At 44.4% G+C, this 144179-nt stretch overlaps 2 protein-coding genes across 3 annotated transcripts; one reads left to right on the top strand and one right to left on the bottom strand.

Moving 5' to 3' along the window:
• Window positions 1-37575: 37575 nt before the first annotated feature.
• MRPL11 (mitochondrial ribosomal protein L11) lies at window positions 37576-133663 on the bottom strand. 2 transcript variants are annotated; one of them, XM_029613809.1, is made up of 6 exons: window positions 133561-133663; window positions 101646-101776; window positions 47977-48072; window positions 45698-45791; window positions 39372-39531; window positions 37576-38349 (listed from the first exon to the last, which is right to left on the bottom strand). In XM_029613809.1, the coding sequence occupies exons 2-6, from the start codon at window positions 101766-101768 to the stop codon at window positions 38238-38240; spliced, it is 585 nt and encodes a 194-aa protein (XP_029469669.1). In that variant the 5' UTR covers window positions 101769-101776; window positions 133561-133663; the 3' UTR covers window positions 37576-38237. The 2 variants fall into 2 exon arrangements, with proteins under 2 accessions (XP_029469669.1, XP_029469668.1); XM_029613808.1 differs by lacking the exon at window positions 133561-133663 and adding an exon at window positions 133146-133284.
• Window positions 84506-85501, top strand: LOC115096705 (transmembrane protein 121-like). Its single transcript, XM_029611717.1, has one exon. The coding sequence runs from the start codon at window positions 84506-84508 to the stop codon at window positions 85499-85501; it is 996 nt and encodes a 331-aa protein (XP_029467577.1).
• Window positions 133664-144179: the final 10516 nt, after the last annotated feature.

Genomic DNA, 144179 nt, shown 5'->3' with positions numbered 1-144179 from the left:
TACCAGCAAATTTCAGACCCATCTCTAACCTCCCTTTCGTCGCTAAACTAACGGAGAAACTGGTAAACACACAGCTTTCTGACTACCTGGAAGACCACAAGATCTTACACCCTTCGCAATATGGTTTCCGTAAATCACGCAACACTGAAACCCTCCTCATCTCACTAACAGACCATATTATTATGGGGTTAGATAAAGGACACTCCTTCCTACTAGTCTTGTTAGATATTTCGGCGGCTTTCGACACCGTCAATCACACCATCCTGTTGGATCGCCTAGCAGATATCGGCATTTCTGGATCTGCGTACAACTGGTTCAAGTCCTTCCTCAGCAATAGGACTTACAAAGTCAAAATCAATAATAAAGAGTCACCCCTAACAAAATCTAATCTTGGCGTACCACAAGGATCTTCTTTATCCCCAACCCTCTTCAACATATACCTCCTCCCCCTCTGCCAAATGTTAACAGATCTCAACCTAATTCATTATCTGTACGCAGACGACGTACAGATTCTAATCCCCATAACAGAATCAATCTCAAAAGCGCTCACCCATTGGAATAACTGCCTACTTTCCATCACCAATCTACTCAACAGCTTAAACTTGGTCCTTAACGCTTCTAAGACAGAGCTTCTCCTCATCTCTTCAAATGACAACAATATCCACCAACCAACACCTCTCAACTCTCACATTTATTTTTATTTATTTATTTAATAACTTTTATATACCGACGAACGTTGGGAACATCTCGCTGGTTTACATATAACAGAACTTAGCAACAGGCTTTACAATTATTGCATAATTAAATAAGGAACATTAAGAACATACAAATAACAGATTATATTATACAAGTAGAAATTAGCAAAGTGGGATACGAGCAAGAGGTTATCTAAAAAGGGGGGGGGGCGGGGGAGATTCTGGTATATAGGAGGGTATCCACACTTAGAGGAGGTATATATACACATGGTTGGGAACAAATTTTTTATATACAATATGTTGTCCTGATAAGATTCACTTTAAGGGAGGTTTAAGTAGAGGGAGGAGGTAGAAAGGGAGGGGGTAGAAAGGGAGGGGGTAGAAAGGGAGGGGGTAGATAGGAAGTGGAAAGTAGGAGGGGGGAGAGGGAAGGGGAGAGGAAGGGAGTTGGGGGGGGGGGGGTGAGGGTAAATGTGTGAGTATTAGGTGTAGGCGTGTTTGAAGAACCAGGTCTTCAGGTTTTGCCTGAATATTTTTGGGCAAGTTTCTTGGCGGAGGGAGGTGGGTAGCTTGTTCCAAAGAAGCGGGCCTGCTAGGGATAGGGCCCTTTCGTTTGTGGTGCGGAGTTTAGTGAGCTTAGGTGAGGGGGTGTGAAGTGTAGCTAGATATTGTTTTCTAGTGGGTCTATTGCTGTTGTGAAATGAGAAGTGTTCTTTGTACCAGTGCATGTTCTGGTTGTGAAGAGATTTGTGTATTAGGGTGAGGGCTTTGAAGGCAACTCTGGATGCTACAGGTAACCAATGTAGATGTTTGAGAACTGGGGTTATGTGATCATTTTTGTGGGTGTTGGTGAGTATCCGGGCGGCTGCATTCTGGAGGAGTTGTAAAGGCTGTATGGTGTTTTTAGGCAAGCCTAATAACAAGGAGTTGCAGTAGTCTATTTTTGTTAGTATGAGGGCTTGTAATATGGTACGGAAGTCATTGAGATGTAGGAGGGGTTTGAGTCTTTTTAGGGTGTGCAGTTTGTAGAAGCAGTCTTTGAGGGTATTATTGATGAATTTCTTGCAGTTAAGGTGACAGTCAATGGATACGCCGAGGCTCCGAACATGGGTGGGAAAGGTGAGGTCAGTAGTAGGGACATTGTTGTGTGTGAGAGGGGGGGTCATAAGGAGGGTGGGGGTGATGTTGGGGGGTGATATGAGGATGAGTTCCGTTTTAGTGGCGTTGAGGGCGAGAAAGTTGTTGGATAGGAGGCTGCTAATTTCAGAGAGGGCGGATTTCCAGATATCCATAGCTTTGTGTATTGAGTCTTGGATAGGAATAAGTATCTGCACATCATCGGCATATATGAAGTGCGGAAGGTCAAGTTTAGCAAGAAGATGGCAGAGGGGGAGGAGATATATATTGAAAAGTGTAGAGGATAGAGATGAGCCTTGTGGTACTCCTTGAGCGAGGTTGTGTGGCTTGGAGGTGGAGTTACCCATTTGTACGCTAAATTGTCTATCAGCTAGGTATGAGTGAAACCATTGTAGAGCCAGGCCAGAGATGCCAATGCTACTAAGACGTTCTAATAGGATTTGATGTTTAATGGTGTCGAATGCAGCGGAGATGTCTAGGAGAATAAGGATGTGTGAGACCCCTTTGTCAAGACCTTTCAAGATTTGGTCGGAGAGTGAGATGAGTAAGGTCTCTGTGCTATGGTGTTTGCGAAAGCCAAACTGTGAGGGGGAAAGGATGTTGTTTTCATCCAAGTAGTCTGATAGCTGTTTGTTTATAGCTTTCTCAAGGACTTTTGTGATTAGTGGCAGGTTGGAGATAGGTCGGAAATTAGTGAGATCAGAGGGGTTGAGGGAGGGCTTTTTCAGTATGGGTTTAACAATGGCATGCTTCAGGTTTTTTGGGATACTGCCAAGTTCAATGGACTTGTTTATGATGTTTGATATGGGTTGGGCGATGATTCCGGGGATGGAGAGGAGGTGTTTTGTAGGAATGGTGTCTGTAGGGTGTGTAGAGGGTCTGATTTTTTTGAGGATGGATTCGATTTCTAGGGATGAGGTGGTGTCAAATGATGAGAGATTAGAAGTGGATTGAGGTTGTGTGGTGTTGTATGTTTGCTTGAGGGGGAAACGCGACATGATGTTGCTGATTTTATTATGGAAGAATAAGGCAAGTTCTTCACATTTTGTCTGGTTGTCTATGTCTGGTATGGATGGTGTGCATGGTTTAGTTAAATTGTTTACTAGTTGGAATAGGGCTCTGGGGTTGAATTGTAGGTGGTGTATGCGTTGTGAGTGGAAGTCTCTTTTGGTTTTATCGATAGCAATTCAGTAGGAGTGCATGTAGGATTTGAACACATCACATGTAAGCAGGTTAGAGATCTTGGGGTGATTCTAGACAACCGACTAAACCTAAGGAAAATGGTCAATACAACAACGAAAGACTGCTTTTACAGATTACAGGTCCTAAAACGACTTAAACCTCTCTTATTCTTCCACGACTTCAGGACAGTCCTCCAAGCGCTACTGTTCGCCAAAATAGACTACTGCAGCGCCCTTCTACTAGGACTTCCCAAATCCTCTACTAATCCTCTGCAGATGATTCAAAATGCGGCAGCAAGATTGTTAACCAGTACCAGCCGCTACGATCACATATCACCAATTCTCAGGAACCTACACTGGTTACCAGTAAATTACAGAATTCTATACAAATCAATCACCTTAATCCATAAAACCATCCATCATCAACTTCAACTTGACCTGGAAATACCTTTCAAACTCTACTCTTCTATCAGACCAACTAGAGACATTTACAAAGGCACTCTTAATGTTCCCCCCACTAAAGCCACACGCCTCGCTATGACCAAAGACAGAGCCTTTTCGATAGCAGGCCCATCGATCTGGAACAGTATCCCATCAAACCTCAGACTGGAGCCATGCCTTTTATCTTTCAGAAAAAGACTTAAAACCTGGCTCTTTCAACAAGCCTTCCCTGAACCACCAGACAATCACTAGTTGGCCTTCATTCCTATCCGGTCTGGCACTCCGCTTCTCAAAGAAAAAATAAATGGACTCTGAGACATTCAGGTTAAAGCACCGTCCTTAAGTTTTTAACTTGTACACTCTATGGTAAAATTCCTTTTACCGGCCTTTCTTCTTTCCAGCTGATTGCAAGCTTCCAAGTTCTCTCCCCCTGTTGATTGTAACTTTGACTTATTCCTACTTACTGTTATCTTTCGTTTACGTGAATTTGTTACTCTAGTTTTTCCCTTTGTTAAATTGTAAACCGATCCGATATGGTAATTTACTATGAAGGTCGGTATAAAAAACTGTTAAATAAATAAATAAATAAATATGGTACTTTTGTAGCTCTCTGCACACCCTTTGCGAACATTTATTTTAAAATTTAAAAAATGATTTAGACCACTTAAAGCAAATTAATTATACTAAGCACTGTACAGAATATAAATATAATTTAAATAACAAACATCCATAAGTATTAACATAAAGTAAATGTATAAAACACTAATGTCAAACATCGTATGTTGCCTATCGAGTACCTCAATTCCTCTAAGCAGCAAGGTCTCCTGTTTCACTCTCTCTCTTGAGAAAGCTAGCAAAGCTAATTATTTTACCCACAAAACTGCTTTGAGCGTTTCCCATAGTGACGTCAGCTACTTTTTTTTTTACTTTATTTTTATTGAAGTTTAACATTATTCCAAATACAGATCATATTTGAAAGGAAATACAGAGGAGGTATTGCTGATAGTAAATACTAATGAAATCATAATAAGAAAAACATCACAGCCTTCTCCTCTTAGTAAGCCAAACTAAAATGAGAGGGGGTGGGGGAAGAAAAAGGTCTAAGGGCAAATAGACCATTCGAATCAATCAAAGGAAAAGAAGAAACTAGACAGCGCACCTAAAGTACAATACCCACTAACTTAATTCTTATCTTTAAGTAGGTTGAGGGGGAACAACACGCCTAGCCTCAATGAAGTCTCTCAATTGACCAGGGTGGAAAAAAACAAATCTGGCAGCATCCATTACCACAAAACACTTACATGGATATCTAACAACACAAGAAGCCTCCAAAGCTAACATATCTAATTGCATAGCAAGAAACTTTCTTCTTCGGTCTTGAGTAGACCTAGCAAGGTCAAGAAACACCAAAAGTTTCTCCCATTTAAAAGGCGTTTCATGTTTACAGAAAAATAAATGGAGAATATTATCTCTATCTTGTACAAATACGAAAGAGACAAGTAAAGTAGCTCGATTATGAGATGGCAAAGAAGAGTTCTCAAGAACATCCGTTAAATTCAAAGAAACTTCTTGTAGTTTCCTATCCAGATTTTTCTTAATGGATGGTAAATAATAAGCCTTATGTATAGGAGGATAGGCAGATTCTTGAATTTGCAAAACTTCTTTCATATAGAGTTTAAACATTTCAGTTGGAGAGAGGAATGGAATTTGAGAAAAATTCAGGAAACGTAGGTTTAAATTCTTAGATGTGTTCTCCAGAGCTTCTAATTTGCGTGACACCACGGAAGATTCTACTACTTGTTTAGCTTGCAAATCCTTAATATCAAAGACAGAAGTCTCCAGGTTGGAAATAGACCCTTCACAAGCAGCCATATGTTGATCTTGATTTAAACACTTAGAATGGATATCAAGTGTTATAGAAACCAAAGATGAGACAAACTTCTCAACCGATTTAAGGACACCCCATAAACTGTCCAGAGTCACTTGAGCTGGTTTAATCAATGCAGGTCTGACCTGAAGGATATTAAACGCATCCCAAATCTCCTGTTGAATGAAGAGACTTCACCTGCTGCCAGGGCGCCAAGGGCTGCTCCCTCAAATGAACAATCTGTCTCCTGACAAAGCTGGAACTGCTCTGCTGCTTCAAATTGCGATCCCTCAGCGGCAGCAGAAACAAAAATGCCGCCTGTTAAAGTCCCGAGGGCGGCTGTCTCGGTGACTTCCAAGCCCCTTACCTGCCTCACCTCCAGGGCAGGGACTTTTCTAGTTGTTACCTTTCTTACCTCACAAGAGGTTCCCTCTTTACTGCCTGAGGCTCGTGGCACTCAGGGGTTTCGCTGCGCTGGCTGGCTTGTTATAGAAAACACTCACAGCCTTTATATTTCTCAAAAATACTCTTTATTATAGAAAGCAAAGAAAAGCCAGAAGAAGAATACAGGAAAGGTACAAGTTTCCAGGGAGTGGCTTGGAGCATCTAACCGTGACTTATTGCCAAAGCCTTCTCAGTTTCTAAACTATACATTACATCCTTATATACTAATATTACTACAACGTTTTTCTCTTTTGTTTTGGGATGGCTCCCTTTTTTGGAATGGAGAATTACTCAACCTTTCCCTAAACTAATGATGTCAAAAATACTGTTATCTTGGTACACTCCCCCCATTCCGGGTTAGCTAGGTCTTGAGCTGGAGACAGTTCTCTACACACTGCTTCTGTCCAAGGTCTGTTTTGCCTGCTCACAAAGGCAAAATATATTCTTTTCTCTTGTGCAAAACGGTTCCATTAATTTCATTATTTAATTACTTAATCCAGGTTATTATCACGCCTGAAGAAGCAGGGGAAACGCCGGAAAGCTGCGCCTGTTTCGGCAATTCTACTCCCGCACCGGCAGCGAGTCCAGGAGGCAGTGGTGATGACCGAGCAATGGGGCTAAGCGATGTTTCAGCAATCGACGGGCTGGCTGCCCGGTCAGCCAGGTCGACGGTCAGCGTAGGCGAGGATGTTGTAAGTGCAAGCTCAGGCAAGGTGTTCTGCCGCAGAGCTCCGGTAGAGGGGTAAGTGCAAACAACCCCTTTCCTCTTCCCCATAATCACAGGATGAAAGAGCACAAAAGAAAGCAGTACGAGAAGAGAAAACGCATGTCTCGTCAGGGCACCATTTTAACCACACCCCCTACATCAGCTATTTTCATCAGACAAGTGGATAGACAAAAAATCCCGGTACGTGGATAAAGAAGGTTTGGTGACAAAGGGGTGGGCCCGGGCGGGGTTGGGTAGGGCATGGGCGGGGAATAGGCAGGGCATGAGCAGGACAGAACAGCAACATCAAGTCAGTGTCACGCACAAGCGTGCGCCGGGAGCCGATGACCGCATAACTTGCTGCTGCTATGGACTGTGGGTAAGTATTAAAACATGGAATAGACTTAGTTTTTGGGTACTTGCCAGGTTCTTATGGTCTGGACTGGTCTCTGTTGGAAACAGGATGCTGGGCTTGATGGACCCTTGGTCTGACCCAGCATGGCATGTTCTTATGTTTTTATGTTCTAAAAAAAATCTAGGGTAGTCAGGGGTCACGTCTAGTAGGGTAAAAGGGAAACGGTAGATAGGGGGTTTAGGAAGTACGCTACTTTACAGGGGCGAACTGGGAGGGACCTGGAAAATAAGCCTATTGCGTCGTCGTGCATACCTACTAAAATTCGCCCCTTTCGCACTCAAAACGGGATTCGCGCACACATGCGCTCATTGATATAAAATCATGCATGGGTAGCCAATTTTATAACATGCGCACATAAACGTGCACATGTTATAAAATTGATGCCTCTATGTATGTGCACTGGTAAATGTTCGTGCACATTCGCCCGCGCAGCAGTTTGAAAGTTACAGTCTTAATTTGTAAGTCTTCTGTGCAGAACCGTGTCAAAGGCCTTGCTGAAATCCAAGTACACTACGTCTAGCACTCTCTCTTGATCCAACTCTGCCCACCCAATCAAAAATATTGATCAAATTCATCTGACAATTCTACCTCTGGTAAAACCATGCTGCGTTGGATCTTGCAATCCATTGGTTTCCAAAATTGCACTACCCTCTGTTTTAGCAGTGATTCCATTAGTTTGCTCACCCAAAAGGTCAGATTAACCAGTCGCTAGTGTCTGAAATGCTATGACATACTCCACCAGGTTTCTAGAGCCTTGACATAGGTAGAGCACGTCGGATGCTATTGTTGCTGCCCGGCTTGGCTCCTCAAAGGCAACCCTGAATTTTTCTATAAATGGTTACAGGTTGAGCAGAAGGAGGTCTCCCTTCTCCCAGAGCTGGGATGCCTAAGCCAGGGCAGAGCCATCCAGCAGAGACAATGTAAAGGTGGATTTCGCCTGGTCATACAGAAATAGTGATGCCTGCAGTTAGAAGTGCATATGACACTAATTTAAAAATCACCGACAAAGCTTGGGATCTCTGGCATACCGGGATGGCACTGGTAATTGTGGAATAAGCCGGTGAATAGTTTTGAGAGGTAACGGTGCTGGTGCAGGCAGGGATGGCCCACAGCACCGATCAGACAGGTAGCTAACCAGTCCATGGGAAGTAGCCAGGAGCTCCAGTGTTTGCTGCTATTCATGTAGCCTATGGGCAAGGCCCAGAATGGCTTGGAGGGAGGCCACTGAGTCCGTGGCCTCAGCAACCTGTTGCATTCGTGGACAGGATTGGCACAACCTGCGGGGAGGAGCCCTGCAGGTTCCTGCTGTCAACAGATGGAACCAGACACAATAGAGACCCAGCTGGAGCTTCGCCTATGTTAGCCCTCTTTCCCTTCAGGTTAAGCCTTTGGGTGCCCTTAGGTGGGGTCTCTGCTGTAAGCAGGAGAGGAGGTCTTGGGATGGCAGGGTTGAAGGCGGGTGCCAATCAGGCGTGTCGAGAAGCAAGCAGAGGTTGGTGGCAGGCAGCATGACGAAAAGCAGGCAGAGGTCGGTGACAGGCAGTGGTCAAGCATGACGAGAAGCAGGCAGAGGTCGGTGACAGGCAGTGGTCAAGCATGACGAGAAGCAGGCAGAGGTCGGTGACAGGCAGTGGTCAAGCATGACAAAAAGCAAGCAGAGGTTGGTGGCAGGCAGCGATCAAGTGTGATCCGAGGTCAGGCCGAGGTCAAACCAGATAGCTGCCTGGAGGGAAGAAGGGATGGATAGGCAGGGAAGTCAGGTGAGGAGAAGCACAGAAGGCAAGGAACACTGAAGATAAAACTAAACTGAAGGCAAGCTGGGCTGAAGACTGACGCTGAAGACAAAATGGGCTGAAGACAGATGCTGTAGCAACTTGCTCTGCCCTGGGTAGTGGGATCTGTTGCTGAGGCGCTGGAGTGGTGTCAGCAAAAGCCTTATATAGGCCAGAGCGGATGATGTCATCAGGGAGCGCTTCTAGCCTTTTCCTGCCGTGGGCCCTTTAAGTAATATGGCATCGGGTGCGCGCATGCCCTAGGAGGAGCGGGGCCAGGTGCAAATGGTGACATCCTGCTGCATGGCCTCTCAGCGGCATCCTGTCTATTTGGAGCAAAGCGGCCCACCACGCGGGTGCAAGGAGAATATGCGCCGCATCAGAAGCCTGGAAGGCAGGCCTTGCTGGGGACTGAGTGCGGGGGTCCGCAGGGTTAGCCTGCAGACCACTGAATGCAACATAAATTTAATGTGGACAAAGTGCAAAGTGATGCACTTAGGGAACAGTAACCCACTCCAGAGTTATATGATGTTAGGTTCCATATTAGGAGCTACCATCCAGGAAAGGATCTGGGCTTCATTTGGGGCAATACTTTGAAATCTTCAGCTCACTGTGTAGCCGCGATTAAAAAAAAACAATGTTAGGAATTCTTAGAAAAGGAATAGAGACTATAATGGAGAATGTCATACTACCTCTATATCGTTCCAGGTTGAGACCGCTTCTAAAGTACTGTGTGCAATTCTGGTTGATGCAGCTCACAAAAGATACAGTATAGTTAAAGTGGAAAATTTACACAGAAGGGCAACCGAAATGATGAAGGGGATGGAACAGCTAAAAAGAGTTTAGAGCTGTTCAGCTTGGAGAAGAGACAGCTGAGGGGGGATGTGATAGAGGTCTATTAAATAATGAGTGGAATAGAAATGTGAAGTAGAATGTGAAGCGGTTATTTACTCTTTCAAATGTACAAAGACTGGGAGATAGTCTCTTAAGTTAATAAGTAGCACATTTAAAACAAATCAGAGAAAATTGTTTTTCATTCAACACATAATTAAGCTCTGAAATTCATTGCCAGAGGATGTGGTAAAGGCAGTTAACATAGCTGGGGTTAAAAAAAGTTTGGACAAGTTCCTGCAAGAAAAGTTCATAAACTGTTATTAACCAAGTAGACTTGGGGAAAGCCACAATTCTCCCTGGGTGTTAGCGCCATGGGATCTATCTACACTTTGGGATCTTGACAAGTACTTGTGATCTGGATCAGCCACTGTTGGAAATACTCGATGGACCTTCAGTCTGACCCAGTATGACAATTTTTATGTGCTTATGTAACACAATCATCCTTCTTAGGCAGGAAAGACATAGGCTTTCTCCATGATATCATACAAAGCCCTCTTGTCCACTACATGGATGTGCCTTGCAGCTGTAACAGCATTCATGGACATACGAGCTTCATGGCAATCTGCATTTCCTGTTTTGAGGTACATCTATGTGACATCGCCTGCCCTATGTTGACACCATTTCAGTATGTATCATCTCTGCCTAGACACATGATAGAATCGCAGAAGGCTATTATTTTTCCCAACTGATTTGCATGTCTGCCATACTGTCTTTTCACACTCAAGTGAGAGTGTTCCAACTAGCATTTGAAATGCCCCCTTTAACCCACACCCACCCAAATCCCAAACCCCAACAAGTGACATCCCCCCCAAATCCCACCCTCCCACCCCCCATAAGTCATGACTTGCATTAGTTGATAACCCAGACTCCCATCTCCTTAGTGGTGCTGTATTCTCCAGCAAATCTCTCAAATCACATTGCCAGCTTTCAAGGCAAAACTCCTCTGTTGGCTGTTTTCAGGCTTTGAGTAAACTTCTCTGCATCTTTAGCTGTCTCAGACAGTGACAATGGCCCTTCGTAAATAACTCGTATCTTTGCCAGATACAGCAACGCATACTGCATCCCACTCAGATCGAGCTGGCATTTTGCCTCAGCGCAGCTTTGCTGTTTCTACTGCAAGTCAACTGAAAAATCCTGAAAAAGTTCTCCTTAAACTTCAGATCAGGTATTTTCCTTAAGGCCTCCATCACTTTGACTTTGTCCATGTAACAGCCCTGGAATGTGGATTCTCTGACGGCTTCAGTGCCATGGCCCAATATGTTCTCAGCACCTTCAGTCTGTCTTTAGGGGTTTGTATATTCAAAACTTGCGGTAGCCATGCAGCAAAAAAAGCTACCAGATCAGGGTCCTCAACACCTTTAAGTACTCCAGCGATCCTGATCTTGTTGTGCCTCTTTCTGCTCTCCAGGTTATCTTGCTTCTCTCCATTTATAACTTGTTGGCTCCCTCAAGTTTATTGATTCAAGTCAAGATCTCAATTTCCTTGACTCATTCCTGCAGATTATCGAGTCTCACACTGTCTCCCCCACTGTCACTAGCAGCTGGGTGACCTTGTCCACTACCATCTCAAGTTTAGCATCCAAACTGCTGTGTATCTGAGTTCCAGTTTTATTCATAATCTCACACACAGCTTCAATCATATCTGCAGGAAGGCCTGGTTCTCCTGATTTGTCTTTGGAGGAGGTCTCCTCCATTTAATAAGCTCTTTAGCCATTTTTGGTTTGCAGGAGATTGTAGAGGAAAGATGGGAACTGAATCAGGCAACTGCTGCTCACTATGTCACTGTCATATGACACCCCCCCACCCACCCTCTTCAACATTTACCTCCATCCTCTACTGGATATAGTCAGATCATTTGGCTTTAAATCATAGTGCTACACTCATGATTTGCAAATCTATTGCCCTTTAGATAGTAACATGGCTAACTCTGTTAGGTTTATCAATAAGTACCTAATTGCTGCATTCAATTGGTTGGCACTTAATGAATCTACAACAGAGATCCTTTGGATCAGCAAAACAGAGTCAGATGACTCAGACTTAAGGATTAGCCTGGATGTGGTTATTCTCCCATTTAAGTCCTAGACTCCTTTTCTAACCCCACCCCAGTGCGCTTATCATGTACAGTGTGGCCATAAAAGAATTTGTATTTCTTCGGGGCTGGACCCTCTCACCAGTTAACTCTCACGATCTCTCTTACTCCCAGGGCCGGATCCTTTGTAGGTGTGGGGGGGGGGGGGGGGGAAGATTTACTTTCAGGGTCCAATGTGACAGGGGTGTCCTTTATATACATTTCCTTTTCCTTTGTGTTCCCTTGGAAGAGTGAACTTGTCTCATGGTGGGTGCAGTGAGGGTGAAAGAAATACTGATTTAGTGTCCAAAGTCTTTACTGTTCAAACATTCATAGTGAATGGCACAACAACTCAAACTGCAGGACCACAGAATTCTCTTATTTTCTTCTTTTACAATCTCTTTCCCTCTATCTGTGCAGGACTCACATATCGGGGCCAGGGAAACTTCCACCCTCTAGAGCTTGGTCAAGTGGAGCTCCCAAGTGGGCAGGGTCTCTTTAGCTTGGTCAAAAAAACACTTCCAATCTGGTAAACATGGTAAAGAGTACATGGCACAGAGAGTAACTCCTCTCTCTCTCTCTCTCCAGAGAGGTGAAAACACCAGATGCGTGTCCCCAGTGATTTGTGATTTCCCCTACTCACGGTTAGCAGATCTTCTGGATCTCTTCAGTTCTTTCACAGCCTCTTTATTTCTTCTCTCTGGATCTCTGATGGGAGGAATCCCCTTGAAGCAAGCAGCTCTCTTTACTTCAAACAGGGAGGAAGGGCAGCCAAAACTTCCTCCTGGATCTTGAAATCAAAGTCTTTTCCCCTCAACTGAATTTAACACCGGAGTTCCTCTTTGGGCAGGTCACTGACACCTCCTTCCTCATGGAGGGTATGGAGGGCAGTCTTTCCTAACCTGCACAGCCTCAGACACAGGGTTCCCCCTGCCCTGGGCCCAGGTAATGTACAGGATCTCACAAGGCTACTACCACTTAAAAGCTTAAACCTGAAAAATATACCCAGAGGGGAAAATCCTAACCAGCCAGAGAGTGAACTGGATAAGGAAATCCCTCCCAACCCTGGTCAGTCTCCCTGGGCAGGGTTTGCCTGGCTTCTCTGACTGGGCCTGAAAAACAACTTAAGCAAAACTCCTCACTACCTCCTAACTCTCAGCAAACCATAAGGGACTGCCTCTTGAGCTCTCTGTAGGGAGCTGCTATATAGACTCACAAGGAGGACGGCCATTCCAGACCCCTCAAAGGGAGGGGCTGTATTTGAATGGTCACCTCCCCTTTACACTGACCTGCACTCTAACTAACTGAACTAAAGATTCACCCAGGCCTTACTGGTAATAGACAAAGGGGTCTATTACACTTTCTTGACTTACACAGCCATATCTCTTGGCCTAGTGCAAGATGCAACTGGTTCATTCTTTGAAGCCTTGTTTGATGAGATCTCAGCTTAAGACAGTGACACATTCCTTGGTGTTATCGCCAATATATTTATTGATTGATAGATATGATTTGTAGACTGCCCTTCCAGCAGAGGGCTCTGGGTGGGTAACGGAACATACAACACAAAATACAGTTTGATAAGACATAAAAGTAATAAGAAAAATAATAATGGTACTACAGAGTCTTGTACAGTTGCTGGAAATGGAGGTCACATCGGACACAGGAATGCTCTTTGCCTCCCAGGCCTCCACCCTATCAGCTCATGTGGATGCAGGTTCACCGACCAGCCCCCAGTACCTCTTCATCAGGGGCAGTTCTATAATGAGGCAGGGTGAGGCAACCACTTCAGGTGGCAGAATTCTGAGGTGGAAAAAAAATACTTCCCCCTCCCCCACCCCGAGCGGAACACCCCTTTAGCGCCTGCCTCAGTGCCTCACATGAACCAATTAGAATGCATACACCATACATTGAAAAGCAATAAAGAGGAAAGGTGTGCAGTGCGTGTAGCATCCCATGTCTCCACCACTTGCAGGCTCACCAGTTTTTCTGCCTCATGCTGTAGACCTACGCTGAGCAAAGGGCCGAGCTGAAGCAAAGTGCTGACTGATCCCCTTTGCTGGTTCCACCTTGCTTGCTCAAGTTGCTGCGATGCTTGATGCCGGTGCTGTGCCCTGTCTGTCGGTTCACATGCCTGTCCCCGCAGGATATCACAGATAAAAAAAAGTATAAAAAGGAAAGCACTATTCTTTTTAAAAAGTTGCAGCGCCAGTGGCATGTCATTGCTTAGCTTCAGTTGAGCCCTGTCCATCCCCTCTGTTGTTCAGCGGGGGCCTCAGGAAATTGAGCTGATTGCCAATGGAGTGTTAGGGAAAGAAGTGGATCCGAGGGAGGTGCAACTACAAGAGAGTAGAGGCAGCGGCACCTTTGCAAGGCAGCAAACAGGGACTGGAAGAGGCAGCTGGAGAGGGGAGCGGAGCAGGAGACCTGGTGCAAGTAGCCAGGCATTGAATAGGTGGCTGCAAGCCCAATTGTTTAGTACAGTGGTTCCCAACCCTGTCCTGGGGACCCTCCAGCCAGTCGGGTTTTCAGGATATCCACAATGAATGTGCATGAGAGAAAATTTGCATGCACTGCTGCCACCACATGCAAATTTTCTCTCATGCATATTCATTAGCATGCAAATTTTCTCTCATGCAAATTCATTGTGGATATCCTGAAAACCCGACTGGCTGGGGGGGGTCCCAAGGACAGGGTTGGGAACCACTGGTTTAGTAGCAGTGCTGAGGTGAGCCGGTGTCAAAGTCCTGCTGGAGCCTCTGAATTTGGCCAAATATAATCCAACTCCTCTCCTCTTCTGGAGAGAGAGTGTGACAGTGATTGAAGTACGAGATGAGAGAGAGACTGGTCAGGGGGCAGGGGTGACCATGACTGACAAGAGAGAGAGGTAGACTGGTCTTGGGATGCGAGTGACAGTCACTGGAGAGAGAGAGTCTGGTCTGGGGGGAGGCAATGACAATGACAGAGCATGAGAGAGACTGGTCTAGGGAGGGGTTGACGTGACTGGAAAGGTAGAGAAAGAGACTGATCTGGGGTCATAGTGACTTGAGAGCTAGAGACTCCTACAGAGTGAGGGGATGACAGTGACTGGTGAGAGAGAGCCTGGTCTGGGGGGTGAGAAAAAGACACTGGTCTTGGGGGGGGGGTGGACAATGACAGAAGTAAGAGAGAGTAAAGAGAGAGAGATTGGTCTGGGGCAAGAGGTGACATTGACTGAAGAGAGAGAGAGAGAGACTAGTTTGGGGAGGGGGTGACAGTGACTGGAGAGAGAAAGAGGTTCACTGGTCAGGGGGAGGGGTGACAGTGACTGGAAAGAGCGAGAAAGGGAGAGAATGGTCTGGAGAGAGGTGACAGTAACTAATGAGAGAGACTAGTCTAGGGGGAGGGATTTACAGTGACTAAGAGCAAGAGAGAGATTGGTCTGGGGGAGGAGGTGACAGTGAGTGGTTAGAGAGACTGGTCTCGGGTAGGGATGACAGTGACTGAGAGTGAGAGAGAGTCTGGCCTGGGGAGGAGGAGATGACAGTGAAAGAGAAAGAGAGAAGAAGAGACTAATGTGTGAGCAATGTTGATCTTTGGGTAGGACCCATTGGGCAGTTGCCCATCTCCTATCCCACTGCAGCCCAAAGAGAGGCCCCGGGAGCCATGGCAGACCCCATCCATATGTGGCTTGAAGATATGGGGAGGCACTGAAAGTGAGTGTATGTTTGTGTGAGTGTAGTGAGCAAGAGCGTATGTGTTTGAGTGTGCAAGGGAGAAGATTCTGTGTGCAAGGGCCCGAAAGAGTGAGAGCTTGTGTGTGTATGTATGTGTATGAAAGAATGAATATGTATAAGTGTATGTATGTGAGCCTGTATATCATATATGTGTGTGTGAATATGTGTGTGAGGGAGTGAGTGCTTGTGTATGTGAGAGAGGGAATGTGTGTGAGTATGGGAATGTGTATGAAAAGAGGGTGTGTGAGAGAATGAACATGTGTAAGTGTGCCTGAGACAGAGGATAAAGTTTATGCATTCCCCTCCCCCAATCCATATTTCAGGACATGAAAAAATCCCAGGTATGGAGAGATTTTTATTTTTTTTTAATCCTTATTAGTTTTAATTATTGGGTGTTATCTGATGTTTCTGCTATTTTGAAATATTTTATTGGTGCTTTGGAAAATTGATAAATTTTTGAATTATTGGATGTTCTATTCATTAGATGTTTTGAAATATGCATTCTTTTTATTAGTATGGTTTTATTATGATTCATGATATATATTTATTGATTATACTGTTTGATGTTTTATGAAGAATGGTAATGTTGCGCTGCATACATCATCTGGCTTGTTGCGGTTTCCAGTTCAGTTTTTGTCTGCACATTTCTATTTTTGCTTTATGATCTCTTTATTCTGTATTTGTCTCCATAATTGTGGTATATTTTGTGTAATTACTGAGGTGTTAAATATCATCTGAATTATGATCTTGCATCCATTTTCTAAATCTGTTGATGCAGTGCAGTCAAACAATTTAAAAAATAGGTTTCCTGGGTGTCTAGAACTGGCCAGGGCTTTATTGCATATAGGGCCCCTAGAAGTTTTCCTTGTAATGTCTTATAGCCAAGTTGCCAGATACAGTTAATGTCAGGCCAAGGTATGCATGGTCTAGTCATGTGTACTACTTCTTGATTATTTAGACAAAATATGAAATTTGTGTTGGAGATTTTCTGGCTCAGTTCTGCTGGTGATGTGGGATCCAGGGATACATGATTGCTAGAAAATGAAAAAAAAAGTCTTTATTCTGTAGATGCAGAATTTCTTTATCTAAAGAAAGCATATTTCAGTATTTCTAAGGCCAGCACTGGAGTGGTGTGGGAGGGGACTGGAAAGAGGGCTGAAGTCAGGGAGAGAAGTGTGGCCACTGCTACTAGTCCATGTCAATCTGGTGGGAGGGGGTTCACCTATTTTCCTCTCCCCATCTGACTTTGCCCCCCTGTTTGAGGGAGGAGGTGCCCTCTTGGTCCTTGCCTCAGGCAGCAGGTTGCCTTGAGCTGCCCCTGCTCTTCATACAACCACTGTATTTTTTTGTGCCATGGCCTCACTTTTCTTATCGGGTACCTCCCACCTCAGCAAGCAGTAAAACACTCGTGATTTACCTCTACCATGCCAGCTAGCAATGCGAGGGACCACAGTGATAGACTCACTTCCTTGACCCACCAGGTCTCTCTGATTCACCCCTGACTCCTTTAAGTTGGTTCAGGCCCCTCCAGGATGGTGGTTACTAGAGGTAGCACACTGGCCAGGGTCTGCAGGGCTAGGGTGCCCGTGCTGCTCCGATGAGTTTCCTGGCTGCTGTGGCTCCCTTGTTCTGCTGCTGTGAGGGTTCGGGGGACCCCCACTCAGACTCGGTACTCTGACCTTTCAGATTCTCTTCTTCAGGCACTGCACCAGGTGATCCTGGCAAATGAGCTGTAAGGCCAGAGAGAATCTCAAAGGCAACAGTTTAGCATGCTGTTCTTGGTGGAAAAGATGATCCAAGCAGAGTGCACTTTGCAACACTACCGGTTTGGGCTCTTGAATGTGGTGACACCGGGAACACTCCACCCGGGTCACTGAAGCTCCATCCTCAATGCTCAGCAGCAACTGGTTGTTCAAGTGATAGTAGGCTCCCATTGCTGTTGATTTCATGCCAGGTTTTTTTGTTCAAATTAGCCCTGTGCAACACAGACTAACTCTGCTCCAAGTTCTCAATGCAAATCCAAGATAGCACCAGCTCTCAGGCACTCCCTGCACGCTCTTTTATGGCACATAAGAAAGTTGGTTGGGCCATTTCCTGCACATATACTAAGGTCCTCCTCCTAATTCCAGTGGTTGACAGTTACGAGCATGCTGCATTCACGTGTGAAGTTACAGACAGGCTGTCTGCAGAAACGGTGGCCATCTTGAAAAATTTGCAGGAAGCATCCAAAAGCAGAAAAATAGTGAAAAACAGGCAAAATCTAGCAATCCTTTAAATCAACCTTTGGAACCAGGTATGGACTCAGTTTTTTCACTTCCCTTTGGGTCCCTGTTTGGGCACCACTTATCTAACCCCCTTTTCCTCGGGGTCATCTTCGGAGGCTGAAGAGGTGGTGAGTTACATTGCTGCAGTCCCAGGAACATCAAAAGTCCACCAGGGATTGCCAAGTGGGGAGCAGACTGCCTCTGGAAAGCCCAAGGGAAGACTTACAATGCAACAAAGTCCAAGGTCCACACCGTTAGTTGGTTCCAAAAAAAAAATTGAACTTTATTTATAAATCCAAATGACAAGACAGCAGGAAACAACAGTAGAATCTTTAATGGATTAACTGGATACAGTCCACAAAAATGAAATAAATTAAATAATATTTCACTCTTCTCTGAGTAGCAGGAATCTTACTCACCCTCTCTCTAACCCCACGGCCTTCGGGTAGCATCATTCTCAGAAAGTTCTTTTACTGGAACTGTCCCAGGCAATGCTGTTGCTTACCTGTAACAGGTGTTCTCCTAGGACAGCAGGATGTTAGTCCTCAAATGTGGGTGGCATCATCCGATGGAGCCCGGCACAGAAAACTTTTGTCAAAGTTTCTAGAAGCTTTGACCAGCACACTGAGCATGCCCCACATGCCACTATCCGCACGTCCATGCAAGGTCCCCCTTCAGTCTTGTAACATTCATAAAAATATGAGCGAAAAAATAAAACAAACCGAAAGGAGAACCCAACTCCATGGGGAGGCAGGTGGGATTCCTGAGGACTAACATCCTGCTGTCTTAGGAGAACATCTGTTACAGATAAGCTTTATCCTAGGGCAAGCAGGATGGTAGTCCTCACATGAGGGTGAATACCAAGCTCCAGGCTGTCTCCGTTAACAGGTGAGACCAACAGGTGCCAAACAAGATGCCAACAGACACAACAATAACTGCGGCTCTGTTAGTCGGCAGGAGACTGCCTGGCTCCAACCAGGGGTACTAGGCAGGAAGAGTTGAGTTCAGGTCTGGGAAAGATTGCGCAGGACAGACTGACCAAAGGCACTGTCCTGTCGCTCATCTTTGTCTAAGCAATAGTGAGTCACAAAGGTGTGCTGAGAACTCTACTTTGTGGCATGGCAAATTTTGATGACAGAGACTGCTCGCAGATGAGCCACCGACGTTTCCATGGCCCAAACAGAGTGAGCTTTGATGCAGCCTGCCAACTGAAGGCCTGCTTGCGCATAACAGAAGGAGATGCAATCCGCCAGCCAGTTGGATAAAGTCTGTTTACTCACCGCCTATTTGTGTCAAAGGACCCAAAGAGCTGAGTGGACTGGCTGTGCAATCTAAATAGAATGTCAAGGCCCTCTTGCAGTCCAAAGTATGAAAAGCCCGTTCCCCTGGTTGGAATGAGGCCTGGTAAAGAAGGTGGGTAAAACAATGGACTGATTGATGTGGAAATCAGTCACTACCTTAGGCAAGAACTTAGGGTGTGTACGCAAGACCACCCAATCATGAAAAAACTTTGTGTACGGCAGGTACATAACCAAGGCCTGAAGCCCACTGACCCTATGAGCCGAAGTGATCACCACTAGGAATATAACTTTCCAGGTGAGGAACTTTGGGCCACAGGAAGGCAACAGCTCGAAGGGAGGACACATATGAGTCATGCCAGGACAATGTTGAGGTTCCAGGATGCAACAGGAGGTAGAGAGGGGGCTTCAACTGGAGCAGGCCCCTCATAAAGCGACCTAGTAAAGGCTGCACCGATATGGGTGTGCCAGCGACACCTCGATGGTACACACTAATAGCACTAAGATGAACCGACCAAGCTGATTTGAAGCCCAGACTCGGAAAGGTGCCACAAGTAGTCTATCAGATTGGGAAGGGGACATGTGAATGGATCCAAGTCATGTCCCACATACCAGGTGGAGAATCTTCTCCATTTTAAGCTGTAAGACTTCCTGGTGGAAGGCTTTCTAGAAGCCATCAGCACATGGGAGACATTGTCTGAGAGGGCCAGGGGCTGAAGAACTAAGTGCTCAACATCCATGCCGTCAAGGCCAACGCCTGGAGGTTCAGATGGCGCAGGGTACCCTAGTCTGAGTTATCAGATCGGACGTGGTCCGCAGCTGGATGGGGGCCCAGATTGACAGATCCCAAAGGAGAGGGAACCAGACCTAATCGGGGCCAAAAAGGTGCCACTAGGATCATGGTCCCCCTGTCCTGCTGAAGCTTCAGTAGGGTCTTCAAGAGGAGCGGGAGAGGGTACACATACCGCAGACCTCTCCCCCAGTGAAGGGAGAAGGCATCGCAGGCCAGACATCCAACCCCCCCCCCCCCCCCACCTCCACCCCCAGCAATAGGGAACAGAAACTGCTCACCTTGTAGTTGTACGGGGAGGTGAAGAGGTCCCCATCTGGGGTACCCCATCAAAGAAAAAGTCTGGCTGCGACCTCTGGATTGAGGGACCATTTGTGTGGCTAAAAGGAGCAGCTCAGTTGGTCCACCAGTACGTTCAGAGTCCCAGGCAGGTACGCCGCATGCAACAACATCCATTCGACAGGACCAAGGCCCACACCTGCACTGCCTCATGACAAAGGAGGAACGATTCTGTACCTCCCTGTTTGTTGATATAGTATTTTGCAACTTGGTTGTCAGTCTGGATCAGGACTTCCTTGTGCGACAACTGGTCCCTGAATGCCCAGAGGGCGTAACAGATCTCCTGAAGCTCTAAAACGTTTATTTGACAGCGGGTTTCATGAGCAGTCTGGAGACCCTGGGTGTGGAGGCCAACCACATGGGCACCCCAGCCCTGAGGAGAGGCGTCAGTGGTAAGGAGTGGACCACTTGAGGCAGGACAGCCTGGAAGGGAATTCCCCATTCCAAGTTGGAGTGGTTTTCCCACTAGGTCAGAGACGCACTCAGAGGTTCCATGACTGAGAGATAAGTCTCGAGGTTCTGGGAGCCTGTTGCCACTGCAACTGCAAGGTCCATTGTGCCCTTCGCATGCATAAGTGGGCAAGAGGGGTAACGTGGACAGAAGCCACCATATGGCCCAACAAACGGAGCAGAAGGTGGGAAGTCACATGCTGGCTGTTGCGGTTGAAGGCTGCCAATGAAGCAAGGGCAAGAGCCTATTCGCGGGGCAAAAACGCCTTTGCTTGCACCGTGTCCAGCCTGGCTCCTATAAAGTCCAGCTGGGGAGATGGGCAAAGGTGTGACTTTGGGTAGTTGATCACAAACCCCAAAGATTGTAGAGCTCGCACTATCAGGGCTAAAGCACTCAGCGCTCCTGTGCGGGAATCGCTCTTGAGCAACCAGTCGTCTAGGTACGGGAAGAGAGACTGAAAGGGGACCTCGTGTGGATGCGCAGATAGTGGCATGCTGGTCAAAGCTTCTAGAAACGTTGACAAGTTTTCTGTGCCGGACTCCATGGGATGATGTCACCCACATGTGAAGACTACCATCCTGCTTGTCATAGGAGAAAAAGAGTTACCTTTTTTGTTGACAGTGTGTCCTCCCTCTAGCAGGCCACCAAAAACCTGGTTCTTCAGCTTAGAATCTTTCCTGTTCTTTGCTTCAGAAACCTATGGAGACCTCGTAAGCCCTGTCCCCTCTCAGGCCCCACAAAACACCCCCTAACAGATGCCAGGGAGCATCTTATATAGACTCTCATCCCCCTTTGTTCATTCCTAAATCACCTCACCCTTTCCAGCACCAGTTCTTTTCATCCCCTTTGACCTCTCACTAAACTCTCTCTAACCTTGAAGAGCAGGAACCCTCCAGAAACCTTCTAGAAGCATTTAGTGACCCTAAGATGGGTTACATATACATGTAATCAATGTATGTTATTCTAGTTCCTCATTAGAGATGACAAATTTCATGTGTACTTTGTATCCGCATAACTCATCTTCCAACATAAACTATGCAGGTAGGCTGTGTATAAAGATCAGGTCGGTTTATCCAGGCTGAAAAGTCTGTGCATACATTATCTTTTAGGTACCTTATTGAAAATGTACTAATGCCTTATATGCATCAGTATGGTATTTGCATAGAATTTACTTTAGATGAAGATCTGCTTTTCAGCCGTCCATGCTGTATTCATACTTTATAACTACCAGTGCAATACCTTTAGGAGGGCTGTGATCATGATCCATACAGCAGTACCTTATAATTCACTTTGATTCTCCATTGCAAGAGTGGTTCAACTTACCATATGGATGAACTAAAAGGAATTAAATGATTTCTCATTATGAGGACTCTGAAATTTTCAGTGCTGTTACTGGTTTTTTTTTTTGGCTAGTTAACATTAAAATGCTAGCCAACACTGCCCTCTCCAGGGCACACAGCCTAACTGTTGCACATCCCAGCCAAGGTCTGCCACAGGATCCACAATCTCCTCTGTTGCAGTTCTGGAAAAGGAGAGTGGTGTGCCAACTCTGGAGTTTCTGATTAATTGGAAAGATGCAACATCTGGCCCAATACTACTGACCCCTTAGCACAGCTCACACTGAAACAGCCCAAAGTAGTGCCAACCTCTCTTACACCTTTTCCACATTTCCCACCAACTCTCCTACTTCCTCTGGAGCAAGCCTGTTTTTCTGCCATAACCAGGGCTGGCAGACTCACTTGACACCACTGCAGACTCACAGCTGATGTGGCCTGGAAGTAGCCACCTCCACTGCTCATTGCCACATCCCACTGTTGCCAGTAAGGGCAAGTGGATCTAACCACATCAGAAATGTCATGGTGGGTCAGACCAAGGTCCATCAAGCTCAGTATCCTGTCTCTTTGCAATGGGCAAGCCAGGCACAAGAACTCAGCAGATCCCATAAAGTAGATCTGTTTCTTGTTACCCACTCCCAGGGACAGCAATAGCTTTTCTTAGTCTACCTAGCTAAAAATGTTTTATGAACATTTCTTCCAGGAACTGGTCCAAACCTCTTTTAAACCCCACTAAGCAAGCCACCTCAATCACATCTTCTGGCAACAGATTCCACAGCTTGACTGTGCAGAGTAAAAAAGTACTTCCTGCGAGAGAGATAAGATGGCCGCCGTCAGAGACACACGCTGAGAAGGAGCACTCTGACCTCCGATACCTAATATACGATTTGCCTTGAGTTTTCTAAAAGACTATGCCACATACAAAGAGGAAGGCTAAGGTAGGGGAGATATCTACCTCATCTCCCTTGCCTACAACAGCACAGCCATGGATTTCCTCCTTCTTTCAGTCAACAGTTGGAATGACGCCGGAGAGGGCTGCTGTGGAGCCCGGATCGGAGCGGGAGACAGCACTGCTGGCCAAGGTAATATCATTGAGCCCCAGTGCTCCTAGCACTCCCTACCCGCCACAACAAGTAAGTCCAATGGGACACGGAGGAGCCTCCCGAGATAACTAGGTGTTCTGGAGATTTATTTTGATTACCTTTGGAAAGGAGAGGAGACCAGGCTGTGGGGGGAGAAGGGGAGTCCAGGCCAGAGGTGGAGTTAATTTTGCCACAGAAGCCGGCGGAGATCACTCTCAGCTCACTATGGTCAGCAATTAAATCTTTGGAAGCGGCGATTGTGAACTTGACTCATTCTACATTGAATTTCCAACAGCATTTTTCAGATCTGGAGAATTCAATTTCAACAAATAAAACTAATATGGAAGAATGTGAAAAATGCCTAGAAAAAGTAGAAATATTTCAACAAAGATTTGCAAAGACCTATTAAATGAGAAAAAATTGGAATTCATGGAAAACTTGAAATATCTTAATTTGCGGGTTCTGAATTTTCCTCAGCAAAGGAAATGTTTAAAGAATATTTGCTACAGATCTTGAAAATGCCTTTGGAATCATTACCCGCTTTTGCTAAGGTGTATTATTTACCTTCAAGACCTAGGCTTGATACTCAAGAAGGAAATGAGATGCCAGAAAGTTCATTGAATTTGACTGAGATACTAGAAACAACAATAGATACTGAGATATTGACAAGAGCAACAAGGTTTGTTACATTTGCATTCCCATCAGAACGAGATACAGTTTTACGTCTTTTTCTCAGACATCGTTTGGATAAATATTATGGACAAAAAGTATGGATTTACCCAGACTTGGCAAGAACTATGCAAATTAGGAGGAAGAATTTCCCGAGATTGAGACCAGAAGTTGAGGCTATAGGAGCTAGATTCCTGCTGAAATTTCCTTGTAGATGCGAAATATACTTAGAGTATAAATATATTTTCTTTGAGGGTTCACAGCTCCAGGTATTCTTGGACTCCCACACCCTAGTGACCATAGAAAATGGCTAGGTAAATCGTAATGTAACTAGTTGTAATCTCTGTTTACCAATGATACATGGGATCTATATGATCCCCCTTTTCCTTGCTTATCCGCTCACTGATATTAGCTCTCCCTGAATTTCCTGTAGAAAGAGAGACGGTCGAGAGACCATATGATAAAACATTTGTTATATAGCATTGCAAAATATCTGTATACTATAATAATTTGTTATAAATTTTTGAAAAGCATAAATGAAAAATGAAAAAAAAAAGTACTTCCACTGTTAGTTTCATGGCGTGTCCCTTGATTTAGTGTTACTTCAAAGGGCAAATAATCATCCTTTATTTACCTGTTCCACCTCTCTAAGGATTTTATAAACTTCTATCATGTACCTTCTTAGCCATCTCATTTCCAAACTGAAGAGCTGTGTAACTTCTCATTTTAGGGGAGCTATTCCATCTCCTTTCATATTTTCATTGTCCTCCTCTGCACCTTTTCTAGTTCCACTGTATCATTTTGAAATGGGCTGACCAAAACTGCATGCAATACTCAAGGTACTGTTGCACCAAGCATCGATACAGAGGCAATATATCTTCCATTTTATCCTCTCTTCCTTTTTGTATCTTTCCTATTTGCTTTTTTTTTACAGTTGCCACACACTGAGCTGAGTATTTCAATGTACTGCTCACAAGGACTTCGAGGTCCTTTTTCTGGTTGGTGACTCAATACGGAACCCAGCATTGTATATGTCTAGTTAGGATTATTTTTCCCCATATGCATTCCTTTCACTTTTCCACATTCAATGTCATCTGTCATTCAGATGCCCAGTCTAGTCTCAGAAGGTCCTTCCGTAGTTCCTTGCTATTCATAGCCATTTTTAGTTTAAAACTATTTATTGACAAAGAAAAATGCCAGATATACATTTTACACTGATGCACATCTAGCAACATAGAAAAACAGTCCTGCAAACTAAACTTTTTACACAATCTCCATAGCTATTTTTAATTTTGAATAATTTTGTGTCAAGTGCAAATTTGATTACCTTATTCATTGTTCCCTTTTCCAGATCATTTATGAATGTTAAATAGCACAGACCCCGGTACTGATCCCTGTGGTACTCCACTAATGACCTTTATTCATTTGGAAAACTGACATTTAGTCCTACTTTCTTTTTCCTGTCTTTTATCCGGTTACCAAGCCACAATAGGACACTGCCTCCCATCCCATGACTTTTTAATTTCCTGAGGAATCTGTCATGGGGACTTGGTCAAATGCCTTCTGAAAACCCAAACACGGTATCAGCTGCTCACCTTTATCTACATATTTATTTACACTTAAAAAAATATATAGAATGGATTTTGCAAGGCAGGACTTTCTTTTGCCAAAAGCATGTTGACTCTTCCTCATTTAGCCATGTTTCTCTCTATGGCCAGTAATTTTGTTTTTAAGAATAGCTTCTACCATTTTGCCCAGCATCAACATCAAACTCACCCATCTCTAGTTTCTCAAATCATGTCTAGAGCCTGTTTTTAAAAATCAGCATCACATTGGCCACACTCCAGTCTTCAGATATTGTGGCTGTTTTAAATGGTAGTTTACCAGTGGCGGACTCACGAGGTCGGACCAGCCCGGGTATTCGCCGCCCAGGACACATCACATGGTCTGCCGAGCTCGGCTCTGTCACGGCCGCACACGGCAGACCACGTGACTGGAGCGATCGGCCCACTGGGGGATGCCCGATCCCCCGATAGGCCAATCCGCCCCTGTAGTTTACAGATTATTAGTAACAGGTTTACAATTTCATGTTTGAGTTCTTTTAGGACTCTTGGATGGATACCATCCTGTTCTAGTAATTGTATCTATTATATCATCCATTATCACAGATATTTGTTCTAGTTGCTCAGTATCACCACCATCTGAGAATATTTCCTGTGCAGGTACGTCAGTAAAGGCAGAAGGGGTCAGTTTTTCAACTGTCACCTTGTCTTCCCTAAGCACTCCCTTTAACCTCTCAGTCATCTAGCAGTGCAAACAAGTCCTGCAAAGACTCTTTGCTTTGAATATACTGAAAAAGTTGTATTAAGTTTTGCCTCTTGGCCTGTCTTGGCCCTTCTGCCAACGCTGCACCACCCTGTTCATTTGCCTCTTATGCCAATGCCCCTGCCCCAGCTGGGGAGAAAAGTGAAAAGGGAGTGAGAAGCAGATAAGGGGACTTAGTGCAGGGTGGGGTAGGAGAGTCAGGGTAAGGACAGAGAAGAGTAAGAGGTACCAGGTGGGTTGAGGGAAGAGTGAAGAGTTAGGGAAAATGGGTGGAGTAGAGAGAGGAGTAAGGGGGAGTGGATGGTGGTGCTGGGAGAGGACAGCGAGTGAGAAAATACCCTCACACTCTCTTAAATACGTGCGTACGTACGCACACACACACCTTCCCCCTTTTTTGCTCATATACACCCCTGAAGAATGTTTGTAGTTGTACAGGTCTTATGTAACTCAGAATGAGGACAAGTCTCCCAGGGCTACTGCCCAGGGGGGAAGATTTAGGGCGGCCATCATAGTTAGTGAGTTGATTGTTAGGAATGGTTGGTGGATGTGGTGCAAAGGTGGCGGACTTCACATGTCATTTTAGATAATGCTGGGGAGGAGCCGGCTGTCATAGTATATGTGGGCACTAATGACATAGGTCAATGTGGAAGGTTCTGAAAGCAAAATGTAGGCTTTTAGGTAGAAAGTTTAAATCCAAAACTTTCAGAGTATCATTCGCTAAACTGCTCCTTGTTCCACATGCAGGCAGGGCTCCGGAGTCTCAATTCGTGGATGAGACGATGGTGCAGAGAAGAGAGTTTCAGTTTTGTTAGGAACTGGGAAACCTTCTGGGAATAGGGGAATCTTTTCTGAAAGAACAAGTCCACATGAACCAGGGTAGAACCAGGCTGCTGGCACTAACCTTTAAAAAAGGACATAGAGCAGCTTCTAAACTAGAAGGGGAAAGCCAACAGTCACTCAGCAGCGCATGGTTCAGAGGGAGGTATCATCAAAAGTTACTAATGAAACAGGAGAGTTAAGGCAACCCAACATAGAGATTTCAATACAAGCAAAAGTAGTCCATGTGCCTATAAGTAAAGAACCACTTGAGTTAAAATATTCCAAATTATTCCTATCATCTGATTAGCAGGTTGTTAATACAAAACCAAAAACATACTTTTAAATGTCTGTATGCCAATGCTTGAAGCCTAAGAAGCAAGATGTGAGAGTTAGAGTGTATAACCCTGAATGAAGAGGTAGACATAATTGGCATCACAGAGACCTGGTGGAAGGAGGATAACCAATGGGACACTGTGATACCAAGGGACAAATTATATCACAATGAAAGAGTAGATCAACTTGGTGGGGGCACTTTATGTTCAGGTTGGCATAGATTCCAACAGGATACAGATTCCGCAGGAAAATAAATGCACAGTAGAATCTGTATGGGTAGAAATGCAATATGTATAGTAAAGGGGATATATTACTGTCCATCTAGCCAAAATGATCAGGCAGACAATGAAATGCTAAGAAAAATTAGAGAAGCTGACAAATTTGGTAGCACAAGAATAATGGGAGATTTCAATTACCCCAATATGGACTGGGTAAATGTAACATCAGGACATGTTAGGAAGGTAAAGTTTCTTGATAGAATAAAGAACTGCTTCATGGAACAGGAACTGATAAGAAGGGGAGCCATTTTAAATCTAATTCTTAGTGGAATACAGGATCTGGTTCGAGAGGTAATGATATTGGGGCCATTTGGCAACAGTGATAATAACATGATCAAATCTGACTTAATGACTGAAAGTGGTAAATCTACAGCTCTAGCACTAAACTTTCAAAAGGGAGATTTTGATAAAATGAAAATACTTAGAAAAAAAACTAAAAGGTGCAGCTACAAAGATTAAGAGTGTACAACAGGCATGGACATTGTTAAAAATACCATCTTTGGAGCCCAGTTCAGATATATTCCAAATATTAAAAAAGGTGGAAGGAAGGCAAATGACTGCCGGCATGGTTAAAATGCGAGGTGAAAGAGGCTATTTTAGCCAAAAGAACGTCTTTCAAAAATTGGAAGAAGGATCCATCTGAATCAAATAGAAGCATTAGCAAATTAAATGTAAAACATTGATAAGGCAGGCTAAGAGAGAATTTGAAAAGATGCTGGCCACAGAGGCAAAAACTCATAATAAAACCTTTTAAAAATATATCCAAAGCAGGAAGCTTGTGAGGGAGTTGATTGGACCATTAGATAATCGAGGGGGTTACGGGGCACTTAGGAAAGATAACGCCATTGCAGAAAGACTAAATTAATCCGTTGCTTCTCTGTTTACTAATGAGGATGCTGGGGAGATACCTATTCCGGAAACAGTTTTCAAAGGTGACCAATCAGATGAACTGAACCAAATCACAGTGAACCTGATTGACAAACTGAAGAGTAGCAAATCACCCAGACCACCCCAGGGTACTGAAAAAACTAAAAAATGAAAATGCAGATCTATTACTAGCAATTTGAAAACTTTGGGTAAAATTGTCCATTATACCTGAAGACTGGAGAGTGACCAATGTAACCTTGATATTTAAAAAGGAATCAGGGGTGATCCAGGATCCTATAGACTGGTGAGTCTAACTTCTGTGCCAGTAAACATCTTGAAAACTATACTAAAGAACAAAATCACAGAACATATATACTGACAACGTTTAATGGGACACAGCCAGGATGGATTTTCAGAAGGCACTTGACACATGTCCCCCATGACAGACTCCTAAGAAAATTAAAGTCATGGGATAGGAGGCGATATCCTTTTGTGGATTGAAAACTGGTTAAAAGATAGGAAACAGAGAGTAGGGTTAAATGATCAGTTTTCTCAGTGGAGAAAGGTAAACAGTGGAGTGCCTCAGGGTTCTGTACTGGAGCCAGTGCTTTTTAGTATATTTACAAATGATTTGGAAAAGGGAACAACGAGCAAGGTGATCAAATTTTCAGATCATACAAATTATTCTGAGTTGTTAAATCATAGGCAGATTGTGATAAATTGCAGGAGGACCTTGTGGGTATGGAAAACTGGGCATGCAAATAGCAGATTAAATTTAATGTGGACAAGTGCAAAGTGATGCACATAGGGAAAAAACCAATGCTGTAGTTACACGATGTTAAGTTCCATATTAGGAGTTATCATCCAGGAAAAAGGTCTAGGTGCCATAGTGGACAATACATTGAAGTCCTTGGCTCAGTGTGCAGCAGCAGTCAAAAAACAAATAATGTTAGGAATTATTAGGAAAGGAATGGTGAATAAAAAGGAGAATGTCATAATACCTCTGTATCGGTCCATGGTGAGATTGCACATTGAGTTCTGTGTGCAATTCTGGTCACTGCATCTCAAAAAATATATAGTTATACTGGGAAAGGTACAGAGAAGGGCAACCAAAATGACAAATGGGATGGAATGGCTCCCCTATGACAAAAGGCTACAGAGGTTAGGGCTGTTCAGCTTGAGAAGACATGGCTGAGGAGGGATATGATAGAGGTTTATAAAATCATGAGGACTAGAACGGGTAAATGGGACTCAGTTCTTTACTTGTTCAGATAATACAAGGACTAGGGGGCACTCCATGAAGTTAGCACATAGTACATTTAAAACAAATTGAAGAAAATTATTTTTCACTCAACACACAATTAAGTTTTGTAATTCATTAGCAGAGGATTGTGGGTAAGGCAATTGGTGTAGCTGGGTTTACAAGAAGTTTTGGAGAAGTTCCTGGAGAAGCCCATAAACTGCTATTAACCAAGCTGACTTAAGGAATAGCCACTTCTTATTACCCACATTGGTAACATGGGATTTATTTACTGTTTGGGTAATTAATTGCCAGGTGCTTGAAACCTTGATTGGCCATTGTTGGAAATGAAATGCTGGGCTTGATGGACCCTCCGGGCCAGATTTTAAAAAGGTTATGCGCGCCGTGCCTATTTTAAAAAGGCCCAGCGACGCACGTAAAGCCCCGGGGCTTTACAAAAGGGGTGGTGTGGAGGCGGGGCCATTTGCCGCTATGTCAGAGATTGCGTGCTGGCAATCAGCCGGCACGCACAACTTATTTCAGCCCCAGGGCTGAAGTAAGTTTTGAAATTTAAAAAAAAGTCATCAAAGGTAAGGCGGGGAAGTGCGGGGGAGGTAGGGGAAGGTGGGGTGGAGGGGTAGGGAAGTTCCCTCCGAGGCCGCTCCAAGGTAACAGGGGAAGGCACTCCCTTGCACGCACCGACCCTGGATTTTATAACATGCGTGCACCTGTTATAAAATCGGGCGTACATTGCACGCACCGAGTAGCATGTGTACATGTAGGCCACATGCGCTTATTTTAAAATCTACCCCTCAGTCTGAACTAGTATGGACATTTATTATGTTCTAATATTCCCTACCCCTAAATCAACTCATTAGAACCATTACAGTATTTGAACTATGAAATCCTGTCATTTTTGATGGACAATTCACCTAGCAGATAAAGATCCATAAATAAAATAATATGATAATTTCCCTGGTTTCCTCCTTACTAGTGCAGACATGAGCATAGACTGCCGGTTGGAGCCGAGCCCTGCCCGAAGGTGCATAGGACTGGGAGGCATAGGAAGGTTGACTGGGAAGGAGGAAGAGGAGCCTGCAGCATACTTCACACTAATCAGGCTAGAGCCATGTTACGCCAAGTTCAGAAAAAAACTTAAAACATGGCTCATCCGACAAGCCTACCCTGATTAAGTACACCGACTTCTGCAAGATCTTGCCTACGCCTTGTATATTCCTGTAAATAGTCCGTTGCAGTTTTTATTTATTGCTTTAATTCCTCCACCTCCTGCTCTTTGTATACTCCTCCTTGTTCGCCCTCCCTGTTCATTGTAATTTCTACCTTTAAAGTTACATTGTAAACCGGTATGATGTATGCATACTAATACCGGTATATAAAAGTTTTTAAATAAATAAAATAAATAAATAATCAAGCCTCCTCCCAGATTCTCACTCTTGAGAACTGAAGGTCGGTGGAAAGTGGGGGAGGGGGTCCCCATTTATTTCTCTGGAGGGTTTTTGATTCAGTAAGAACATAAGAAGTGCAATGTTGGGTTAGACCAGTGATACATTGAGTTCAGCAGCTGTCTCAGACAGCTTGGAAGTAACCATCTTAAAATGCAGATCCTTTTTCTATTGCTGTTCCAGGGGTAAGAGACAACTCCAACTTCTGTCTGGCTGATCATTTTTAATGGATCTGTCCTCCAAAACTTGTGCAAACTATTTAGATCCTTTTATATTACTTACATCCTCCGGAAACAAATTCCATAGCTTAATTGTGAGTTGACTGAAAAAAATACGTTTTAAATCTACTTCCAATTAATTTCAATGAGTGTCCTGTTAGGATTTCACCTGCTACTCAGCTTCATCCTGCCCTGCTACCACCTGAACTGACACCTCCCCACCAGCAAAGACCTTTAGCAAGCTTAGCCTCCTGTCTTGTCAAGCTCCTCCTCTTTGCCCGTATCACACCCGACTCAGCCCTCTGTAACCCTGCCTTGCCATTTTATCCTTGCCTTCGTATGGTACCACTCTTGGCTCATTGTCCTGGCCCCTCGTCTTGCCTTGTAGCCTTTGGGTCTTCTTGCTTTTTGTCTTATTTGTGGCCTTCTTGCTCCTTGCCCTGCCTTGAGTTTCTTTGGGCCTATTCTGCCTTGTATCCTGCTTTGAGGCCTTCAAGCTTATTCTGCATTGTATCCTCTCTTGAGGCTTTCAGGCCCACTGTCTAGTACCCTGCCTTGTGGCCTCTCCAGGCCATCCTGTTGCCTAGTGGCTTACAGGTCTGTTGTTGCTGTCGGGCTTCTATGTTCTTGGTGTTATGTCTGCCTTGTCCAGCTCCTGCCCTAGTCTGTCTTATTTGGTCTTGTCCTGGTAAGTCTTATTGTGCCCTGCCAGACCCATCTGTTCCAGTATCCTGTCTGTCCTACCTGTACCAGAGTCCCGTCCTTACCATGCTTTGCCTCAGTGTCTTGTCTAGTTCCAAGTCCTGCCCAGTACGCAGCCCAGCCTTGTCCTGCCTGCTTTGTCCAAGCCTAGCCTTCAGTCTTGCCTCATCCAGCCTGCTTTCAAGTTTTGCCTGCCTAGCTGTGCCTGTCCAGCCATGCCCAGTCTGGTTTGAACCTGCTTGGACTCACTATGTACTGACACCACAGAGACCTTCCGGCTCCCAGAACCCAAGGGCTCAACCTGTGAGGGAGGGGGCTGGCTAGGTGGAAGACCAGCCCTTGTCTTGTCCCGAAGACCTGCCTTGCAGTCTTGTGCCGCTCTCCAAGTGGGTTCCCCAAACCCCTGAAATGTCTGTAGTCCTAGTGGTTATTTGAAAGACTAAATAACCGTTCATTTATCTATTCTTTCTTTTGTCTATTTTATAAACCTCTATCATATTCCCTCTCAGTCATCTGTTCTTAAAGCTGAAGAGCCCTAACCTGTTTAGCTTTTCTTCATAGGGAAGCTAGAACATAAGATCATAAGAATTCCCATACTGGGTCAGACCAAGGGTCCATCAAGCCAGTATCCTGTGTCCAACAGTGGCCAATCCAAGTCACATGTACCTGGCAAGTACCAAAACATTTAATACATCTCAAGCTACTATTACTTAATAATTAATAACAGCTTATGTTTCCTCTAGGAACTTATCCAAACCTTTTTTACATCCAGCTACACTAACTGCTGTAACCACATCCTCTGGCGATGAATTCCAGAGCTTAACTATGCACTGAGAGAATTTTCTTTGATTTGTTTTAAATGAGCTACTTGCTAACTTCATGGTGTCCCCTAGTCCTTCTATTATGTGAGAGAGTAACCAATTTACATTAACTTGTTCAAATCCTTTCATGATTTTGTAGACCTCTCTCATATCCCCCCTTCAGTCATCTCTTTTCCAAACTGAACAGCTCTAACTTCCTTATCCTTACCTCATAACATAGGGCAGCGGTTCCATGCCACTTATCATTTTGGTCATCCTTCTCTGCACTTTCGCCAGTGCAACTATATCTTTTTTGAGATGCGGCGACCAGAACTGCATACAGTATTCAAGATGTGGTCTCACCATGGAGCGATACAGAGGCATTATGACATCCATCGTTTTATTTGCCATTCCCTTCTTAATAACTCCTAACATTGTTTGCTTTTTGATCGCCACAGCATACTGAGCCAACGATTTCAATGTATTATCCACTACGACGCCTAGATCTCTTGCCTGGATGGTAACTCCTAAGATAGAACCTAATGTTGTGTAATTACAGCAAGGGTTATTTTTCCCTATATGCATCACTTTGCACTTGATCACATTACATTTGATCTGCCATTTGGAAGCTCAATCTTCCACTCTCACGAGGTCTTCCTGCAATTTATCACAATCCGTTAACTACTCTGCATAATTTTGTGTCATCCGAAAATTTGATCACCTCACTCATCGTACCCTTTTCCAGTTCATTTATAAATATATTAAAAAGCACAAGCCCAAGTACAGATCCGTTTACTTTTTCCACTGTGAAACAGACCATTTAATCCTACTTTCTGTTTCCTGTCTTTTAACCGGCTTACAATCCACAAAAGGACATCGCCTCCTATCCCATGACTTTTTAGTTTACTTAGAAGCCTCTCATGTGGGACTTGTCAAATGCCTTCTGAAAATCCAAATACACCACATCTACTGGTTCACCTTTGACCACATGTTTATTCACCCCTTCAAAAAAATGTAGGACATTTGTGAGGAAAACTTCCCTTGGGTAAATCCATGCTGGCTGTGTCCCATTAAACCAAGTCTATCTAAATGTTTTGTGATTTTATTCTTTATAACAGTTTCCACAATTTTTCCTGGCACTGAAGTCAGGCTCACCAGTCTATAGGTTCCAGGAACACCCCTGGGGCCCTTTTTAATTACCAGGGTTACATTGGCCATCTTCCAACCTTCAGGTATAACAGATGAGTTTAATGATAGGTTACAAATTAACCAAAATAGGTATGAAATTTCATTTTTTAGTTCTTTCAGAACCCTGGGGTGTATGCCATCCAGTCCAGGTGATTTAGTACTCTTCAGTTTGTCAATCTGGCCTACCACATCTTCCAGGTTCACTGTGTTTTGGTTCAGTCCATTTGAATCATTACCCATGAAAACAGTCTCCGGGAAGGGTATCACCCCAACATCCTCCTCAGTAATCACCGAAGCAAAGAAATCATTTAATCTTTCAGCAATGGCCTTATCTTTCCTAAGTGTCCCTTTAACCCCTTTAAGCCTGTGAGGGAGTTGGTCCAACCAACTCCCTCACAGGCTTTCTGCTTCAGATATATTTTTTAAAGTTTTTATTGTTAGTTTTTGCCTCTACGGCCAGCTTTTCAAACTCTCTCTTAGCCTGTCTTATCTATGTCTTCCATTTAACTTGCCAATGCATATACTTAATCCTATTTTCTTCTCATGGATCCTTCTTCCAATTTTTGAATGAAGATCTTTTGGATAAAATAGCCTCTTTCACCTCACTTTTTAGCCATGCTGGTAATCACTTGACCTTCTTTATGCAAGGAATACCTATGGACTGTACTTCTAGGATGGTTTTTTGTTTTAACAATGTCCACGCCTCTTGCACACTTTTTACCTTTGTAGCTGCACCTTTCCATTTTTTTTTTAAACTATTTTTCTCATTTTATCAAAGTTTCCCTTTTGAAAGTTCAGTGCTACTGCCATGGATTTACTGTCCCCCTTCCAATCATTAATTCAAATTTGATCAAATTATGATCACTATAGCCAAGCGGCCCCATCACAGTTACCTCTCTCACCAAATCCTGTGCTCCACTGAGAATTAGATATAAAATTGCTCCCTCTCTCGTCGGTTCCTGAACCAATTGCTCCATAAAACTGTCATTTATTCCATCCAGGAACTTTATCTCTCTAGTATGTCCTGATGTTTCACTTACCCAGTCAATATTGGGGTAATTGAAATCTCCCATTATTACTGCACTACCAATTTGGTTACCTTCCCTAATTTCTCTTAGCATTTCACTGTCTGTCTCACCATCTTGGCCAAGTGGACGGTAGTATACCCCTATCGCTACACTCTTCCCCAACGTGCAAGGGATTTCTACCCATATTCAATTGTGCATTTAGTCTCATGCAGGATCTTTTATCCTGTTGCTTTCTATGTCATCCCAGACATAAAGCGCCATCCCACCACCAAGATGCTCCTCGCTGTTATTGCGATATAATTTGTACCCTGGCATAGCACTATCCCACTGTTTATCCTCCTTCCACCATGTCTCTGAGATGCCAATTAAGTCTATGTCATCATTCACTGCTATACGCTCTAATTCTCCCATCTTACTTCTCAGACGTCTGGCATTAGCATACAAACATTTCAAAGTGTTTTTTTTGTTTGTTTATATTAACATTCTGCTTTTCAGTTGACAAGGATAATTGGAATCTTTTAGCTCAGGTGAGTTAATTATAGGCACTTGGACTACTTTTCTTATTACTGGAACCTCTCTGTTGGGATGCCCTAACTCTAATGCTTCATTAGTATCCTTCAAAGATACCTTGCTCCAAACCATGTGCTGTTGAGCGACTGTCAGCCTTCCCCTTTGAGTTAGTTTAAAAGCTGTTCTCTCTCCTTTTTAAAAGCTGGCACTAGCAGCCTGGTTTCACCCTGGTTAAGGTACAGTCTATCCCTTTGGAAAAGACTCCCCTCTTCCCCAAAAGGTTCCCAGGTCCTTACAAAACTGCACCATCAACTCATACAGAGGCATTATGATATTCAGTTTTATACTGCATGCCTTTCTGAAAAATTTCAACATTCTGTTTGCTTTTTTGATTACCGCCAAACACTGAGCTGAGAATTTCAATGTAATCTTCTTTATCCTTTGGGTTTCCAGCACTCTCTGAACTAGTCTCTACTGGTGTTACATTGGCATTGAGTTTACCAATTATTAATATATCATCCTTCATAAAATCTAAGTAATTCATTCATAACCACACAATTTCCCTCCCCCCCCCCCCCCATCTCATCTAGTCCAGTCATTACAGTGATCCAATATACACACCGCCTATATCTGCTCAACTTGTGTCACCTATGAATGATGATCAGACTCTTCTCAAAACAAGGGCTGCAATCACTGCCTCTCCAGCATCCTCAGTTGGGAAGAGCCCAGGTTTTCCACACAGCATGAAAGTTCATAGTACTGTAGCCCCAGCTGAGGCTAGTTCTGACTGAATTGGAAACCCTAATGAAAAAATATTTAAAAAGACTGGAAGACTGTAGTCCATGGAATTCACATTTCCAAAGGCATTCTTTACACTCAGCCTGTGTATGGGAGAGAGGATCTGAGCCACAGTGTCTATGAGCAAGAGGATCTGGGCCTGGGTATATGTCTATCTGCTAAATTCCCAGTCCTTTCTTTCACCTACTCAATCCTTTCCTCTTAGTCCACATGGCACGCCTGCCTGTGAGCTTCTGGCTTTTGGCCCAGATGCTGTAGAGAGAAACAGAGGCAGGCGTGCCATGTCGATTATGAGTGTACGAGCTCCTGCAACATTCCCGTGGTGCACACTGTCAGTCCATTCTGCTAAGAGCAGGAGGGAGGGAACTACTGAAGTAGGGCTGACAAAACATAAGCAAAGTTTGGATGGAAGTTTGCTGAGGAAGGCAGAAGCAAACAGGGGAGAGGAAAAAGGACAGAGCAAAGGGAGAGCGAGAAAGGATGGGATTGAATGGGAAAGGGGATGAAAGAAAGGACTGAGAATTAAGCACGCACACTCTGGCACAGATCACCTCTCACCCACACAGACTCAGTAAGAGAAACCTCCATGTCCTCCTCCCCACCCACTGCACCTAACAAATGACACTCCAGCAAGGTAACTACAACAGCTTCTCCTTCTCTGCCTAACAAGTGACATTCCAGCATGGTGCTTGCAGAAGCTTTTCCTGGATGCGCCATACTAGCCTCCATACAGTACTGCACTCAGCACAGTGCCATCTCCTTTCATCTCCTGCCTAACAAATTATGCTCCAGCACAGTATCTGCCACATGAGTTTCTCTTGGATGTGTCAAGCCAGACCCCCTCCCTGTGTGCCATCCTTTCCTCCGACAAGTGACACTATAACAAGGTACTCATAGCAGTAGCTTCTCCTAGATGTTCCATGTTGTTGAGACCATGTATCTTCCTAGTCATAGGAAACTGATACTGCCAAATAAAGACGACATTGTGAACCCACCAATTTCCATCCAATTTTCTCAATTTATGTGCCTAAATTTCCTGTTGTGTGTATAACTTTTATTAACAGGAAAGGTGAAAATCAACATGGGAAGGCATAGCCAAGGGCTTACAGCATTCCAGTGTACACATTGTAAAGAATGCCCAATAAACAAAAACAAAAATATGATACAGGAAAAGCTACCGCGATACCAGCCAAAACATCCACTGCTGCTCAATGCAAATCCTGCTCTTATCCGGGAAATTCACAATGCATCACAGAGGGCATCAAGGACTCCAGTAAACTAACTACAGTATTCTTCCACCAGGGAATCCAGTGTGACATAACTACATCCAGCAAAGCATGGCCTCTAGACTCATTTGCAATCTTGTCCTAGTCATCTAATCTGAGATTATTATCTGAACCCTTTCTGTTTGGAAAGAATAAAAAAAGAAAAGCCCAGGCTTTATCCTGCAAATGAACATGATAATTTTATGTAGATATTTTGTATTGTTTTACATTTTGTTTTAGCTTTTTGTCATTTTCAGTAGATATTGTAAATATTTATTTGTTGATGATTTTATGTATTAATTCCGACTGTTGCTGTGTAATCTGCTTAGAATTGTGGATACGTGGACTATAAGTTTATTAAATAAATAAAATCAGGTCTCTTCAATCAGGTTGGAACTCTGCATCAGCTAAAAGCAGTTGAGCTCATCTGTCCTTGTAGAAATACTCACACTTTCACTTCGGTACAATTTCTCAATTTATACGATGCCACTGGTGCACACGGCCCTAGAACATATTTCATGTGGTTGCAATGCATCTTACCCAGGGAGGTTACTTTTATGTTTGGTCAGGGAGGTGTTACAGGAGGGGACCGCAGCTGATAAGTTACTATAGGAAGGGGTCTACATCAGCTATGATGACCTGTCTTTCAAGGCAAGAAGCTCTGACAGGCGGAAGGTGAGAGGCTTGGCAACAGGGAGGATTCCTGATGAGGCCCGGGTGAGGAAGAGTCAGGAAGGGGGAGGCCTTGTGCTTAGGAGAATCCAAGACTGATCTTTCCTCTCCCCTGCCCCCCGGAATCAGCAAAGGATGGGGGAGATGGCAGTGACTCCTGGGAGTAAAGGATCACGTTTTCTTCCCTGTGGCTGTTATTTCAGCAGCCTCTGCGGCTGCTGCCTCTGCCGCCTTCATCTCCTCTCGCTCCTGCAGAAAGCGCCCATATTCCTCCGCCGACAGGCTGCAACAACAAACAAATGTGGGGGGCAAAAGGGGGGGTGTAGAAAGGCATTAACAGCCATGAGAGTGCAGATAGGCAAAAGCCATCACAAAACGTTTCCAGGTCAACTTTGGAAACAAAAGGTAAACAGGTCTCACCCCTAAGAATCTACTGCCCAGAATGTGCCTATTCTTTCCCTGCTCTTGATTGGCTGAGAATGATCATATCATAGATAAGTTTCACCATCAGAGCTGCTGTGTGCAAACTGTGTTGTTACATCATCATTGTCAGTCTCTGACATCATAGAGTTAGGTGTCTTAAAAGGCCCAGGGGATAAAGTGACTCACCCCCAAAATTATACACAAAGTCCGTGACAGAGCCAGGAATCAGAACTGAGGCAATGGGAGTAAAATGATTCAGCCTCAAGATCATATACAGAGTCCGTGACAGAGCCGATATCAGAATTGAAACACAGGGAGATAGTGACAAGACTCGGGGATTAGAACTGAGACACACTCCTAAAGTCTCTCATACACAAAAAGCACAAGTGGAATGCTGATCTCCTGCTCCCTTCCCTGACTGAACCCCTCGACACCCCTTCACACTGCTCTATCCCCATCTACCCATACTTCTGATGAAGAGGGTAGTGGATGCCTGGAATGCCCTTCCGGAGGAGGTGATGAAAACCAAAACAGTGAAAGATTTCAAAGGGGCATGGGATAAACACTGTGGATCCCTAAAGACCAGAGGATGGAAATGAAGAAAAGAGTGCATGAAAGTATCTTGCAGGTGCAGTGGTTACTGCCCTTAACCAATAAGCCTGCTAACTTTGATGCAACTCCACCATTGCTCTCTGTTTCAACGGCAAGAGATAATGAGGAATTGGACTCAGACAGCAATAAACAAGGGCCCTGAATTTTACAGTCTGAGAAACTGATAACTGGGAGTGACCTGTACAGCACGGCGGGTGCTGCCGTGGGCTTGCTGGGCAGACTGGATGGACCTTTTGGTCCTTTTCTGCCGTCATTTCTATGTTTACTTACTCCTTCACCACCTTTATGCCCAGTGATCTGGCACTGCCGATGATGCTTTTCACCACATTTTCCAGGGGCGTGTCCCGCAGCACAAAGCTCTCATCCTGCGATTTCACCAGGGCGATCTCGTACACCTGTTTCAGGGTCACCATTCCTGCCACTTCATGCCCTGTAGAGAACAAAAAAAAAAAGAGACAGTTTCAAGACAGCTGATCCAGACATGGTATTATCTTCCTTTCCTTCCTCAAGCTCAGTGAGCTGTGATTCCTTCTCTCACCACTGGGAGTCTCTCTCTGACCACTTATCAGAGGCAAAAGGTCAGAGTTACACAAAAACAACCAGAAATGACCTACATGCACATGTTATCTACAAGTCCTGCAGGATCTTCTGTCATCTGTAATCCTCACAGTAACCTGGGCAGGCAATGTCCTTCATTCTCTGTTTCCCATTCCTACACCCACCCACTCGCTGTGGGATCCTGTATTGATCACTCGACCTGCTAGACAGCAATGCTGCTTATTTGTAATGAGTATTTCCTATGGAGAAATGAACAAATCAGTCACACATGTAGATGACACCATCTGATGGTGCCGAGAACAGAATGTTGCTAAAAAGTTCTAGAAGGCACCATATACCCATGCAGTGCAAGACTCCCTCAGTCATATATCAGAATTTATGGGAAAAATGTCTGCACTGTAAGGGGAGATAGGCGGGTATGTGTGACTGATTTATTCTGCTGTCCACAGAGGACACCAGTTACACGTAAGCAAATTTGCTTTCTCCACGGACAAGCAGGATGTAATCAGCCACATATTTCTTATCTTTATTGAGATTTATATACCGCCCTCTGCTTACATATGTGGGGACTCCTAAGCTAAGGGTTGTCTTGGTTCCCCCTAACCACACTCTCCTTAAGACTATCTGCACAAATGGTTGCCTGGTAGCAAGGAGTTGGACAAAATGTTTGAGTCACTTTTAAAAAGATTTCTTAGCTCTGACTGATCAAATTTAGTATCGTGGCGAGAGTCAATATCTAAGGAGTAGTTAGAGGTAAAAATATACACAGAGCTCCATGTAGCAGCACCATATATCTCTTCAATCAAGGGCAAGTCAAGCTGCATTATAGAAGCTACCATTGCTCTTACACTGCGCACTTTTACACGGCCTTTTAACGAGAGGCCGGCTTTGGAACAGCGAGAGGAGAAATAGTCCAGAATCCGAACTGCAATTGTACATTTTGTGTCTGTTAAGGTCTTATGAGATGACGAGCTGGACGGATTTTCTATGATCTTTAGTTCTGTCAATGTAGAAAGACAGCACTCTACTACAATCTAAGGTATGCAAGGCTCTTCAGCTCTATGAGAATGAGGTCTGGGAAAGAAAGCAAAAAGAACAATAGACTGATTTAAGTAGAATTTTAGGATATGTATGCAAAATTACTGTTGTGGTACAATCTGCATGGTGAGTATGTTACTAATGCTTGAAGTTTGCTAACTTTTAGCAGAAATGTAACTTTCCAGGTTAAATAATTGAGATGACAAGTGCTTATGGGTTCAAAAGATGGTATCAGCTGAGTGACAACTACACTGAAAGTCCAAGAAAAAACAGGCAATTTGATAGGAGATTTAAGATGATATAAGCCTTTCATAAACATGTTATGGGATGGGAAACAACTGGGTTTCCTTCCTTACAATTATCATAAATGTCTGCTGAGCTAGGATGTACCTAGACAGATTGTTTTCAAGCCATGTTCTGCTAGGTGGAGATGGAAGTCTAGTAATCTTGGTGGGGGACAGGGGAAAGGATTTGTACTTGTCTGTGCAGCTTCAACGCTGCTTGAATCAGGCTATGGGTCCGAGTGATCCTGCCCACCTGTGAGATTTCTTAAGCTGTTAAGCCATCCAACTGCCTCAGCGAATGTTCATGTGGAGGAGGAGCAATGCGCCACTCTATTAGCCGCTGGACGGACCAACATTTACTGTGGGAGAGCTGAATGCACCCGGAAGAGCCACGAACACTGGTGAAGGATGAGCTATCCATGCCCTTCGAATGCTGGAGCAGACATAGGAAGTTCTGCTCCTAGGGCCCAGCCTTTAAAAGGCATGCAGCGTCACTGGGCTGCAACTGTCTTCCCCATCCAATTACATCACCCGGTACGATTTGCACCCGCAAGTGAAGCCATCGGTGCCCATAAGAACGGGGATGATGGTGGCAGCCCCTGACACAGTATCCTAGAATCGCTGCGTTGGGTGGCGGAAGGAGGGGATCCCCACTGGCACCAGGTTACTCGCGGGCTCCAGTCCATTTGGACCAGGCCTACAGATTGAGATACCTAAATTCTGCTCTGGACACTGAAGAAATCTGCAAATCCAGAGTCATCCTGGAATCTAGTAACAAACCCCTAAACTGTGGGCATTGTAACTAAATGATAATCAGGATAGGGAACCACTTTTTCCACCCACAAAACTTCAGTCTTATCCGTATTAAGTCTATTATTCTTCATCTATCTCACCACTGAATTTAATGCTAGGAAGATCATAAAGCACAGTTGCTTTATCTGTAACAGGTGTTCTCAGAGGACAGCAGGATGTTAGTCCTCACACACATGGGTGACATCATCAGATGGAGCCCCGACACGGAAAACTTATGTCAAAGTTTCTAGAACTTTAACTTGCCACATTGGGCATGCCCAGCATGCCCTATACCATGCATCCACGTGGGGTCCCTCTTCAATCTTCCAACACAGAATTAGATATAAATCAAAATGAGGAGAAACCCAACTCCGCAGGGTGGTGGGTGGCTTTCGTAAGGACTAACATCCTGCTGTCCTAGAAAGCACTTGTTACAGGTAAGCAACTCTGCTTTCTCAGAGGACAAGCAGGATGGTAATCCTCACACATGGTGAATCCCTAGCTAGGCTGGGGACCAACAAACACCCAACCAGGTGCAACAGGCACAACAACAATGGTGTTTTGGTAACAAGAAGGGGAGACAGCCTGAACCCAAACAATGGGCCTTAGGAGGGAGAGGGGAGACAGCCTGAACCCAAACAATGGGCCTTAGGAGGGAGAGAGTTGGGTTCTACATCTCAAATAGATTCTGAAGGACAGATTAGCCAAACCTACTATTGTTTCAGCCATCCCTATCCAAGCAATAGTGAAATGTGAATGTGTGGAGAGAACTCCACGTCGCAGTCTTGCAGATCTCCTCCACAGGAATTGCTTGCAAGTGGGCCACCGATGCTGCCATAGCTCGGCAGAATGAGCCTTGCCATGACCCCCAAGATGCAGTCCCGCCTAGCTATAACTGAAGGAGATGCAATCTGCTAGCCAATTTGAGTGTGTCTGTTTGGCAATAGCAATGCCCAACCTATTCCTATCAAAAGAAACAAAAAGTTGGGAGGAATATATGGGCTTCTGTCTAAGCCAGATAGAAGGCTAAGGCTCGCTTTCAGTCCAAACTGTGCAGGGCTCATTCGCCTTGGTGCGAATGGGGTCAGGGAAAGAATGTTGGCAGGACAATAAACTGGTTAAGATGGAAGTCCATTACCACCTTAGGCAGGAACTTAGAGTGCGTATGCAAGACCAAACTATCACGATAAAACTTAGGCCTGGATTTTCTAAAATCGCAGGCCTTAGTGAATCGCGCGGTACCGGGGGCGAAACGGGGTTTGGTCTGCGAAAGCCGGCAGCAATCGCATCACCACGGTGCTGTCGCTGCCAGCTTTCACAAACCAATAGCGCCACCGTGAAAGGTGGTGCTATTGGGCACGTTACTAGTGGCAATAAAGGGCCTTACCTTTTCGCCATCAGTGATGACTTCGCCGTGTCCGCCTTCCGGTGCAGACTCTGCCCCGATCTAGCTATCGCATGCAAAAAGTCCCTTTTCGCGTGCGAAAGCTATAGAAAACGTAAGGTAGATAAGTCACTAAGGCCTGGAGCTTTCTGACCTTGTGCGCTGAGGTGACCAAAAATATTACCTTCCTGGTTAGGTACGTCAGGACACAGGTGCGCAGCGGCTCAAAAGGAGCTTTCATCAGCTGAGCTAACACCATGTTGAGGTCCCAAGACACAGTGGGAGGCCTTAGAGGAGGCTTCAATTGAAGCAGAGCCCTCATAAAATGTACAACTATAGGTTGTACAGAAAAGGGTGTACCATCTATACCTTGATAGTAGGTGCCAACTGTACTCAATGAACTCTAATGGAGTTGTTTTTCAAGTCAGCTTCCCATAGGTATAGAAGATAATCAAGCAGTTTTTGTGTGAGGCAGAAGAACAGATCTAGGGCCTTCTGCTCACACCACACGGAAAACCTCCTCCACTTAGGTCCATAGGACTTTCTAGTGGAAGGCTTTCTAGAAGCCACCAGGACCTGAGACACATCTTCTGAAAGATGCAAATCTAACCTCTCAACATCCAGGCTGTGAGTAACAGGGCCTGGAGGTTGTGATGTCTTAACCTTCCTTGATCCTGCATGTTGTGTTCTGGTGAAGTCCCCAATTCTGACTGACCTCCAGTTGGACAACTCCCATAGGAGTGGAAACCAGACCTGTCTTGGCCCCTAAGAGAATCAGAGGATATGCGAACAGAAGACCTTTGCCCCAACGTTGTGTAAGGGCGTTGAGGTTGCTTTGTCAACTGTCCTGAACAGGAAGCAGAACCGAGCCACCTTTCTGTTGCAAGGGGATGAGAAGAGATCCATATCCAGGCTCCCACAGAGCTGGAATATCCGATTCGCAGCCCTCTGGTCCAGGGACCACTCGTGAGGTCTGAAGGCATGTGGAAAGATAATATTAAACAGTTAGCTAGATCTCCGGAAGACTCTGTGCCATGAATAGACAGCTATGGATCAGAACAGACTCTAATGACTGATGAGCATGAATCAATATATTGCATGTGATTTGAGTGCAGAGAGATTATATCCATTTCTTCTCTGCATTCCTTAGACTCTATAAATCGTGCCATTAGATGGTTTACATATCTGACCCTAAGAATCTGATCTGTGCATTATTGCCATATGCCAGAAAACAATACAACATAAGGTTACTCAGTGAATTTAAGGGTAGGAGAAGGGACTGGAATTAGGGTTTTCAGGTAACATAAGACTTGCCATTGGATCCATTAAATCCAGCATTCTGTCTTCGACAGGGATCAATCCAGGTCACAAGTACCTGGCAGACCCTATATAGTAGATATAATTCCTATTACTCCCAGGGATAGCAGTACCTTTCTTTAGGCTACCTGGGTAATAATGTATTATGGTCATTTCCACCAGGAACTTGTCCGAAACTCTCTTAAATTCTGCTATTCTAGTCGCCTTGATCGCATCCTCTGGCAACAGATTCCACAGCTTGATAGTGCGCGAAGTGAAAAAGTGCTTTCTATGATTTGTTGTGAATCTGCTGGTTGTTGGTTTCAATGAGGTTCCACCTCACTCATGATATTATAAAACTTCTATCATGTCCCTCTCTCAGCCATCTCTTTTCTAAGCTGAAAAGCTCTAACATGTACAGCCTCTCATCATAGAAGAAATGTTCCTACCTTTTATCACTTTTGTCATCCTCCTCTGCACCTTTTCTAGTTCTGCTATGTCTTTCTTGAGATGGGACAACAAGAATCGCACACAATACTCAAGGAGCGGTCACATCAAGGATTAATACAGAGGCAATATGGTATTTTCCATTTTATTCTCTGTAACTTTCCGGATCATTCCTAATATTCTATTTGCCTTTTTGTCTACCGCCGGTCACTGAGCCAAGGATTTTAAAGTATTGTTCACAAGGGCTCCAAGGTCCTTTTCCTCCCAATACAGAATCCAGCAACGTGTACTTGTAGTTGGGATTATTTTTTCCTATGTACATCACGTTGCAGTTTTCTACATTACATTTTATCTGTCATTCAGTGGCCCAGTCTCCAGGTCTCACAAGGACCTTCTGAAGTTCTTCGCAAGCAGCTGCCATTTTAAACAAATTTGAATAAGTTTGTGTCATTTGCAAATCTGATCACCTTACCCTTTTCCAGATCATTTATGAACATGTTAAATAGTATAGGTCCCAGTACCAATCCCTGTGATACTCCACTAACAATCTTCCTCCATTTGGAAAACTGACCATTTAGTCCTCCCTCTGTTTCTGGCCTTTTAACTAGTTATCAATTCACAATAGACCACTGTCTCCTATGCCATGGACTTTGTAATTTTCTGTGGAATCTCTCATGGGGGACTTTGTCAAATGCCTTCTGAAAGTCCGAATACACCAGATGGACTGAGTCGCCTTTATCTACATGTCAGTCATTAAACGCAGTTCCTTTCCCAGCTGTTTCTCTGGCCGTGCTCACCTGTCTGGCTGGCTCCTTTCTCTATGCCAGCTGCTGATTTGAGGAAGTAGGAAACAGTTGGCTTGTTAATCTGCAGGTTATATGACCGATCCGGCTTTAGAAACAACAGAAACCATAAAGACAAAAATGAATTTTCACAAATGAAAGACTTGCAAATAGAGAGAGAACAGTAACATGGAAACAACTGGTTGGAGGGAATGAGAGGAGGTGCCAACTCTGTAGGGCAAGACCTAAGGTCACATCTCAGGGGACGGAGGATGACAGAGAGGAGGGATTCACTCAGTAAAGTGGGTAGAGAGTCAAACCTTGGGGTAGGAGTGGAGGAGGGGATAGAGAGTAGGGGCTGGCTCTGTACAGCAGGTCCCAAGTTCACTCCTTGGGGTGGGAGGGAGAGAGGGAGGAGGGGCTGGTTCTGTACAGCAGGTCCCAAGTTCACTCCTTGGGGGTGGGAGGGAGAGAGGGAGGAGGGGCTGGTTCTGTACAGCAGGTCCCAAGTTCATTCCTTGGGGTGGGAGGGAGAGAGGGAGGAGGGGCTGGTTCTGTACAGCAGGTCCCAAGTTCATTCCTTGGGGGTGGGAGGGAGAGAGGGAGGAGGGGCTGGTTCTGTACAGCAGGTCCCAAGTTCATTCCTTGGGGGTGGGAGGGAGAGAGGGAGGAGGGGCTGGTTCTGTACAGCAGGTCCCAAGTTCATTCCTTGGGGGTGGGAGGGAGAGAGGGAGGAGGGGCTGGTTCTGTACAGCAGGTCCCAAGTTCACTCCTTGGGGTGGAAGGGAGAGAGGGAGGAGGGGCTGGTTCTGTACAGCAGGTCCCAAGTTCACTCCTTGGGGTGGGAGGGAGAGAGGGAGGAGGGGCTGGTTGTGTACAGCAGGTCCCAAGTTCACTCCTTGGGGGTGGGAGGGAGAGAGGGAGGAGGGGCTGGTTCTGTACAGCAGGTCCCAAGTTCATTCCTTGGGGTGGGAGGGAGAGAGGGAGGAGGGGCTGGTTCTGTACAGCAGGTCCCAAGTTCACTCCTTGGGGGTGGGAGGGAGAGAGGGAGGAGGGGGCTGGTTCTGTACAGCAGGTCCCAAGTTCATTCCTTGGGGTGGAAGGGAGAGAGGGAGGAGGGGCTGGTTCTGTACAGCAGGTCCCAAGTTCATTCCTTGGGGTGGGAGGGAGAGAGGGAGGAGGGGCTGGTTCTGTACAGCAGGTCCCAAGTTCATTCCTTGGGGTGGGAGGGAGAGAGGGAGGAGGGGCTGGTTCTGTACAGCAGGTCCCAAGTTCACTCCTTGGGGGGGGGAGGGAGAGAGGGAGGAGGGGCTGGTTCTGTACAGCAGGTCCCAAGTTCATTCCTTGGGGTGGGAGGGAGAGAGGGAGGAGGGGCTGGTTCTGTACAGCAGGTCCCAAGTTCATTCCTTGGGGTGGGAGGGAGAGAGGGAGGAGGGGCTGGTTCTGTACAGCAGGTCCCAAGTTCACTCCTTGGGGGTGGGAGGGAGAGAGGGAGGAGGGGCTGGTTCTGTACAGCAGGTCCCAAGTTCATTCCTTGGGGTGGAAGGGAGAGAGGGAGGAGGGGCTGGTTCTGTACAGCAGGTCCCAGATTTACTTCTCAGGATGAGAGGGGAGTGGGAAGAGTGGCTGGTTCTGTATGGCAAGTTATGTTATGCTGACTTTAAGAAACAAATATATAATAGACATTTAAAAAAAAACAAAACAAACTGGTGGTAATGTGAGCACATGTTTTGCAAAGATTTTATAAAAAAGGAAATAACACTGGGAAAACAAAAGAAGTAGGAAAAAATAAAACAGGCTGATGATTATATCCTTGCACCACTGTTTAATAGTAATTTTAATATCCTGAATTAAGTTTTTAATATTTTTGTATCAATTTTTATGTCTATCTTATGTAAACCGTAGCGATGGAACTTTACTGTCCAACGGTAATCAAAAACTGTATAAATACATACAAATAAATAAATAAATACAAAGGTTAGTACATTTGAATTGGTGCTTTTTATATGAAAGTGCTTTGAACTAAGTGTGATTCCTGGTTGGGCGGCTAACATAATATGTATTAAACTTTGGAAATTTTCTTATACATGTGGGTGTTTGGATAAAAGAAATTAGTGTTGGATACAGTCACATCTAATGAATCTTTGGGGTTTACAATCTATATGGCAAGTCCCATGGAAGTGGGACTTAGGAGAGGGAGGAGGGCAGACCTCAGGTTTGGTGGGAGAGAGATGAGAGGCTTGCTCTGGGTAGCAGGTCCTAGGGTAGGTAGAGTAGTAAGGTTATATACTCACATTAATGAAGATCTTTACAGGCAGTGGGATTCCTTCCTTGATTTCTTTGGTTTTCTCATTGAAATCCTTACAAAACTGGCTGATGGGGATCCCCCTCTGCATAAAAAGAGGAACAAAAAGGGCCTTGTTTAGTTATATCTGTTTTGGAGGTAGAAGAGAGAAGGAAGGAGGAGAGAAGTAGAGACAAAGAGAAAGAGCAGAAACAAATCTGTCTCAACCCTTGGGGAAGCCTAGTGACTACAGGGTGGCACTGTTTAGTGCCTACTTCCAGCAAGGCAGGAACGGCACACAGCCAAAGGGGCCAGACTGAGGCCACACAAGTCCCCAGACCATCACAGAGATCACAACTGTCTCGGCTGCGTTCTTCTCACTTCTTCTTCAGCACCTGACATCTGGCTATGGAGAGCGTGGGCCGAGAATGTCCTGGCCAATACAGCTTCTGCCATTTCAAACATGTGACAAAAGGAGGCTATGGGGAAAAAGAGAGGAGGCTAAGGGGGAGACAGAGAGGGGATGGAAACTGGGAGGGGGGAGCAAATGCAAGAAATAAGGAGGAGGGGGAAAAGGGACAGATGAGAGAGAGCAGGAGGGGTGGTGAACAGAGAGAGTGGGAAGATAGCCGGAGAGAGATGGGGAGGTAATGAGAAGGGAAGGGAAGAGAGAGGAAAGAACAGAAAGAGGGAATGCAAAATAAAGGGATACGGTCAGAATAAGATTCACATTCAGGCATGACAATTAGCACGTCTCGCCCAAGTAATATACAAAGAGGGAGATTTTAGCACCCCCAATCATGGTTCCTATGCAAATATTCCCTGTACTCCGAGTGCCAGGAGCTAGTACTGAATGGGGATTGGACCCTAAACTTACCAATGGCACAGGGACCAATCCCCGTTAAGAATTCATTCTACTTGTGTTTGTATGTAGTATTGTATATAAATGGAATATTGAGTCTGTAAAAGATGGGATGGAAAGTTTACCCCTCCTTTCAGTGGAGTTACTAATATGGATGGAGCACCAGTAACAAAACCTTTCAATAAAATCCATTAATGCTAAAAAAAATAAATAAATAATAATAAGAATTCAGTTCTATATGGGGATTGGTTCCTTGCGCTCAGAGTGCAGTGAATATATGAATACCAGGTGCTGGTAGCTGACAAAGCTACTCACACTTAGACAGTAACTTTCAAATGGATGTCCCGGCAGACATGTACATGTATGCATTGGCGCACGCTCAGAGACAAGGTAACATATGTGCACATATGTTATAAAATCGCCTAGGTGCATGTATGCGTGCACCCAATTTTGCAAGTGGACACACACAGCTGTGCAAAATCAGGTTTGAACCGCGCAAGTGGGGGAATTTTATAATTGGCGCGTGTCCACGCCATGACCAGCTCACCAGTTCATCCACCAGTTCAACAAATCTAGAGTTATGTACTCCAAACTCCCCTGGTTCTTTAGCCTGCACTCCCTCCAGTTACCCCAAACCCCTCAAAGATGCCCTTTTTTTTTTTTTTAAACTTAACTTTACTTCTGCTATGGAGGAGGTTATGTGGCACTGGACCTGGGCACGTGCCCAGGTGTGTGGGTACTTGTGCGCATATCCTTGACCAGCCCCTTTTTTCATTCAAAGTGAGATATTTGCATATTGGGACATGTGCATGCATGTAAGTGGCTTTTAAAATGGATTCACTCCTTCACCGTCTGCTGATTGGTCCCTCCACTGTCACATGTCAGTGAAAGGACCAATTCAGTTTCAGACGGCTGTGCTTTCAGAATTCTGAAAGGGAGTTGCTTCTTTCACTGACACTTCAAAGTGGAGGGACCAATCAGTTGAAAGAACAGCCTGTCAGAGGAGGCAGGGCCTTCCGAGTTAGCTCAGGCCAATTCCCTTTCTTTAAGATGAGGGGAGGAGGGCCCACTGGACCCATGGACCTTGGCACCCCGACCCAAGGCTCTACTTTATTTTGAAGTTGAGCAGTTCACATGCTGGGGGGGGGGGGAGGCTTCGGGAATGTAGGGGAGTTTGGCTGAAGCCTCTGCTAAGTTTTTTGTTTTTTTTTATATAAAGACTGGGGCAGAATCAGACTCGGGAGAGGAAGGACAGTCACGGAAGTGAGATTCGATGCTGCGGGGAACTGTAAAGCCTGCCTCTGAGCAGGTGTTAAATTTCCAGCAGTGAAAGAAGTTGTGCTAGGAAGCCTCCCACTTAGCGCGTCTCCTTATATTGTAGGGTAATAGCTAATAAGGCTTACGACCCTGCAAATAGAATGAGATGCGCAAACCTTGCCATGGATTTTATAGCTTGGCTTTTTCCAACGCTAAAACCCCCATTACATACTGAGATTAGGTTAGCATCAAAAAAACCGCGCTAAAATGGGAGTTAAAACTTGCAGCAAGGTCGTTGCATCAGTATGCACCTGCTTTTACAGCACATATACTTTTAGTAAGATTGAGGGGGAACGGAGTGGGTACGGAGACAAAGTATGTGAATTGAGATTCAAATCTACAAATGTTTTCACACATTTCTGCCTGCAGAAAAAGCAAGTGTAAAGCCCATAAGCACTTTGTACCTGTGGTCAGTGTTCTATACGCATAGTTTCCCTTTGAAAATTAGCGAGGTCTTACTTTACAGCTATGAGGGCTGCTGGAAATTGCTTCCTTGTTACTTTGATTCCTTTGCTTCTGTGCAGATGACAACATATTTTGGGCTTCTGAATCTAGGAATCCAGTATTCTGGCTCTTTCTTAGTTTGTGCATGTGGTTTTTAGCACACTCTTTCCTGGGAATAGGTACTTCTCATCCAGGTATCTACTGGTTGAATCTCCTGGCAGTGATACATCAATATCTGGGTTCAGTTTGCTATTATTTGTGGGGATGTCTTGTAGTAACTGCAATTTGTCAGGATGTCTTAGCTAAGTCTCAGATGGGGTCTGCTCTGCAACCTGCTCCCCCCGGCAGGGGTGGACTCTGCTCCATACCCTGGTCTTAATGTTGGGTTCCCTGCTTGACCTCCTTGCTCTCAGCAGGATTTGTTAGCTGAATCTCAGGTGGGCTCAGGTAACTCAGTCTAAGGCTGGGTTACCTGCTTTCCGTTCCCCACTCCAGAGCTGGTTGACTTGAGTTTCAGATGGGCTCTCTCTGTTATCTGTTCTCTGGCAGGACTTGGCAGCTGGGTCTCTGGTACGCTCTACCCTGTAGCCTGAGGCTGGTTTATGTAGCCCCTAGCAAGTTTGTAAGCTGATTTTCTGGTGGGCTCTGCTCTGTACCCTGGGCCTGAGTTACCTTCCTTCCCCACCCTGTAAGCTCTATTCCCCGAGATTGCAGATTTGTTAGCTGCATCTCAGGTGGGCTCTGCTCCGTCTCTTGAGCCTTAGTTAAACCAGTGACTTGTGATTTTAGTTTATGTATGACCAATTTATGTTCATTGTTTATTTTCAAAGTTTAATTTTTTTTAAGTATTCCCAGGATTATATTTGTTAGCTTTCACTTTGTCCTTTTTTAGCTAAATCCAATGCCAGGTAATCCCCCCCGAGTTTGTGACATTTTGTTGATTGGATTGCTGTCTTCCTTCTCTTCCTCAATGGAGATTCCTGTATTTTCTGGTGGGTTATCAGGGCTGGTTATTTTTGCTTTGTCCAACTTTTTTCAGTTGTTGGTTCATCTTCAGGGCAAAGGCAGTTTGCTATAAGGATTTCATTTGAGTTCACTACTCATTTCAGAGCTGTGTCTTTTTTGTTCAAACTTTGGATTGGCTTAGCTTGGCTTCCTTGCGTTATCATGGCCCCAATCTGGTATATACTTATAGTGATTATAGTTTCATCCATGTCTGCTTTTTCCGATACCCTTTTCTGTGCATGATGGTAAAGAACTAATGGAAAGTCTTGTGCCAGGCATCAGTATCTTCTGTGTAGAGAAAATATGTGTGTGTGTGTGTGTGTATATAACAGCCTTGGTGCTGGTACTGTGCCCGTCTGTGCTGTTTCTCCTGTGGCCACCAAGGGGTGCTCTCAGCTGCACAGTCTGCATACTGAGACTTCAGCACAACACTGTGCTCCATGAAACAGGACCTCCGTGCAAAGTATGTGTGCAGCTAACAGTATGGAGGAACAGTGCTGCAAGGATGGCTGCACCCGGACTGCTGGTCACATCAGCGCAGACTACCAGTAACTTCCTGGAATCAGGCAGGGGAAGGAAAAGTGGGGACAAAGCAGTAAAGGGAACAGGGCAAGTGAAGAGGAGGAAGAGGGGCAGGGAAACGGAGACGTAGTTCTCTGCAAATGTTTTGCAGGTTGCAGCTAGTATGAAATCCGATTTTCACTTGTTGATCTCATGGGGGGAGCAGCTCTGGGAAATTCTTAGTATGTTAGTTTTAAGTTCTTTCTTTTTCTTGGCACTTTTCGAATCTTCAGGATATTGGATCCTGTAGCATTTTTTCCCCAATTTGAAAAAGAAAATTCTTGGATCTTAATTGCTCCTGTTCCCTGCTGTCATTTCGTTTCGTGCTGCTAGCTGAAAATGTAGTGGTTATTTTTTAGACCATAAGAAATGCCATACCGAAACAGATGGGAGTCTGGATATTTCTTTTAGTGCTTGGGAAGTTGCCTGAGGGACACTTTCCTTGGTTTTATTTCTTTACATTTTTTGTTTATATGCAGTCCTCTTCCTCAATGAACCCAGAGTGGCTCACAACATAGTAGCACAACACAAACAAACACAGAATAACACACTGAAACACCATCAAAATCTACCCCCATCTTCCCCCCCTCACAAGAGCCCAATATCATTCCTACCCAACCAACAGTAATCCTATCCCTCCAAATTGCCTCACTGGAAGCAACCAGCTCTCACAGCCTTAAGCTGGGCGATCATCCAGTGCACCATGCGATGAGGGATGCCTCACACTCCACTGGCATTGCTCGTTGGACCAGACCAGCTCTGCCTGTCATCCCCTGCTGCATTCACAGCTGGCAAAAGAAGAAACACCACTGAATAGTGTGTCAGCTTCTTCTGCCACATGGGACCAGCTTCAGCGTGTGAACCACAAGATTCTCGTACATCTCCTGGCTCACATCACAAGGCTGGCGTGGTATTACAAAGGAAACCAATGTGTTATTAAGCACCGCTCCTGCCAGCCATGAGGGGCCAAAATACCAGAAATTGGAGTATGGGCATAAGAGCTTTGATGGACAGCAGCAGAAAGCATCCCTGGAAAGAACCAGGCAATTTCTCCCACAGAAGTGTTTTAGAGAAGTCTCTGAAGTTCAGCAGAAGGTCCAGACAAATTGTTTCAATACCAGTTTAGGTTTAGACAGATTTTCCAGTTTAGTTTGTATTTTTATTTTTTATTATTTAAAGGATTCCAGTGTCTCTCTGAGGCCCTGGCTCAGCATACATACATGTGAGATCCAGACGCAGCATCAGGACAGGAAGAGAGAACATAAGAACATAAAAAAATGCCATACTGGGTCAGACCAAGGGTCCATCAAGCCCAGCATCCTGTTTCCAACAGTGGCCAATCCAGGCCATAAGAACCTGGCAAGTACCCAAAAACTAAGTCTATTCCATGTTACCATTGCTAATGGCAGTGGCTATTCTCTAAGTGAACTTAATAGCTCATTTAGGATTTAAACCCCAGTCTTGCTGGGCATCAAACAGCAACTACCTGTAAAGGGAAAAAGGGCCAGACCCCTTGGGCTTAAATCGGGGGCTGCCCTGTCGTAGGGCATGTGCTTTGCCTATAAGCCACAGGATAGGTTTCTGTATTTACAGCCAAGCTTTCAGCCCAGCCCTACAACTCTGCCCCTGAGGATTCAGAATGGTCCTCTCGGGTTGATAAGGAATCAGTGGGCTATTCTAGTGTTCCTGGCAATTTAAGGCTTGAGAACGGTGCTCTGTGCTGTGGATCCTGGGTCTGCAATATCTATAATCTTGTCTGAACCATGTAAAATGAAGTTACTTACCTGTAATATGTTCGTTTTCAGATGGACAGCAGGCTGTCAGTTCTCACATACGGCTGACATCATTACATGGAGCCCAGCACAGAACTTTAATTTCAAAGCTACTAGAAGCTTGGAGCATGCCCCACTGGGCATGTGCAGCCGTAGCCAACTCCCTGCCTCCCAGGCAGGGCCTTCGGGCCATGATAAAGCTAAAACTTGAACTAACCAACTCCAAGGGAAGGCGACAGGGTTTTGTGAGGACTGACATCCTGCTGTCCATCAGAAACCCAGAGCTACAGATAACGTCACTTTCTCCAAGGGCAAGCAAGAGGCAGTCCTCATATGTGGGAACTCCCAAGCCACAGACTGCCTCAATAAAAAAGAAAAACTGAACAGTGCCAATGTTTGAGTGCTGTCAGGGAAACATCGCATTATCTGTTTTTACGTTTTTTTTTTTGTGGCAGTCTGAACCAAATAACGAGCCTTAAGAGGGAATGGAGTTGGGTTTTACACCTCAAAGCAGACTCCATAGGACAGACTATTTAAAATTCAATTTTGTGTTGGGAACAAAACAGGGGTACAGTGTGAATGTGCAGAGAAAATCCCACATTGCAGCTTTGCTTTCAACGCAGTCAGAGCTCCAGCAATGTAAGCCTCGACATGCCCCCACCAGACCAGATCCTCCTGGGCAAGAAAGAGGGAACAATTCACTAACCAAGAGAAAAGCAGCTCTTGGCTATGGTCATTCCCGATTTAATAATGTCAAGAAGAAAGCTTGAGTAGACTATCTGGGGCTTTAGACTACTCCATATGTAAGGGTATGGATCACTTGCAACTGAAAAGTAATGGCAGACTGCCTTTATGGATTCCTGCAAGACATTAGGCAGAGACTAAATATGTGCACAGACACAACTTACTAGGAAAAAGCTTCAAAGAAGGTGGAAAAGGACCTAGGGCAGACAGACCCCGACTGCCGACGTGACTACCATATTTTGTTTTATCTTTATTGTGCATTGCTTTTTCTATCTATCACAGAAAGGCAATTAATCAAATCAAATAAATAAATAAATAAATACAAATATTTTTCACCTTCCAAGTCAGATTTTATGCTAATAAATTCAGAGGCTTGAAAGAGCATCTAACCACCGGGCAAGCACTATGCTGAGATCCCACGACACAATGGCTGGCTCAGCTATGAACTTCGACTAAAGCCTCCTTTTAAGGCCTCCTTTTTTAACCTTCAGCTGGTTAAGAAACTGCGACCCCCCTACTGGACCCCCTATGATTTTCGTATGGTCCTTCAGACCCTGGTACTCAACCACTTGGATTATTGTTAATGCCTTTTATGTCAGGCCTTCCTTATACCTCTATACGCCCATTACAACCGGTCCAAAACACAGTGGCACGTATTCTTTCTGGCTCCACAATGACAGATCAAATCACTCCTGTACTAGCGTGTCTTCATTGGCTCCCCATTAGAAACATAGAAACATAGAAATGATGGCAGAAGAACACCAAACGGCCCATCCAGTCTGCCCAGCATGTTTCACACTTTTTTTTTTCTTCATACTTATCTGTTTCTCTTGGCTCTTAGTAACCTTTTGGTTCTATTACCCTTCCACCCCCACCATTAATGTAGAGAGCAGTGTTGAAGCTGCATCTAAATGAAATATCTAGCTTAATTAGTTAGGGGTAGTAACTGCCGCAATAAGCAAGCTACACCCATGCTTATTTGTTTACCCAGACTATGTAATTCAATCCTTGTTGGTTGTCTGTATATAGATCCACTTTTCTTCATTCCCCCTGCCGTTGAAGCAGAGAGCTATGCTGGATATGCGTGAAGTGTCAGACTTTCTCCCCTGCCGTTGAAGCAGAGAGCTATGCTGGATATGCTTGAAAACTTCCTCCCCTGCTGTTGAAGCAGAGAGCTATGCTGGATATGCTTGAAGACTTCCTCCCCTGCCGTTGAAGCAGAGAGCTATGCTGGATATGCTTGAAGTGTCAGACTTCCTCCCCTGCCGTTGAAGCAGAGAGCTATGCTGGATATGCTTGAAGTGTCAGACTTCCTCCCCTGCCGTTGAAGCAGAGAGCTATGCTGGATATGCTTGAAGTATCAGACTTTCTCCCCTGCCGTTGAAGTAGAAAGCTATGCTGGATATGCGTGAAGTATCTGACTTTCTCCCCTGCCGTTGAAGCAGAGAGCTATGCTGGATATGCATTGAAAGTGAAGCATCAGGCTTATTTGATTTGGGGTAGTAACTGCCATAAAAAGTCAGCTACTCCCTGCTTTTTTGTGAATGCAAATCTTCCCCCCACCCCCCACATTCATTTACGTCCTCTAGACTTTATGGATCCACAGTGTTTATCCCACGCCCCTTTGAAGTCTTTCACACTTCTGGTCTTCACCACTTCCTCCGGAAGGGCATTCCAGGCCATTAAATGGCAAATCTCATACAAGATCACCGTGATTCTTTTAATTTGCTAAAATTTAGACCATGTTAGCTAGGTGAGATCTATCTTAAAAGTTATCGCTCTCTCAGGACCTTACGATCTACTCACAAGAATCTACTTGAAATTCTATCAGTAAGACTAGCCCATCTGAATATCACTCCCAGATTGAGTCTTCTTTGCAGTAAGGCCCATATTTTGGAACTCCCTACCAGAAAAAAAAATCAGAATTGAGCCTTGTGTAAAATCTTTTAAAAAGGCGGTATACAAATTTTTAATAAACTAAACTAAATTACCTCATACAAAGCATATAACTTAGGCTGTATGGAAGTGGACTTACCGACTGCATGGTGGCAAAAGCACCAATTTCACCAAAATGAAACTTAAACACATCAGTTATTCAACTGATACGGGGAAATGCAGAAAGCAGTTAAACAGAGTTTCTGTGAAACAGAGGAAAGGGTTATAGGACCCATTCCGCAGGCCATATTGCAAGACTTTGTCTTTCTGCACTACAGGCTTCCTACCTGAAATCCCTTCTGTTTGCCAGAGGAATAGGAGCAACATTACCAGACTGATTCTGGAGCTACATCTCTGGCAACAGGGCTAAGAGAGCACGAACCCAATGCTGCGATACAACCCAACGAGATTCCTAACAAATATTCATCCAGGGAGCTTCCACTGAATCTGACTCAGCCAAGAGGATGCTAATAAGACCCCAAGGTTCTTGTAAACTGAGTAATTTATCAAAACCCCAGACTCTATTCTAGGGAAAGGATATAACAGAAGTCCAAGAACCTCTCTGATAAAAGAGATGGAACAGCAGTAACACAGGTGTTGCACCTGTAGAATATCTGGAAACTCCTGACCAGATATCATTATGGATTCCAGGCCTGGGTTCAACTGGACCATCAGGACAGCCTCCTTGAACACTTCGCATAGGGCTTCAAGCCCTGCTGCATAAATCTGCTTCATTTTTAGACTATTACACAAAGTAGAAATAAATGTCTCTTTGGACAAGGGATAATTCATTGGCCAAACAAACCCTCAAAGATTTTATGTTAACAATTATTGTCCGGTGAAAGAGAACAATGAAATTCTCTAAGTGAACCCAAGAACCTGGATGTGTAGCCATTTATGCAAGCTCCCCAAGTTTGAATAAAGCCAAAGACAGGACAATTTGTACTAAAGAACTTTGGAATGAATCAGCCACCAGGACAGAGCGTCTCTCAAGGTTGAGTGCTGAGGATGTCACCCGAGACATGGAATGATTGGAATCACCAACATCTTAGGGGTCAGTGATCTTCTTGATCATGATGATGTGGCCGAGAAGAACCGCATACCTTCAATCCTATAAGGACTAACCTAACCCACCTTGAACAGGTGTAAAGTGACATGCATATGCTCTTATGCAGCAGGCATTTAATATACTATGCTCTTATGCAGGAGAATTAACTTTCCAGCTCCTAGGGAATGGATTCCTAGAGGAAGAAACCCACTTCCAACACTATGCACTGCCTGACTTGCAATGCCCAGCATGAGTACTGCTCATTGGTGTAGCTCCAAGAGATGCCACAGGAGCAAGGAACGTCTGGATGCTAGTACCATGTCTCCAGTGGAAAAGGGTAAACAGTGGAGTGCCTCAGGGATCTGTACTTGGACCGGTGCTTTTCAATATATATATAAATGATCTGGAAAGGAATACGACGAGTGAGGTTATCAAATTTGTGGATGATACAAAATTATTCAGAGTAGTTAAATCACAAGCAGACTGTGATACATTACAGGAGGACCTTGCAAGACTGGAAGATTGGGCATCCAAATGGCAGATGAAATTTAATGTGGACAAGTGCAAGGTGTTGCATACAGAGAAAAATAATCCTTGCTGTAGTTACATGATGTTAGGTTCCATATTAGGAGCTACCATCCAGGAAAAAGATCTAGGCATCATAGTGGATAATACTTTAAAATCGTCGGCTCAGTGTGCTGCAGCAGTCAAAAAATCAAATAGAATGTTAGGAATTATTAGGAAGGGAATGGTTAATAGAACGGAAAATGTCATAATGCCTCTGTATCGCTCCATGGTGAGACTGCACCTTGAATACTGTGTACAATTCTGGTCGCCGCATCTCAAAAAAGATATAATTGCGATGGAGAAGGTACAGAGAAGGGCTACCAAAATGATAAGGGGAATGGAACAGCTCCCCTATGAGGAAAGACTAAAGAGGTTACAACTTTTCAGCTTGGAGAAGAGACGGGTGAGGGGGGATATGATAGAGGTCTTTAAGATCATGAGAGGTCTTGAACGAGTAGATGTGACTCGGTTATTTACACTTTCGAATAATAGAAGGACTAGGGGGCATTCCATGAAGTTAGCAAGTAGCACTTTTAAGACTAATCGGAGAAAATTATTTTCCACTCAACGCACAATAAAGCTCTGGAATTTGTTGCCAGAGGATGTGGTTAGTGCAGTTAGTGTAGCTGGGTTCAAAAAAGGTTTGGATAAGTTCTTGGAGGAGAAGTCCATTACCTGCTATTAATTAAGTTGACTTAGATAATAACCACCGCTATTACTAGCAACGGTAACATGGAATGGACTTAGTTTTTGGGTACTTGCCAGGTTCTTATGGCCTGGATTGGCCACTGTTGGAAACAGGATGCTGGGCTTGATGGACCCTTGGTCTGACCCAGTATGGCATGTTCTTATGAATAATTTTTCTTATGACATTGTGTCTGAAGTGTCACCTTACAACCTGTCTATTGTATAATTGTATTTTTTATATACAAAAACATTTGAACAAAAAAATGCATAATTATGCAAATATACAATGATGTAGGCTAATGCTGTCTGCTGTATACAATTAAAGAAAATCTTCATTAGTAAAAGAATATATCTGCAGCCTATCCATCAACAGATAATGTTTGTTTGAATAGATAAGTTTTCAAAGCCTTCTTAAAGGTTAATAAACAAGGCATAGCTCTGAAGTAATCAGGTAGTGAGTTCCAGAAGATTGGGCCTGCCATGGAGAGCACCTTTTCATGGGTGAAGCCTGATCGAGCCAGACATGGCAAAGGAACCTCCAGTAAGTTTTTTCCTGCTGGTCTCTGTCCAAGATTTGGCTTATAAATACGTAAGGTCGAATTTAGCCAGGTAGATGAGTCCCTGTATATTAATTTATGAATCAATGTTGCTATTTTATAAGAAGCTTTCCACTTAATTGGGAACCAATACAGAACATCTTTTGGGCTTGTCAGCAGACATTCAGCTTGAGCTCCTTAGGATGAGTGAGATCCTGTGTGCTCTTGGTTGGGCCGTCTAGAGCAGATGCAGTTACCTAGGGGAATAGAACAATGGATCTGAGCCCCTGACTCACTTCTGTTGCATAGAATAGGAAGGCCTCCAGAGGACCTCCTCTGACAACTTCTTGCCTGGATTCCCTCTTACTGATAGCTCCCAGGAGTTATACTATCCTGAGCGGTCAGATAATGATACAGCCAGGTGGTTGTCCTTCCATGCATCCCGATACAAAGCTGAGGAGTGCGATTGCATGGTCTATTAGACCCTTAGCATTTTTAGTTCTAGATACTGGTGAACTCCTCTGTTGGAGGCAGAGGTGACGAAGATCACCACCTGCCTCCTCTCCTGCCCCTATGATCCCACTGTCCTCAACCCATGTCTAAGGGTAGGGCACTATAGTAAGGGGAGAGGGTCTTCTTTTTGATCGCGCCAGCTACCTGCAGTTTGTTCCTCCCTCTTGTGATAGAGAGTGAAGAGCCTAAAAATTATAGCAGGCTGGTTGAAGGTTAACTGCTATCCGGGGCCACGCTGATTCTTACTCAGCAGAGAACAGCCCTCTGCTTCTTGATCCAGCCCCTCCCCTCCTAGTCAGCATGCAGAGAGAAGACAGTACAAATGGGATCATTTGGATCGATTAGAGGGGACTAAGTGAGAAATCACTAGGGGATAAGAGGGGACCAGCTGAGGGTCATGTTGCTATGAGACGGGGAGGAAGGCAGTGTTTTTGTGTTTAAGAGAGAAGGGAATGGTGCAGGGCGTGGTGTGTTCACGTGACTATGCCAGACTGAGCAACAGATTAGCAAGGGGATGCAAAGGAGCACGGTAGGGACACCTGCCACCTCTTCATACCCCACCCCAATTCACATCCTCCCTCCTCTGATCTTTCATTCTATCCCTCAGATCCAAGAAAAGAATACAAGATCCAAAATATAGCAAAGTAGACAGAGAACTGATGCCCATTGTCCTCAGCGGTAGCATATACTTTTGGTGTGGCCTCAGTCTGAGTTGGCACCTTCCAGTGGCCTCTCCTGTACTCTTAGAGTACATGCAGTTTTCTTAGATCTCCTAGACTGTTTACTCATCACTGATCAATCATACTAATGAATCATGCGGTTGTATGTTAATAAAGGACTATGAAGAAAAGGAACGGAGAGGAGAAGGGTAGGAACAGAAATGCCTGGAGATGACGATCATTCACTTATTTTATACAAGCCGTTAAGCCCGTTAAAACGGGCTACATTAAATTTTTTTTTTCAGTCCATTTTCGAACACAGCACCCTTCTACACTTTTTCTCCCTCACTCCCCCTTCCCCTCGTTCACTCACCCCCTTCCCTCCACTCAGTCTTACTCACCCCTCTGTCTCCCACTGCCTCCCTCCCCTTCCCTCAGTCACTCCTCACCCTCTCAATCCAATCCCCTCTCCCTCAGCACTCCTCCACTCCCTTTTTCTCTGCTCCACAACTTCTTACCCTTCCACTTACTCACATCCCTCTCACACCTCCCCCTCATTCTTCTCCCTCTCCCCTCACTCCTCCCCACCTCTCCCACCCCTACCTCCCTCCCTATCACCTCCCTCCCACCCACACACTCCTTCCTCTCACCTCCCTCTCTCACTCTCTCCTTCCTTGCTACTGGCTGCTGCTCCTCGCCGCCGCCGCAGCGGCTGCCGCTCAACACCATGTTGATATCCAGCTGACGTTCGCTGAGACCGACGTGCTTGCCCACACATGCGCAGTAGAGCTGCTCTCTACTGCGCATTTGCGGCACGTCGGTCAAGCTTCATTTATTAGGTTGATGCTTGAGGATGGTCTTTATTTCTTATGGCATGTGATCTATCTGAGGATGATCTTTATTCCCTGCATTGTGTGATATACCTGTGGATGTTATTTATTCCCTACACCATGTTAAATGGCTGGAGATAATCTGTATATCCTGAACCATGTGATATTCCAGGGGATGGTCTTTATTTGCTGCACCATGTGATATATCTGGGGATGTTTTTTATTCCTCATGGTGGTGCAATATGCCTGATAGCAGCCTTTTCTCCCTGTGGTACACATTTAGTATGCTTTTCTCCTATTTTCTGCCCAGATTTTTGGCTGCAGTGAATGAATATGGTAAACAGCAGATGTCTCTCAGGACTATGCTGTCTGGCAGTCAGCAGGAGCAGAACAGGAAGAAAAGAGAATTTCAAAATGTGTATAACAAGCTTCTCCCAATTAATTTTAATTTTTTAGAAAGCAGATGGTCTGTCCCATAGCACATGGAGTTTTAAGCTAAGAGATTATGCTATAGTCCTCCTCTGCCAAGACTTATTAACTTATAAGCTCCTCACAGACCATTTTAAAGAACGTGTCATATACATCTCTTACTATACACCTGCCTCAATCTTTTGGAGCTGCTCACTCTCGCCTATGCCTGTCTCTGCCATGGTGTCTTCTCCATCTATGCCTGTATATACCCATATCTCTTTCCATTTCTCTCTGTGGGGAGTAATGTGGCAATCACATGACTTTCTCTCTTTGTGGGGGTTTATCTCTAAATGAATCTTATTTATGTATTTTATTTATTTAAAATATTTATCATCTGCCTATAATCAATTCAAGCTAGGCAGAGTACAAAATTAACATAAAACAATAATTAAAACATACATCACTTTAGAACATCAAGATACAGTAAAAAAAAAGAATTGGGTACAATATTAATATCTTAAATTTACTGCCTCTTCCTAATGCTTGCATTGTGCCAAAGAGGGCTTCTTTCCGGTGCTCATAAGGTGTAATTTGTACAGCTTGTATTTGTCTTTCTTTGCACCTATCTATTCCTGTCTCTCTCCATCTCTGTAGTTTTCCACCTTTTTCGCCCTCTGTTTCTTTCCATCTCCATCTTCTTTCTTCCCACAGGTCTACATTTCGCCCTCCCCGACTCCCCATTGCTTGGGCTGACAAGGTGGTGGCACAGAAGGACTCTGTTAGCGCCCATCAGCAGTCCAGCTTTCCTATTCGCTTTACAATGTTTCTCTATGGTTTTATGGCCAGTACCACTACCTAACATTTCTATAGCACTACACAGCACTGTACAGATAAATCTGCTCCATGAAACTTACACTCTAATAGGCCGATACAATAAGATGTGTTCAGCAAAAAACATAGTTTTACCCAGAGTTGTGTGCATAAATCCTATTGCCGATGCACCAAGGAGCTTTACACACATTTTATTTATTTATTTATTTTAGGGTTGATTTTCAGAGATTTATGCGCATAGCCGGGCTTACGCGTGCCGGGCCAATTATCAAAGGCCTGGCCACGTGTGAGTCCCAGGGAAGGGCAGGGCTAGAGGCGTCAGGCACAGCGGCTATTTGCTGCTGTGCCAGGGGATCACGTGCCGGCAGGGTGCCGGCGCACGCAACTTGCGCCTGCTTGAAGCAGGTGCAAAAAGAAAGATAAGGATTTGGGAGGGGTTAGGATAGGCTAGGGAGCGGGAATGTTAGGGGAATGGGTAGGAAGGTTAGTATAGGGGGTAGGGAAGTTCCCTCCCAGGCCGCTCCTAAATTGGAGCAGACTGGGAGGGAACTGTGGAAGGCCGTGGTGCGTGCAGGTTGCACAAATGTGCACCCCCTTGCGCACGCCGACCCCCGATTTTATAACATGTTATAAAATCGTGTTTCCATGTGTGCGTGCTGGGTTGCGCGCGCATATGGACGCGCACGCGCAAGTTCTGAAAATCTACCCCTTTATATACCGTTGTTCCCTATCAAGATCACAAAGGTTTACAGATGTAACATTCCTAACTATAAATCAAGAAATACTGACAGTTTCCAAGGGGTAATATTCATAAACAGGAATTAACATATATCAAATGAAATGTTCCAATACATATTGACTGCTTACTAAAGATCTAGAATATAAGGCGAGTAGTACATGAAAGTAATATATCAAATATCGCATAAGTCAGTACATTGTAATGAGGTTCTTACAATCTCTTATATTTTATTCCTCATGCTTTGATTAATATATCTCTCATCCTTTTTTGATATTGTAGTTCTCTTACATTTTGATGATATTAAGTTAGGTTGTATGCATTTTTGAATAGCCATGTTTTTAGCTCACATTTAAATCTCTTTCTATCTGGAATCAAACATAACATCTCAGGTAGAGAATTCCACAGCTTTGGAGCCACTATGGAAAACTCACGATCTCTTACTTGCATCAGGTGTGTACTCCAAATTATAGGAGCAGTCAATAGTCCTTTATTTTGAGATCTTAGTGTTCCATTGAGGGGTGTTTGGTTGTAGTGTCAAGCCAATCAAACTAGTATTACTGGAATGAATGATTTTGAATATTAATGTTAATACTTTGTAATAGATTCAGGATTGTACTGGGAGCCAGTGCAGTGAAATCAGCGAGGGTGTAATGTGATAAAATCCTTAGTGCCCTCACATGGAAATCCCATGCAAATGAGGGCATTATGCATTACCCCAAACTGCAGAGGTGCACTAGCCTAACCCAGGTTTTCTTGGCACTGGAAACTTTACTCCTAGTCAGAGATGGAGTAAGGTTTCCAGCACTGCTATACTGGCACTTCACAAATGAACCCCTCTGAACACTGGACTATGACGGCATACCGGTAGAGTAGCTATGGGCAACCGAGAGGGAAGATATGGGAGAGAGAGAGAAAGGAAGACCAAGATAAGTTCAGCTGATTTCCTTAACTTTTTCTGTTTTTTCGGGGCGGTCTACTCGGGGTAAAAATGGAATCAGAGTGATTCTGTAGGACCTTATCCTCTTGCACCAAGGATGTGTTTCCAGGGCTATGTTCCCAGGAGAGAAGAGTTAGGACAACCGGCCATTATAGAAGGTGATGAGATCATTAGAAATGTAGACAGCTGTGCAGCTGGTGGGCATGAGGATCATTTGCTAACTTGCTTACCTGATGCAAAGGTAGTGGACCTCATGCACCACCTAGATATGATCTAGAGAGAGTGCTAGAGAGGAGCCAACTATTGTGGTACATGTAGGTTCCAATGACATAGGAAAGTGCAGGAAGGAGGTTCTGTAAACTAATTTTAGGCTCTTAGGTAGGAAACGAAATCCAGAACCTATAGGGCTGCATTTCCAGAAATGTTCCCCATTCCAAGTGCAGGACCCCAGAGGCAGGCTGAGCTCTAGATTCCCATTGCATAGATAAGATGATGGTGTAGGGAAGAGAGTTTTAGATTTGCTAGCAATTGGGGAACATTCTGGGGCAGGGGGAGCCCATTCTGATGGGATAGACTCCACCTTAACCAGAGTGGAACCAGACTGCTGGCACTATTCTTTAAAAAGGAGACAGAGCAACTTTTAAACTGGATGATGGAGAAAAGCTGACAGTCACTCAGAAATACATGGTTTGGAATGATGTATCTTTAAGGGATACTAACAATCAGGCCGATAAGGAAAAACCCACGAGAGAGCCGGCGAGCGCCCGCTCTCCCAACGCACGCCCAGGCCACTCTCCTGGGCGCGCAATTCAGTAAAAAAAAATATGTAAATGAGGGCCCGCAGTAAAAGGAGGCGCTAGGGACACTAGCGCATCCCTAGCGCCTCCTTTTTGACAGAAGCGGCGGCTGTCAGCGGGTTTGACAACCGACACTCAATTTTCCGGCATCGGTTCTCGAGCCCGCTGACAGCCACGGGTTCGGAAAACGGATGCCAGCAAAATTGAGTGTCCGTCTTCCAACCCAAGGGCCGTGGGCAGATTTAAAATTTTTTTTACTTTTGGGGCCTCCGACTTAATATCGCTATGATATTAAGTTGGAGGGTGTACAGAAAAGTTTTTTTCTGCTTTTCTGTGCACTTCCCTGGTGCAGGCCGAAATTAACGCCAGCCTTTGGCAGGCGTTAAATAGTTTCTGAAAGTAAAATGTGCGGCTTGGCTGCACATTTTATTTTCTGGATCGCGTGGGAATGACTAATAGGCCCCATTAACATGCATTTGCATGTTGCGGGTGCTATTAGTTTCGGGGGGGGGGGGGGGGTTAAAATAGCGCATCGAAAACGCACAGCCAAACGTGGGCTAACAGTGTGCTCTGCCGTTGCGGTCCGAGGGAGATCTCGGCAGGACCGCAAAGGATCCCAACCATACATGGCCTAAAAAAGGCCTACAGGCTCGGCAGAAGAATGCATCTGGTGGTTGCAGGGCCGCATCCTCCCATTTTCCCTCCAAAAATAAATGAGCAGCGCAGGGGCGGCCAAGGCCCAGAAGAAAGAAAGAAGCCTGAGAGCTGTATGTGTATGAGAGAAAGTGCCAGCATGCGTGTATGAAAGAGAGCGCCTGCAAGGGTGTATGAAAGAGAGCGTCTGAATGTGCGTGAGTGAGCCTGTATGTGTGTATAAAAGAGAGCGCCTGCATGCGTATATGAGAGCGCCTGAATACGTGCATGACAGTGAGTGCCTGCATGTTTGTGAAAGCACACGCCTACGTGTACCTACATGTGTCCATGAGAAGTGTGTTAATAAATTTTTATAAACTCCTTAAAGGCCCTTGAAATTGCCTCTGTAGTTAATGAATTTGTCCCCCAAAGGACAAACTGGTCATAACAGATTTTGTCCTAACCCTATGTACCAAATTAGCTAAAAGCTTCCCAGATTTATTTCCTCATTGTTGTAATTTGTATTTATAAAACCACAAATTCACTTGCACTTGTTTTGTCAATAATGTATTCAATTCCTGCCGACTTTTGATTATTCTTTCCCGAATTACTTCGGACATATGTTGCATATGTATTCTTTTCAATCCAGCCAATTGCTTAGTAAGAGTTAGAATTTTCCTACCATAAGCTTCTATGTTTGGCGAGTGCCATAAAAAATATGATCCCACATTACTGCCTTAGCAGCACTCCAAAAAACCCCAGCTCCCATCTCTCCCAAGGAATAATAGTATTCCCTCCTTCAAACATTCGATGATTTCTTTATCCTCAGCAAGCCAAGGAAGCATTTTCCAAGATACACTCACCCCAAAAGAGTTAAAATTATTAGTGCATAATCTGAGAATGCAGCATCTATCATCTCACTATCAATCAGTTTATCAAAAAGAGACTCGGGTAACAAAAAGTCATCAATTCTCAAGTATATCTGATAAAGATGGAATAAAAATGGGAATTCCAATGGATCCATAAGCATAAATCGCCAGGCATCAAATAGATGTAATTCTTGTATCAGGAATTCTATTCCTATGTTCGCCTACTTTTTTTTTTTTTTTTTTTTTTAAGCGTTTTAGCTGGCTTACAATTTATAAGTGGATTATCCGTAATATTAAAGTCATCTCCCAAGATTAAGGAATAGTCCTCCCATTCAGTTACCTTGGCTACTAAGGCAGAAAAGAAAGAAAGGGAATAACAGTTTGGTACATATATATTGAATAGTAGGAACTTCTCCCCATATAGAGTACCTGCTATCAATATAAATGTTCCCCCTGGGTCGATTATTTTATGCTCAACCTGATACAGTGTTTTATTTATCAAAATAGCAACCCCTTGTCTATCAAAAAACGATGCAAAATGACACTGCCCCACCCATTCGACACAGCTTGTGGTGCTCATCATCCGTGAAATGTGTTTCTAGAAGAAATGTAATATTTACCTTTTTATGTTTTATTGGAGAGTGAAGACCATCTATATTGAGTGAACCAAAAATTAAACAAGAACATAATTAGTTCTCCAAAGAGAGGGTCAGCCCCCTACCCTAGGCTCCCCTCCCCGAATACTGGCAAAAAAGACTTTTCTCTGTAACTTCCAATAAAGATGAGATCACCTTCATATCACACACACCCTCACAAACACACTCAGCCATATCTTCAACCATCCCCACTCGTGTTCCTTCCATAGTATCCCCTCCGACACACCATCCCCACTTTGTTTCCCTATTTCCCCCTCATCCATCACCCCACGACAATGTTCAGGAAACTTCTCTGCTGCAACATCAAACACCTTCTGTCGGAAAATGTCTTTCAGAAAAATGATGCTGCCCCAAACACTGCCACAGGGAGGCTCCGGTGGTCGGCGAAATAAATGACATCCTGCAACGAACAGATAAAATGTCCCCCATAATAAGGCAACTCGATTTTAAACCCTTAACTTTCCAAATCTTCTTTTCATCTGTCTTCCCGTCATCAAATGAACAATACGTCCTAATCCATGTTCAATACTATTTGGGCTGATATACGAGGTGTACTGAAACAACCTTCATTGCAGACTTTTTTTTTCTTTTGTTCCCTAATTTATTTATTTAGGCATTTTATATACCGTCGTTCCATATGAAGATCACAATGGTTTGCAAAAGTAACATTCAAACAATAGGTCAACATTTCATGGATCAATATAGACCTACATCTACAGTGATTTTCAGATACATATTAAGTAAAAGCCTAGGATAGTAGCTTGTGATACTTACGTTATAATACAATAATTTTACTCATACTGATCATTGGGATATCTTAAGATACTTTACATCTCTCATTGCTTTTTATTCATTCGTCCAATATTTTTTTCCTTTGATATTGTGCATTTTGATATTTTAGATCTCTGCAATTTGATATTTTAAGTTAGACTATATGCATTTCTGAAGAGCCAGGTTTTCAGTTCACGTTTGAAATTCTTTTTTGTGATATCATATGTAATACCTCAGGTAGAGAGTTCCACAACTTTGGACCCGCTATGGAACCATTCGGTCTCTTATTTGTGTCAGATGTGTACTCTACATTGTAGGCACAGTCAATAGTCCTTTATTTTGTGATCTTAGCGTTCGCTGCAGTGTGTATAGTTGAAGTGTCACGCCTATTAGGCTGGGGTCTCCGGAGAGGACGATGTCAAAAATTAGTGTTAATACTTTTTTTTTTTCTCTTTATTAAATTTTTCATAATAATACAAAGCTTTAATGTTTGCACAGAAATCTTTCGGAAACATATTATAAACGATCAAATGATCATTAACAAAAGTTGAAAGAAGAAAAAATATAATATTACAGTCCACAAAATACTCTTTTACTCTTTTGGGGGCGGACGTCAGAAAGAAAAAATGAAGCCTACCATCTTACAATAGAAAAAAAAAAATAAAGAAGAAATTGCCAACTACTTGCTATACCTCGTTACATAAATTTATTGCAGAGAAATTGGACTAACTATAGGTGATGATTCCCTCATCACCCTGTTTTGGGAATCAAGCCACACTTTGAGGTGTTCGGGGTTAAGGAAAACATATGTATTATTATTATATTTCACGATACATCTACATGGGTACCTTAGCTGGAAAGTGGCTCCCAGTAGACCAATATCTTGCCTTAAAGCCAAAAATCCCTTCCTCCTCACTTGTGTGACTTTCGCCAGATCGGGGAAGATCTGGACTTTTTGACCCATAAACTGGGTCCCTATATTCTGAAAATAATTTTTCATAATCAACCCCATGTCTTTTTCATATATAAAAGAAATCAAGGTGGCTCTTCCCACAATCTCTGCATCCGAGGATTCTAAGAAAGCTGTCAAGTTCCCCAAGTCCAAATGATTCTGATTACCATCTCCTTGTAGTCGAGAAAAAGGAAGGAAATAAACCTTGTTAAATGCAGGTATCTCTTCTGAGGCAATATGTAATACCTCTATCAAATATCTACGTAGAGTCACTCTAGGCAACTCTCCCATTACTTTGGGGAAGTTTAACAGCCTTAGATTTAGCCTCCTGAAGCGGTTTGCCAGAAATTCAGTCTTTTTATTCAAGGCAATATTATCTTGTACTATTGTCATTTGTAATTTCTGGACCTCTTTAATATTTGTTTTCATCTGCTGTACTTTATTCTTTTGCTCAGACAATTGCAGGTTGTGGTCCTGTGTCACCAAGTCCAATCGTGAAGAAATTTGGGTGATTTGAATCATAGTCCCCTGGATTGCCAAGTTTTGCTGGGCCAACAATTCCCAAATCGCGTCCAAAGTTACCACAGGTGATTTGGGAGGCATAGCTAGCCCCTGCTGTATTCTCCGGGTAACATCCTCCGGTGTTGGCAAATCGGGATTAATAGTATAGGTAAAAGAAGTCTTACCACTATTTAGTTGGTTTCTCTCCGGACTCAGAACACTGCTCGGGCCCGCTATGGCTCCTTGAGATGTCAGACTTCCGGGTGGTCTCAACCGCTTCTGCTACCTCCATGGTTCGCACTAAACCCGGTAGGTTCGCGGTTTCCGAAGCAGATTCTAGCGGTGACAACAGGGATATCACCTGAGGCAATCTCAGCGTTGGAGGGCTCAGTGTAAGCTCCCATGGCAAAACGGTGGCTTCTCCTCCATTTTCAGCAGCAGGGACTGACTTCTCCTGCTTCGTAGCGAGGTGCGTGCACTTGGTGATTTTTCTTTGTCCCGCGAGGAGAGAGGGCGTTGGAGGGTATGTCCTCAATTTCCCCTTACGCTTCGGAGGCATAGTAAACTAAGAAAATCCTTCTCTAGCAAAAGAAACAGCGGGAGCTCCGAAGAACACTCCTAGCAAGCGGCCATCTTGACTCCGCCAATGTTAATAATTTTTAATAGTTTCTGGATTGTACTGGCAGCCAGGGTAGTGATATCAGAGAGGGGGTAATGTGGTCTAATTTTCTTGTCCCTAATAAAAGTCTTGCTGAGGCATTTTATAGCAATTCTAAAGGTTTTAATAGTCCTGTAGGAAGGCCTAGTAATAGGGAGTTGCAGTAATCTATGTTTGAGAAAATTAGTGTCTGTAACTCAGTGCGGAAGTCCGTGAATGTTACTAAAGGTTTCAACCGATTTAAATTCGGAGTTTGGCGTATCCTGCTTTAATTAATTTATGTGTTTTTTCGTTGTAATGTTCTCATCAATCTGTATTCCTAGGTTCCGTACTTGATCTGAGGGGGTAATGTGAATATTAGCCAGGTCTAGTAAGAGGTTTTCCTGTAGAAGGATTTCTGCTTAGCCAAATGATTTCAGGTTTTTTTTATGCTCAATGTTAGTTTGAGTTGGGTTAGTTTGGTTAGTTCTAGTTGCATTGCTTTCATGTAAGTTGCAAGTGTTGATTCTGTTTTTCAAATGATCTGGTGAATGGTATGTAATACTGTATGACATCAGCGTATAAGGTGGTGGTTATTCCTAATTCCGCTAGCAGTTTACATAGAGGGAGCATATAAATATTGAACAGTGTTGCTGAAAGTGCTGAACTTTGAGGGACACCTTTATCAATATGAAAGGTAGCGGATGTGTGGTTGCTCAGTTTGACTTGAAATGTCCTATTAGATAAGAAAGGATGAGAACCACTTGATAACACTCCCACCAAATCCAATTTTATTCAGCTGATGGCATAATAGGGTATGGCCCAATGTATCAAATGCGGCTGTTAAATCAATTAGTACCGGGAGATAACATTCGTCGTCATCAAATCCACGTAGGACTGAACCCATTAAAGAGATGAGTAAAGTCTCGGTTGAGCGATTTTTCCTAAATCCAAATTGGTTAGGATATAGAATATCATGGCCTTCCAGGTAGTTTATCAATTGGGATAACACTGCTTTTTCAAGAACGTTTGTGAGAAAAGGGATTGGATATTGGGTGGTAGCTATCCCAATCGTCAATTTTACCAGTGTTATTTTTTAGTATTGGTTTTATCACAGCTTGTTTTGCCTCATCTGGAACTAATCCTTCTGAGAGCGAATGATTGATTATGGTTGCTATAGTCAGAGGGGTAGATTTTCAAAGGGATTCGCTCGTACCCCGCAAAAACCTACCCCAAACCCCCCCCTGCGCGTGCCGAGCCTATTTTGCATAGGCTCGGCGGCGCGCGCAAGCCCCGGGGCTTGCATGGAAAGGCGTGGCGGGGGCGACGCAGCGTTTCGGGGGCGTGGCACGTGTACGGGGGCGGCGCCACGGGCGTGGTTTCGGCCCCGGGGCATTCCGGGGATGTGGCCGCGCCCTCCGGAACCCCCTGGGTCGGGTGATGGTGCGCCAGCAGCCTGCTGGCGCGCGCAGATTTACGTCTGCCTCCGGCAGGCATAAATCCGGCGATAAAGGTAGAGGGGGGGGTTTAGATAGGGCCGGGGGGTGGGTTAGGGAGGGGAAGGTGAGAGGAGGGTGAAAGAAAGTTCCCTCCGAGGCCGTTCCGATTTTGGAGCGGCCTCGGAGGGAACGGAGGCAGGCTGCGTGGCTCAGCGTGCGCAAGCTGCCCAAAATTGGCAGCCTTGCGCGCGCCGATCCCGGATTTTAATGGCTATGCGCGTAACTATTGAAATCCCGCGTACTCTTGTTCGCGCCTGGTGCGCGAACAAAAGTACGCGTTCACGCTATATTATAAAATCTACCCCAGAGTGATTATGCTGTTTGTTTTAAAGAACTAGCTGGAATTGGATATCCTGGATGAATAGCAGGGTTGATTTTAATAATGATTTGACTAATTTTGAGCTTAGACATTCTCTCGAATTCGGTCCATTTAGCCACACCATGTGTTTCATCAGGTTCTTTAGCTGGCGGACAAGTGGGGAATTGTGTTTTTAATCTGTTGATTTTATCTAATAAAGCTGAGGCATATTCATTGAAAGCATTCTTAGTGAAGTAAGAGTTTCTCAAAATGGAGGATGAAGGGTCCTTGATTAGGTCTTCAAAGAGTAATTTGGAATTAAATATGACTCCATGAATTTGTTTAAAATATTTTTTTTTGCTTTATTAATTAGTCCTGGTATTTTGTTAGGAGAGATCTATATTTTCCTAGAGATTCAGCAGATGGATATTTCCGCCATTGTTTCTCATATTTTATTAGGGTCTGTTTAATACGTCAAATCTTCATTGTACCATGGCTTCTTTTGTTTATTAGTATTCCTTTCTTTTTGAATGGTTTTTGTCTGGACAGGACTTAGATTTCTGGCTATTTCGTTGGCTATCTGATTCCAAAAATCAAATCCTGAGGAGGCATTTGCTTCATTTACATCAAGTAATTTATTTTTAAATGAACATAAGAACATACCATACTGGGTCAGACTAAGGGTCCATCAAGCCCAGCAACCTGTTTCCAACAGTGGCCAATCCAGGCCATAAGAACCAGGCAAGTACCCAAAAACTAAGTCTATTCCATGTTACTGCTGCTAGTAAAAGCAGTGGCTATTTTCTAAGTCAACTTAATTAATAGCAGGTAATGGATTTCTCCTCCAAGAACTTATCCAATCCTTTTTTAAACACAGCTATACTAACTGCACTAACCATATCCTCTGGCAACAAATTCCAGAGTTTAATTATGCGTTGAGTGAAAAAGAACTTTCTCCGATTAGTTTTAAATGTGCCACATGCTAACTTCATTGAGTGCCCCCTAGTCTTTCTACTATCCGAAAGAGTAAATAACCAATTCATATCTACCCATTCTAGACCTCTCATGATTTTAAACACCTCCATCATATCCCCCCCTCAGCCGTCTCTTCTCCAAGCTGAAAAGTCCTAACCTCTTCAGCCTTTCCTCATGGGGGAGCTGTTCCATTCCCCTTATTATTTTGGTCGCCCTTCTCTGTACCTTCTCCATCGCAATTATATCTTTTTTGAGATGCGGCGACCAGAAAAACAGTACTCAAGGTGCGGTCTCACCATGGAGTGATACAGAGGCATCATGACATCCTCCATTCCATTCACCATTCCCTTTCTAATAATTCCCAACATTCTGTTTGCTTTTTTGACTGCCACAGCACACTGAACCGACGATTTCAATGTGTTATCCACTATGACACCTAGATCTCTTTCTTGGGTGGTAGCACCTAATATGGAACCTAACATTGTGTAACTATAGCATGGGTTATTTTTGCCTATATGCATCACCTTGCACTTATCCACATTAAATTTCATCTGCCATTTGGATGCCCAATTTTCCAGTCTCAGAAGGTCTTCCTGTAATTTATCACAATCTGCTTGTGATTTAACTACTCTGAACAATTTTGTATCATCTGCAAATTTGATTACCTCACTCGTCGTATTTCTTTCCAGATCATTTATAAATATATCGAAACGTAAGGGTCCCAATACAGATCCCTGTGGCATTCCACTGCCCACTCCCTTCCACTGAGAAAATTGTCCATTTAATCCTACTCTCTGTTTCCTGTCTTTTAGCCAGTTTGTAATCCACGAAAGGACATCGCCACCTATCCCATGACTTTTTACTTTTCCTAGAAGCCTCTCATGAGGAACTTTGTCAAATGCCTTCTGAAAATCCAAGTACACTACATCTACTGATTCACCTTTATCCACATGTTTATTAACTCCTTCAAAAAAGTGAAGCAGATTTGTGAAGCAAGACTTGCCTTGGGTAAAGCCATGCTGATTTTGTTCCATTAAACCATGTCTTTCTATATGTTTTGTGATTTTGATGTTTATAACGCTTTCCACTATTTTTCCTGGCACTGAAGTCAGGCTAACCGGTCTGTAGTTTCCCGGATCGCCCCTGGAGCCCTTTTTAAATATTGGGGTTACATTAGCTATCCTCCAGTCTTCAGATACAATGAATCTGCAAGTATCTCAGTTTCTAATTTTTTTCTGAAGGTAAAGGTTTAGTTATTTATATTTTTATGAGTTGGATTGAGGAAGGTTATATCTGCTTTTATTAGCTGGTGATCAGACTAGGGCAATTTAGTGTGGGAGGTATTGATAAGACTATTATGGTTGTTATTAGCAAATATTAAGTCTAGAATATGTCCTGCTTTATGAGTCGCGTTTGAGACTTCCATTGTCTGCAAAAACATTTCACATTCTAATTCAGTCCATTGTCTCAATACAGGTTGATTTCATAACATTCTCTTCCAGGCTGTCCTAGCAACATAACAGTTTATACTTAATATAGTGGAATAAGCAATTTTCCTCACATCATTTGGAATTTACAGCAACTCTAGCTCTCATCATGATTTAAAACACTGTGATGTCTCCTTGATAAAGTATTTTGTTACAAGCCAGGAAGTGCTGAGAACCAGAGGCGTAGCGAGGGTCTCTGGCACCCTGGGCCAATGCCTTTGTGCTGTCTCCTTTCGCCTTCCACCATCTCACCCCAGCGCATCACCACACGGCACTACTGTGTGGGGTCTCTTTTCACTGGGGAAGGGTGGAAACCTAGCCAGTACGTCACCTCAGAGTTACATTGATCAAGGCCAGTGCTAACCTTTTTTGCAGCCCTGAGCGAACAATTACAATGCTAGCCCTTCCTCGTTTTTTTTTGTTTTTTTGTTTGTTTTACATTTAATTTGTATTTTTTTTCTAATCAGGGTCAGTGCAAGGGTATTAGGCACCCTAAGTGAATTTTACAGCTTTATGCCCAGTCTTCCCCCCACCACGGCCCTCTCCACACACAATTTCAAATTATGCATTCATAATAAAAGATTTTACATGAAAAAGGCCGCAAAGTACAGTCTTTTGAAATAAAAATATCACAACAGGATATATATTATATTTATATGCACTGCTGTGGTGTCAATCGAAAAACCTTGTATAAATTTCAAAAACTCTTGGAACACATATGGTATTAGGACCATTATAACGCAAGTTGGGTGTGCGTTTGGTCCTCAGAAAGCCATGAACTAAATTGCAATTACAAAATAATAAACCTCCCATTCCAGAACAGCACTACTTGCCAGCACTCAAACAGTTACAACCCTATTAAAAGGTGGCTCTGCAAACCTTACACCAGACTATACCGCCTATTAGGAAAACAGAACAAACCAAGCTTCTATCTAGATCCCTACATTGAAACGGCACATTAGCAGAATACTTAAACCTCAATCACAAATGCAGAACACAGATAAACCCTTGCCAAATATGGAAGAAGAACATAAGATATGCCATACTGGGTCAGACCAAGGCCATCCTGTTTGCAACAGTGGCCAATCCAAGTCACAAGTACCTGGCAAGTACCCAGATATTAAATAGATAAGAACATAGAACATAAGAAATTGCCATGCTGGGTCAGACCAAGGGTCCATCAAGCCCAACATCCTGTTTCCAACAGAGGCCAAACCAGGTCACAAGAACCTGGCAAATACCCAAACACTACTGATGCCAGTAATAGCAGAGGCTATTCCCTAAGTCAACTTGATTAATAGCAGTTAATGGACTTCTCTAAGAACTTATCCAAACCTTTTTTAAACCTAACTGCACTAACCACATCCTATGGCAACAAATTCCGAGGCTTAATTGTGCGCTGAGTGAAAAAGTATTTTCTCCGATTAGTCTTAAATGTGCTACTTGCTAACTTCATGGAGTGCCGTCTAGTCCTTCTATTATCCGAAAGTGTAAATAACCGATTCACATCTACTCATTCAAGATCTCAAGCAGTTTATGGATTTTTAATCTAGGAACCGATCCAAATCTTTTTTAAACCCAGTTACACTACCTGCTGCAACTGCATCCTCTGGCAATGAATTCCAGAGCTTAAATATGCACTGAGTGAAAAAGAAATTTCTTCGATTTGTTTTAAATAAGCTACTTGCTAAATTCATGGTGTGCCCCCTAGTTCTATTATCTGAGAGAGTAAATAACTGATTTACATTAACCTGTTCAAGTCCTTTCATGATTTTGTAGACTTCTATCATATCCCCCCCCCCCGTCATCTCTTCTCCAAATTGAACAGCCCTAACTTCTTTAGCCTTTCCTCATCTGGCAGCCGTTCCATGCCCTTATTTTGGTCACCCTTCTCTGCACTTTCTCCTGTGCAACTATATTTTTTTTAGATGTGGCGACCAGAATTGCACACAGTATTCAAGATGCAGTCTGTCTCCAAGGAGCGATATAGAGGCATTATGACATCCACCATTTTATTTGTTATTCCCTTCCTAATAATTCCTAACATTGTTTGCTTTTTGACCGGCACAGCACACCGAGCTGACGATTTCCTGGGTGGTAACTCCTAAGATAGACCCTAACATTGTGAAACTACAGCAAGGGTTATTTTCCCTATATGCAACACCTTGCACTTGTCCACATTCAATTTCATCTGCCATTTGGAAGCCCAATCTTCCAGTCTCACAAGGTCCTCCTGCAATAAAGTGATCATAAAGTATAAATGGAAAAGCACAGACAGAAACTGAACTGGAAACCTCAGTATGAGTGTACCTAAGGAAAACTAATGCATCATCTTTCCTCATAAAACATCAAACAATAAAATCAAGAAATATAAAGCATCAATCTTAAAGGTGAAAACATACAAATAAAAAGAATATTTCAAAATAGCAGATGAACAGAATAACATCCAATAATAAATACAAGGCTCACATATACACTGGCTCCATTCCCTCTCCCTTCAGACACACACACGCTGGTTTCACTCCCTCTCCCTCTAGACACACACACGCTGGCTCTACTCCCTTTCCTCCATTCCCTCTCCTCCATACACACACATGCTGGTTTCACTCCCCCTCCTCCATACACACACACATGCTGGCTCCACTCCCTCTCCTCTATACACACACACATGCTGGCTCCACTCCCTCTCCTCTATACACACACACTGACTCCACTCCCTCTCTCCTCCATACACACGCAGGCTTGCTCTATTCCCTCTCCTTCTTCCATCACAAACACCCTGGTTCCATTCCCTCTCCTTCATATACACACACACATGCTGGCTCCACTCTTCTCCTCCATACACCCACATACCGACTCGACTCCCTCTCCTTCACACACACACACATGCTGGCTCCACTCTCTCTCCTTCATACATACACACACACACACACAGACGCTGGCCCAACTCCCTCTCCTGCGTTCACACACACACAGACGCTGGCTCCACTCCCTCTCCTGCGTTCACACACACACAGATGCTGGCTCCTCTCCCTCTCCTGCGTGCGTACACACACACAGACGCTGGCTCCTCTCCCTCTCCTGCGTGCACACACACACACAGATGCTGGTTCCTCTCCCTCTCCTGCGTGCGCACACACACACACACACACACACACACACACACACAGACGCTGGCTCCTCTCCCTCTCCTGCGTGAGCACACACACACAGACGCTGGCTCTTCTCCCTCTCCTACGTGCACACACACACAGACGCTGGCTCCACTCCCTCTCCTGCGTGCACACACACACACAGACGCTGGCTCCACTCCCTCTGCTCCACACAATCACATGCGCGGAGACTCTGGCTCCAGCTCTAGTCCCTCTCCCTTCAGTTAGGCCATGGGCCTTCTCCACCTCTTCCGCTGAGCAGGATTGACGCCCCTGGTGGCCACGGGCCTCCTCCTCCTTTGCCGCCAGGTGGGAAAGGCGGCTGGGAATAGCAGTAATTTATTGTTATCATATTTCAGCCCACATTTTTTTTTCTATAGGCATTTAGAATTTTCATCTTATCAATGAAGTTCAGATATTTAGCAATCACTTGCCTTGATTTCTGGACAGACTATGTTAGAGGCCCCAAATGGTGCGCCTGCTTTACTAAAATTTGGCAGCCTTGTGATTCAACCCACAGAAAAAAAGAGGACTGAGGATGGAGAAGGGACTGAAACCTATATAAGTGGGATAGTAACAGGCCACTAGCGCCGAAATGGAGCACAGTTACACAACTGGAGATTCCCCTCACTCTAATTCCATCCCATCCTTTCAAATACTGGGCAATCTTGGGCTAGTCACTTAGTTTTTCTGTGCCGCAGACTCAGCTTGTAAGTTCTGAGGCTGTGAGATGGACATTGTGATTTGTACAGTGTTTTTGGGTAAAAGCTAAGATAAGAGCACCAAGGGAACATAATAAATGACAGTAGATAAATACCAAAAAGGCCCATCCAGTCTGCTCAGCCTTCAATCAAGGGGGCTTACAATGTTACAAAGTAACCACAAAACAAATACTGATGGCACTTTATATATTATTAAGCAACATTGCAGGAGAGAGGGAGGGCATGGGGGGGCCCTCTCTCACTTCCCACACTGAGCTTCAAAACCGTTGGGGTTTTATCAGAAAAGACATCCCCTCAGATGCTGCAGAAAGCTTGGCCTGTGTTCTCCACTCAGCTCAAAGAACAGATTGAGCTGCTATGGCAGAGAACCCTTACATTATCACTGTACTACAGAGATTAAATCAGTTATACAACCACTGTACCTCATCTTAAGATAGGCACCTATGTGCACCAAGGGTGGTAACAGCAAAACAAGGACAATGAAATAGAAGGGATCTAGTGAATCCAGAGACAATCATTTTGTTCAGCAGCAACACAAGCAAGCTCATAAAACTTAAAAAGCCCTGCAAAAAAAATGCCACCATTCCATCGAGGCTTGCCCTGAAGCGATAAGAATGCATAGCCAGCACAGACACAAAAACAAAATGGCAACCTCTAAGTTAGCTGCATCCTATCTTCAAGTGTTATAAAACATTTAAAAAAGTGAATATGCAAGACTGTTGCCATGGCAAAACGATGCCTCAAGCAGTCTTGGAAGGCAGGGTGTCTCCCTCCAACAATGCAGTCAGTGGGCTGGGGAGTGCCTCCTCCAACACATCCTTCTCCAACATGACACGGTCCAGGCATTGGGCAATGACAACTGATGACAACAGAATAATGCACGGGTGGCACCCCCCCCCCCCCAAGCCTGGTGCCCTGGATAACCAGACATCATATGCCCACCCCTTCCGACAGCCCTGTGAATATGTGTTTTTGAGTTTAATCATATATGAATGCCCCTATGGCCTTTAATGCAACAAAAGTAGTCAGGGTTAATGAAAATAATTCTATATGTCATTTTAATTTTCTTGTATCCATGTTGACCTGCTCAGGAATGGGCGTATTTAACATTAAGGGAGAGGTTCTATTCAAATATATAATAGGGGGTTTTTTTTTAAAGGCCAATTTGGTGGCTTATTGGTTAGAACTTCCAAGCAGGAAACCAGAATTCCATTCCTGCTTCTGGCTCTTTTTGCTGGGGCAAGGGGATAAAATGAATCATTCCCCCCAAGGTGACACACAGAGCATCAGCAGCAGAACTGTGGATTAGAACCGAGGCACAGGGAGACAGATGTGCAGCGTGGAAAGGAGGAGCCAGTGAGAAGACAGATGTGTTAATCACAGCCCCTCTCTCCCTCCCCCAAGAACCATCTCTTTGACACTGATAAATAGAAGGTGGGATTAGTCTCCAGCCAGCACACAGAACAAAAGCTATTAAGGAAGACAGCATGAGCTCTGCACTGCATATAGCAAGGCAGAGAGAGGGCCAGCAGAGACAGAAAGGCTGCACAGCAAAATTAGGATGCTTCCTCATAAATATATAAGAATATTCAAATTATTGTGTGACCTCATAACAGCTACAAATACTGCCCCCTCCACTACCAGGCACTTTGTGACACAACACAAATCCCTATACAATACACAGCTAGCACCTATGTTGCAAACCTGCCACACCAAAACAGTACTAACTCCCACACTCAACATCTTCATCGGATGACGTATGAGGAGAGATTGAAGAATCTAAATATGTACACCCTGGAGGAAAGGAGGAGCAGAGGTGATATGATACAGACTTTCAGATACTTGAAAGGTGTTAATGATCAAAAGACAACGACAAACCTTTTCCGAAGGAAAAAAATCAGCAGAACCAGGGGTCACGATTTGAAGCTCCAGGGAGGAAGATTCAGAACCAATGTCAGGAAGTATTTCTTCACGGAGAGGGTGGTGGATGCCTGGAATGCCCTTCCGGAGGATGTGGTGAAGACCAGAACTGTGAAGGACTTCAAAGGGGCATGGGATAAACACTGTGGATCCATAAAGTCAAGAGGCTGCCAATGAAGAGTGGGTGACTCGCCAGAATGACGGCTACTGCCTGGAGTCAATACCCTTATTAAATAAACATACACAGGCTTACTGTGACTCCAAAATCGCTCTAAGCTTCAACAGCAAGAGGAAATGTGGAAAAAAGGATTCACACTCACAAAGAGGGGAGTAGCTGGCTTGTTACGGCGGTTACTACCCCAAATCAAATAAGCCTGATACTTCACTTTCGATGCATATCCAGCATAGCTCTCTGCTTCAACGGCATGGGAGAAGAAAATCAACCAATAAGGGCTGTATAACAGTCTGGGTAAAACAAATAAACATGGGTGCAGATTGCTTATTGCGGCGGCTTCTACCCCCTAACTAATCAAGCTAGATATTTCACTTGGATGCAGCTCCATCACTGCTCTCTACATTAAAGGTGGGGGTGGAAGGGAAATAGAACCAAGAGCTAAGAGAAACAGATAAGTATGAGAGAGAAAATTTGCGGGGCAGACTAGATGGGCCATTTGGTCTCCTTCTGCCGTCATTTCTATGTTTCTATGTTTCTATTAACAACCGTACCTGTGAAACGGCAACACTGCAAATATTATTCCAAGCCCTAGGACACCAGCAGATCTTCTATTGGGAAGACAGGTCATGCTGGCATGCTAATAGATTACTGCACAAGCAGTACAGGTTAGTGGAATACTGCACCTCAGTCACAAGCAGAACACAAATGTACCCTCAATCAAATACAGAATAAGAGTCCTCAAATTAGAAAAAAATCCCAAGATACCAGCCTCTGCCTCTTGCAGCTTGGACTGCAGTGAAACAGCAAAGAAAGAGAAAACAAAATGCATTTCCTCCTGTACTGTGCAAAAGACAAAGAGGGAAGAGACATGGGGGAAAGAGGAAAAAAACAGCTGCTGGAGCAGCAAAATATGCTGTACCGAGCCCCTGGGGCAAAAATATGATCTGACCAAAAACAATATTGACCTGCTGCTTGTTATTGCCTTTTCTATACTTTGTAATTTAATTATAACTATTACAATATATACGTCTCCTCTTATTATTTAACCACTTAAGAGATAACTTTGACTAGCCACTGCTGCTGCAAATATACATGGGTACCTTGTAGGCCCTTTTCATAGAGAAACCACATATATAAAACACCCACACACTTTGCACCTGCACTGAAGCAGGTACAAAGTACAGGCCGTAAAGTGCACGCAGAGATTTTAAAAATGCCATCAGTGCACACAGTTTGACTCCCCCACCCGTCCCTGTATAATAAGCATTACCATTTTTATGCTGGTAAAAGTATGTGCGCTGTTCACGGCATACACACACACCTTTATCCGCACTGGGGGGGAGGGCAGGAAATAATCAAAATGCAATTTTACACAGGTAAACACCCACATTCACCAGCATAAAACACTTTTGATTATTGCCCCCATTATGTATCACTTTGGCAACACATGTACAAATTGTCATGCCAATAAAGTTTCCTGAATCTGAAGAGGGGAGAGAAAGAGAAAAAAGGAGAAAGCGAGAGAGAGTAAGAAAGGCTTACAGTTATCTACACACACTGACAGACAAAAGGATAAAGAGATAGATAAATCACATAAAAGAACATAGGAAGTGCCCATGCTGGGCCAGAGCTATGGTTCCTTGAGCCCAGTATATCCTATCTCCGGGCAGTGGCCAGTTCGGATTGCCTGTAAGCACCTGGCGAATTCCAATATGAAAGCCTGTTTCACGCTGCTCTCGCCAAGAATAAAAAGGCGGTTAACACAGAGTCTGAATGGCTAAATCATCATTTGCAGACCTGCCCTCCAGAAATATCCGTAACAGTGAATATGAATGCAAGATGCGAGGAGGGAAAGCAGAGAGGCAGAGGGACAGGGAAAGGTAAGTAGGGAAGGAGCTAGAGAGAGCAAGAAAGGAAAAGGGGAGGGGAGGGGGGGGGGGGGATGAGAGCGAGTGAGCCTGCCAGAGCAGGCGCACACACACAAATGCAGCCTGCGGGCTCTGGGGACACACCGTGTGACACTCGGCGGCGGCGGCAGCAGCGGCAGCAGCCCCTGATCTCACAGCCCTCCGCTGCGGGGCAGGACGACACCCCGGAGAAGCATTCTTCAAGACAGCTGCGGACGCTTCTCCTGATCTCTTCCCTCCTCCCTGAGGGATCACCGTGTCTGCCCCAGGACACAGGTAAAAACCACGCCGAAGGAAAAAAAAAAAAAAAAAAAGACTGCCACACCGCACTCTTCAAAGAAGCTTGGCCCATTGTGGACGCAGCTGAGTTTCCTTAAATACCCCCCCCCCTCCTCCTCTTCTCTTCCCCATAAAACATGTTTAAAAAAAAAAAACCAACCCTCAAAGCAAACGAAGTAGTCAGAAAGCCTCATATGCTCATGCCTGGATGTGAAAGGCATAGGTGAGGATTTCTAGACCTTGATGGGTGGGGATAAAAGTCCTATTTCTTAAATTTTTAGAATTCAATTTTCTGGGGAGCAGAAGGAGTGGGGGAGAGGATGGAAGTGACAGATCCAGTGGATTCAAATCCACGGGTCTGAATTAATTAGGAATTCACACAACTCTTCCACCTCTGAACCTAGGGGAAATTTGGGGATCCTTATTAATTGTTTTTTGGGGGGGGGGAGGGATGGGATGACTGGGATGATTGGAATGAGAAGGAAAAGATCGGAATAGATCCCGGGGCTGGGGAGGAAGGTGCGAAGAAGTGATAAATAATAAATGGGAGGAAGGATGGCTGAGGGCGAAACAGATTACTCCCTCCCCAGGGAGTGAGGGGGAAAGTTTAATCCAAGATTAATGAGGCAAGTGGTTAACTTAAAAAAAAAAAAAAAGTATTACTGGGCTTAGGCTGCATGGTTAGCTCTGCAGAACTCCATGAAATGTATCACCCGGTGGGGTCTCCTAGGTATATGCAGCCGGGCTGAGGTGTGTGGGATTAGGGATATAGTGTACTTTAGAAGTATCCAGAGGTACGGAATTTGTAATGTGACAGCTGCTAAAGCTAAGACCATAGGACTTGCCCCAGTAGATGGAGGGTAGCAGCAAAATGACAATGCCACCAGGAACTGGATGCAAAATAAAATACAGATTCTCTGGCTTTTTTAAAATGTATTTTAGCAAAACCTGAGTCAGATTTACTTGCAAAGATGTGTGCACCATGGCCACCTCTCTCATCAGAGAGCGACAGACCATGGGATGAACGGACGAGAAGAGGCTGGCGCAGGAAAGTGGACTGGGATACCTGTCTTGGGAAAGATGTTAGCAGTAGGCACATTTTGGAACTGCCCACTCTTCTTTCCCAAATGGCTGGGGTGGCAGGGGGAAGCCTGACCTGGCTTTTCAGCAGAGCTGTCTTAAGGCCAGTTAGGCCAAATTGCTTTTTTTTTTTTTTTTTTTTTATATAGTAGCCCAATTTTCTGACACTCTGTGAGCTTCTCTCTGCTGGCTAGTGCCATGAAACAATTTCATGAGCCAGGGACCTCTGAAACTATTCCAGAGTCATTAGGTGGGACCACATGGAACCACCAGCCATGGCCATCAAAGCATTCTTTGCTTCACACACAGGGTTTTTCACATCACATCTCCCTCCCCATAACCCCACACCTTCTTGCCATTTGCTCTTCTTCCTTCCTCCCCATCTGTTCTTCACTTTTTCCTGCCAGCCCCTCTCCTCTCAATGCCTGGCTTTTGTCACCCCTCTGATCTTGCTAAACAGAGACCCCCCACATACTTTTTGTGTTTCCTTCCAGCCTAAACTTCCTTCTGATCAATTTCTCCTGGAAAGAAAGTTCAAGAAGCTAAAGCCATTGGGCTAGTCTGTGGGACTATTCCCCCCAATCGTTCCCCCTAATTCTTTCAAGTAGGGATATGGGAGGCCACTAGATCATCCTTATTAGTCAGTCATAACGAATCCCACTGCTTCCCCTGCACCCTCAGGAGGGACCATGTGTCATGTCAAAGACTTCATGGCCTGTTCTCACCTTGAGTAACACATCTTGTCTTTCTAGGTGTTGCTGGTTCAAGTCCTTCAGAAATTTCTTGGTGCAAGAGAGGCCTTTTACAGCTCCTACACTTGTTGGCACCAACATGGCGCCATCTCTACCTGCCAACAAGCCTCATGTCTGCATGTCGGCCCTGGTCATCGTATCCACCATGGCAGCCACGGATGTCTATCTAGCTGAGCAAAACGGGGGCCCTAGGAAGATAGGAGTCTGCGCCATGATCCTGGTAGGGGACCTCTGCTTTCTAGCTGTCCTACGCTATGTGGCAGTGTGGGTGGGGGCAGAGGTCAAGACTGCCAGGCGAGGCTATGCCATGATACTCTGGTTTCTCTTTGTCTTCGTTCTGGAAATCAAGCTGTATTTTATCTACCAGAACTATAAGGCAGAGCGGCGGGCACCAGACCCACTAGCCCGAAAGACTCTTACCCTCCTGATCTCCATTTGCATCCCCTCCCTCTATGTAATCTTGGTGGCCACGGACCACATGGAGTATGTCCGGGCCTTCCGCAAGAAGGAGGACCTGAGGAACCGCCTCTTCTGGGTAGTCATTGATCTCCTGGATGTATTGGAGATACAAGCCAGCCTCTGGGAGCTGCAGAGGAAAGGGAACCCCCTCTGGGTGGAGGGGCTGATATTCTTCTACTGCTACAGTTTGCTCCTAGTTCTTCCATGTGTTTCCCTGAGCGAGATCAGCATGCAGGGGGAACAGATTGCCCCACACAAGATGATGCTGTATCCTATCCTCAGCCTGGTAACAATCAACTTGGTCACCCTCTTCATCCGAGGTGGGAACATGCTTCTCTACCACGACCAGAGGGTCTCCACGGTTTTCATGGGGAAGAACATCTTGGCCATTGGCATCAAGACCTGCACAGTGCTCCAATACCAGAGTCACCCAGTTATGAGTTCAGCAGGGACTCGTCAAAACTCTCTGCTGGGCGAAGAAGCCCTGCAAACATCACTACCCTCAGAACACCAGCACATGTTGCCCCACAGCGTATCAGGTGCAGGGAATGCCAGGGAACCTGCAAGATCCTCAAGTTTGCAGGGAACCAGAAGGAGTACCCCCACCAATAACTAAGAAGAGAGGGAGCTCTATATTCTGCAGTGGCCTTTGCTGCAAAGTTTGTACCCCACCCCCAGAGCCCCTTCCTTCCAAGTTAAATCCTAATGGTATAAAGGGCACAATCAACTCTCGGTCCAGCTAGCTAACATTATTACCCATGTTGACCAGAAGAGAAAAAGGTGAAAGGTCACAACACAAAAACTAGAGTCAACCAAATCAGCCACTGCTAGAAATACTTGGAATGAAGCTCTGTATAAAGTGAACCATCTCTCTCTATTGGAAAGATGCAAATGGGCACTGACTTAATGAGATCACATGCATCCCCTCTGTGCTGGTTGGCAAGTGATGTCATCAATCTGCGACCACCATTTTAAAGGGAAGTTCTTTTGGATTTAACTCACTGAGGTGACCTTACAACTGATCAAAACTGGATATATTCTTTAAGAAAAGAAGAATTGTCCTTTCAGTGAGATCATAGTTAACATCGCCTGTTCTCTCAGAAACAATTTTTCCTTCTGTAAATTTATTTGGGATACAACAGCAACAGTTTTTTTTACAGCTCAATGTCTTACTGACTCTAGGAGGAGCCATGGCTTGCATGAGAACTTGGACTAAGAAAATCCGCACCACAGTAGTTAGGAGTCTCTTAATAGAAACAGCCTTTAATTTTTTTCTACTTTCTCCCTTTGAAAAATACAATAAAAAAAACTCTCAGAAGCATTTAACCTCCCTGTGCTGCATTTCAAATCCCTGGCTCAGTCACTGACTTTGGGGCCGATGCAATAAGATGCCCGTTTTCCTAACGTGTGCACACAGCCACCTCTCCTGGATGCCCAATACTATATTAAAATGAGCTGCCACATTAAAAAGGACGCACTAGGGAAAACTTGTGCATCCCTAGTGCTCAAAAGCATCGGGTGCCCAGGAGACGTGGCTGTGTGCCCATAATTGCAACAGACGCTCAAGGCGAGCCTCCGTTTTATCCTGCATTAAAGACCGCATCAGTAGATCCAGTGATTGTAGTCATCCTTTCAGGGCTGAAGCCTTCTGGAGGTAGTGACTCGAGCACTGCTTTCCATCCTGTATTCTTTTAACTGTTTCTCCTTTCTTTCCTATGATACTGCAGACTTCCTTTCCATGCATCAGCAGGTGTAGTGTGACGTTCTCCTGAGAGTCATCTTCCTCATTGCTTATCCTGAATGCAGAGGGCTCAAAGAAAGCCTGAGATACTGTCACTCGTGGAATGACTTAACACCAGCTATTTGCTAAGCAGTTTGGGTGAGCGCTTTGGACGCGCTAATCCCCTTATTGCATCATCTGCTAGTCTAGTACGTCCAAAATGCGCATCCAACTGCGTGTTTACCTGTTTTGCACTTTATTGTATTGGCCTGTTTATGAGAGACACCAGGGATGAGTAATTTTATCTCCCCCTTATCTCACTTTACTGAGCAGTAACTAACCATTAATGCTTTTCACGCTCCTCACTCACTCTTTTGAAACTATCTTGAAGTGCAGCCACCAGCAATGTGATGCAAGGCTTTGCAGCCCAGAGATGGCTCTGAAGTATTAACTGGAATCTTTGCAGGTTGTGACATCTGCAGCAGAGATCTCTGGTCTCTACAGCGCATATACAGCATCAATGCTTCATCACTCTTAGGCTAGTGCAATAAAAGGTATCGCAGCCCATAGAGAATCCACCTGCAACATGGCTACTGCCACAATGATGTGTTTAAGCCACAAGGTGAGCGCAAGTCCTTAGATTATGAATTTACCTATGACTTGAAGATTTCTCATGAGGTAATGTTTCTAAGTCTTCTTCTGTTCTCTAATATATTTTATAAAATATTTTTTCCACCTACATTGAGAAATAAAAAGGCATGCAACTTTTATTATGACCACATGCTGTTTTTAAAATCTGCCTCTCTTCATCTGTCTGTGCTGTATTCATGCTTTATGTGCATCAGTGTGAGGCTTGTATAGAGCTCCAATGAGGTTCAGCTTTTCAGCTGCCCGTTCTGCATTAATACTTTACATGAATCATTGTGACGCCTGCCAGGGGCTTCCCTTAAAGATCTGCTCTTCAGCTGCCTGTGATGTATTCATGCATTACTTCCATCAGTATGACATCTGCATAGAGGTTATGATGACAACTGCACCTCCAATTTACTTGGATTCATATCCGTGAGAGTGGGGATAACTCCTCCTCCTCTCAGGGCCCGAGAGCAGCTCCTTGCTCTCCCACACACACGCCTTTAATTCAGTAATTAGAAGCATATCCTCTGATAATTACATTGTTTAATCACAATTACTGAAAAATCATTTTGATTCTGATAACATCAAATCACTGACATATCTCTCTCCTCTCACCACTGTCTCTCGGAATACCTCCATCTGTGATGCTCTACATGAGATAATCTTCTCTAGTGACTTCACTCTATGGGGCCAGTCCGACGGCTCACCAGCAGGGCTGTTAAGCAGAGGGACCTGGGTTCAGTTCCTGAATCAGGTCAGCCAAGGAGGCAGAACTCACAGTCCCCTAGGGGAAGAAAGTCACAGTCATTGAACAAAAGCAATGCACAGTGGTCAGATTCAGGACTCTCGATTCCAGGTTTCCGGAAGGAGCCCTTCTGTATGAACCCTGGCTGAGGACTGCTATTGCAATGATGGACTAGGGAGGGGATAGAAAATAGGGGGGGGGGGGGGATTCCCAGATAGTTGTGAATGAAGGCTCATGGTACCAGATCCCAAGCCTGGTTCTGACTGAACTGGAAACCCAGAGGAGGAGGAGAAAACTGCTGGATCAAAAACAAAAACCCCAAACAAATAAAGCTTTACTCCACAGCTCTCTCAAATTCCCTCTGCTCTCAGAGGCATGACATTTGAACCAAGAATGATCAATGCATCTTGAGGTTTAAGTAAGTACATTTCACTTCTGTTTGGCACCATGGTCTGGACAGATGCTAAAATTGAAATCAAATTTTTGAAAATAAGCAGCCATTTCTCTAGTTTCTCCTACAGCAGAGGTCATGACAGTAGCTGTTATGGAAATGGTCACTTATGTTTCACCATAGGGTGGGGATTTGGCATGCGCATTGTCCAGTGTGATGGGTATCTGGCCAGAGGAGGAGTAGAACAGAAAGGAAACTTCTCCCTGTGCTGCATGGAGAGAACATGGTGGGAGAGGGGCTGGAAAGGTAGCTTCTCTGTTGCATGGTGAGCATGAAGGGATGAGGTTGGACAGCTGGCTTCTTTGTGCGTTACATAGTGAATGAAGGCAGAGGGGAGAGAGGCAGCTCAAATGTAGATTGGACAGTGCCAGTATGTACTAGAATTAGGGAGCTAAAGAAATCCCTACATAAAATCTCTCTCCTAGCGAGGCAACAGTGATCTAGGACAGACAATACAGATAGTATCACTGGGCGGATAACCTGGGGTCAAGTAATCCACGCACAATGTGAATCGAGGTAAATAATGGATCAAAACCAAACTATACTAGATCAAAGGTCCTAGATTTTAGAAAAGTAGACTTTAAGAAAATCTGATCAGAAGTACGGGAACTAAAAGGCTCAGAAAAGCTACAGATAGCAATAAAAACCAACACACGGTATTCTGAAAGGCATGTTATCAATGTGAAGGGAATGAAGAGAACATTCTGGTTCAATAAAAGAAGTGGAGAAAATATACCAGCAAAAAGAATAACATTCATGAAACACAGACACAGGAGATGGAGGTGGAAGAGGATGACAGGAAGATTACCAGGAGAAAAAATGAGAAATACTACTTACCTGATAATTTCCTTTTCTTTAGGACAGTCAGATGAATCCAGAACAAGTGGGTTATACACTCCTACCAGCAGATGGAGACAGAACAAACTGACATCACAATATATATACCCCTGCAGTGACTTCAGCCCACCAGTATTCTCTTCAAAAGCAACTGTGGACAGACTAATCAACACTTGATTAAAAACACATAACCATGTCAATTCTAGGCCAACAGGCAACACTGAGCTCAGATTAGAACATAAGAACACTAGTCTAGGGACTGGAGAAACACTTACCAGTAATCCTAGTAACATGTAGGCACACAGGAGAAGCAATATGCAGACATTCAGCTGCCAAGGGCGGGAAGCTGGATTCATCTGACTGTCCTACAGAAAAAGAAATTATCAGGTAAGTAGTAGTTTTTCATTTCTTAGCATCCAGTCAGATGAATCCAGAACAAGTGGGATGTACCCAAGCTACCCTGGAATAGGGTGGGAGGCTGCCCGTGATCCAGACAAAACCGCTCGCGAAAGGCCGCATCCTCCCAGGTCTGAACATCCAGGTGATAATATCTAGAAAAAGTGTGTAATGAGGACCACATCACAGCTCCAGTGTATTAGACTTGTAAGAAAATTAATAGCTGCAAAGCTTGATAACAAGGTTGAGATCATCCTATGTAGTAAGCCAAGACCCATTTACAATCCAAGGCATGAAGGGCTTTATTTTTCCTTCATGTGCGTGTGGTGTCTGGAAGAACGCAAGTGACACAATGCATTGATTGATACTGAAAACTGACACAACCTTTAACAGAAAGTTCAGGTGTGTGCGAAATACCACTCTACTGTGGAAGAAGTACATAGAAGGAAGATAATGAACTAAAGCAAGAAGTTTGTTGACTCTTCTGACTGAGGTTACTGCTACAAAGAATTGTATTTTCCATACTAGGAGTTTGTTAGAAGCCGAAACAGTCTGCTGGTCCAAAGAAGCTCCATCGAATGGTGTCCAGTCAACATCAACAGCACCAATGCGCCAGATGTTCCAATGCACCAAAAGGTGCGCTGTGTTCCTGCTCATCCCCAAAGACATGGCAGATCTGGAGTCTGGCGCCACAAGGAGAGGGAGCCTTGCACGACGAGCTCCACTTGACTCAGCAACATGAAAGTCACCCAGAAGATGAACCTCAGAAGCTACAGGGAGTGGCCCTCTGGTATAAGGTCTTCTTTTCTTATAGCTGTTGGGGTAGCCATGAAAGAAAAAACATGAATATAAGCTCAAAGGCCAGAAAACAAAAACATTTTGAAATCTCTTTCGTCTTTTTTTTTTTTTTTTAGGGTAGAACTGAAAAGTGATATTTAGGGCATGCTAAGGCAGCAAGGTGACTTAAAAGAAGAAAGTTATGAATATTTTGTCAGAAAAAAAAAAGCGAGATAATGTGTTATGGACGTTTCATCCAGGAACTTGTCCAAACCTCTTTTAAACCAGCTATGCTAATCGCCTTGATCACATCCTCTAGCAACAGATTCCACAGCTTGACGGTGCATTGAGTAAAAATACACTTTCTACGATTTGTTTTGAATCTGCTAGTTGCTAGTTTTATGGAGTGTCCCCTTGTTTTAGTATAACTGTCCTTGATTTACCTGAACCACCCCATCCATGATTTTATAAACGTCTATCATGTCCCCTCTCAGTCATCTCTTTTCCAAGCTGCATAGCCTCTCATTATAGGAGAAATGTTCCATCCCTTTTATCATTTTTGTTGCCTTCCTCTACATCTTTTCTAGATCCACTATGTCTTGAGATGGGACGACCAGACCTGCACACAATATTCAAGGTGTGGTTACCATAGCTGTTTTACTCTCCATTACTTTTGGGATCATTCTTAACTTTCCATTTGCTTTCCTTACTGCTGCCATGCACTGAGCTGAGGATTTCAAGATAACAGAGTTTTGTTTTTTTTTTACCTATAACAGATGTTCTCTATGGACAGCAGGATGACAGTCCTCACACGTGTGACACATCATCCGATGGACCCAGCACAGAAAACCTATGTCAAAGTTTCTAGAACTCCGATTGTGCCTTACTGGGCATGCGCACACATGCCGTAATACCACATATCCACGTGGGGTCCCTTCAATCTTCTATTTCAGCATTAAAGAAAAAGAGAAGCCAACTCCAAGGGAAGGCGGGCAGGTTTTGTGATGGCTGACATCCTGCTGTCTTTGAAGAACACCTGTTAAAGGTAAGCAACTCTGCTTTTTTCCCCCAAAGACAAGCAGAATGGCAATCCTCACATGTTGGGAATCCCTAGATATACAGGTTATCTAACAGAAAAAAAGGGAAGACGACAAACAAGTGCCAACAAGCACAGTTTATTTATTTGTTTATTTAAGGGTTTTTGTATACCGGGATACATTGGGAACATCATCTCGGTACAATAATATTTTTGTTGGCAACAAGCCTTTTTTGTATGTTTTTATACTTAACCTAGGCAAACAAAGAGTTGGGTTTTACACCTCAAACAAATTCCAGAGGACAGATTGGCCAAACCTACTGTCACTTGGTTCCATCTATCCAAACAGTACTGAGATGTGAATGTATGGAGAGTACTCCATGTTGCAGTTTCGCTTGATTTTTGACAAGCCTTGTCATGTCTCGTCTGCAGCCACTGAGTTGCTACGTATTCGCCAAGGTACCTGCATCATGGGCGACTATGCTGTAGAATTTTGCACTCTGGCCTCCATGCCTAGCTGGGTGCAGATAGTAAAATGGCCATCTTCTGGTAAGGGCTAGCTGGCAGAATAAATGAAAAACTGGCAGGCTGAGATCTTCCACCCTCTCTGGAAGCATTCATTGCCCTGGCTATCCATGTGGATTTAAGTTCCAGGAACAAGCCTAGGAGAAGACATCCCACCAGCTTATCCATTTGGCTACTGACTTTCAGCATTCTCTGAAGCACACCTCACCCCAAGATGGTTATTGCCTCTGAAGAACCCATGCAGTTGGGTAAATCTCGGCTAGTGGAGGAAGAGAAATGGAGGAGAAGACAGTATAACCTCTGCCTCTACTGCACAGCGCAGGGTCATTTTGCTAGCCACTGCCCCAAGAAGCTGGGAAATCCTCTGAATGGGGGCTTAGTCAGGAAGACAATCCTGAGCAAGGCCAGCATGTCCACTTGGGGAACTAGGCAGTCACCTAGGAGGTGGCAAAGAGCAGCCGTCTGGGGTCATGAGCAGAGCCCATTCCGCCTGCGGCCGAGAGGAGAAGAGACACGGTGGGCCGCAAGCAGAGACAATCCTCGCGGCCGAGAGGAGCCAGGACTTGGCAGGCCGCAAGCTGAGCCCATCCTGCCCGCGGTCGAAGATTTGTGCCAGCAGGGCCACGGGCAAAGCCCATCCCATCCGCAGAAGAAGAAAGAGAGAGAGAGAGGGGGGCCCGAGACTGGCCGAAGTCAGAAGAGAAAGGCGGGGAGAGCTGGGGGCAGAGCTCATTCGCCTGCAAAAAGAAGAAGGAGAGACCAAGAAAACCTGCAACCCAGAGAAAGACTAGAAGGGTCTGGATGTGTGGGTGTGACTGGTAGAGTGTTCATGTGTGAGAGAACATGTGTGTGTGTGTGTGTTTGTGAGAGAGAGCATGAACACGCATAAATGTGTGTGTGTATATGAGAGAAAAAGGAGAAATTTTGTGCGCAACAACCCCCCCTCCCCACCTCATCTAGTTAATCCACAACAATCTCCGGGCATCTAGAATCAAAAGTTCCCAGGTATGGTAAGTGGTTCATTTCATATGCTTGTTAGTTTTAATCACTGGGTGTTAATTATTTGATGTGTGTGCTGTTTTTCAATTTTTGTTTTGGAGTTGGAACATTTTATTATTATGAGTTTTTAATTATTGGATTCATTCTATTTTTCTGCTATTTTGAAATATTCCTTTTACTAGTATGGTTTTATATTTCTTAATTTTATTGTTTGATATTTTATGAAGAATGGCAGTGTTTCTGTTTTCCCATTGTTGTGCTGCATCCAGAGACTAGTGTCATGGTTTCCAGTTCAGTTTTTGTCTGCACATTTTTTTTATTTTTACCTTCTGGTCTTTTTATTCTGTATTTGGTGAGGTTTTGTCTGTGTTCTGCACATATGATCAAACTTGAGGTATTCTGCTAGCATGTAGTTTCTGTGTAGGGTTCTATAGCAGCTGGGCTTGTTCCGTTTTCTAATAGTAGGTGTATTGATGTTTTAGGGCCTGGTGTAATATTTACAGCATTGTCTTTTCATAGGTAGGGCTGTTACTATTTGAGTGCTGGTATTTAGTGCTGTTTTGGTATGGAAGGTTTACTATATATTGTAATTGAAATTCACTTTACTCATGGCTTTGAGTACCAAGCTTACACCCAAGATGCATTACAACAGGTCTAATATCATATAGGTTCCAAGTGGGGGTTTTTGCATTTTAGAAGGGTTTTCTGGTTGATATACAATATGTATATTTACCTGCACGGCTGTAAATGATACTTTTATCTCAGAAAACTATACTCTGAAAGTAAAATCTATTATTACAAATGCATAATTTTTACTTTGTATTTGGATGGGACCAGGGTTGGGTTGGGGGGAGGAGGAAGGCAGAAGGTTCGCCTAGGGCACATAATACTCTTGCACCGGCCCTGGTCCTGAGTCACCGGACCCCCTCTCCACAGCCGGTGGTACTTGTATGCCTCACCTTCAGGAAGCATACTGTTCAGATCAAAGTATTACTTGATTCTGGAGTGGGGGGCAATTTCATCCAGGAATCATCAGTGCTTCAGTATGGCTGGCCACTACCACCTTGACCACTGCCCATACCATGTTTTCAGTCTAAGGTGAACCTCCGCCTAGCTACTGGACCATGGTCACCTTACCCATCAACATGCAGATTAGATCACATCAGGAAAGCATCGAGGTTCTATGTACTTCCCAAGACAGTCAACCCTGTCATTCTCGGGTTGCCCTGACTCAGACTCCACCAACCTTCTACTGATGGGTTTACACTGAAGATCACCCATTGGGGTACACCCCCTGCCAAGAGCATTGTGCTGCTCAAATCCTACCTCCAGTTACGGTGGCCCGAACCATCAAGCCTGACCTGCCAGATCTGCCGCTCCAGTACACATCACTTACCAACCTATGTTATAAAAACAGTCCATGCAGTCACCTCACAACTCTGCTGACCGCCCGGATTCCTCGAAACCCATTGAACTTGAGGTAGAAGCCACTGCTTTTGAAGTAGGGGCTGTCCTCACGCAAAATGACGACCCAGGGACCTAAGAGCCATTCTTTCCTTCTTTCAAAGGACTTCCTCTTGCAGAAAACTATCAACGGACTGATACTCTTTACTCTGAAACTAAACAATTCTCGCAATCTCCTCTGGAACCCATGCTTAACCTCCCAGTTTCCCAGATGGTAAAACTAAACCATCAACGTTCTGCCCAAGAGTCAAAGATAGGAGTCCTGGAGAGGGGGCTTAGAAGGAGAGGTACTGTTATGTTTGACTGGCTGTGGCTTTCCTGTGGCCGGCTGCACTTACCCCAGTGCCACAGACGCTCCCAAGCTGCTGACCCTGCTGCCGCCTTAGGCAAGCATGCACATTGCGCAGCACCTCTTAAAGGCCCTGCAATGGGAATCCACTCAGTGGGTGCCTCCTGATGATGTCATGAGGCTGGGTATTTAAACCCAGATGAGACTTCTCCTCAGCAATGTATCCCCTCCTAGCCAGCAATACGTGTTGCCTCAGCATGTTCCAGCCTTGCCTCGACCAGCCTTGCTTTGTCCAACCTATTCAACCTTGACTCCTCCAGTCTCGCCTTGCCTTGTTCCTGCCCTTTACTTTGTCTGTTACCTCGCCCAGTCTGTCTGCCTTGTCCTCTGAGTCTTGTCTTGTCCATCTTTGTCCTGTCTTGTCTGTTTTGGCCTGATTCTCCGATTCTGACCTCTGCTTCGAACTTTGACTACTCCCTTGTTTGTTGCCTGGACCTGCCTTTGACTCTGACTATGCCCTATCTGCTGCCTGCCCTGATTCTTTCTTGGTTCATCCTTGGGACCCACCTAAGTCCTGCCAACCCCTGGAACCCAACAGCTCAACCTGTGGGGAATGGGGCTGGTTTAGGTGAAACTCCAGCATGTCTCACATGAGGGCATGTTCACCAACTGACGGCAGGGGCCTAGCAGGTACACCTACTAGGTTGTATCAACCTTACCACCGAACAAGGGCTGACAATCATTACAAAATGATTGAATTAAGAGTTGGAAAAGCTTCAGAAATTTTGATTCTGTGACAGGTTGTCAATTATGCAGCAACCAACTAATTATACGGTTTCTCCTGCAGCTGTGCAATCACAGGAGCCTAGGGGCACTGCTTATACTGTACTATATATGAAGGGAGATTAGGAGTTCCAAATATAGTGTGGTATTGCAGTGGCTGCCAGTTTAAAACATGGGTACAGTAGTATAATTTCATGGGGAGAAAGCCATGAGTTCAAATTGAACAAGCAATGGTATACATTTGCCTACTAATCTGTTAGCCTGGATTCCTAAGGCATAGGTTATATATATATATATATATAAAAAAAAAAAAAAAGAGGTAGAAAAGTCTACAGTGATTTAGCATTTTGAGGTAAATTTTCAAAATTTTGGAAGACAAGCAGCTAAACAATTCCCTGAAAATGTAACCGCTCAGCAAGACTTAGTTCAGGTACATAAGTAAGTGAAAGTCAGAAGGACAGAGGTGGAATTGTAAAATTGAGTAGGAACGAAGGTGTGTGGAGAGACAAGAAAAAGAGAAGAGGTAAGCAATTACTTCTGTTAGGTATTCACAGAAGAAGGAGTTGAAGAAGAGCCACCCATTGTTGGCAAAGAAATGTATGGAAGGGGCAAGATGCAGTGTTTGTGTGGAACTAGAAATACTGAAATATGACAACCACTGGGCTGGACAGGATACATCCCAATGGGATAATTTCCAGACTTTAGGTTTAATATACAAACAGGCCTGCAAACTCACAGTTTCCCTTTCAAAATCTCTGCTTGCAGGGGAAAGCAGAGACTTTCCCTCTCGTGCAAGTAAAAGTAGACAAGTTATTCACAGCACATGCACTTTTACCCAGTCAGGGACAGCGCTGGGCTTTTTGCTGCCCTGTGCAAACAATGATTGTGCTATCCCACTCCCCATCCCATGCAAACAATTGTGCTGTCCCATCTCACTGTCCGATTCTGTTTTCTAACACTTAAGTTTAAGCATTTTTCCAATAACCAAGCATATAATAGAAAGACAAGGGGGAAGTGCAGGATAGTACCCTGTACACCTCACCATACCAAAAAAAAAAAAAAATATGGAGTTGTTTAAGTAACAGTAATACAAATGCCTTCCACTACCAGGCACATTGAGTGTGAGATAAAAGCAAGTTTGCTTACTGTAAACGTTTCCGTAGATAGCAGGATGAATTTGCCATGCTGTCTGGGACGTCCTAGGCAGAGCTTCTCTCAGCGATTACAGAGCTTTGGCTCTGTGTGGCTGCACACATCTTCCCGCACGATCGTCATCTTCTCCTCAGTCTGTAATATAGCGCATCCAGCAAAGCGGTACTTTCCAAGGCTGTCCAGAGTGGCGGGTGGGTCAGCAAGGCTAATTGATCCTGCTAGCTACCGTTTACGGTAAGCATGCTTGCTTTTTCCGTGGATAGCAGGGCTGAATTAACCATGCTGTCTGAGAGTCTCCAGCTGCGGGTTACAGTCCACTATGTATACACTCTGAATGGGGACTGTCACCCCTGCCAGACATTGAAAGCCCTGTGTGCACAACCCGCTCATGAGGTGGACAGTCATTTCCTCACAGAGGAAGACAATACTGCCGGACCCAGTGCTGCATATGAAGCTGTTTTCTGGTTCAGACAGTAGTGGGACGCAAAGGTATGTAACGATGACCATGTAGCTGCTTTACAAATGTCCAGCAACAACACCTTGTGAAGATGCGCTAATGAAGCAGCAACTGCTCGAACCTGGTGAGCTTGGACCTTCTCCGGAAGAGTCGCTGACCGCTTCGTGTAACAAAAGTGAATGCATTGTGATATCCAGCTCAACAGAGTCCTCTCTGCCACTGGTAGGCCATGGGCGTTCGGATTGAAAGACACAAAGAGCTGAGAAGACCTGTTGGGAGAATGTGTCCTTTGTCTATAGTATGTGAATGCTCTCTTACAGTCTAAAGTATGAAGGAGACATTTTCTATCATTGCTGTGCGGCTTCAGGAAGAATGTCGGGAACGTAATGGTTTGGGTGAGGTGGAAAGGTGAATCCATTTTAGGTGTGAAGGAAGGATGGGTACGTAAGGTGACCTTGTCGTGAAAAACTGTAAATACAGCGAGCAGTGAACCAGGGCTTGAAGTTTGCTGACCCTCCTGGAAGAAGACACTGTGACCAGGAATACCACTTTCCAGGTGAGTTATTTCATGTGACTACAGGGTGGAAGCATTAGTTGTTCCAATACTAGGTTAAGATCCCAAGGGATCCCCTTCATGAAGTGAGAAATCAGGGGATGGTTTGATATTGAAAGTCCAATGTGTGGGTGATGATATGCAGTAATAGCACTCACATGAACCCTGACCAAAGCTGTTGCCAAGCCTGACTGGTAGAGAGTGTGAAAGTACTCTAGCAAGGTTTCTAGTGAGAAGTAAAATGGATTTATTTCCTTCCCTGGCACCAAGTCGAATAGCAGTACCATTTTCCTCAATGATCTTTCCTTATAGAAGACTTTCGTGATGATATGAGAATGTCCTCAACCACTACTGACAAGTGCAGATGGTTCAATACAGTTCTTTCAATCTCCATGCTGTGAGATGAAGTGAAGAATGCATGAGGTGCAGCAAAGTCTCCCCTTCCTGCATTAGAAGATTTGCACTGTTTCCCAACGAGATAGGAGCAGCGATAGATGGTCTAACTAGATAGGCGTACTAAGGTTGTCTCCGCCGCGCCGGAGTGATGAGTATCAAGTCTGCAAGATCCGCGATGTATTTCTGTATGGTCCAGGAGATGAGAGGTATCGGAGGGTAAGCGTATAGAAGAACCCCTGTGAATGGGATGAGGAAAGCATCCTGCGCAAATCGCTCTCGGCTGGGATAAACTGAAGAGAACGCCGGAACCTGTCTGCTGCGTACCGTGGCGAAGAGATCCATGTGGGGGAGCACCCGTCTCTCGAAAAGGTCGTCCGTCACACTTTGGTTCAGAGTCCATTCGTGTGGAACACCCTGCTTAGGCGGTCTGCTGTGATGTTGGCCACCCCTGGAAGGTAGGTCACTTGCAGGGAGATGGAGTACATTTCTGCCCATTCGAGGATCCGGATCGTCTCCTTGCAAAAAGGCCACGAACCTGACCCTGCTTCCTTGTTTATGTAGAACATAGCTACTTAATTGTCTGTGTGGATAAAGACCCACTTTCCTTTGGCCTGGTTTGAGAAAGTGAGAAGGTCATTTCAAATTGCTCCGAGTTCCAGCAGATTTATTTGGCAATTGGATTCTGACGGTGATCACAGCCCCTGTGTCTTTAGCTGGCTCAAGTGTTTTCCCCAGCCCTTCGTTGAAGCATCTGTGGTCAAAACTAGCTGATGCGTCGGCTAGTTCTGGAATAGTGCTCCCATGGAGAGGGTGGCAGGGATAGCCACTATGCTATGTCCTATGTTAATATCACCTTGGTGTGTAACGGTTGAGCAAACTGAGTCCACCGTGACTTTAACTCTCATTGTAGGCGCTGCACATTGAGTCTGGTGTGTGGTACTACATTTAATTGCCACCATGTGGCCCAGCAGGATTGAAATCTGGCAGGCAGAGGATTGAGTCGTCTTTGCAATTGCAGTGCTAACAACTGAAATGTTTGCACTTTATCCCCTGGAAGATAAACTCTTTGTGTGACTGTGTCGATTTTGGCTCCAATGAACTGCAGAAGCTGCACTAGCTGGAGGTTGAACTTCTCATAGTTTATTAGGACGCCTAGTGCTTCTAGACAACTGATCATCTGTTGTAAGTAAGCGCACAGAGAATTTGTTTCAGAGGCTACCAGAAGCCAATCGTCCAGACAAAGAAATAGCTGGATCCCTTTCTGCCTGAGGTGGGCCACTGATACCGCCAAGCACTTGGTAAAGACTCTCAGGGCAGGTGATAGACCAAAACGGAGCACCTTGTACTGGCAGTGGCGTCCGTAACTGGAGTGGATTGGGAGGGAACTGGGGGAGGCCCGATTGCATCACTGCATGTACTCATGCAAATTCAGCCCCCCTGCGTGCGCAGCCCACGGATTTTATAACATTGGGCGGAGACCCCCACATCCAGTCATTGGTTTGTAGAAAAGGCATGATGTGCACTGGGAACTGCGCGCACCTTTTAAAATCTACCCCAGAGCAACTGCAGAATGAGCAGGAGACCTGTTACGAAGGTACAGGAAGGTGGCTCTGAGCTTCCTTTTTTTTTTTTTAAGCATTCTGTTTATTGAGTCACATAGGACAACACATATTGCATTTACATGGCATCACCATAAAGTCTTTAACAGTAACAAAGAAGAAAATATTAGAAATAGACAGACTAAACAAACGCCCATTGTGACGCAACATCTTCATTTTTTGTTATGAAAATCAAAACATCATTCCCCCCATATACATGCCAACCATTCATTCTCCATATTCATTCCAGTTACATCGGATACTACTCCTTCCTCTCAGATAATGAATAAACTGCAACAATGGGTTAACATAGTAGTTCACAGTTGAAAAAACTTAGCCACCTTTTCCCACAGACCAAAATACCCTCACTGAATAGCCAATGACCTAGGGTTTTTTCCTTAATATTTCCATTGTCACTGTTTGTAGCATTAAATATTTCCAGTTATTAAAAACCGGGAGATCACTCTTTCAAGCAGTCAGTATAACCTTTTTGGCTAATAGAAATGCTACAGCACAAAATCTTTTCCCATCTGATGGCAAGTGCACATTCAAGTAAATAAAGGCCCCTGTCCAGTCCACTGATCTCTGCAGCTCACAATCTAGAGTTATATAAATTCGTCCCCAAAAAGCATTCATTTTGTGACAGCCAGTGAATATATGGCATAAGTTCCCCTCTCGGAAATTACATTTCAAGCATAGCTCTGAATTCCAAAGCTTCATTTTATATCCTAAAAGTCTAGTAATATATGTTTGATGAAGCTGTTTAAATTGTATCCCTCTCATCGAAGTTAAGTAAATATCTATATAACATTGTAAAGGCTTGTACCATATTATCTTCAGTTATTTCTTCACCCAAGTCTCCATTCCATTGTGCAGCTAATATAACTATGTGAGAAACAAGAAGTTAGGACTTAAGATGCCAAGAGCACGTGGCAATTCTGTGGCATTGGTGCCCTGTAGGGATGCAAAACAATCGACGGAAAACAGCAGATTGGGTGAACCAAGTGGACCTCATCTGCCAACATCTTCCATGAGATATCGAAGAACAGTCTTATACAATAAGAGACCCCCTTTTCACAGGAGAAATTAAGACACCCTTCAATTCGTCAAGACGGTCATATGCACATTAGACAAGCCTTAGAGCCAAATCCCAGGCAATCACCCACCAGAAAAAAAGCAAGGTGAGACACTATTAGGGCTTACGAGTGAGATTCATTCTTGTCAAGGTATGTGCAAAATTAGTCCAATTGGACACGTTACAAACCCACCACCCCCCCCCCCCCCCCCCGAAGTCATCTGTATTTTGAGGCGAATCTTAGATCCAGGCTCCACGTATTTCAAGTTACCAAAAATCACAACCAGGCAGGACCTTGTATATGCTAAGAAGTCCTCTGGGGTAGGGATTCCGCAGCATCCCTTCTGCATGTTTCCACATGCCCCTTCAGGAACAACAAATGAATGATAATGAAGCCAAATGTACCAATGCCACAAAATGACCTTAAGAACATAAGAATTGCCATATTCAGTCAGACTGAGGGTCCATCAAGCCCAGTATCTTATTTCCAGCAGTGGCCAATCCAGGCCACAAGAATCTGGCAGGATCCCAAATAGTAGACAGATCCCATACTGCTAATGTCCAGAGATAAGCACTGGCTTTCCTCAAGTCTACCTGGTTAATAACAGTTTAAGGACTTTTCCTCCAAGAATGTTTTCAAGCATTTTCTTTTACAAATCATGTTAAGGAAATGCAAAATACAGTCAACTGCCAGCACTCTCTCTGCAGGCTCCCTCGAATTCAGAACATGACTGCATATACTAATCCCCACCCCCAGCCCGCGTAGGATGGTCACTAGCAAGAAGCACTTTAGCCCCACAGTATACACTCACTCCCCTAAAAAAAATATATATTTATAATATGGAACCGCTCAAGGTGGGGGTCTTAGTCTTACCTGCCCGAGGATGGGTCCCAGGGGAGGGCCTGGGGCTGCCTGTCCTGCCCGCACGACGGCCCTGATCACACTTCGCACATCGACTTTCTTCACTACTTTTGCTGTTCGCGACACTTTTGACATTTTTGCACCTAAGGGTAGAACAAAATTTTACATAATTACATATAGACATTTCATTAACTTCCTGCTAAACCAATCTATAGATATGGGATTTCCCACCTCCTTCACAACTGACAAAGTTATACCTCTTTTATGACCTCACTGAGCTTATAAGGAAGGTGTGGTCCTGGCGCAATCCCAGTAGCCTGTCTCCCGTAGTCGTGACAGATAGACAGGATTAGGTCCCACAGCCTTGGTATGTCCACAACCTGGTTGAGCCCCCTGACTCTCGGGCTACCAGTCTTTTGAGGCTGGCTCCCCTTTCCTGGGAATACATTTGATTAGAGAACTCAGTTGAGCTCCTCGGGGCACCTCACAGTTCCCTTGGACTAGTTAATACCATGAAAGGGAGGTTACCTACCAGAGGACCGGGGACTGGGAAGTACAATAGGACTTTGAGCTGCTCCATCCACCCTTTTCTGTGCCTCCTCTCTCATTCTTTCCCTCCCCGGGCCCACTCTAAGGCTGCTTTGTTCAGTGAGACTCAATTGAATTAAAAAAAAAAAATGTAACCAACAAAAGGGAAAAAACCACTAGAGCTGCGGTTCTCAGTGCAGTAAGCCTGGGTCTGCCATGGTCATTGGAGCCCCGGATGGCGAGTGCAGCCAGTGCTCAGCCCCTCTAGGGCTTGCAAGAGAGGGAGAGAAGTACCATGGAAACTGCGAGAGTGGACCTGGCCACAGCCCGAAGGCAGTAAATGCAGAGATTTTTAGCTAGCCCCTGCATAGTCCACGGTTTGGCATAACTTGGCCACGGGACGGTCCAGACTGCTTGCAGCACTCAACAGTAGCAGATAAGAACTTTGTCAGTAACAGGGCCAGCGCTGATAACCAAAGGCAATTTAGGGGGATACTCCTCAGAGGACTAAGCGCCGAGGCCTCCTTTCCAAAAATAAAGGAGAAAGTATACAGAGAGAAGGGCTATGATGAGGCCACAGGTGTGTGGCCTGTGGCACTAGGCATGTGCCGACAGTAGCAGGCTCTTTATGCACAATGTGTGACGAATTCAGAACAGGACCATCAGGAGCCATCAGCCTCCCCCATTCAGGAAGGATAGGTCCATCAACTACGGAAGTGGAAGTTGTGGAAAGGACATATCAGATCCAGATGGTCTTCAGACCCCTCAAGCCCTAGTGATAGTCGACCCCCCCCCCCCCCCCCCCCCCAAGGAAGGTCTACAGAAAGGACAAACCATGAGGAGTCTCCATGTCAGGTGGAACCCCTGCAGACCATAGGAGAGGACCCAATGGTGGATGCCATTGAAGTTCCCCCAGATTCTATCCACCTGTCATACCAGGCATTTTCAGTCCTTCAGAAGCCAGAACCAGACCTTCCTCCCCCCCCCCCCCCCCAAAATCAGGGCATTCCAACACAAATAAAGAGCCCTCTACCCCCAAATGGGCCAAAGTTGGGATGAGGGTTTTAGGCTCTTCAAGGCCACACAATCACTCAATTCTCCAGAGAGGATACTGGATCTGACCTGTGGTCAGATCACTCTAGATTCTCAGAAATCCTAGAAGACGTGTTCTTCGGGGGAGGAGTAGACAATACTGTGCCTAGTTCGTAAGGAGGCGCTACCTTCCCTCATTACAAACATATTGGCTGTCCTTAAAGTACCGGACCCTCAAGGCAACGAGCAGATGGAAGACGACTTCTTATTACAGAGAACCCACACGCTGTCAAGGACCTTATACCCTGCTCTCAGAACAATGGTATTGTCAGAATGGGACTCCCTTAAAGGGGAAAGGTTAAGGGCAGTATCTATCCTCTGCCAGCAGAAGACAGGTAAGCTCTTCTGAGAATTCCCAAGGTAGATGCCTTCATTTTGGTCGTCTCCCACAAAACAACCAGATTAGTTAAATGGGGGATCTTCCTGAAGGATGTCCAGGAGAGGAAAATAGAGGCATTCCTCAAACAGGCCTTTTCTGCCAATACCATTGCCCTGCAAGCCATGATCTGCAGAGGCTATGTGGACTGGAGAGTGGTTCGCTGAATCCAGCATCTCCCAGAATCAGAAGAGACAGCAAGAATTGAGTTTGGGGTGGCATATATAGCAGGCACCCGAAATGATCTAATCTGAATGGCATCATAGGGCAGTGGCCTTGGACATGGCAGCTAGGAGGCTGCTGGGGCTCTGAAGCTGGGCAGTGAACACTGTATCCAAAGCCTGATTGGGCAAATTAATCTTCAGAGGTGGCCTACTCTTTGGCGAAGAGCTAGAAAAACTAAGGAAAGATTTTGATAATGCTAAACCCACAGAGGCTGCCTGAAGATAAGACCAAGATAGGGGCACAGAGACCTAGATGCTAGTGCTTTCGGGACTTTCAAGAGTATCAAGTGAGAAGATTGAAACTGCAGGAAAACAGGAAATTTAAAGCCCAGTTTTTTCATGGAACCAGGAAGTCTAAGGCTCGCGACATCCCCAACAATATGCAGCGGGGCTCCTCCGCAATAATCCCAGTAGGTGGCTATCTGTCAAGGTATTATGTGGAGTGGATTCAAATCACCTTGGATCAGTGGCTCCCGGACATCATTTGCAGAACTACGCACCTGAACTAGCAAAGAAAGTATGAAACTTGTTCATAGTCTCCCATTGTGTGTGACCGCTCAAAAGAGAAACCATAAGGGGAACCTTGCACAAGTTTCAACTCCTTTAGGCCACTATACCAGTTCCTCCGCGAGAGAAGGAGCAAGGCACTTATTCAATTTACTTCGTAATACCAAAGAACTGCTCCTTCTGTCCTGTATTGGATCTCAAGGAAGTCAACAGATATTTACGGGTTCTCCAATTTAGAATGGAGACACTAAGATCTGTAATGGTGTCAGTATGACAAGATGAGTACTTGATGTCGGTGGATCTAGCAGAAGCATATTTTCACATACCTATTCGAGTTACCCACCAAAATCTCTTAAGGTTCTGTGTCTTAGGTCAACCCTTCCAGTTCCAGGTGCTACTGTTTAGCATAGCAAATACTCCCAGGACCTTCACAAAGGTCATGGTGAAAGTGGTGATGGCCCTGCACAAGCAAGGAATTATGGTGCACCCCTATTTAGACACGTGGCTAATAAAGACCAAATTGAAACAAGAAAGCTACAGGTGCTCAGAAGATGACATTCAACTTTTGCAGGAACTAGGATGATAATAAACCTCACAAGCAAGAAAGCTGGACCCAACCCAGACCCTAGAGTTCCTAGAGACCTGCTTCAATATGAAAACAGGGAGGGTCATGTTGGCTCCCAAAAGTGTGTCCAAGTCTGATACAGGGCATACAGGGTTTTCTGGGTCAAGACACACCCAGAGCTTGAGACAACTTCCAGGTACTTGGCCTCATGGCAACAGCACTGGATTTGGTTCCATGGTCCAGAGCCCACATTAGAACTTTATAGTACTTCCTACCTCACAGGAAGCTTCACCTATACAAGCTCTGATTCAGCAGTTCAGGACACCACCAGAATGGAGATTGCTTACTTTTGGAAACATGACTAAACCATTGCTATGGGGAGTGTTATCACGGCTGGACAAAGTCTGTACCATGAGCAAAATTACTGCTTTTAAATACCACACACTCAAAGTTTACCTCCACCTAGGACCCATATCTGCATTGGAGACACAGCGATCCATCCTGCTCTCCTCCATAGAAAATTCCTTTGGATGAATATTTTTTTTTCTATTTTACTTTAGCTTATATGGACCCATCGTGTTTTCTCATATTTTGCTTTGTTTTGTCAAAGTGCTAAACTTTTGCTTGTTTTAGGAAGCTAGGGAAGGGGGGGAGGGTTTGGGGATATATATTTTGGTGTATTTGAAATGTTTATATTTGTTGTCTTAGACATCTGTAAGCCATGTGTTGCTTCTCTTTTGGTTGTATTTTTCTGATTTTTGACACTAAAAACTACTAATTTAAAAAAAAAAAAAAAAAAGAACTTCATAGCAGTCCCTGCTATCACGCTGGTCCCATCCTGGTCAGGACTACCAGCACCATTAACTGGTACCCCCAGATATGAAGAGGAGTCTGGATTGGTGGATCCAGCCCTCCAACCTGACTGAATTCTGGTCACCACAGATGCCAGTTTAGAAAGATGAGGGACCCCACTGCCAAGGTCAGGTGGTCCAAGGGCAATGAACAAAGGAAGAGGGTCAGTGGTCAATAAACCATCTAGAAACAATGGCCATCAGACTAGCCCTTCAACACTTCCTGGCCCTACAAAGAGGATAACAGTTAAGGTGATGTCAGACAATGCCACTGCGATGGCATACAAAAGCAAATAGGGGGGCATCTACAGACACTCTCTAACATAGGAGGCAGCTCGACTGTGCGAATGGGCAGAGGTCAATCTGTGCATGCTCTTGGCAGCACATATAGCATGGAAGGACAATCTCCAAGGCTTTTCTTCTTTTTTTTTTTTTTAACTAACACTTATTTCACAATTCAATTTCACATGAATTTGCAGAAAAGCATACATGAAGCAATCCAAAATACAAAGAGAAATTCAAATTCTAGTAATACGCAAAGGCCCACATAATAATAATGGAGGGACCTAAGAAATATAGTAATTGCCAGAAACTCCCAATCCCTTAATTCCCAAGGTTACTTTTGTCCATCAAAAATCTCTCAAGATCTGTCGGATCCAGAAATACAAACGTGTTTCCTTGAAAAGAAGTAACACACTTACATGGAAATTTTAAGTAGAATAATGCTCCTAAGTCTGAAACTCTGTTTTTCATCAGAAGAAATTGCTTTTTTCTTGCCTGAGTTTCTTTAGAAACATCTGGAAAAATCTTTTATATTTGAAATTAAGGTTGCTTGTAAATTAGATATAGTTCCAGAATGTAAATCTACCTCTGTTTCCAACCTTAAAGATCTTTTATCTAATTCTGATCATTTTAGAGAAGCCTTTTCTGTATAAGACACTAATTGACTAACAGAATTGGTTAACTTGTTTTCTATTCTGGAAATAGCTCTCCAAATATCTTTTAAGGATCCTTCAACAGGTTCTTCCGTACCAGTACCCAATGGCTCTTCTCCCAAAGAACTTAGGGGAACCAACATTTTATTATTTGCATCAAGGATTTCAAAATTCCCCTCAGTCAGATCTTTGTTATTGACAGATCTAGAACAAGAGCACACTTGATCTAAAGAATTTATACCACCTATTAACAAATTATCTTATAACATACCAGGCAGAAGGGAGGGTTTGGGAGGAGGAGAACGCACTTCTGGGGATAAAGACATCCCGACTAATTCAGTACTCGAATCTCGCAGTGGTGAATTAGCCTTAATTATATGTTGATCCATAGGACCATGGACTATAGCTGGAGTTGAGGCAGATATTGAAATTTTTCCTTTTCTCTTTTTCCCCCATAACTAATCCAAGTTAGGGAAAAAATCGATGGAAGGGGCGCGCCCTTCTCCAAAGCTTTTCTAACAGCAGGAACAGGCTGGATCCATGTGATTGGGAGCCGAGCTCGGAAGCCTTCCAAACGATAATGGATCGCCGGGAGCCCCCAAGCACAGACCTAAGACAGAATACCAAAGTCAAGATGTTTTTCAGTCGCAGAGCAGAGCCAGTCTCCAGGGAATTAGATGCACTCTTATGCCCATGGCCGCAAGCCACCCCCACTGTACGTATTTCTTCCATAGCCGCTGGTGAGCAGGACAATAAAAAGAAAGAATAGAGCATCATCCAGGTTTAGCAATTCTAGTAGCCCCAGATATGCAAATCTAATGAGAATGCTGAGAAAAGCTTTATTACATCTTCCCAAGACAACAGGCCTGTTCCGCCAAGGACTGCTGGTGATGGAGGATCTGGTTCCCATTCTCTTATGGCTTGGCCCTTGAAAGGGCCTGCTTACATAAAAGGGGCTATTCCCAACCCAGGATTTCAACAATGTTGAAGACCCAAAAACCATGAACGTCATTGGTGTACGTCAGAGTTTGGTGACTGTTTGAGGATTTCTGCAATAAACAGAAATTTTCCCCTTGGAGGTCAAGGATGTCACATAATCCTGCCTGGAGAAAGTCTAGGATATCTAAAAGATTATCCCTCAACTCCTTATGGGTGAGGGTGGCAGCATAGAAACATAGAAGTGACGGCAGAAGACGACCAAACGGCCCATCCAGTCTGCCCAGCAAGTTTTCATACTTTTTTTTTTTCTCATACTTATCTGTTAATCTTGGCCCTTATGAGTAACTTTTTGGTTCTATTTACCTTCCACCCCCGCCATTGATGTAGAGAGCAGTGCTGGAGCAGCATCTAAATGAAGTATCTAAATTCATTGGTTAGGGGTAGTAACCGCTGCAATAAGCAAGCTACTCCCACGCTTGTGCAATTCAGTCCTTGTTGGTTGTTGTCTGAATATAAATCTCTTTTATTCATTCCCCCTGCTGTTGAAGCAGAGAGCTATGAGGGATATGCATTGCAAGTGTCCCTTTACTTCAGTATTTCCAGCTAAGATAATTTGTAACAAGGATGGAACATTCAAAAAATATTACGGCCACCTCTCTGGTTTGTACGTACAGAGGTTTGTCTTTTTGAAATGTATATGTTGAAGTTTGCTCTCTAGAAGAAAAAAATCACTAATGGTGGAAACTCGCACTATATATATGAGGTAGTGGGTTCATTCATGTCATATTTGTATGTTTCACCAGCCTATGTGCCTATGCACAGGCAGATGGCATGTAGCACATGGTGCTGTGGGCCATCGCTCACCTACCATTCAGTTGTGCTGGGGTTTCTGAGAAGAGAAGTGGGCTTTGCAAATCTCACACAGTGCCAGCCTGCTGAACCAGAAAGGCTATGCTTCTGCCACTGCATCCAGAAACCATCAACAGTAGAAGCCTACATGGGCCACTGGATAGACAAAACAGCTGAGTGTGAAGCAGTCCACATGGACCAAAAGACATGAAGAGTAGCAGAGGGGGAGAGTGGCACAGCCCAGGCCTTTATGTACACATGGGGAGGACATGTCACCCCTTTTTTTTTTTTTTCTTTTTATTTCTAAATAAAACAGACAAAAAGGTGCACATCCCACTGTACATTACAGCAAATATATATAGAGAAAAATAGTGGGTAGATATTCTGCCTCCATAGTATATGCATGTATCTTTGTTACATGGCCTCCTGGGTAGACATTATTTAGCTTACTGTAGAGTCTCTGCATCTATAGAGCTCTTTTTCCTGATTGGTTATTTTTTAAATGATTCTGAACTCTATTGAATCTAATCTTACTTGCTCCCTCAGTCTGTCTGTATTCTCTTGTTTCTTCCTATTGATCCTTTGCCTCTAGGAATGCCTGGGATCATTTACTTCCAGCAGAGTTTCAGTTGGGAAAAGACTCTTGGCAAACTACAGCTCTCCTATGTCCTCTACAGGATCCTAGGAAGCATCACTTTTTTTTCCCAGCCACTGCTAGTCCCTGCTATACACTAGTAGTTACAGATTCTTCTACAATTATAGTTATCTGTCTATGACTGAGCTTTCAGAGACTCTTATCTCAGCTGTACCAGGTCTGCTATCTGTGCAGCTATCCTTGATACCATGCCATTTGCACTGAGCATTAAAGTGTTTATCATTCAATAAATATTTGGTATAAGAACTGAGTTCTCTCTAATATTTGGAAGCTGGGAAAGGTAAAAAGGTTTAGCTGACTAGCAGCTTAAGCAGAGGCACACAAATTGTGAGAACAGTATAGGGAAGACAGAGCAGAAGATTTTGCTGGTAGCTAAAGAGGGTCGGTGAATAGTGCTTGCTGGGTAATACTGGGACTTAAAAGTTTGAGGAGAGGCGACATTGTGGGATATATCAATTTTAGTTTGTATGCCTTGATTAAAAGCTAGGAGAGTAAAGTGGTTCTTTTACTGTGTGTACTAGACAAAAGGCAAGCAAGGAACAGTGAGCAATTTCTTTAGTTTCTTTGGGTCTTGAATTAAAACAAAAAGCAAGCTAGGAATAAGAAGGGATTTCTTAGGTGTGTTTGTGAGCTACTGTAAGTTAGTATTTTTTGTAAGTATTAGAACTGTGAGTTTATGAAGTTCATCTACTTGATCTGAAAAGGTGAGAATTCTGGTTCCTGGTGAATTAGTCACTAATTTTGGACCCATCCACCCCAAACTCCTACTCACCTCAGGCTCTTATTCTGTTAAATAAATAAACTTCACCCCAATTAAAAGAAAAATCTAAATAGGAGTTAATTAGTAAGTATGTATATCATTGTGAGGGAGACTACAGGAAACTTCCTCAGACCACCTTAAGGGACCAGCCACAGCTATCTGGCTTGGTCCTTCTTAAGTCCCAACCCAGCAAGGGATTCTGGGCCAGGGAGGATCCCTTCAACCTAGCATAAGAAAGCAGGGTCCAGAAGGGTTAGATGGGTCCTAGGGAGCAGGCAGAGACCCAGCCTATGCAAAGATCTATATTTGAGGACTCTGTTTTACCTGAAGTTAAGGTGAGCTGCATTTGTTTGATTTTGGCTTTCTCACTGTAAATAAACTGCATCTAAGGAAACAGCCAGAATCTGCCTCCTTATTTCTCTAAGCCACATTACCACAATCATACAATTAACCCTGATTTTAGTAGTTGAGTAATTTTAGTCTGGTTGCTGATCATTTACAAATTAATATTAAGTCACTTAGTTATCAAGTTAAAAACATTAGATTGTAAAAGACACCAAATAATTTAAAATTCCTTAAGCATATAAGATTTGTCATACTGGGTCAGTCCAAAAGTCCATAAAGCCTAGTATCCTGTTTCCAACAGTAGCCAATCCAGGTCAGAATACCTGGCAGGATCCCAAGAGGTCTAGATAAATTCCATGTTGTTTATCCCAGGGATAAGAAGTGGATTTCGGCAACTACACCTTAATAATGAACTTTTCCTCCAGGAACTTGTCCAATTATACCCAGCTACACTAATATCTTTCACCACATCTTCTGAAAATGAATGCCAGAGCTTAAATTATGCATTGCATAAAAAAATATTTCCTCTTATTCATTTTAAATGTATCACCTAGTAACATGTGTGTCTTTGTATCTTTGAAAGAGTAAAACCAGTGAATGTTTACTCATTCCACTCCACTCATTTTATAGACCTGATTCATATCTCCCATCAGCCATCTCTTTTTCAAGCTGAAGAGTTCTAACCTCTTTAGCCTTTCCCTCATAGAGGAATACCTACACCTTAATCAGCTTTTAACAACTTTAGCTACTTAATGCATACAGAAGTCCATCAATGAGTTGGGGGCTATCCAGTCTTTTGTACTGAGTTCCACATATATAACTATCTACCTGGTGGTGAGGTGTTGTATGCATGCACCCAGTGCAAAGAGCTCCGAGCTCTCAGAGAACACGTCCAATCGCTGGAGACCAGAGAGGCAGACCTGGAGTAGCTGAGGCAGACAGAGAGATATAATATATAGAGGAGAACTTCAGGGACATAGAAGAGCTGTTCCAACTTCAGTCAAGTAATACTTCTGCTGCTTTGGAGAAGCAAGGTCACCTTCAGGAGACCATTTTGTTGTGGCAGAAGTGATCCTGTAGCTAGGACCTGCCCTCCAGGTGATGCCTTATCCTCTCATACCAAGAATGTGTCTCCAGGGCTGTTTGCCCAGGAGGGAAGGGTTAGGATGGCCGTTTTAGTAATTGATTCAATCATTAGAAATGAAGGTAGCTGGATGGGTGTGAGGATCGCTTGGTAACTTGCCTGCCTGGTGCACAGGTAGCAGACCTTATGCACCACCTAGATAAGATTTTAGAGACTACTAGGAAAACATGTAAGTACAAATAACATATGAAGGTGCAGGAGGGAGGTTCTGGAGGCTAAATGTAGGTTCTTAGATAGAAAACTGAAATCCACAACCTCCAGAACTGAATTCCCAGAAATGCTCCCTGTTGCTCAAGCAGGACCCCAGAGGCAGGCTGAACTCCAGAGTCTCAATGCGTGAATGAGATGATGATGCAGGGAAGAGGGTTCAGATTCTGTTAGGAACTGGGAAACATTCTGGGGAAGGGAAGCCTATTCTGACGTGATGGGCTCCACCTTAACCAGAGTGCAACTAAGCTGCTGGCACTAACTTTAAAAAAGGAGATAGAGCAGCTTTTAAACTAGATGATGGGAGAAAGCCGACAACTGCTCAGAAGCACATGGTTCAGAATAATGTATCTTTAAAGGATACTGAGACAACAGGGATGTTATGGGATTCCTGATAGAGAGGTTGCATTAAATGCTAAATTAACCTAGCGGCCTGAAAGTAAAGAGCAGAGCAAAAAGATTCTAAATTACCCAGGTCAACTGATAAGCAGGCTGTTAATGTAAACAACAACAACAAAATACTCTGAAATGTCTCTATGCAAATGATAGAAATCAGAAAAATAAGATGGGAGAATTAAATATGGTATATATTTATTTTTTATTTTAGTTTTTTCTATACCGGCATTCGTGAGGGTATCACATCATGCCGGTTTACAATAAACAGTGGGGTGATAACAGGAACACTGAACGAAATAAATAACAGGTGCTAACATAAAATAGTTACAGTTACAATAAAACAAGGATAAGTACAACTAGGAGCAAGAAGAAAAATGATAGGAACTTTAACATAGTATATTAACCGAAGTATAACGGGGTACATTACAAAGAATTATGTGATTTACAATGACTTGTTCATTTGAACAAATTGCAGTTTTTTTACATAAGGGTAGTGATCAGAAGTAATGGTTTTCTGCAAGCGGGTAGTGCTTGGAAGTAATGGTTTTCTGCCTATGGGTAGTGAACAGAAGTAATGGTTTTCTGCATACGGGTAGAGATCAGAAGAAAAGGTTTTCTGTATACGGGTAGTGCTTGGAAGTTGGTTGTAGGTGGGTAATGAGTTTAATCCGAGTCTGGGAAGGCTTTTTTGAATAGCCACGTTATTATATATATATATATATTATATATAATAACGTATATAATATATATATATATATTATATAGCGCTAAATGAAGAGGGAGATATAACTGGCATCTCAGAGACTTGGTGGAAGTAGGATAACCAATGGGACACTGATACCAGGATACAAATTATATCGCAATGGTAGGATGGTTCAAATTGGGGGGAGGTGTAGCACTATATGTTAAAAAGGGCATAGAGTCAAAGTGTACGCCAACCACATTGACTCTAAGTCCTTTTTCGAACTGAATTTAAAAATATTAACCCTGGTTTTAAATCTTTGGGATTTGATGACTTATTTATCTGGGTTATTAGTTCACTACCACCCTCCTCGACCTCTCCAGGTTTTATTCTTAATTCCTTCTACTAAAGGTACATGCTTAAAAGCAATACGAACCCGATCCTTTTCAGTTATAGTGCTTAGGGAACGCTCTGACCGAGTCTCTTTGCCTTTTAGCGCAGGGGTGAGCAAACCTTTTGAGCTGCAGTTCCCCATTCCATTCTGCAATTGGTTGGGGCCCCCCAAGATGGGTTACCAGAAGCATATACTGTATATACATCAAGGGTACTCACCGGGCAGCCACACTGCCAACCATGAGGCAAAGCCTTCATTTAGTTTAGGCTGCTTAAAGAAGCAGCTCATACATTTACACACACACAGGTATAGAGAGGCAGACACCCCATAACCAGACAAATCAACAAACAGATACCTCAAACTCAGACATCCCACACCCAGACTGAAAGTGAAACAGACACTCAGACATAGACACAAAGGAACTTATACACAGAGATAGTTATCCCATACCCAGACAGACAAAGGCACCCCACAGAGAGAAAGAAACCAACACCCACAGGTCGATCCAGTAAGGCCGCGGTAAAAACAGTGAGGTAGTGTCAGGCGCACCCTTCCTCCCCGCACGCACAGTTCTCTTCACTAACTCCCCGATACTCTCCTCTAATCGCATGCAAATGCATGCCGCGGCTGTGAAGCGTTAGGGAAGGGTTATGCCCGCGCAACCCATTTTACTGTATAGGCGCTGTAACAGCGCCTATACAGTAACCTGGGTGCGCTGGTACCTGTCATTTCAAATGACATTTGAAATGACAGGCACCAGGAAGTGTAAAAAAGTTTAAAAAGTGTAAAAAACAAAAAACCTGTGTGTTATATAAAAAAATAAAACAATTTTAAATACCTGTCGGAGGGCCGTGGGTCCCGGTGGGCGGCGGGCAGCCATCAGCGGCATCCGGTAGTCCCTTCTCCCTTCCTCCCCTGCCTGGATGAGCGCCAAAATCGCACGGGCGGGTCGGCAGCGGGGGGGGGGGGGGGGGGGGGGCGGCAGCAGGATCCGGGAGCGGCGGGTAGGCGGCAGCGGGGTCCGGGGGGGCAGCGGCAGCGGGGTCCGGGGGTGGCAGCGAGATCCGGGGAGCCAGCAGCGGCAGCATGTTCGATCGGGCAGGCAGCTAGGTGGCAAAGTAAAGATAGCTGCCTGCACGGGAAAATCGTGCAATTGGCCGCTGAAGACGTGACGTCACACCCCATGACGCCAAACGTCGTGACGTCACGTCTTCAGCGGCCAATTGCACGATTTTCCCGTGCAGGCAGCTATCTTTACTTTGCCACCTAGCTGCCTGCCCGATCGAACATGCTGCCGCTGCTGGCTCCCCGGATCTCGCTGCCACCCCCGGACCCCGCTGCCGCTGCCCCCCCGGACCCCGCTGCCGCCTACCCGCCGCTCCCGGATCCTGCTGCCGCCCCCCCCCCCTGCCGCCGACCCACCCGTGCGATTTTGGCGCTCATCCAGGCAGGGGAGGGAGGGAGGAAGGGAGAAGGGACTACCGGATGCCGCTGATGGCTGCCCGCCGCCCACCGGGACCCACGGCCCTCCGACAGGTATTTAAAATTGTTTTATTTTTTTATATAACACACAGGTTTTTTGTTTTTTACACTTTTTAAACTTACCATAGCAGGCCCGAGCCTTGCTACTTTTTCGTTTGTTTTTTTTTGCCCTGGTCCCGTCCGGTCTCCTGCAGCCCCGTCCGGTCCGGACGGGGCTGCAGGAGACCGGACGAGACCAGGGCGGGTAAGCAATGTTTTTACCCTACACTACACTAACTCCTACTAGGGGGAGGCGGTAAACTAGCAGGTTAAGGCCGCTGCAGAACAGCGGGTTACGGAGGAGATAATATCAGCGCCCATTACAGTATCGCAGGGGAATAGCTAATTCCTTCATTATACAGCTTTTTCGTTCATTTACATGCCGGGTGCGGAAAGGGTTATGCGTCTGTTTTCAGAAGTGATACGGACACGTGAAACTGGAGACTGTATCGCCGAATTGCCTTGCGCGCCCGAATTGTGCGCTACGAGCACGTTACAGACGGGCAATCCTCGAGCGGACGATACTGGATTGACCTGCCAGATAGGCACAGACATACCACAGCTAGACAGAAAAACAGACAGATACACTACCCCCAGACAGAAGGCAAACACACATCACAGATAGTGCACATCACATACAGGGGCATGGACCACACACACAGACCAAAGCACACCAGACAGACATACATCACACCATAGCCAGACACACCGGTGACTCCATAACAGTAAGGGCTGGAAACATTTTCGTAAAACTTGGGGCCTGATTTTCAAAAGCATTTACACACTTAAAAATAGGTTTCACATGTGTAAATGCACTTTACCCAGGTGAGTGGGCTTTTGAAAATTGCTATGGCATTGAATTGTCCATAGGATTTACCCACAAAAGTGTACTTTACGCGGGTAAATGTTTTTTTTAGAAAACTGCTACAATAAGTTACATTTACATGTGTAAAGCCTTTTGAAAATTACCCCCTTAGATGGTAGCCAAAGTTTTATAGGATCTGAGAAAAATTCCATCCCACCCACCTTTTTTTTTTTTGCTTTAGTTTACTAATTTTTCCTAATTTTCTATTTTTGTATTTTTCTTAGTTTGTTCGTTTTTTTTAATCACTTTTGCCTTTATTCTTCCTTCCCCACCTCTTCTCTCTGGCCTTTTTGTCCATTCCCCTCCCATGGGCAACAGCTGTGATCTCTCTACTTAGGGAGGAACCTGGCTACAAAAGGAATGCCTCCCGGACTGAGGCCTGAGAGCGGCAGCTCTTCCTGGATTGTGGAACATCGCAGTGACTGTTCCCATGTCCAGGTCTGACGCAGACTAAGCAGCTTCCCACCTGGCTCCTCTCCCTAGTCTATCGAAAGATGCATGGCTAAGCCACGGCATGCTTACAATGTGGTCACCATTGGGCCGATGCAGTAAAGTGTGCGGGAGAGCCGGCACTCCGAGGCGAGCGCCCGCTCTCCCAGGCCACTCTCCTGGGCGTGCGATTCACTATGCAAATGAGGCGTCCCTATCGCCTCCTTATTGGCAGAAGCGGCGGCTGTCAGCGGGTTTGACAGCCAATGCTTAATTTTACCGGCGTCGGTTGTCGAACCCGCTGACAGGCACGGGTTCAGAAAACTGATGCCGGCAAAATTGAGCGTCCGTTTTCCAACCCACAGGCCGATTTTTTTTTTAAGATATTTTTTTATTTTTGGAGCCTCCGACTTAATATAGCTATGATATTAAAGTCGGAGGGTGTATAGAAAAGCAGTTTTTTCTGCTTTTCTGTACATTTTCCCGATGCTGGCAGGAGTTAATTTCTGAGAGTAAAATGCACAGCTTGGCTGCACATTCTTTCTGGATCGTGCGGGACTAACTAATAGGGCCATCAACATGCATTTGCATGTTGCAGCACTATTAGTTTTTTGGGGGGGGGGGTTGGCCACGCATTTTCCACATAAAAGTAGCATGTCGAAAACGCGCGGCCAAACGGGGGCTAACGGTGCACTCGGTTGAGCGCACCATACTGCATCAGCCCGTATGTTGTGGTAGCTCCTTCCCTCCTGAGCTTGCAGTGACTCCATGGCAGAGATTTAACTGTGTTGCCTTTTATCTTCCCTGATTGAGCAGCCATTTATTCAAGCCCCTCCCCCAGTTTGCTCACCCCTGTTTTAGAGGACTATTGTTTATTTATTTATTTATTTATTTAAGGCTTTTCTATACCGACTTTCTTGATACAGATCAAATCAACTCGGTTTACATTGAACAAAGTAGAACTATAACCAACCATATAACAAGTGACAAATTGAAAGGAGCATGAAAGTTACATTCTAACAAGGTAGCCTTAACTGGGAGAGGGAAAAAAAAGAGGGGGAGAACGAAGATAGATTACTATATACAATAAATAGAGTACTATTTACAATGGAGAGTGGTAGGGATGCATGATAATTCTAAATCAGGCTGTTGGGCTATTGGCAGGGAAGGCTCAGCAGAATAGCCATGTCTTCAGTTTTTTTAAAAGTTGGAAGACAGGTTTCCTGTCTGAGGTCCGGGGGTATGGCGTTCCAGATGGAGGGTCCAGCGGTTGAGAATGTCCTGTCTCTAATGTTAGCGTGTTGTACAAATTTGATTGGGGGAACGTGTAAGGATCCCTTGTATGCACCTCTTAAGGGTCTGGTCGTCGAGTGTAGTTTGAGAGGGTGTAAAAGATCCACAGGAGTCTGATGGTGAATGTTTTTGTGGATAATTGTCAGTGATTTATACAGGATCCTAAAGTTTACTGGGAGCCAGTGGAGGTCCTTTAGGATGGGGGAGATATGTGCTCTCCGATTAGTATTTGTTAAAATTCTCGCCGCTGCATTTTGGAGCAATTGGATGGGTTTTATAGTTGAAATCGGTAGACCTTGCAAGATGGAATTGCAGTAGTCTATCTTGGAGAAAAGAATAGCTTGAAGAACTGATCTGAAGTCGTGGTGGAATAGAAGCGGTTTGAGTTTTTTTCAGTACTTGTAGCTTGTAGAAGCACTCCCTTGTTGTGTGTTTTATAAATTGTTTTAAATTCAGGTGACTATCTATTATAACTCCAAGATCTCGGGCATGGGATATTTGAATATTGGGATGTAGTTGATTATGAAGTGTACTGCCTTCAGGGGTTATTAGCAGTAGTTCAGTCTTGGAAGTGTTGAGTACTAGATTAATGCTTGAAAGGTGTTGGTTGATTGTTTGTAAATGAGAGTTCCATAATTTGAGTGTAGAGTCCAGTGACCTAGATATGGGGATTAAAATTTGTACATCATCCGTAAACTAATTTTTTTTTTGTTCAAGAAAGCATTTGGAGAGGAGCAAGGTTAAGAGGCATTCAATTTTAAGTGTTTTATGCTTATGGAGCAATATTTTATTTTGTTCAAATATTTTTTTGTATTTTTTTTTGTACTGAATTTTATGGATTGTATTTGTTTTATGGTATATTTTGTAATCCACTTAGGTGTTTCCTCTATTGGTGGGCTATAATACACCTTTTTTTACATTATCTTTGTTCAAGAGACAACACACAGCTCGATACTGTAAGGCCGCGGTAGAAACAGTGTGGCAGTGTCAGGCGCACCCTTCCTCCCCGCACGCACAGTTCTCTTCACTTAGCGCCCGATACTCTCTTCTAATTGCATGCAAATGCATGCCGCGGCTGCGAAGCCTTAGGCAAGCGTTAGGACCGCGCAACCCATTTTACTGTATAGAGCGCCTATACAGTATCCTGGGTTCGCGGGCCTAACGCTTCACGGCCGCGCTGGTATCTGTTATTTCAAATGTCATTTCAAATGACATTTGAAATGACAGGTACCAGATGTTCCCCGATGCTCAGTAAACTTTCCCCCAGCCCCCGCTTACCTGCCCTGGCCCCGTCCGGTCTCCGGTGCAGCCCCGTCCGGTCCCCTCCTCCCGAAGCAAAAAAACAAAAAACAAAAAACCGAAAAAGTAGCAAGGCTCGGGCCTGCTACGGTAGTCCCTTCTCCCTTCTCCTCTCCGTGCGATTCTCCTCCGTGCGATCCTCCCCTCCCCTCCTCTCTGTGCGATTCTCCTCTCCGTGCGATCCTCCCCTCCCCTCCTCTCCGTGCGATTCTCCTTTCCGTGCGATTCTCCCCTCCGTCCCTTCTCCCCTCTCCTCTCCGTGCGATTTCAGCGCTCAAGGCAGTCACATGCCGTGACTGCCTTGAGCGCTGAAATCGCACGGCCATTCATCCAGGCAGAGGGAGCCGGCCTGCCTGGATGAATGCACGGCAGTGAAGGAATGGCCGTGCGATTTCAGCGCTCAAGGCAGTGAGCGCTGAAATCGCACGGCCATTCCTTCACTGCCGTGCATTCATCCAGGCAGAGGAAGCCGGAGGCCGTTTTCGCCGCTGGCTCCCTCTGCCCGGATCCCGCCGCCCGTCTTAGACTATCGCGCGTCCACCCGCCCCCGCCGCTTGGAACAGGCGCCCACCCGCCCGCGGCCTAGATTTTACACGCGACCACTCGCTCCCCGGCTCCCGCCGCCGCCCGCCTGGACCCACGCGGCCCTCCGACAGGTATTTAAAAATTTTTATTTTTTTTCTGACAGGTTTTTATGTGTCCCACAGCATTACATTTTCTCGATCATCTCTGTATCGCTTTTTTTTTTATTGTGTTTTATTGTGTTTCAGTATTTTAAGTGGAGTCGATGGGTTTGCTACAAGACTCACAGTCCTAACACCTACTAGGGGGAGGCGGTAACCTAACACGTTAAGGCCGCTGCAAAACAGCGGGTTACTAAGGAGATAATATCAGCGCCCGTTACAGTATCGGAGGGGAATAGCTAATTCCTTCATTATACAGCTAATTCGTTCATTTACACATCATCTACATGCTGGGTGCGGAAAGGGTTATGTGTCTATTTTAGGAAGTGCTAAGGACGCGTGAAACTGGAGACTGTATCGCTGGATGGCCTTACTCGTCTGTATTGTGCGCTCCCAGCACGTTACAGACGGGAAATCTTCAACCGCACGTTACTGTATCGACCTGACAGTATGTAAGACAACTGTTACAAAAGCTCATATCAAAAAAATACGAGTTGAACAATAGTTATAGAAATAAAGTAAATGTCTCTTGTCTTGTATTACAATTCTAAATATCCTTACGACCAAATAAACCTTTCCCACCCACAGAAAAACCTCTAACGCTCCAGTTAGGAGCCATACATACCACAGTCACACTCTCTCACATCAAATCTCAAGTACCTTTATGTATGCGGTGCCATGAAGTTTGCAATAAAAGATTGGGTTTCTGCCAGCAAGGTTTCACAGATGAAGAGAATGCTTCATCCTCACAGACTTTCCTCGTTTCAAAAGGAGGAAGTCAGTATAAAAGTAATTTATCATCAGTTGTTCCCACAGTACCAGACTGGAATGGAAATCCTTCACCCAATGTGTTAAAAATCACCTTTTTACCTAGCACAGTGGCTAAGTATAGGAACTGCCTTTCTGCGAACACATAATCATCATTTTCTATATCCACTCCAAAAATAATCATTTAAACTGACAGTTCTACTGATGTCCCTATGGTTTTCTCCAATTGACTTTGAACTCCTGAGCAAAAAGGTTGCAGCTTACCACATCCAACAAATATGTGTAATAGTGCCAGAATCCCGTTGACATTTAAGACATAAATTATCAAAAAATCCAAGTCTGTTCTGCCTATCCAAGAAAGCCCTACGTAAAAATTTATATTGCATCTCTCTTGTATAAATATCAGAGTTAATTGATAGAGAGAGGAAAAGAGACTAGCTAAATCATCTCTTAACATGTGGGGACAACTCGAAAAAATTATGCAACCACTTCCAAGCTTTAAATAAGGAATGAAAGAATTGGGGATCATTACCTGAATACAAAGGACCAGTTTGACTAGCATGCAGTCGATTAATTAAGGAGATCACGTCATTCTCTAATTGCAGCAAAGGGATAATACCCGTGACTGTAAACGGTCTCTAGCATTCTATCTAGACCGTACAACTGCCCACAGGAAAAGCACTCAACTGTTGTCTCTTTCCATTCCACCAGATTGAGGCAACCTGTGGGTAAAGTGCTGAGTCTCTGCATTATTCCACAACATTTTATACCACCCAGCAATCTTATTAAGCTTGATTGGAGGTCCCTTAATAAACAGATCTAACTTCCCCCACTAGTGGTTTTACAGAGTACTGTTTACATAATGACGATGAAATGCCTTACTTGCAAATAACCATAGAAATGAGTATTTGGTAAGTGCCATTTGTCTTGCAAATCTTAAAAAGGAGGGACTGATGAGGTGCCTGTTGACAATAAATCTCAAATTCATTTCAAACTTTTAGCCTTCCACTGATGAAACAGTCCATATTCTTGGCCTGGAGGGAATAATGCATGATCAAGAATCTGCATAAATGGGGACACACAAGGGGACAACTCGAAAAAATTATGCAACCACTTCCAAGATTTAAATAAGGAATGAAAGAATTGGGGATCATTACCTGAATACAAAGGGCCAGTTTGACTAGCATGCAGTCGATTAATTAAGGAGATCACGTCATTCTCTAATTGCAGCAAAGGGATAATATATTTATTACTGCCCATCAGTAACTCCATTACGACTCTCAACTGGTAGGCCACATTGTACCACTGCAGGCTGCCATAAGCCTCCCTCATGTCTATCTCCCAGCAATTTAGCATAATTTATCCTTGCAGGTTTCCCCTGCCAAATGAATTGGGTAACAAGAGACTTGAAAACATTGACATCACTTTGATTTATCCAGCAGGGGTACATCTGCAAGGGATACAGTATTTTTAGTAACGCTATAAATTTCACCTATTCACATCTCCCATACAGAGACAGTGGCAGGTTTTCCAGTTAATGAAAAGTTTCCTCGTGTTTTCAGTCCTGTCTCTGATAGTCAGTGGCCGATGCAATAAGACGTGCGTTAAAATGGGCGCCTGAATTGAGCGCCTGTTTCCCCTAACACGTGCACAGCCACTTCTCCTGGGTACCCAATGCAATATTTAAATGAGTCGCTGTGTTAAAAAGGACCCACTAGGGAAGAATTGTGTGTACCTAGTGCTCAAATGCATTGGGTGCCCACAATTGCAACAGGCACTCAGTATGAGCATTCGTTTTATCCTGCTTCAGCTTGATTTTGCCCAACATACATGCACAATATATATGCACAAGGAGCGAAATCAGCCTGGATCATGTATATACGTTTGGGCTAGAACCATATCTATTGCTGGTCCTAAGTTATGGAACACATTTACCATCTAATTTAAGATTGCAAGTAGATATTAAAAAATTTAAAGCAGACCTAAAGACATGGCTTTTTACACACACATACACAGAGGCATGAGAAGATACGATCAAGCCTAATCCTATTCTTTAATTTGTTATTTAGTTGCTTTTAGTACCTTAGTATTTTATGAATTTTCTGTATATTATTTTAAGGATATATTAATGTTTTTATTATTTTATGATTTAATGGTTTTGATATAAATTGTATTTGATTATTGTATTATGTTAAATGTACACCGTTGTGATGGTCTTTTAGACTGATGTAACGGTATAGAAAACCTAAATAAACTATAAACTATATAACTATTGTGCATCCAAAAATAATTTATTTTTTTTTTTTACAACAAGCTATTACATTCTTAAACAGCGCAATGATACTAAGTGGGAGAAACCACAGAGGACAGTATTTTTTTTTTTAATTTCTCCTGAGCCTTTGACTCGCAGATTGACTTAACACCACCACCGGGGCTGGAGTTAAATTTGCCGCGTTAAAAAGTGTGCGTTGGGCGCCAGCAATTTTCTACATTGGGGGTAATAGCTAATAGCCTTATCTACATGGAATTTACATGTGATGGGTGCTATTGGCTATGCATTTGTTTGGGTGCATGTTTTGGATGCACTAATCTCCTTATTGCATCATGTGATAGTCTAACGCATTCAAAGCACACATCCAAACATGTGTAAACTTGTGCGCTAGGCAGGGCACACTTTATTACATCAGCCCCATACTGTATGCTGGCTCACTACCCCTGTCTCACTCACTCACCCCACCCTTCCCCAAGCACACATGGCAGCTGCAGCAGCCTCCTCCTCCAGCCTCAGAGGCCCGAGAAAGAAGAGTCCCATCAGCCGCAGGATTAAATGCTGCTCTGCCTCCTCATGCTGATCACCAGCTGCTGCTCCAGGCCAATACTGCCATTATTTCTTTAATGCATCATGGCCCTTTCTTCTTCATGCACATCTCGCTGAACATTATTTCCTCTTCCGGGCCGCGGAGGCAGGAACAAGAAAAGGCCATATGGCTGTTGCCGATTTCCAAGAACACTGCTGCCGTTCCCATCCTGGCTTGAATGTGCTGCTGGCCCGGGCGGGAACGGAGGCAGTGGAAGAGAGAGAGGGAAGTGCAGCGGGAGATCAGGAAGCACGCGACACACAGGTTGAGAATCGCTGCACCAGTAGTTAAAGAGATCCTTCTACAGCTACAGCTGTCTGCTCATGACTGAGCTTTCAGAGAAATTCTCATCTCAGCTGTACCAGGTCTGCTATCTATGCTGCTATCCTTGATACCATGCCATTCAAAGTGAGTGTTAAAGTGTTTATCATTCAATAAATGTTTGGTATTAAGATCTGACTTTTCTCTATTTGGAAGCTGGGAAAGAAAAAAAGATTAATGGACTGTTTAGCAGTTCAAGCAGAGGCATATGAATTGTGAGAACAGTACACTAGACATGAAAGTTTTAATAGTTCTTGCTCACTGTGCCAGCACTACTTTGACTTTGTCCACTCCAGGCTTCTCAATTAGTCCTACAAGAAGCAGCTCCAAATCACTCCACCCTTACTTAACAGAATAATAAGACTAGAACCTGCCCAAACAGTAATACAATTTACTAGTACCTCTCAGAGTGCATCAATTTCTCAATATGAGCCATTTTAAAAAGTTGCATTTTCCAGTCCTCAAAGAGTGATGTCCTTTTTCAGAACTAAGCAATCATAAGTCTTGCAGCTAGAAACACTTGATTAATGAGCATCTTCTGCTTACAACCCATTGAGAGAGTTCCAGTAGTCCAACAGAGCCATCTCTGGAGACACAGAGTTTAAAACCAATTATATATGAAAAGTCTTAAAAAAAAAAAAAAAAAGCCACCCAAAAATCTTGCATGAGGATAAGTCCACCATATGTGTAAATGTGAACACAATAGGTCATATTTAGGGTTAGCGTTGAGAAACCAAGTGAGAAACATGTACGTACAATGTAGGAGTTAAACCATAAGGTCAACTTCTGCAGCAGATGAAAATATTATGTGCTTCCTCCCACAACACCCACCCCACAGTCTTCATCAAGATGTATAAGCAGTTCATTTTCATTTTTTAATTTAGCGTTGCAATTTAGATTCACTCACCATTAACTCAGGTAATCCATGGTAAAGCACTGAAATCACTTCATGTTTAGTTTTGGCATCCCAGTTTCACAAGGCTAGCTGAAGCAAATTCAGCTATCTAGGAACCCAACCACTATTTTTCAATTTAGATAAAATTCTTGAACCAGTTCATAAGTAAGACAAGTGATGGCAGAAATATGGTATAGACACTCCAACTGCTCAAAAGTCGACATTTGGTCAGAAAATCACACCTGCTCAACGTATTCTAAACATTTTCAATTCCAGTCACTTGTATTAGCAAAGAAGGATTGTACTGAAATCACTGGATGATAGAGATAAGAGAAAGGATGGGTAAATTTTCATCTCTAGTCCCCATTTTCAAATTCATCTGATACTATATCGACAAGGTGCGAGCTATCACAAAATGTCTACAAATTCTCCAAACCATGAGATAAGAAGGTGAAAGAGCTAATAAACGTGCAAGTTCTTTACCCACCGAAAAGAATTTTTCAATCAAAATCCACCCCTTACATAAAGATTGGATCTCCTGAAAGACTGGCTTGACCAATCAGGCAGCCCAAAAGTAAAGCAAGATTTTGGGCAACACCATCCCACCTTTATACTTTGGCAGCCATAAAGCACCAAGCTTGATCTGAGAGAGATTACACCATTCAATTCTTTGGAAATCTTCCCGGATATTTCACATGGAACATGTAGAAACAGATACATCACGTAAAGTAGAACATTAATTTTAAATATGTTAATCCAACTGAGCCAAACTGCTGCAGGACTTCAGATCGCTTCTAAGCCTAGCTATGGGGTTTTTGGTAATGATGATACTAGTGTCTAAATTAAAGGATTTGGGTAACTTAAAGGTGACCAAACAAAAATAGATGAGTGACCTGGGTTCACTGCCTCCTCGGCTGCGAGGCCCACCTCCCCAGTGACATCATCGGAAGTGCCAGCGCTGGATCCACCTCAAAGGGAAGCGCGCCTCTGGCCGCAGCGTCCTTGAGGTCGGCAGCGGCACTGAAGTCAGCAGCAGCGGGCGGCCGGCGCCCACAGGGAGGGCAGGCAGGAGCCAGAAAAAGAAGGGCAAGGGACGCCCCGAGGAACACCGAAGCGACCCTGCCTCCTCGGCCGCGAGGCCCGCCCCCCCCCGGTAACATCATTGGAAGTGCCAGCGCCAGATCCACCTCAAAGGGAGGCGCGCTCCCAGGCACCCCTCCGGCCACAGCGTCCTTGAGGTTGGCAGCGGCACCGAAGTCAGCAGCAGTGGGCGGCCGGCACCCACAGGGACGGCAGGTAGGCAGGAGCCAGAAAAAGAAGGGCAAGGGACGCCCCGAGGAACACTGAAGCGTCCTGCCTCCTCGGCCGCGAAGCCCACCCCCCTGGTGACATCATCGGAAGTGCCAGCGCGCTCCCAGGCTTCACGCGCCAAAGGAGCACAACAAAGGGGCACCCCTTCGTGCAGACCCCAAACCCAGCAAATCTATTGCTACACTCCACGAGAAATGGCAAACACTCAAACCCGACTACATCCACCTCAATTCCCACAGAAAAGATCATAGCTCGGATAACCCACAGAAGGAAACAAGAAAAAAAAAAACAAAGAAATATTATAAGTACCAACACTAAGACCTACAGCAGTTACATAGCACTAATCATTCCTTCTATTCAACGCACAATCCATAGTAAAGAAAATACCCGTCATCTCCGACCTACTTGACGATCACAAACCAGATTTCATAGCCATCACAGAAACATGGATAAGAAACACCGACCCAGTCTTAATCAACCAAATCAATAACCCCATCTACAGAACATTTTCAATCCCCCAACCAAAAAAGAAAGGAGGAGGGCTAATGCTAATCGTAAAAAATAACCTACAGATGAAACTACTCCCAACCAACACCCACCTACCACTAGAAATTGCACTATTCGACTCACCTTTACTACAAATCTGTCTGATATACTGCCCTCCACCCCAATTCACTAGATCGGAACTGCTCTCCACTAACAGAATTCCTCTTGTCCAAATTAACCATCAACAAATCCATCATCATCTTAGGAGTCTTTAACATGCAGTTTGACACAATCCCCCACTCCCCCACATGCAACACAATAACAGTCCTAGGGTTGATAGGGCGTCTAAGTCAAATCATCAAAGGCCCAATGCACAAAGCAGGTCACACACTAGACCTCATCTTCATCAATACTGACATATGGGATAATTACCACACAAATATCACTAATAACCCCTGGTCGGACCACTCTCTAATCTACGCCAACCTGTCTTCCAACTGTAAACTTACAACAGAAAAAAAGCCCACCTAGATCCTTCTCCTACCGGCCACCCTTCAACATAGACACACTTCAAGAGAATCTACAAACAGAACTAACAAACATAGACCTAACTAACGCAGAAAACGCCACCTCATCCTAGCTCAACATCACTAAAACAATAGCAGACAAGATAAACCCCACGATAAAGAAAACAATAAAAAACCCAAAACACTAAAACCAATGGTACAATGACAACATCAGATCAGCCAAATGCGAACTCCGAAAAAAAAGAAAAAACATGGAGGAACAACAAAACAACTACACTACTGAACGCCTACCGATCACACTTAGCATACTACTAAAAAACTTATCCACAATGCAAAAAAAAAAAAAGACTTCTATTCAAAAAAAATAAACAAATTCCAACACAACCCAAGAATGCTCTTCAATATCGTACATTGCCTAACCAAATCCTCCAACGACCAGACATCACCAACCTCCAAGCTCTCAAGCAACGACTTTGCAGTTTTCTTTAACGAAAAAATCAAAAACCTCAAACAACCTCCTCAACAACAACAACACGCAAGACCCGAAAATACAAATCAAACACCAAGCTGGCCCAACTTTGATTCAGCATCATCACTGGAAATCCAAAATATCATCAAAAAAATATGAACCCAGCTAAGCACCCTATCGACAGCATACCCATACAGTCGATCAAAACCATCGAACCATCAATAACAAAAACGTTAACCAACATCGTAAACCTATCCCTCACAGAAGGAAACTACCCCGATTGCCTAAACTCAGCAATTATCAAACCCATACTGAAAAAGACCAACCTTGATCCAGAAAACCCTCTAAACTACCGACCCATATCAAACCTACCATTCATTGCCAAAATTATTGAAAAAAATCGTCCACTCCCAACTCAGTGACCACCTGGAAAGGAACAACATCCTACTCCCCACGCAATTCGGCTTCAGGAAACAACTAAACACTGAATCACTACTCCTATCTTTAAACGACACTGTGCTCAAAAGGATTTGACAACGGCCACAGCTACCTTCTAGTGCAACTAGACCTATCAGCCGCCTTCGACAGGGTAAACCATTCAATACTGATTGACCGTCTATCCGAAATTGGTTAACTGAAAAAACCCTTCAATGGTTCTCATCCTTTCTATTACAAAGGACCTACCAGGTGTCAATCAACGACACCCTCTCAAAGAAAATAAACCTCGACACTGGAGTTCCCCAGGGCTCCGCACTATCGGCGACACTCTTCAACATTTACCTTCTCCCGATATGCCACTTCCTCTCAAACCTTAAACTGACTCACTTCATATATGCTGATAACATCCAAATACTCATCTCAATACACAACTCTCTGGAAGACACCTTCAAAAAACCAGCCAATTACCTCACCGAAATAAAGCAACTACTAACCAACATGAGACTTATCCTAAACATTGATAAGACAGAAATAATCATGCTGGATAGAAAGAACAACCCTACGCACATACCACTACTCAACATAATGAATCAAAAGACTGCAATATCCCCTGTCACCCATGCCCGCAACCTAGGAGTCATAATCAACAAGGAACTATCCCTTCAAGAATCACATCGCTGCTAAAATCAAAGACGGATATTACAAACTCCTATCCCTAAGACATCTAAAACCTTTCCTTTCCCCCAATGACTTCAGAACAGTCCTCCAACTATTCAACTTCTCCAACCTGGATTACTGCAACTCCCTGCTATTCAACTTACCTCTCACTACCATCCGACCTCTCCAAATCCTTCAAAACACAGCCACCAGAATACTCATAGGAATGAAAAAATACAATCACATAACTTCAACTCTCATTTCACTACATTGGCTCCCAATAAAATACAGGATAGACTACAAAATACTATCCATAATACACAAAATAATATATGAAAAACAAACAAACTGGTTAAGTGCATCCATAAAACTCCACTCACCAAACCGAAATCTCCGTTCAGCTAACAAAGGTCTATTAAAAATTCCACCTGCTCGCCACAAACAACTTATCTCAACTCGGAAGAGAGCCATTTCCCTAGGAAGCCCCGAACTCTGGAACACCCTCCCAACCGAACTGAGAACACAGCAAAATTTAAAAACCTTCAAAAAAAGAACTAAAAATTTGGATGTTCACCAAAGCCTACCAAAACACCCAATGACTCTAAGCTACAACTTCCATCCCTACCGGCCCATATAAACATGCAGAACCAATACAAAGCACGTAATTTAACCTGTACAGTTTGACAACCGAACTATGCTTAGAACGACTACGATAACAATGTTAACAAGCACATGAATTTCTGAACACTCTGTTAAACATCAATACTTTGTAAACTGTTGTGATGGCGAAACTGAACGACAGTATATAAAACTCGATAACTAAATAAATAAAACCTCAGATTTGCTTTCGCTTACTTTACACCCCAAGACTTTTCCATATTTCACTAAGATGTCCATGATTTGGGGAGCTGATTCACAGGCATTAGAATCAAGCAAAGAACAGCCTAAAAACTTGCACATTTGTGTTATTTTGTTTATGCTCAAGTCTCATTTTCCTGTTCTACAAGTCTGTTGCACCCAGAGCATGATTTCAAACTTTCAGGGGGTCAATTCACAACTAATGGGACACAGTAGAGTTTGCCCTGCTAAAATATGAATGTATGTACTGCCATGTAATGATTCCATTTTATTCCATTTGATATTCTGCATTTACATAAAATATAGCATTAACACAGAAACATAGAAATGACGGCAGGAAAAGATCAATCGGCCCATCCAGTCTCCCCAGCAAGCTCCCACACTTATTTTCCCATCCTTATCTGTTTCACCGACCACCAAGTTCAGGGCCCTTGTTGGTAATTGTTTGATTCAAATTTCCTGCCATCCCCTGTCATTGATGCAGAGAGTAATGTTGGAGTTGCATCACAGGTGAGCATAAGGTTTAATGGTTAAGGGTAGTAACCGCCGCATCAAGCAAGTTACCCCAATGCTTGGTTACCCAGACTGCACAGATCTATGGCCTTGTTGGATGCTGTCTGAATGTAAAACCTGTTTTCCATATTTCCCCCTACCATTGAAGCAAAGAGCAGTGCTGTATATGCATTCAAAGTGATGTATCAGGCTTAATTGGTTTAGGGTAGTAACCAGTAATAAGCAAGCTACCCCCACTCTTATTTGTTTACCCAGATTGTGAAGTGAGATAATTGAGACTGCCTGGGAGAAAATTCCCTTTAAAAATTCAGGCTGGCAGGGGATTGCAGATACCCATGTTCATTATTTATTTGTTACACTTTATTAACTACCTTTCTGAAGGAATTCATTCAAGATAGTGTACAAGTTATAAAACTGACTATTGGTATACGAGGAAAGGGAGAAGATTTATTTATATTTTATTTATTTTTAATTTTTATATACCGATGTTCTTGTATGAAATACAAATCACTCCGGTTTACATAAAACAGTGAAATGCCCAAAAAGGGGAAGGGGCTTTACATAGAACAATAGAACAAAGTACCAATTAAACATAGTAATAGTATAATATAGTATAAATACAAGAAACGTTTGAACTCAAAATCATAGTATAGTTAAAAAATCATAATAGTACAACTCAATGAGGTATCCCATAATTTGGGGTTTTACATCGGGGTAAAGCTAGATATTAGGGATTGAGAGAAGACATATATGAGGTCATAAGTGAGGCATGCCACATGCATATAAGGTACAGAAGTTTAAACAAAATATATGTCATAAGGATATTAAATTGCTGCAAAAATGAGTCAAAATATATACAGTACATTAAGGGATCGTATGTAGGATAGCCTGACTCTTGCATGCCTGGCAAAGATATAGTGGCGTGAATGACAAAGTATGACTCTACTTTTCAGTTCTGCTGTCCCTTGAAAGTCTGGCCAAAGAACCATACCTTTCGCCAGCTTCCTGAAGTGGAGCTAGCTTAAGTTAGACATATTTCCTCTGGAAGGGAATTCAAAGATTGGGAGCTGTTACTATGAGTCTACTGACAGGTGTTGGACCACTTGATTTCTGTGTGTGATGTATTGGGAGAGGATCCTTGAGAGGATCTTAGCAACCTAGAGGTAGTGTAGGAGGTTAGCCTGCTCTTGAAGTAGTCTGGGCCATTTCTTCTTAGAGCCTGGAATATCAGAGTCAGAACTTTAAATTTGGCTCTGTACAGAACTGGACGGATGTGATGTGGTCATGACATTGGCTTCCCTCTATCAGCTTGCTGTGACATTTTGTATTAGCTGTAGTTGTTGTTAAGTTCATTTTCAGATCATTATATAGTACATTATAGTAGACCAGCCAAGAAGCATGGATTACTGTGATTATGTTTACCTTCTCAATGAATAGACAGAATTTACGAAATCAGTAGAGGTGAAGGAAGTAGCTTTTGACCATTGCCTAGATCCCTGGTTGCATTGTTAGGTCTTAATTTAGGACACCAAAGTTCCTAACTTCCATCATCAGAACACATGGGGATTTCAAAATTAAAATTTCCAGTCAGATCTCTCTCCTGACTTTAACTCTGACCTTTTACATGGAAAGAGGAGGCATTTTACTGAAGGTCTCTTTACACGGGTAAATGCTCCTTTATCCACGGAAAATTTTTTAAATTACTCTCCCCATTAAGTATTAAAGTTGAATACTGCTATGTTGGTTGAATCAAAATGAAGATAAGATGGATATACAATTTTGACAATAGCATTTATACTTGATTTTTATTAATGACTTGGAAACTTAATAAAGTGATATAAAAAAAACCAGAATGGCTTATAGCCGACCTTGAAAATAGGTCAAACAAAGGCATACTGGTGTCTGGACTATGGCATGTTAAAGCTGCCATATCAAGAAAGGGTAATCATTGGGTGCGGGCTCACACTGCTCATGAGAGGAACTTGTACCTTCATTCTAATGGAAAAAGCACAACTATGCATGCTGAGTACCTAGCTGCCCTTTTTTCAATACCCAGATATAAGCCAGATGGCTGCAAGTTTCTACATCCATTGTAATCACCTCTCCTTTTCTTCTCCTACCCCCCCCCCCCCGGGTCAATCACAAGACCTCCACCGTCCCATTTCATGAACAGGGTTTTTAAGGGTGGTAGAGAAACAACAATCTACCCATTTCTGCAGGATCTGCTGCACAACAGAAAGACTACTTGACAAAGCAGAATCACTCTGTCACCTAGAAAATATCTTGCACCTTACAAAATCTCCTGAAAGATCACTCTGAAACATCTTTATGTTTCCTATTGATACTTCTATTTCATAGTGACTTCCAAATGTGATATAATATGCCCTTTTTTAATTTACCCCCACTTATTGTGCCTTACTTTGCTCTTATAGGTCTGTATCAGCAAAGCTTACAAATATTGCTGTAAAGCTAAACTTGTAACTCACTTTGAGCTCATTTGTTGGAAAAGTGTGTAATAAAACAGTAAGGGGATGATGGAGGCAAAAACTAACAAAATTCAAGAAAACCTGGGATAAATACAGAGGATTCCTAATTGCAAAGAAGTGAGAGGAAAGTCAGATCAACTGGGGTCTATAGAATTACAAGAATGAAACTGGTCAGACTAAACAGGCCTAATTGTTCTCATTTGCCATCAGATTTTATGGTTCTTTTATTCTTGGTTATGAAGAAATTAAAGAAAAGCTGATAATCAAGTGGGGCTATGGCAACCCTCGAGTTAGACGAAATACCGTATAGGTTTGCAACTTAGTTTATACTCTCACTCCCTGCTCCCTCTGCCCCACAACTTCTACTACTCCTGTACTCCCAGATTTTATCAGATGTTGTTACCACCACTACTTCTATTACCGTCCCTCCTGGACACCAAAGCTGCTTATATTTTCCCTTGTCCCACAACATAGGTAAGCAGTGCCCTTACACTGATGTGCCAGGTGCCAAACTTCCAGAAAGCCATCAGCATTATTCTAGGGGGCATGGCACTGTAAGCCTCGCAATATGTATAGCTGCCCCAGGCACCTCTTCCCATGAGTTTCCAATACAAAATTAACCTTGACAATTGATGCTACCTCTCACATGTTTCAAGCTTGTGCTAATTCAAACCCCTTTTGCTTCTTTTCAAACTGGAAACCCGTGGCAGGTCACAAGAGCTGAAAGTGGTACATTTATGCTGGGGTAACTAAGGCACTATTATTATTGTTATTCATTAGTTCAATAGCGCATACCAAGTGTACGCGCTGCACAGAGATGCATAATAGATAGTCCCTACTCCTTGGAGCTTATGATCTAGTCAAGACGGGCAAACATGACATAGTACAAAAACAAATAAGAGGCTTTGTGCTAGGACAGCAAGGCCGTGACTGAGAAAAATTAAATTGTACTATGGCACCCCGAAAGAAAGCAAACTGATGAGATTAAAAAGGTCTTTATCTGCCCTCATATTCTGTCTCTATCTAGTTTTGAGAGAGCGTGGTCAGTTTTCCTGGGGGGGGGAGAGAATAAAGACTGCTTCAGAAAAATGTTTCAGACCAAGCGTAGTAAGAACGTAGCGCAGTTTCAAGATGGGAAGGAGGGGCACATTGGTGGTGGTGGGGTCCTACTGAAAGGAGAAGGCAGTTTCCTAACATAGGACAGAAAAAGCCCAACAGCTTAATCGAGTCTGCCTAGCAAATTTCGTAGGGAAGCAACTGCCGCTCCGTGCAGGTTATACCCATGTTTCTGAGACAAGGAGCTACTTCTGGATCTGACACAGTCCTCCTCCCAGCGGCCTGGTTTATCCCCGACCTCCCATGCCACTACACTCCTCCGCCTCTCACCTGAGCTCCCACGCTGCCTGCCTCCTCCCGGCTCCCAGAAGGCAGAGCCCCGAAATCGCCAGTGCGCCTGCGCGAGCAGGGAATGCCGGAGCTGTAGTCCTCCACCCTCGATCCACCTCCCGCCCCCTGTGTGCGTGCGGTGTCCCCGGTAATAAACAGTCTTACGAATAATGGCAATACAATAATATTAAGATGACAACAATATATATAGTCATTATAATATTAACAGTAACATGATAATAAATAAGACCAATAAAATATCAAGAATAACAACAGTTTTAATCAGGTTCCACGGTCTCCCACGCTAAAGACCTAAAAACTTTCTTTTGGCTACATCTGGTCAAATTGCCGCGGAAGACCGGGGACCCTCTATAAACAAAAATATTGGTGGTAATCCACACCCCCCTTCACTAACCGCTCCGGCAGTAAAACAGGAAGAGGAGGAAAGCAACCTTACAACACCCCGGAAGCGTTTTCCTCCTTCACCCTTGCCGGGCCCAGCTTTGCACTTTGGAGCCACGTGAATGAAAGTAGGAAGCTGAGCTAGAAAGTGAGCGCAGCAACAGGCGGATACAGTACAGTGCGCTGCTTGGCCGGGCGTTTTCGACGCGCTAGCTTTACCCTTTATTCAGTAAGGGGTAATAGCGCATCGAAAACGCGCGTCCAACACCCCCCCCCCCCCCCCCCCCGAAACTAATAGCGCCGGCAACATGCAAATGCTTGTTGATGGCCCTGTTAGTTATTCCTGGCGATTCAGTAAGTAAAATGTGCAGCCAAGCCACACATTTTACTTTCAGAAATTAGCGCCTACCCAAAGGTAGGCGTTAATTTCTGCCGGCACCAGGGAAGTGCACAGAAAAGCAGTAAAAACTGCTTTTCTGTACACCCTCCGACTTAATATCATGGCAATATTAAGTCGGAGGTCCCAAAAGAAAAAATAATTTAAAATTTTTTAAAAAATTTAAAATCAGCCCGCGGGTTGAAAACCAGCCATTCAATTTTGCTGGCGTCCGGTTTCCGAACCTGTGACTGTCAGCGGGTTTGAGAACCGACGCCTGCAAAATTGAGTGTCGGCTGTCAAACTCGCTGACAGCTGCCGTCCAAGCCCCCCGAAACTAATAGTGCCTGCAACATGCAAATGCTTGTTGATGGCCCTATTAGTTATTCCCGCATGATACAGAAAGTAAAATGTGCAGCCAAGCCAAACATTTTACTTTCAGAAATTAACGCTTGCCAAAGGCAGGAGTTAATTTCGTCCAGCACTGGGAAAGTGTACAGAAAAGCAGAAAAAACTGCTTTTCTGTACACCCTCCGACTTAATATTTTAGCGATATTAAGTCGCAGGCCCCCCCCCCCCAAAAAAAAATCTAAAAAATAAAAATCTGCCCACGGGTTGGAAAATGGACGCTCAATTTTGCCGGCGTCTGTTTTCCGAACCCATGACTGTCAGTGGGTTCGACAACCAACGCCAATAAAATTAAGCGTCGGCTGTCAAACCCGCTGACAGCCACCGCTTCTGTCAAGAAGGAGGCGCTAGGGACGCGCTATTGTCCCTAGTGCCTCCTTATTAGCGTACATCCCATTGGTCCTGAGTCCATCTCCTACACGCTAGGAAATTGAGAAATTACTTAGCTGATAATTTTGTTTTCCTTAATGTAGACAGATGGACTCAGCATCCCGCCCGCAGTTGCCCCAAAATCAGGAAACCTCGGGTGACAATCCCCGAGAGCAAGACAAGCACGGGTAAGCCAGGCTTTACCCCTAGTTTAAGACACCCATAGTTGCCGGGTGTCGGCATTTTTCAGTTGAGTGCACTGGCGGTCTCCAGTTAGATATCAGTTCAACCAGTCCAAGTTAATCAAGTTAGCAAAATTAATCAATTTATTAAATTACACATATATCCACAATTGCTTTTCGAGGAGAATACTGAAGAGCAGAGCTTCCTGCATGGGTATATGTAGGCTGACGTCAGATTGAAATCTGACTCCGTCTCCCATCTGCTATCAGGAGCACACTATACACATTGGTCCTGAGTCCATCTGTCTACACTAAGGAAAACAAAATTATCAGGTAAGTAATTTCTCCATTTCTCTCGCTGTCTACCCTAACACCAGAAACGTGAAAATGGAATTGCAATGGCTCAGAGAGAATCACCTATATCTCAAGCTCGATAAATGTTAATTTGAACAAACGGAATTATCATTCTTAGTATGCATTATCTCCCACATGCACTGCAGATGGGTCCAGACAAGCTGAGTGCTATACAAGATTGGCCTAGACTGGTAGGCCTCAAAGCCCTTCAGAGGTTCTTCGGATTTACTAACTAGTACCAGCAGTTTATTCACAATTATTAGTCCATAGCAGCATCTCTCACCTCCTTTACTAAGAAAGGTTCAGATACCAGGAATTGGCCAGAAAACATGGTTCAAGGCTTTGATGAGCTTAAGGCATCATTCCTCAATGCATCTTGGCTACAGCACTCCGAGCCCCAAAAACCCTTCATCGTGGAAGTAGATTCCTCTTCTATGAGGATAGGGGCTGTTATTTCTCAACACAACGATAATGGAATATTCACCCCGTGCTTCTCTCTACTCTAAAATGTTCACGCCTCCGTAAAGAAATTACACTACTGGAGACCGAGAGTTACTGCTATAAAGTTCAATCTTGAGGAGTGGAGACACCTGCTGGATGGGGCTTTCTATCCCATTACTGTTTACACAGATCATAAAAACCTCCAATACCTTCATCAAGCTTAGATGTTGAATCCCTAGCAAGCAAGATGGTTGTTAATTTTCAACTGTTATCTTCTTACTAAAAAATCGCCTCGCTGAGAAAAACCTCTCCACAGATGCCCTCTCATGCTTTTTTGAAATATCGGATATACAAGAGCCTCCACATCATGTCTTTGACCCAGCTAAAATCTTCGCTGCCACCACTGTTCTGATACCCCCATTAAAGACCATGGTACCTAAACACTTGCAAGAGAGGGTTCTCCATTGGGTCCATAATTCCCAGTCAGCAGGACACCCAGTGTTGCGACCGTCACTGCCCGACGTCTCCACTCCGCCCACCTTACCTCTTTTGCGACTCCCTCTTTGGTTGATGGAAGTTTGGCTGCCGCGGCATCATCTTGCCGACCTCTTCTGGCGTCTCCAGACCGGCTAGACGCTGCCTTCTGCCATGTTCTGAAGCCTTAGGGCGCGCGCGTGGCCTCAGGGGCATCCCCCTGAGATGACATCATCCTCACCGGATACTTAAGGTCTTCCGTTTTTGCTAGCTATTCGAGTTAGCAAGGGCTTTCTCCAGGTATCACTGCGGATGGGATTCACTCTCTGCATACCTTGCTACTCTGCCTCCTCAGACTTTACCAGGGGGCCTCGCTCTCTCTCTTGCTTTTCAGGTCGCAGTCTGGAACCGGTACTCGCTCCTTGAGGGCCCACGTTCCCGGACCTGCTACCGAATACTACTTCTGCCAGGAAGTCACCGCTGCCTACAACACCAGTGAGTTCCCATCTCTCTCTCAGAGCTTTCCCTGGAACCAGTTACTCGCTCCTCGAGGGCCTACTTCATTCCAGCCTCTGGGCTGCTTCAAGAGACTATTGTGTGAGTGTTATCATCAAGGTTCTGTTCCTGAACTCTGCATACTCTGCCTACTCACTATATTCAGTTTCTCTACAGCTCAGCCATCCTGGGATCGCAGTTCCAGTGCCTGAGGGACTACAGCCCAGCCGGGCTCTTCCAGCTCACTACTGCCACCTCTGGTGGTTCACTATACAGTTTAATAAAAGATCTAGTGTGTGTCTGTCTCCCAACTCTGAGCCTGACCGATGGCCCCTCTCGGGATCTTCCCCCGGGGGCATGGTCATCTGCCACCGGCCCAAGGATCCACCCACAATTATCACAAATAATAACACCCAGGGGACTGGAAAAATCTAGACTTACTCTCCTGCCATTACTGGGGCCCCTGGTAGCTAAAGATATCCAACGATATGTCCTGTTCTAACTGTGCCGCCAACAAACTGTCTCACCCTCAACACTGGGGCCTTTTACAGCTACTGCCAGTTCCTGAGAAACATTGGTCCCACATAGCCATGGATTTTATAACCAACCTGCCTCACTGCAGTGGATGCAAGGTAATTTGGGTTATGGTGGGCTGCTTTTCGAAAATGGCCTACTTTATGTCCCTCCTAGGCTACCCTTGGCTCTGGAATTCACACCCCATTTTTTCCTGAATGTGTTCCACCTGCATGGATTACCTGAACTCGTAGTCAGCAACCAGTGGGGTACAATTCACAACCAAGTTTGGAGGAACCTCTGCCAGAAATGTCTCCCTTAATTTCTCATCCACATACCAATGGTCAAATGGAGTAGACCAACCAGATCTTCAAGGCTTTTCTAAGGGCAAGATGACTGGGCTTCCCTCCTGCTGTGGGCAGAATTCTGCCATAATCATCATATAGGGGAGTAATCAGGCTCCTCCCCTTTCAGCATATTCTACAGTCAGCATCCACAGGTTCCTCTCCCTGTTTCCTTGACCATCCCTTGCCCTGTAGCTAATAATACTGCACATTCTCTTGGAGATCTCTGGAGGAAGACTCACCAGTTCCTCCTTCAGCCTCGGCACCCCAGTTCAAACCAAGGGAAAGGGTAGGGCTTAGTACTAGGAATCTTCGCCTCAAGACTCCTTTGATTAAGTTTGCCACGTGCTTCATTGGCCCTTTCCCTGTTACGCGCCAGGTGGGTCCAGTGAGCTATAAACTTTGCCTACCTCCTATATTGAGAATCTACAACACATTCCCTATGTTGCTATTAAAACTAGTACAGTTATCATGGCTATCCTGGTCTATTCCCACACCTACAAGCATGCTTTCCAAAGAAGACATAGAATACGAAGTTCAAGCTTACTATATCAGGGGCAAGCTTCATTATCTAATGTCTTGGAAAGGATTTTGACTGGAGAAGAACCTGTGGGAGCTGGCCTCCGACATCCAAGCCCCTCGCCTCATCAAGAAATTCCATCAACTCTTCCCCCACAAGCCCAGACCTAGGAGCCTGGGAGGCGGGTACTGTAATGCCCCTTTATCTCCATATATTCCCAGTGTAGCTTCCTGCATTCTAGGGTCTGGTTGAAACCATCTGTACTTCCTGTAGCCCTTTTGTAAACCATGCAGCCAGCATTTCCTGTGGACACTAACTGATGAAGTCATGTCAGTTCTGTATATAAGCAAGCTCAGTTCCACCACCCAGCGCCTTGTTTTGTACCTGCAGCACTGGTCCCGCTTTTGTCTTGCCTATTCTTGCCTTGCTTGTTCCATTCCTTGTCTTGCTTGTCCTTGCCTTGTCTGTCCATGCCTTGCCTAGTCCCAGTCCCTGGCTCATTCCTTCATCCTCTCTGCCCCTGCCTCTCGGACTGTTTGCTGGTTACCTGACTCTTGCCTGGATTCTAATTTCGCCTGATTGCCACCTGCTTAGACCCCTGTCCGGATACAGACTATCTTTTGTTTGCTGCCTGCCATGTCCTAGGCAGTGCCCACAAGCTGCTTGACTGCTCTCTTGCTGCTTCCTCACCTAAGTCCTGCTGGCCTCCAGAATCAAGGGCTCAACCTACAATGGGCTGGTAAAGGTGAAGCCCATTTCCAGTCTGTAATGGTTCTGAGGTGTTGGAGTGGATTCTTGGGAACTACAGAGATGGCCACTCCCACGGGGAGGAGCCCTGTGGGGAACTGCAGCACCAGGCTAGACTCTTGGCACACACACAGATAGGATAATCTTTATTATGCAGCACAGTGGCACTGCCCGAGGAGCGGACAGTGGTGATGGTAGTTAGCTCCAGCAGTATCAGTCCAGAGATCCTCAGCAGAGAGAACCCGTCTCGTAGTAGATAGGAGACAGCGCAGAGCGCAGGAAGAGGTCCCGGATGTAGCACTGTATCTGTAGGCGAGATAGATTGAAGATAGTACTCACTGAAGCAGAGGCTGTATCTGTGATAGTTCCAGCAGGCAGAAGTTGTTGAGTGGCAGGCACCAGGTCTAGGGAGAGCATGCCCTCGAGGAGCGAGTACCTGGGATCCCAGGATAGGCACCTGAAAAGAAAGTAGAAGGGCCCCCGAGGAGCGGGTACCCAAGTTAGTAGCAAAGCCCCGAAGGGTAAGGAGAACTTCCAACGGCAGCTAAGAAGTGGCAGAGCAGCTTAGACCGGAGTGATTCCAATCCTTGCTAACTCGGTTTGTTAGCAAATGAAGGGCAGGCTAAATACCAGGATGTGATGACGTCACTCGGAGGGGACGCCCCCGAGGTTCCCGCCATGACGTGGATAAAGACGTGGGTGGCATGCGTGCACGCAACCTAGGAGGCCCTCAGGAGAAACATGGCGAACGCCGTCGCCGTAGCTGATCCGGGGACGCCGGGGAGAGCAGCAAGAAGACGCGGTGGCATCCAACTTCCCAAGGCTTGAGGAGAGAGCAGGAAGAAAGGTGAGGCACAAAGGTTGAAGCCATCTGAGACTGACAGACGCAACACGGTCCCAGCTTGAGCATGTCTGCCTGCTGTTGGCATGGGCTTAGCTGGTTGGTTCGCCTGCCAGGCTGCACCCATCATACTACAGCCAAAGGACTCACACTCTTGTGACAGAGGCTGGGCACTTGCATGCAAAAGATCGCACTCCACTCAAATCTGATAAATGTTGAAAGAACTCTCTATTGCTGTAATCATGTGGATCTGCGAGCCAGTTTAAAGCTGCTGTGGACAGCACACATACACATTACACAGCTAAACCGAAGGGCACTGGAACTGGGTGTAGGTATGGGTGTAACCAGAACACAGGAGCAGAATCCAGGTAAGCGTCATACTGGATGTGGGTAACCGTGGAACTGGAGGAAGGGAACTGGAACAAGGAAGACAGGACAAACCAGGATAAGGACTACACTAACACAAAACAGAATGTCCGAAGGCAGCTAGGCAAGAGAAGCCCCAAGGGAAAAGCAGGGGCAAGCAGACAGAGCAAGAGGGCTAGCATCAAGGGGAAGACCAGGAAGACTCAGGATTGGCCTATTCTAGACTTTTTGTCCCCTTGCCTATAGGCAAGGAGGGAACCAAAGAGGCCAGTGGCTACACAGCAAGGCAGACAGGGAACCAGAAGGCCATTAGGCCACAGAGCAAGGCAAGCAGGGATCCAGAAGGCCTGTAAGCCACAGAGCAAGGCAAGCGGGGAACCAGAAGGCCCATAGGCACACAAGGCAAGGCAAGAAATGGGTGGCTAGAGCAGGGAGCCCAAAGGAAATCAATGCCAAAGCACTGAGGCATAGGCTAGGCTGGGTTAAATACTGGAGTCTGGACATACAATAGGCAGGCAAGGAAGGCTGAGCCCGCCAAGGGAGAGTGCTCATGGAGGACCTCTGGTGGTAAGGAGGCTGCACAGCAGCCAGAATCGTAACACCTTGTTTTTAAATGCTGGGGTCCCGTCCCTTGTTCTAAGTTCCTGAATCCTTGAATACTGTTCCTGGTCTTCGTAGTGCCTTGTTTCAGCATCCATCCATGTCCAAGAGTCAAGCCCAGAGTCTACTCCGCCTTTGCATGGTCTACGACCAGCCTTTGGATTGTGTAGGGCGCGCAATGGGACAGGACTCTCCTGAGTCTTCATCATGTTTCCAGTGCAAGTCTTCGTCATGTTCCAAGCCTGGAGTCTGCTTCGCATTCAATGTGGTCTACAAGCAGCCCACAGGCTGTGTAGGGCACGCTGCAGCGCAGGGCTGTATCCACTGCTGAGTCTGAGTCTGAATCCTGAACCTAAGCCTGAGACTGTACCTGACCCTGAAAAACAAAGCGGTAGCCGATCCAGTGAGCTGTGTAACAGTGACGACAATAGGAATCGGATAAAAGCAAGCCCTTTATTAAAACGCCCGACTCTGGCCGAGTTTCGCTCCCTTGCACAGAGCTGCCTCAGGGGCAAATTTCATTCAACCAGGACTTGAAATAGTCAGTAGAAGATATCGCATTGATAATCAGCGTTGATGATTTCACACCAAAACAAATGGGTTTTCTCTAATTCACATAGCGATGCTATGTGATGCCGGCAATGAAGTAAAAAGCGTTCAATATATATCAAATCCAAAATAACGAGCAGTCTTTCAACCTGTCAAGCAAACCCTGACCCTGATCCAGCATCTGAGTCTTTGTCTAGTTCCTTGTCTCCAGTGTTTTTGTTTCATCCAAGTCTCCAGTGCCTTCGTCATATCCTTGTTTCAGAGTCATCTTCCATCCTCAACCTCCGTCTGTCCTGATGTACTAGCTGTTCCCAAGCAGCAGGTCCAAAAGGGCTTTCGAGTGGCTGGAGGGCTACCCCAGAGACCTGTGCATGCAGGTTCAGTGGAGGCTTGAGTGCTTCTCATTTCCAAGTGCTTATCATCTCCATGTGTTTCAAGAACTCCTAACTTTGGTCTAGCCCGTGCCTGGATATGCTCGCCTCTCGCGGTGCATACCTTGGAGACTCACCCTGGGGTTGTGCCATGGCTCAAGGGCTCACTCTCTTGTGCAAGTGACCACACTCACCTGCGCTCACAACAGTTGTGTCCTCCCTGTGGAGCTTCATATCCCTTGTGCAAAACATTTGCATCTTATTTTGGATAAGCTAGCCACCTATATGACAAAAATCAAGGAGTGGATGACTGACAATATGCTGGCCCTTAACATCAGGAAAATAGAAATCATGCAGCTTTCCCACTCTCCTTTTTTAGAAGCCCCCTCAAACTTCTTATTTAAAGGCTACACTATCCCTATTCTACTGAAGTCATGAAACTTGGGGGTTCTCATCAATTCCTCCTTATCTGTACGGCCTCACATTGGTTGCCTGGTTCAATCTTCTTATTACATGCTGCACCCTTTGAAACCACCTGTTATTTTGATTTTTGCACCATTATTCAATCCCTAACCTTGTCATCCTTAGATTACTGTAATTGTCAGTTCTTGAGTCTTTTCAACTCTCATCTTCATGTCCTTCAGATAATCAAAAATTCTGTGGCTCGTCTAATTTCTGGTGCCTCTCTACATAGTCACATTTCTCCGGTTCTCGTTAAGTTGTATTGGTTGCCCATCATATGGTGCACACAATTCAAAACTCTCACCTGGATTTTTAAGGCCCTTCATGGGTTAGCCCCACCTTGCGTAGCCTCCTCTATTCAGATATGCCAGCCTATAGTCTCAGCTCTACCTCCCAGCATTTACTAGAAATCCCCTCTCTCAAACAAGCATGGCTATTGGAGTCTTGCAAACACATTTTTTCTATTGTGGGCCCAGCCATATGGAATAGTTTCCCACTGGAAATCAGAGCCGAAATGGGTCAGTTTTGTTTTAGGAAGCTGCTAAAGTCTTATTTGTTTACCCTGGCCTTCCCTGACTGATGCAATTCCCTTCCAATTCTTACCTTTCAGGTTTCCAGTAGCTTTTGCTCCTTAATTGCTAGTGTAGCTTAATATTAAATTATTGTTATTGTTTGTCCAATTTTATTTTGTATGTTTTTTATATTCCGCTGAGATTTGCGGATCAGCGGCATAAAAATTTGTATAAATAAATAAATTGGAGAAATTACTTACCTGATAATTTAATTTTCCTTACTGTAGACAGATGGACTCAGGACCAGTGGGTTTATGCTCCCCTTCCAGCAGATGGAGATGGAGCAAGCTGACGTTACAGTATACATAACCCTGCAGTGGCCCCAGCCTGCCAGTAAGAACATAAGAAAATGCCATACTGGGTCAGACCAAGGGTCCATCAAGCCCAGCATCCTGTTTCCAACAGTGGCCAATCCAGGCCATAAGAACCTGGCAAGTACCCAAAAACTAAGTCTATTCCATGTAACCATTGCTAATGGCAGTGGCTATTCTCTAAGTGAACTTAATAGCAGGTAATGGACTTCTCCTCCAAGAACTTATCCAATCCTTTTTTAAACACAGCTATACTAACTGCACTAACCACATTCTCTGGCAACAAATTCCAGAGTTTAATTGTGCGCTGAGTAAAAAAGAACTTTCTCCGATTAGTTTTAAATGTGCCCCATGCTAACTTCATGGAATGCCCCCTAGTCTTTCTACTATTCGAAAGAGTAAATAACCGATTCACATCTACCCGTTCTAGACCTCTCATGATTTTAAACACCTCTATCATATCCCCCCTCAGTCGTTTCTTCTCCAAGCTGAAAAGTCCTAACCTCTTTAGTCTTTCCTCATAGGGGAGTTGTTTCATTCCCCTTATCATTTTGGTAGCCCTTCTCTTCATAAGCAACTATGGACAGATTAGCAAAAAACTTGATTAAAAGCAGATAACTATAAACCATAAAAACTGAACTCACATAAGATTCTAGGTACCCCAAGCTAGGGACAGGATGAACACTTACCAGTTATCCCTTGTACCTAGAGCCCCACAGGAGGACTATTGACACACTCAAGCGGCAGCCAAGGGTAAGTAATTTCTCTATTTCCTAGCATGTAGACAAATGGATTCAGGACTAGTGGGATGTACCAAAGTTACTCCCCAACAGGGTGGGTGGCTGCCTGTGGTCTAGTCAACACCGCAAGTGCAAAGGTTGCATCCTCCCGGGCCTTAACATCCAGACAATAAAACCTGGAAAAAATGTGTAAGGAGCACCACATTGCAGCTCGGCAGATATCGATGGGAGACAACAGACTCTAACCTCCGCCACCTCCGCCCATGACACTGCCTGAGCCCTAGTGGAATGAGCCTAACCTGAGAAGGCAATGGCTATCCAGCATCCACATATGCGACCATAACTGCCTCCTTAATCCATCAAGCTATGGTAGCCTACAAAACCAGAGTGCCCTGCTTACTCCTGCCGTGGAGAACAAACAGGTGATCTATCTTTCGAAAAGACTCAGAGACCTCCAGCTACCGCACGACAAGATGCTTAACATCCAAGGAGCGCAAAGGGTGAAACTCCTCCACATCCCTGATCTTATCCAGGCATGGCAAGGAGATGGACTGATTCAAATGAAAGTCTGAGACTACCTTAGGCAAGAAGGATGGA

The sequence above is a fragment of the Rhinatrema bivittatum genome, chromosome 8, assembly GCF_901001135.1.
Source record: "Rhinatrema bivittatum chromosome 8, aRhiBiv1.1, whole genome shotgun sequence".
In the NCBI taxonomy this organism is placed as follows: domain Eukaryota; kingdom Metazoa; phylum Chordata; class Amphibia; order Gymnophiona; family Rhinatrematidae; genus Rhinatrema; species Rhinatrema bivittatum.
The sequence above is the reverse complement of the archived record's forward strand: the minus strand, read 5'-3'. Positions and strand labels throughout refer to the sequence as shown.

Bases quoted from the DNA above. Each gene is read 5' to 3' on its own strand.
- LOC115096705 (XM_029611717.1), top strand. From the start codon at position 84,506: ATGGCGCCATCTCTACCTGCCAACAAGCCTCATGTCTGCATGTCGGCC.
- MRPL11 (XM_029613809.1), bottom strand. From the start codon at position 101,768: ATGTCAAAAGTGTCGCGAACAGCAAAAGTAGTGAAGAAAGTCGATGTG. The intron at 39,532-45,697 runs GTGAGCACGGCC...TGTTCTCTACAG, and splicing joins GAAAGGAGCCAGCCAGACAG to GGCATGAAGTGGCAGGAATG. The intron at 38,350-39,371 runs GTAAGTAAACAT...TTGTTGTTGCAG, and splicing joins GGCATAAAGGTGGTGAAGGA to CCTGTCGGCGGAGGAATATG.